This window comes from Hemiscyllium ocellatum, chromosome 44, assembly GCF_020745735.1.
Source record: "Hemiscyllium ocellatum isolate sHemOce1 chromosome 44, sHemOce1.pat.X.cur, whole genome shotgun sequence".
NCBI classification, from domain to species: domain Eukaryota; kingdom Metazoa; phylum Chordata; class Chondrichthyes; order Orectolobiformes; family Hemiscylliidae; genus Hemiscyllium; species Hemiscyllium ocellatum.
In genome coordinates, this window is record NC_083444.1 from 9,055,013 (window position 1) to 9,166,427 (window position 111,415).

Consider the following 111,415-nt stretch of genomic DNA (forward strand, 5'->3'; position numbering starts at 1 on the left):
GATTTGAAAGAATGGTGTTGGGTCAATGTTATGAATTTATTTTATAATTTCATATATTTTACTAAAATTTTAATATTTGTTACTGTTCACTTTTTGAACAATAACGTTGATCTATAGATCAAAATTCTAGTTTGACCTAGTATGAGCATTTTAATGTATTTAATTTGATCCAAGACATCCTCATTAAGGTTTTTAGATTAGATTAGATTCCCTACAGTGTGGAAACAGGCCCTTCGGCCCAATCAGTCCTCACCAACCCTCTGAGGAGTAACCCACCCAGACTCATTCCTCTACATTTACCCCTGACTAATGCACCTAACCTACACATCCCTTAACACTTTTGGCAATTTATCTTTGGATTGTGGGAGGAAACTGGAGCACCCAGAGGAAACCCACACAGACGAGGGGAGAATATGTAAACTCCACCCAGAGAGTCGCCCGAGGGTGGAATTAAACCCTGGGTCCCTAGTGCTGTGAGATAGCAGTGCTAAGCACTGAGCCACCGTGCCCCCTGTTTCACAACAGTGAATCAGAATTTTGGGCCTATCTTGTGTGTTTGTTTTTTCTGGTTTCCTTGTCTCTGTTTTGTGTGAAATTGACCTGTGCTTGGTCTGAAAAAGTGGTCTGGGATTTTCCACTTGTTAAACCACTCATCCCCTGACTGCACTTGAACAACCAGCCGAAAGCAGCAACGAAAAATAATGTTATGGACAGAGTTTGCAAGCTCAATTCTGTATCCCTTTTGGTGAAGGAGGTGGTAAACAAACATTGCAGAATTACTAATCCTGAGGGCCCAGTTTAATGATGTGGGGGCACCGGTTTTAAATCCCACCTCAGGCTAATGGAATTTAAATTCAATTAGTATTTGCTTTATTGATTTCTTGTCACATGTATCTTCTTTCAAAATGCTGTGAAAACTGTTGTATGGTGCCACCACTCTCCGGCCCCATCTTAAAACACAGAAAAATAAACCAAAACATAAAATATAAAAGGCAGAAAAATGAAGAGATAAAGACAACCATCTGATGAAGGAGCGGCGCTCCGAAAGCTAGTGCTTCCAATTAAACCTGTTGGATTATAACTTGGTGTTGTGTGATTTTTAAATGAGATAAAGGAAGTCTCCACCTTTACAGTCCTCCTTGTTTAGTGCTATGTCATGGGACTGGTGGCCAGGCATGAGTCTCCTTCACCACCCAACTGTTGCTGGAAGGTAACTGGTCACTCTTCAGCATCATCTCAGCTTCACTGTTGCCCTTGCCAGTGAGTCCTCACTGGACCTCGCCAGTGCAGATACTGTCAGGTACTGCATCAACCCACACCTGACTCTGCTGCCGCTGCCATGAGTCCACTTCTGGCCTCACCTCAATGATGCGGCTGCTGCTGATGTCACCGGGCCCTGTATTGGGTCCAAACTTGCCTCTGCCACCGCTTCCATGAATCTCTACTGGAAGGAGATGTCGCCTGGAATCCAAACTTGCCTCCACTGTAGCAGCCATCAGTCAGTGCTAGGGCTGCCTCGACGATGCAGAAGCCACCGGAATTTGCTTCCAAGACCACTGCCACAATTCCACACTTTATCAACACTAACAGACCTACTCGAGTCTGCTCTGCTGGGTCCATATTAGTCCATGCATGGTGGCACAGTGGTTAGCACTGTTGCCTCACAGCGCCAGAGGCCCGGGTTCAATTCCCGCCTCAGGCGACTCACTGCGTGGAGTTTGCACATTCTCCCCTTGTCTGCGTGGGTTTCCTCCGGGTACTCCGGTTTCCTCCCACAATCCAAAAATGTGCAGGTTAGGTGAATTGGTCATGCTAAATTGTCCGTAGTGTTAGGTGAAAGAGTAAATGTAGGGGAGTGGTTCTGGGTGGGTTGCACTTCAGCGGGTCAGTGTGGACTTGTTGGGCCGAAGGGCCTGTTTCCACGCTGTAAGGAATCTAAAAAAAAATCTAATCAAACAGGCCTACTTGAGTCCACTCTGCTGGGCCCACATTAGTCCACGCTAACAGTCCTACTCCAGTCTGCTCTGCTTGGTCCACTTTAGTCCACGCTAACAGCCCTACTTGAGTCTGCTCTGCTGGGCCCACATTAGTCCACATGAACAGTCCTACTCGAGTCTGCTCTGCTAGGCCCACTTTACTCCACACTAACAGGCCTACTTGAGACTGCTCTCTGAGCTCACTTTAATCCACATGAGCAAGCCTACTTGAGTCAGCTCTGCTGGGCCCACTTTAGTCCACAGGAACAGGTCTACCCAAGTCTGCTGTGCTGGGGCCACTTTAGTCCATGCTAAGAGGCCTACTCAAGTCTGCTCTGCTGGGGCCACTTCAGTCCATGCTAAGAGGCCTCCTCAAATCTGCTCTGCTGGGCCCACTCACTGCCACCGACGTGCCAAAACAGCCGTGTTCTTCACCAAGTGGTAAATGAAATAAAATAGAAGAGCAAACAAATGAGATGAGGTAAAAGAAAAAAAAGAAAAGCAAACTAAGTGTCCTTACCCTATTTGGCCTTTGCATGATTCCAGAGCCAATCAATGTGGTTGACCCTTTGCCCTGAAATGGTCTAGCAGGTCACTCAGGTGAAGAGGTAACTGGGGATAGGCAGGAAATGGTGACTAGTGACACCTGCATCTTATGAAAGGATATAGTATGTGTATGTTGCATCAAGACCAAAGTGATTTTGTATGGTTCAGGATACTCATTTTCTGGCCAAATTAAAACAGTCTGTTGAAGAAACAATAGTATGTTTATTGCGGGTATTTATGTTACCGTGGCCTATGCTACTACAGAAACTGTTAGAAATACACTGACTTGAATCTATCCAAGACAAGTTCTTTCTTTACTAAGACCAAGTCCCTGTGACATCATCGCAGTGGGTGGGGCTTATTGCACTTAATTAAATATGAACCCTTACAGACTCATACACAGCAAAATGAAGAACAAAACAAAACTGGACAAATTTAAGAATATGATAATAAGCGCTAACATTCTGACAAAGCTGCTGAGCCTGTAGTGGATCAGTTCGCTCCTTTGGCAAAGCACAGTGATGCCAACAGAGTGGGTTCAATTCCTCTGTAGGCTAAGGTTACCATGAAGGAGAAAGTGAGGTCTGCAGATGCTGGAGATCAGAGCTGAAAATGTGTTGCTGGAAAAGCGCAGCAGGTCAGGCAGCAGCCAAGGAGCAGGAGATTCGCTGGAAAAGCGCAGCAGGTCAGGCAGCATCCAAGGAGCAGGAGATTCGCTGGAAAAGCACAGCAGGTCAGGCAGCATCCAAGGAGCAGGAGATGCATCCTGCTCCTTGGATGCTGCCTGACCTGCTGCGCTTTTCCAGCAACACATTTTCAGCTAAGGTTACCATGAAGGACTCTCCTTCTTAACCTCTCCCCTAACTCTCACATTCAGCCACAACCAGTTGTCACTCTCGAATTAGAGAGCAGCCCTACAGTCTGGTAAGATTATGCTGACTTTGCCCTTTTACTCACCATGTGCTTAAGGAGTTGCACCATTATGACTGAACATTCTCTCCATCACTGACGCACAGTGGTAGTATTGATACCACCAAGATGCAGTGCAGCAACTCTGTAAGACTCCTTCAACAGTACCTTCCAAATCAGGTTCTGTGCATACTCATAGACACCAATGGAATTCACCAGTTTCCTCATTTCCCCTCCCACCACCTTATCCCAGATCCAACCTTCCAATTTGGCACCGCTCTCATGACCGGTCCTACCTGTCCTTCCCATCTATTTGCTCCACCCTCCTCTCCAACCTATCACCTTCACCAACCCCGCCCCCCCGCCCCTTCATCTACCTGTTGCATTCTCAGCTACCTTCCCCCCAGAGCCACCCCCCCCCCCCATTTATCTCTCAGCCCCTAGGCTCACGAGCCTCATTCCTGATGAAGGGCTTTTGCCCAAAATGTTGATTCTCCTGCTCCTGCTGTCTGACTGGCTGTGCTTTTCCAGAACCACACTCTCAACCAATGTATTGAAGTCCATCTCCAGACGTATTGCTGTGTGGGAACCTCAGAGTTCCATGCAGCAGCAGAAAACATGACAGGTAACAAAGCTCACAAGATTTAACTTTACACAGTCCTGGCTCCAGCTCAAATGAAATTTTATGCCTACATCTGGGCATCAAATTGTAGAAATGATGTACAGACATTAGAAAGGGTGCCGAAATGATTTAGAAGGTAATTGAGTCCCTACAGTGTGGAAACAGGTTCTTCAGCCCAACAAGTCCACACCAACCCTCCGAAGAGTAACCCACCCAGACCCATTCCTCTCCCCTATTATCCTATGTATACTAATGCACCTACTCTGCACATCCCTGAACACTGTGAGGCAACTTAACATGACCAATTCATCTAACCTGCACATCTTTGGATTGTGGGAGGAAACGGGAGCACCCTGAGGAAACCCACACAGAGACAGGGAGAATGTGCAAACTCCACACAGACAGAAGGAGAGGCCAACATATTTCTGAGTCAGGAAGGTGTGTTGCTTGGAGGAGAACTTGCAGGTGATGGTGTGTCTGCTGCTTTTGTCCTTCTAGTCGGCAGAAGTCATGGGTTTGGAAAGTATTGTCAAAGGAATCTTGGGGAGTTCATCACTGAATCCCTATAGTGTGGAAATGGGCTATTTGGCCCAACAAGTCCACACTGACCCTCCAAAGATCCTATTACTAATGCACCTAACCTACACATCCCTAAACACTCTGGGCAATTTAGCACAGCCAATCCACCCTAACCTACATATCTTTGGGTTGTGAGACGAACCCAGAGGAAGCCCACGAGGACACGGGGAGAATGTGCAAACTCCACACAGACAGTTGCCTGGAATCAAACCCAGGTCTATGGCGCTGTGCAGTAGCAGTGCTAACCACTGAGCCACTGTGAGTTGCTGCAGTGCATCTTGTACCTGGTACATACTGCAGTCACTCTGCATTGATGGCACAGAAATTGAATGCTGAATCACAACGACAAAGCTCCCTATGCACAGAATTTTTGTCAGAATATTTGAATAATTAACCCTTTATTCTGTACTGTCCAATACATCCTTTCTGTAATGCAGTGGCTAGAATGATACCCAGCACTCCAACTGTGGTCTTATTAATGTCTTCGTTTCATATAACTGGTCAGTAAACGTCTTGTGACACAACAGGTAGTGTTCTTGCCTTTGAGACAGAATGAGTCCCATTCCAGGATCTGATGGTCAAGGGAGGTGTTTTTTTAAAAAAATCAGCTCATAAATGGAGCAGCACGGTGGCTCAGTGGTTAGCATCGCTGTCTGACAGCGCTAGGGATCCGGGTTCAGTTCCAGCCTCGGGCAACTGTCTGTGTAGAGTTTGCACGTTCTCCCCATGTCTGCCTTGGTTTCCTCTCGGTGCTCTTGTTTCATCCCACACTCCAAAGATGTGCAGGTTAAGCTGGATTAGCTGTGCTAAATAGTGTTCAGGGATAGATATAGGATAATAGTGTAGGGGAGTGGGTCGGTGTGGACTTGTTGGGCTGAAGGGTGTTTCCATCCTATAGAAATTCTATACAATGCCAATGGCAACTGGGTTGGGTTTCTCATCAGCATTGTGACAGAACAGAAATTGCAGCCTCTACCCAAGATGCAAATAAAATTGCATGTTGCCACAGCAACTCAGATCCTGTGAGTGAACTGTACGATGTCAATATCATTCCACTTGAGGACTAACTGTGATTTATCAAAGTTTCCTAAACCTCACATTTCTTGTTAATTCCAAATGCAGACAAATGGGACTAGTTTGGTTTGGGAACCCCCGGTCGGCATGGATGAGTTGGACCAAAGGGCCGTTTCCATGCTGCATGACTCTATGACCACTACCTCCAAACCAAAATTGCTATTCTCCATACAATCTTTGCTGATGCGCTTTGAGAGGCATTTTTAACCTGCCCTTCATCCTCCTCTCCTGCCACACTCCTTCCCTCCTGCTTTCAGCCCTCCCCCATCTCCAAATTTCAGGTCAGAATTCTTCCTTCTTACTCTCCTGAGCAGAGGCTCCAATGTCCCCGACCTCCCAGCAGTATAGCGGCGGCAGAGGAGGCTGCTCCAGCCTAGCTGCTCCACACCACTTGTTCTTCCTCTTCTGTTCTTTTTCTTCCTCTAAGTGTTTTTTCTTCATTTCCTTCTTATTTCTTTCTCTCTTTGATTCCTGGCCTCTGGCAAGTGATTCCCAGCTTCCAGTGAGCGACAATTCCCCCACCATCCAGCAAGCAATGATTCCCTGCCTTGGGCAACAATTCCCAGCCTCCTGTAGTGGCATCCTGATGTGGCATGATGACTCTTCCGACCTGGTACAGCAGCCTCCTGGTGTGGCATGATGACCACCTGGTTTGGCACAGCAGACTCCTGGTGTGGTGCGGTTACCTTCCAGCCTGGCACAATAGTCTCCTGGTGTGGCATAGTGACCTTCTGGCCTGGTGCAGCAGCCTCCTGGTGTGGCATGATGACCCCTCGGCCTGGTATAGCAGCCTCCTGGTGTGGGCATGATGACCACCTGGTCTGGCACAGCAGACTCCTGGTGTGGTGCGGTTACCTCCCAGCCTTGCACAGCAGCCTCCTGGTGTGGGCATGATGACCACCTGGTCTGGCACAGCAGACTCCTGGTGTGGTGCGGTTACCTCTCAGCCTTGCACAGCAGCCTCCTGGTGTGGGCATGATGACCTCCCGGCCTAGCACAGCAGCCTCCTGGTGTGGTGTGATTACCTCCCATCTTGGCACAGGAGCCTCCTGGTGTGGCATGGTGACCTCCCAGCCTGGCACAGTAGCCTCCTGGTGTGGCGTAGTGACCTCCCGGCCTGGCTCAATAGCCTCCTGGTGTGGCATGGTGACCTTCAGACCTGGTACAGCAGCCTCCTGGCATGGTGACCTCCCAGCCTGGTAGAGTGTGGCGTGTTTCCGGTGGGGTGTGGAGCTAGGACCAGGCACTGAAGGGAAGTTAGGTGCCAGTGTAGTCTGCTATACTGAACTTTTATTTCTGTGATACTGGACATTTTATTTCTGTACTGTCTAAAACCTTGTAACGAAATAATCTGCACCTGGGTACTTTTGTAACTAAGTCCGTGCTGTAATTGGTGACGTATAAACTGTAGTCGAGTGTTTGTGACAAGGAAGGCTTTTCTATTCCATTCTATTCAGAGGACGAAAAGGGGAGTAAATGGCAGGCTGTTAATGGTGGCTTGGGGAATTGGAGGTAAGGGACTTCGCTGCCTGTGGGTTCAGTTGTAGGTAAAATAGCCCAAGGCTTCTCCCCGGCACCCAAGGAAGGGACAAGGGGAGGTGACACAATGTCCAGACTACAATAAAACCACCAACAACACCCTGAGGTGCACATCACCACAGCCATCGCAGGTAACAAGCACTTTCCATTCTCGCGAACACCCTCAGGTTCTGTAGAGAGACTCGCACCATAAACTGGGAGGCTTTGCTGAGTGCTTGGTATCGCTGCCTATTGCAACTACCTCTATTCCTGGATTGATTTATGGGCAATGCATTCATCCCGGTGTTCTACCGCCTTCCTTTGCCAGTTGGAAAGCAAAAACAGACTCCTTACCCAATGTTTGATTGTCAGTCAAGTATCATTTTATTCCAAGTTTTGAATCATTTTATGCATAGTAAAAAGTGTTAAAAGAAAATGACAAACACAAGAGCTTTCTTTAATATCAATATCACCCCTGGGTCGCATAGGGCAGTGTCCTGGGATTTAATTTTCAATGGCTGGAGATTCCACACCAATCCTGGAGGGTTGGAAACCTCACCAAGTGAGCAGATAGTTCCCCACAGAGCAGGAGGGGTTGTCCTTGGAAGTGAAATTCCCCCATCCAGCCTTCTCCCGAGGGTGTATAATATTCTATTTGATGTTGGCTCGAGTCTGATCAGTCCTGGTCAGATTGCAAAGGAGCTGTAAGTGAAGACTCAGATGCTGATGCTGTTCTCGATGTTGGACGGTTGCAGGTACTCGTAGGACAGGAGCAATCCTTTGTTACGCTCCAGAATTCGCTTCTCAATCTGCGCCAGATCTTTCTGAAACTCTGCGATGATTTGCTTGGCCGTTTCCTCGGTAAAGTATTCCTCATCAAAAGAGCCCAGTAATATCTGAAATGAATATTATTTTATTTAGAAAAATGCGAATCATGCTAGAGTCATTTGTAAGACAACTCCTCTCCACTTTCACTTGTCCAACCATTGTGTGTGTGTGAGAGAGAGAGAGAGAGAGAAACAAAGAGTGTGTATGAGAGTGTGTGCTAGTATGTTTCTATGTGAAAGTGTGTATTTCTGTGTAACTGTGTGTGTGTTTGTGAGAGTGTGTGTGACTGTGAGTGAGTGTGTAAGAGCAAATATGTGTTTGAATGTATACATGGGAGAGAATGCACATATATGTATGTGTATGAGTGTGTGTATCTCTCTGAGTATATCTGTGTGTATGTAAGGTTGTATATGTCTATGTGTAAGATTGTGTTTGTATATGTGCATGAAATGGTGTGTATGCCTGCATGTGTATCTTTGCGTGTGTTAGTATATGCATGTGTGTATGCATGTGTGTTAGTATGTATCTGTGTGTGCGTCTAAGCATGTATGTTAGTTTGTGTGTGCCCGTTAGCATCTGTATGTGCGAATGTTAGTATTTGTATGTGTGTATGTCTCTGCCTGTACATGTCTGTGTGGGTGTGTGCATGTGCACCTGTGTGTTAATTAGTCTGTGTGTGTGTTGTGTGTGTATGTGTATGTGTTAGTATCTGTATGTGTGTGTGTCAGATGTAGGCAGCATACATCCACACAACACTCCTGTGACTGTTTACATTAAGAGACCTCACTTTCAGGAGGACTGATCACTGGCTCACCTTGTTGGGAAGTGGTCTGCCCAGGTGCCAGGTGAATGCCATCTGCACAGCGGACTGACTCATGTCTGGCAACGTTTCCATGAGGTTCTCAATTGAAATGTTGTCCTTTCTGACTGGGGGAGGTTGTCTCATTGTACAGGGGTTGTTTGGTACCCAACACGACCAATCATACTGCCAAGAGAAGGAGGTCAAAGATCAAGGGTCATAGAGAAAAGTACATGCATCAATAGATATGGTTTGTTTGCCCAAAATGATGAAAGATTTTGGTATTAGGAGTGGAAATGCTGTTTCCTTACGTTGGTGAATCAGTAACAAGGGGAATATCAGTTTAACTTGAACAGAGATGGGTAAGTTCTTACACTTTTCAGATATGAAATGCCTGGCCAGGTTGGGAAGTAGAATCCTGTGTCAGCCGCTTTGAGAGAGCACGCACAGGCTGGACGGGCTAAAGCACCTCCCTCTGCATTGTAACTTTCGCTGGTTCTGTACCAGCAGCAAGGAAGGACGTCAGCCACAGCGTTAGCAAAAGTCCCCTCGTCTCTTTGCCTCCCATCCCACCTGACCTCATCCACATTCAAAAAGGAACAGGATGTACATTTATGTATCCCTTTTCACAGCCACCGGATGTCTGAAAGTAGTCCACAGCCAATTAAGTAGATTTTGTTTTGAAGAGTAGCCAATGCCGCAATATAGGAAAGGCAACATCCAAGACGTGTGCAGCAAGGTCCCAGACACAGCATCATGGTAATGGTGTCTATTTGTGACATTGACTGTGGGATGGATGTTGACCCAGTACACGGGGAGAACCTCCCTGTTCCCTTTCAAAACAGTAGCTGCTGAATCTACTCTACCCACTCAAGTAGGCAGCTGGGGCCTTGGTTTAACAGGTCATCTGAAAGGCAGCCCTTTTGGACAGTGCTGTACTCCCCCAGTATGACACAGAGGGCTCAAGCCCAAGAGTGGGATTTGAGTGTGCAACAGGGTGGCACATTGGTTCGGTTCCAGCCTCGGGCGACTGTGTGGAGTTTGTACATTCTCCCCGTGTCTGCGTGGGTTTCCTCTGGGTGCTCCGGTTTCTTCCCACAATCAAAAGATGTGCAAGTTAGGGGGGATTGGCCATGCTATATTGCCTGCAGTGTCCGGGGATGTTCAGGTTAGGTGTGTTAGCCACGGGAAATGGGGGGCCATGGGGATTGGTTAGGATGCTCTTTGGAGGGTTGATACAGACTCAATGGGCTGAATGGTCTCTTTCAGTAGTGTAGGGATTCCAACATTGTGAGACAGAGGCTTCTGTGCGGCCCAGTGAGCTGTAACTGACACATGTCCTAACTCTAGACTCTTACCCTCCCCCATAACCTTCCCTGGTCAGTACCCACACCCTACCTCACGTGCTCCACACTCATCCCACTTGGGTAAACTTGACAGTGAGAGTTGAATGAAACAAAGATGGCGGCGAGTCCTTACCTGCCCATTATTTACTGCAGCATGTTGAGCAGAGCAGATGAAGATCACCATGGTGAGGAACTTGCACATCTCTTCTTGGGTGCGAAGGGCCGGCAGGATTCCTGAAAGGACCCCACGAAAAGTTCAATTAGTCTAACAGAACATGAAGTCAGAGTAGAGGAGACACAAGGCTTTCACTTAAGGTATGCCACTGTTGCAAAGGCCCTTTGTTTTGCTTTCCTTGGTCAATTGGAAGATAGGAAGCTGGTTAGTTCAGTTGGTTGGTTTATGATCTGGTGTAACACCAACAGATCAGAGTTCCTCCCTTGTACCAGCTGAGGTCACCATGAAAGCGGTGCGGCCTCAACTTCACCTGAAGTGCGGTAGACCCTCGGATCGAATGTCTCTGGGACTGTGACAATATTTGCTTTCATGGAGAGTGGAAGCAAGTCATTTTACCCAACTCTTTTTTGCAAACTTCCCGTCAGCCACGCTGTCAACACACCTGCCCCCTTCCCCCCGCCTCCCTTGTGGACTTATCCAGCTCCCCTTTGAATATACCTTTGCTATTTGCCTCAACTACTCAGTTCGGTACCAAACTTTACTGTCTGGATTAAGCAGTTTCCTTAGTTTCCCTTCAGACATGGGTTGGTATGTGCTCAAAGAAGGACCTGTGCTCAAAACACCCACCCCATGATTTTCTACCTTCCTTCGAGGCCTCCAAGATCTGCTCCAATTTTGGTCTGCTTCACTTCACTATTGGCAGCCATGTCTTCAGCTGCCTGGTCCCTAAGCTTGGTGATTCCTTACTACATTGTCTACAGTTCTTTCTTTCTTCCTTCAAAATGTTCCTGAAGACTCACCTCGTTGACCAAGCTGTCAAACACCTCTCCTTTATAACTCATTATGTAGGGGTGCCGGTGTTGGACTCGGGTGGACGAAGTTAAAAATCCCACAACACCAGGTTATAGTCCAACAGATTTATTTGGAAGCACTAGCTTTCGGAGCGCTGCTCCTTCATCAGGTGGTTGTAGTGTGTGTGATGATCTTATACTCCTGATGAAGGAGCAGCGCTCCAAAAGCTAGTGCTTCCAAATAAACCTGTTGGACTATAACCTGGTGTTGTGGGATTTTTAACTTCATAGCTCATTATGTGTCTTGGAGTCAAGTTTGGTTTTAATGATGCTCTTCGTGCAAGAGATGGTGTAATATATATTTTTCTGCATCTTCAAGTGCAATGTTTTTCACTTTGGGGGTTTGTGGGGAGTTGGTGGAATTATTTCCCAAATTGATTGTCAGCTTGTTGAACTGAGTCCTAAACACTCAGCCAGTGGGCAGTGGGGCACATTGTGATCTTGAACCAGATGTTTCTTACCCAGGGCAAGGAACATGACCCATTTCTCCACAACACCTCAGTGTGAGATATTAAAGGTGCTATATAAATGTGAATTGATTGCTTATATTATTAGGTTAACAGAAGTTTTTATTATTCAGTGGAAGTCCTTTACAAACAAGGTTCATATAGCAAGAACTCACTTTAGCAGAGGGGATCTCATGGCTCCCAAAGGAGGAAAATCTTTATTTAAATCTCCATTTTGTTCCTTGAAGCAAGGAGTTTTCTTGTCAACGTGGCCCATGTTTAATTGGTGCAGCTAGAATTCAATCTTACTATAACCGGGCGACCACAGCGATAATGTGGTCCATAGAGTTAGGGGTCATACAGCACAGAAACAGACTCTTCAACTCAACTCATCCATGCCGACAAAGTTACCCAAACTAAACTAGTCCAGCACCAACCCCATCCAGCTCCAACCCCACACAGCCCAGCTCCAACCCAGCTCCAATCCAGCCCAGCCCAGCCCCAACACCGTCCAGCCCCAACACCGTCCAGACCCAACCCAGCCCAGCCCAGCCCAGCCCAGATCCAACCCAGCCCAGATCCAACCCCAACTCAGCCCAGCCCCAACCCAGTCCAGCTCCAACCCAGCCCAGCTCCAACCCAGCCCAGCCGCAACCCAGTCCAGCTGCAACCCAGCCCCACTCCAGCTCCAGCCCAGCCCCACTCCAGCTCCAGCCCAGCCCCACTCCAGCTCCAAACCAGCCCAGTCCCAACCCAGTCCACCTCCAACCCAGCTCAGATGCAACCCCAACCCAGCCCAGCTCCAACCCAGCCCAGCCCCAACCCAGCCCAGCCGCAACCCAGCCCAGCTGCAACCCAGCCCCACTCCAGTTCCAGCCCAGCCCCAACCCAGCCCAGCCCCAACCCAGCCCAGCTGCAACCCAGCCCCACTCCAGCTCCAGCCCAGCCCCACTCCAGCTCCAAACCAGCCCAGTCCCAACCCAGTCCACCTCCAACCCAGCCCAGCCCCAACACAGCCCAGCCCCAACCCCAACCCAGCCCTGTTCCAGCCCAGCCCAGCTCCAACCCAGTCCAGCACAGCTCCAAACCAGCCCCAACCCAAACCAGCCCCAACCCAGCCCAGCCCCAACCCAGCCCTGTTCCAGCCCAGCCCAGCTCCAACCCAGTCCAGCTCCAACCCAGTCCAGCTCCAACCCAGTCCAGCTCCAACCCAGTCCAGCACAGCTCCAAGTCAGCCCCAACCTTGCCCAGCTCCAATCCAGCCCAGCTCCAATCCAGCCTAGTCCAGCTCCAACCCAGCCCAGCCCCAACCCAGCCCAGCTCCAGCCCAGCCCAGCTCCAGCCCAGCCCCAACCCAGTCCTGCTCCAACCCAATCCTGCTCCAATCCAGAACTGCCCCAGCCCAGTTCAGCTCCATCCCCGCCAGCCCAAACCCAGTCTAGCTCCAACCCAGTCCAGCACAGCTCCAAATCAGCCCCAACCATGCCCAGCTCCAGCCCAGCCCCAACCCAGTCCTGCCCCAACCCAGTCCTGTTCCAATCCAGTCCTGCTCCAACCTAGTCCTGCTCCAGCCCAGCCCAGTCCCAGCCCAGTTCAGCTCCATCCCTGCCAGCCCAAACCAGTCCAGCTCCAACCCAGCCCAACTCCAACCCAGCCCAGCTCCAATCCAGCCTAGTCCAGCTCCAACCCAGCCTAGCCCCAACCCAGTCCTGCTCCAACCCAGTCCTGCTCCAGCCCAGTCCAGTCCAGCTCCATCCCTGCCAGCCCAAACCCAGTCCAGCTCCAGCCCAGTCCAGCCCCAACCCAGCCCAGCCCCAACCCAGCCCAGCCCCAACCCAGCCCAGCCCCAACCCAGCCCAGCCCCAACCCAGCCCAGCTCCAACCCAGCCCAGCTCCAACCCAGCCCAGCTCCAACCCAGCCCAGCTCCAACCCAGCCCAGCTCCAACCCAGCCCAGCTCCAGCCCAGCCCCAACCCAGTCCTGTTCCAACCCAGTCCTGTTCCAACCCAGTCCTGCTCCAGCCCAGCCCAGCCCCAGCCCAGTTCAGCTTCATCCCCGCCAGCCCAAACCCAGTCCAGCTCCAACCCAGCCCAGCCCCAGCCCAGTCCAGCTCCAGTCCAGTCCAGCTCCAGCCCAGTCCAGCTCCAGCCCAGTCCAGCTCCAGCCCAGTCCAGCTCCAGCCCAGTCCAGCTCCAGCCCAGCTCCAACCCAGTCCAGCTCCAACCCAGTCCAGCTCCAACCCAGTCCAGCTCCAACCCGGTCCAGCTCCAACCCATCTCCCACATGCCAGTGGTTGCACACGCCTTATCCATCTTCCATCATTATCATCTGAATAGCAATCTTAAGATAGGAGCAAAACGGGTGACCGTGCACAGATTGTTCAGCCACAATTAACTCCATAAGCAAACAGGCATCACCTGGAATAGTAAATGTGACTGATTTTTCTCTGTTGAGAGAGTGTGGTGCATGGAAAAGCACAGCAGGTCAGGCACCATCTGAGGAGCAGCAGAATCGACATTTTGGGCATAAGCTTTTCATCAGGAATCTATCATCAGGAACCTCGACTCTGACATTTGGCATCTGCAGCCCTCACTTTCTCCTGATATTTCTCTCTTCCAATTGTCCCCTTGCTAAGATATTCTGGCCACATGAATTGCTTATGGAACTCTCCCAGTTGAACATATTCTAGAGACTAAAATGGAAACCTACTCTAAATGGGGACATTTCACGATTTTGGGGAACAGACAAAACTGTAATGTTCAATGGTTTAATTGATCTGTTTTTGATTGTGTTAAACTGATTAAACCTGGTGTAGCCTGTCAAAGCTAATGTACACAAAAAGCTTCTAAAAAAACGTGAGAAGACCAAGCTGAGAAATATGTGCAGAAATTCTGGGAGTGCTGTGATATTTTAAAGCACTGCAAATAAATCTATTGTAGAGTTATACTAGTGTCTTTGCTGCATTGTCCTGAGGTAAATCAGATATTTAAAATGTAAAACAAACCAATGAATTAGAATCTTTACAACATGGAAACAGGTCATTTTTTCCCTCAAATCCACACTGACCCTCCGAAGACATCCCACCACCTTCCCATTCCTGGTCAGTATAGCATAACCAATCCACCTAACCTGTAATTCCCTAGACGCTATAGCTTGGTCAATCCACCCACAGCTGCACAGGACTATGGGAGGAAACAGGAGCACCTGGAGGAAACCCACGGAGACACTGGGAGAATGTGCAAACTCCACACAGACTGTCGCCCAAGGCTGGAATCAAACCTAGGTCCCTGGCGCCGGGAGGCAGCAGTGCTAACCACTGAGCCACCTTGCTGCCCCAATGCATGACAAAATTTGCAACAAAGATGATATTACTATCCACACCCTAACTATTCTACAAATCATACTGATCATAGGATCATAACACTTCTACAATGCAGAAGTAGGCCATTTGGCCCATTGAGTTTATACCAACCCTCTGAAGAGCATTCCATCAAAGCCCTGCCCCCACCCCACCATTTCCTGCAACCCCATATTTAACATGGCTCATCCACCCAATCTGCACATCCCTGAACAGTACAGACAATTTCAGTACGGCCAACCGACCCTAACCTCCACATCTTTGGACTGTGGGAGGCAACTGGAGGACCTGGAGGAAACCCACCAGGAGAACAAGAAAACTCCACACAGTTGCCTGAGGCCAGAATCAAGCCCAGGTCCCTGACATCATGAGGGAACAGTGAATGTGTTTTTATCACATATACACAATACTGGAAGATTTTAACCAGACAGTTACTATCCTTTTAAATTGTATCTTAGATCCAAATTTCAGATTTAAATTCATAATTAACAGAGTAATCATTTCAGTACCATAAACTACTTATTTCCCCATCTTGCTATCTGCTGGTCCGCATAGAGCTTTTGTACTTCCTCAATCTATATCCTCTTCCCAATTATTCCCCAAACAGTTGTTTTCAGTTACCAATTCCTGGAAGCTCCTGAAATCCATCCTGTGCCAGATCTTTAATCCAAGCCTGTAGTTCGGTGTCCTGAAGAACATCCTGGTCAGTTTTGTAGTAGAGCTCTATAATGCCTTTGACGTACCTGGGGATCAAAATGGGTATTAAATATAGTTTCCTCTTGCTCAGCGTTGGCTCTTTGATGGATATAGGGCCTACCAAGCCCTCCATAGCGAACAAGAGATTTCCTGGAACCTGCAATCATGGCAATTGTAATGATTGTAACAAGATCAGCCAGCTGGACTTCATAGAATATGAGTGTTCCCTGACTGGGGCTAATAATCTGGTCCAAGCAGGGAGCCCTGGCTGACAGATATAAACAGGAGTGTCAGACGTTCCGTTTACTCTGTGAGTTGGCTCTGAGGGAGTTGGATCAGTGTCAAAGGATGACTCAGTGACGGGATACTGGCCTCTGCAGAGTTATAGCGAGTTTTGAGAATTCCTGGAAGCATGGCATTCCAACCGGAGCTCTATCAACAAACACATCGAGTTAGACCCCATCTACCACCCCCCGAGAAAAGGAACTGCAAGTGACTTCACCACAGGAAATGACATCACCAACCCAAAGAAACCCAAACATATAAATAGAAAGCCGGAATTTTCAGCATTGCTTCGCCTGAGGCCCACTGAAGATGTTACCTAGTAGGGTCACAAAACATCTGGAAATGAACCTTACATCCAAAATCTGCAGAGTTATTTCAGCCATTTCAACACGGAATTTAATTACTTGTGGAAGTGGCACCCAGTCTTCACATGGTACCACTAGCCAATGAGGTCCCAAAATAAGCTTTTTTTGGGTGGCAAAATGTTTTGAAATTTTCTTGAAGGGCTTCTTTCTGATTTTCTGAGGCTGTATTTTGGTTTTCCGGGGCTCTTTTTCCATTCTCACTGACTCATTTCTGAAACTGATTCAGTCACAAAGCAACAATACTGTCTGTGTTTATGTTGATGAATGGGGTGTTTAGGCTCAAATAAAGACAGAATAAGAATAACCTATTAATTCTCACATTCATTATTGATACTCCATCACACATGGAGCCACGGTACACAAGGATAACATTAGTTTCCCAGAGAGCACAGTATTTGCCATGGTTCAGGACACAGGCATAGGTTAAGGTCACTTCTAACACAGAATTCACATTTTCCATAGACAAGTGAGGGCACAGATGTGTTTTCATCACATATACACAATGCTAGAAGATTTTAACCAGGCATTTCCTACTCTTTTAAACTGCACCTCAGAGCCAAATCTCAGATTTAAATTCATAATTAACAGTGTGATTATTACAGTAGCATGGATTACTTATTTCCCCTTACAGTAGCTCTGAGAATTTTGCACTTTCAAGCTGGAGATTCCATATTCAATTGCAAGGCATTCATTACCTGTGTGTTTTCATGGTTTCCTGGCTTCCAGTTAGCTGCTTGTTCTATTGTTAACAGGTTTTATCTGTCCTGTCCTCTTTATAGCTTTCACTCAACTTATTGCAGGCTCTCTCTCTTTCTCCCTCCACCCATTGCAGCCTCCCTCTTCCTACTTGCAGCCCCTTCCACCCTCACTTTGTAGCCTCTACCTGCCCTAGCATCCTCCCTGTTTCCCCATTTTCGGCCTCCATCTCCCCACCCTACACTTTGCAGCCTCTTCCTACCTTCCAACCCAGCCATACTTAATTGCCCCTAGTGTTCAGAGATGTGTAGGCTAAGTGCAAATTTTGGGGAAATATAGAGCAATAGCATTGGGGAAAGGGTCTGGGTGGGTTACTCTCTGGAGGATCGGTGTGCACTTGTTGGGCCAAATGGCTTATTTCCACACTGTAGGTATTCTAAGACCCCATCTTATCTTGGGATCTGTTCCTTCCCCAGTTGGCCACTTTCAGCTGCCTCCTTTGCGCTCCAACATCCCCTGCAAAAAGGCACCAAAACCCCTAATAAAACACACGCCCAATCCCTCCTAGAATCATGGAATCCCTACTGTGGAAACAGCCAATCAGCTCGACAAATCCACACTGACATTCCAAAGAGTAACCTACTCAAACCCATGCCTCTACATTTACCCGACTAATGCACCTAAGCTACACATCCCTGAATGCTATGAACAATTTAGCATGGCTAATTCACCTAATCTGCACATCTTTGGACTGTGGGAGGAAACCGGAGCACCTGGAGGAAACCTACGCAGACACGGGGAGAATGTGCAAACTCCACACAAGCAGTCGCACAAGGCTGGAATCAAACCCAGATCCCTAGCGCTGTGAGGTAGCAGTGCTAACCACTGAGCCACATTCCTCTGGAGTGATAGCAAAAGGCCACAAACCCTCCCTCTGCCTTGGCAAGCCCCTACGGCCACCAATTCCTGTCCTACCTGCTCGTTGTTTATCTTCTTCTCCTGTGTTGGCTGCTGGTGGGGCACAGGAGCCTATGACTGGAAGAGGAACTCCTCATTGATTCTGCCCATCCTACTTACAGGACTGACCTTTCTCTGAATGGTCATCTCTGTGATTGATTCTCTTCCTTCTTCCCCATATCCTTCCCAAGAGGATAGCCAAGAAGGTCCAGTGATCAGACCAGTGATCAATACAGAAGGAGCCTGCTCAACCTATTATGTTTCTGACGGCTTGTTTGAAGAACCATCTAACTACTCCTATCTTCTTTTCTGGCTCTGCAGATTATAATCAATATGTTTCTGAATTATATTCCTGAAAAACTTGGCTGTAACATTTAGGCTATGTTCTCTAGCCATTGACTCCACACCCAAAAGAAATAAATTTTTTCCTCTACCTACACATCAGTTCCCCCTAATTTATTGTGTTGTAAGAGGTGCCCACAGCTGACACTTGATTCACCTAGAATTCCCCTTTTTTGTAATTCTAGTCTAGCTGCTCTTTGTAGAATTGAATGGTGATGGTTTAACCTCTAATACACCTCCAAAACAATGTAGGTACTGGAGGAACAAAAGTAGTTTACGACATAATTGTCAGATAACAGGTTACATTATGTTAGGACTGGTTTGACTACATTAGCACTAGATTAAGAGATACTGTTACTACCTAATAGATAGTAACTAAACCTATGATAAATGATTGTAGAAGGAAGGAGTTGATAAACAACATTGAACAAATTATCAGCAGCACCTCCCATGGGTAATCATTTATGCCTCAGTATGTAGAGCAATGTAAAGGCTTCGTATGAACCCTTTCAGGCCCTATGCCTTATGCAACATCTTGAACGATTAACAATACTGAGAAGGAGGCAAGACTGCAGTTGCAGTGATGCGCATTTATCAAGAACCTGTGATCGCATTCCGATGTTAAAGTCAGGGAATAAATATATTGTTCTGGTAATTCAGGATTAAGCAATTTTCTACCTACATCAGCATCAAATCCCTTCACCACCAACACACAGCGGCAGCAGTGGGCAGCATATACAACATGCACTAAAGGAACTCTCTCATGCTCCTTTGAATTTGTCTTGGAGGGCTTTTGTTTGATCTACAGGGACTGTAATTGGGTTCTCAAGGGTTCCTTTTCATTCTCATTTCCAAAACTGATTCAGTCATATAACAACAATACTGTCCGTATTTATGTTGACAACTGAGGTGTTTGGGCTCATATTGAGGCAGAATAAAAATAAGTTATCGATTTTCTCATTAACTATTGGTACTCCATCATACACAGAGCCATGATACACAATCTGTTTCCCAGATACCACAGTATTTACAATGGAATAGGACAACAGGCATAGGTTAAGAACAAAAGTTCTTTTCAAAATAACCAACATTCACTTCTAATACAGAAAGCCGTCAAGGCCACAGCGAATGTGTTTCTATCACATATAGACAATGTTAAAAGATTTTAATCAAGATATTATCCTTTCAATCCAAGTCTCAGATTTCAATGCTTAATTAACAGAGTGATCATTACAATAGCATACGCTACTTATTTCCCCATACAGTAGTGATTCAGTACTCTGGAACAGGCCTCACCAACATCCTGTACAAGCTCAACATGACATCCCAATTCCTATACTCAATTGTCTTTGAAACGTTCTATTTGCCCCATTCCCCCACAACCCCCGCATCCTCCATCCACTGTGAATGGACTCCTTGGCACATTCAGCAGCACCTTCCAAACCCACGATCTCGACCATCTAGAAGGACAAGGGCAGCAGATACATGGGAATACTACCCCCTTCACATTCCTCTCCAAGCAACACCCAATCCTGATCTTTGCAAATACGTTGGCCATTCTTATATTGTTGTTGAATCGAAACCCTGTCCCAAAGGCATTATGGGTGAATCAACACCACCACATGGGCTGCAACAATTCAAGAAGGCAGCTCATTGCTAACCACTCATGGGCAATGGACATAAGCCTTGTCAGCAGCATACACTTCCCATCAATAAAAGCAAATTAAAGAATCCAGCTCCCTGATTCTTCGCAGGAACTTACTTATTAATTGCAAACCAGAGTTGGAGGCCATCCTCTTGATAATAGTATTCCTTTAACCCTTCAGTCCCTCGTTCCTTCAGGTTGTCTGGCAGGCACATGGCCTGATAGGTGAATAATTGCATCCCTTTTTGTGCAATGACATCTTGACCAATGCCTCCTGAGGCAACCACCTTGAGAACAGAAATGAACAAAGGTATAGTGTCAGATTCCCTATTCCTGCATTTATATGCACTGGTACAGAGCTTTCCAAACAGGGAGTTGCCACCCCGCTAAAATACTGGGGTGGCAAGCTCTCAGACACCAGTGGAGCATAGAGTCTAAGTGAATAGCCAAGGGTAGGATAGTCCAAAACTAGAGGGCAGAGGAGTAGGGTGAGAGGGGAAAGATTTAAAAAGGTAACTTTTTCACACAGAGGGTGGTACATGTATGGAACAAGCTGCCACAAGCAGTGGTGAAGGCTGGTACAACTGCAACATTGAAAAGAAATTTGAATGGGTGCATGAATTGGATGGGTTTATAAACCAGGAAGGGCTTATGCCCGAAATGTCGATTCTCCTGCACCTCAGATGCTGCCTGGCCTGCTGTGCTTTTGCAGCACCACACTCTCAACCCTTGGTTAGTGTTAAAAAAACAGCGAGACCTTAGGGGTTCAGGTACATAATTCTTTGAAATTTGCGTCACATAGAGACAGGGTGGTTAAGAAGGCATTCAGCACGCGCTTGCCTTCATTACTCAGTCCTTTTAGAGTATACGAATTGGGACACCATGTTAAGATTGGACAGGACATTGGCGGGGCCACTTTTAGAGTACTGTGTTTAGTTCTTATTTCTACTGTTATAGAAAGGATATATTAATCTGGTGAGGATTCTGAATAGATTTGCCAGCGTTGGCGGGTAATGAAGGTTTGAGTTACAAAGAAAGGCTGGATAGGCTGGCACTTTTTCCCTGGAGCGTAGGAGGTTGAAGGGGTGACCTTATAGGAGGTTTATAAAATCATCAGGGACATAGATAAGGTGAATGGCAGGTGTCTTTTCCCTAGGGTAGGGGATTTCAAGATGAGGGGGCACATTTCTAAGGTGAGAGGAAAAAGATTTTAAAAAGACTGTACAGGATATTGGTGAAGGCACTGTTGGAATATTGTGTGCAATTCTGGTCTCCTTCCTATCGGAAAGGTGTTATGAAACTTGAAAGGGTTCAGAAAAGATTTACAAGGATGTTGCCAGCGTTGGAGGATTTGAGCTACAGGGAGAGGCTGAACAGGCTGGGGCTGTTTTCTCTGGAGCGTCGGAGGTTGAGGGGTGACCTTATAGAGGTTTATAAAATCATGAGAGGCATGGATAATATAAATAGACGAAGTCATTTCCTTGGGGTGGGGGAGTCCAGAACTAGAGGGCATAGGTTTAAGATGAGAGGGGAAAGATATAAAAGAGACCTAAGGGGCAACTTCTTCACGCAGAGGGTGGTATGTGTATAGATGGGGCTGCCAGAGGAAGTGGTGAAGGCTAGTACAATTGCAACATTTTAAAGGCATCTGGCTGGGTATATGAACAGGAGGGTTTGAAGGGATATGGGCCGGGTGTTGGCAGGTGGGACTAGAATAGGTTGGGATATCTGGTCGGCATGGATGGGTTGGACCCAAGGGTCTGTCTCCGTCCTGTACATCTCTATGACTCTAAGACATGAGGTGTAATTTCTTTTAGATTGGTTCATGTGTGGAATGAACTTCCAGAGGAAGTGGTGGATGCAGGTAGTTACAATGTTTAAAAGACATTTGGATAAGTACATGAAATGTTTGGAGGGATATGAGCCAAGTTGAGGCAGGTGGGATTAGTTTAGTTGGGGATTACGTTCGGCATGGACTGGTTGGACCGAAGGGTCTGTATGCTGTATGACTCTATGCTTAAATGCCTCATTCAACACGGGGAGGTATGATGGTGGAGTTATCATGGTAATTTCCAGTACTCCAGAACACCAGGTTAATGTTCTCAAGCATGAGTTTGTATCCCATTGTGGCAGATAGTGAAATTTGAATCAAGTTTTGAAAACCTGAATTTAAAAAACAATTCTTGCCTAAATGTTGCAAAAACCCCTTGGTAAAATCATCTGAATCACTGATGTCCTTCAGAGAAAGAAATTTGCCAGCCTTACCCAGTCTGGCCTGCATGTCACTCCAGACGCACAGCCAATGTGTCGATCTTAATTGCACTCTGGGCCATTAGGGATGAACAATTAATTCTGGCCTAGTCAGACACCCACATCCCATGAGTGTGAAAAACATTGAGAAATAAGATCATCTTGAAACAGAAGTTGGAAGATGACAAGGCGCATGGATAACAATTTAACACACGGTGCTCTGTGGAGCAGTTTCCTTATTTCCAAGCAATAATGAATCGTCAAGATGACAAGGGTCGTGTGCATTGCTGGAGGTCTACAAAGATCTTGAGTTTGCCTTCCTGTCCAACAGAAACATTTGACCCAAGCTTCACTCAATGTCAGTGGTTGAGTTTTTGATTGGAGTCTGTCAAGTGGTTGCGCCCAATAAAAGGTTTATGTTGCTATCGTTGTTAGCATAATTAAAGTGACATTAAAGGAAGGACTCACTGCACATTTTGAAGATGAGAAGAGAGAAGGGATGACTCACCCTGGCAATAACACCGTCCACGCCCAGGAGGTCACTTCTGGCACGGGTGTTTATCTCCAGTGTGTACCTCGTGTGTGGGGTGAGGAGCTGAAAACAGAGAGAAGACGACAATAATGTCACAAAGCCTATTTAATCCTCACAGACTTTGCTTCCAACAGTGAGCCCCCCCCCCCCCAAGTAGATCCCTAGTCATGGAAGGTTTTGTGGAGTACCAAGAGTGTGTCACGGCAATCTCCCACCTTCCCCTTACCTTGAAAATGGGGTGCACGGCAGGCAGCTGTCTCAGGGTGGCAATGCAAAACGTCTCCCCCAGCAAGTGGGTCCCGCACAGGTGGTAGACTATCTGGTGCACCTGGAATTCGGAACTCCGCACCCAAATCTTCGCCAGGAGCCAGGCATTCTCAGGATCCGTGGGCAGGAAGATGGGGTTATTGCATCCCGGGACTTGGTGGAGCTGCGAATGTGGAGTTGGTTGAGAAATAAGGACATGTGGCAGGCTGAGCTAGGTTTATATGGCCAATTCCCCCAAAACTGGCCAATAGGAGCCTTTCTCAACACCACCTGATGCTGCCGATTCATATAACTCTTTCCCTAACCATCAAGTTGTACTGTCTCTCTCTTCAGTCCCTTCTACTGTCTTTTCTCACATTGTTTCATTCTCTCTTTCATGTTGCTTGTCTCTCTCTCTCTCCCCCACACCTTTTTAGCTCACTCTTTTCCCACCATCTCTGATTATATATCTCTTTCACTTTCTCTCTTCCACTTTCTTTCTCGCCCTGATTTTTCTGACATTCTGGATTGCTCAAGTTCCCTCTTCCCCTGCACCTTTTGTGCATTCTGCCCAATGGGAAGATGGCGTTGCAGTGGTAATGTAAGTTGGCCTAGTCATTTGGTGCTCCAGCTTTCCCTTTGGAGCATTCCACTTCAGAGGGAAGGTTGACTTTGAATTCAATTGTAAATCTAAACTTTAAAAAAAAAATCAACTCACGATTAAAAGGCAGATCCAGGGAAGGTGGTCACATCAAACAAAACCAAAAAAATCCCGATGCTGGAAATCTGAACAAATCCCATCTGGTTCACTAAGCCTCTTTGGGGAAAGAAATCTCCTTTCCTTTCCCATCTGTCCTACAAATGACTCCACACTCACAAAAACATGGTTTTCTCATAGTAGGAAAAAACTACTGCAGATGCTGGACTCTGTACTGAGATAAAAAAATTCTGGAAATCACAGCAGGGTCAGTTGACATCCATGGAGAAAGAGACAGAGAGAGCAAGCTAACATTTAGACTCGAGCTGGCTCTGATGAGGAGTCGTTTGGACTCGAAACATTAGCTAGCTCTCTGCACAGATGTTGCCTGACCTGCTGTGATTTCCAACACTTTACTGTCTTCAGTAGTTTTCTCATAACTGCACTCTGATATGACTGAGCAAGCCATCAGTCCAAGGGCAGAGATGGGGTTACAAATGCTGACATTGCCAGTGATGCCACACTCCAAAAAAGAATTAAAATGTTCTGCTTAAATTTCTCTCTCTTTCCTCTCGTCTGCTTTTCTTCTAGGTCTCCTCATTTGAGTACCTGCTCCTTGCTCTCTCGAGCTCTGTCTCTATCCTGCTGACCTTTACCCTGTCTTCCTGTCTATCTGTTTTTCTCTTTCTCTACTGTGCGCTCTCTACCTTCCAACCTCAGCCTCTTGCTCTTTTTGCTGTTGTACAAGTACATCTCTCTGCTCCTTCTGTCTGATTATCTCAGAGTCTGTTATTTTATTTCTCTCTACCCTTCTCCCGCAACTGCAACGTTGTGAAGGGGAGAGTGGTGGCATCTGTGGAGACACTTCTCTGGAGAAAGATGGGTGAATAAGGAACCTCACCCAGTGCTGCCTCCTACCTGGATAGCAATTGGCATCAGTCTGTTCTCAGGATCCTGGTACAGGAGACAAATTGGGGCTGCGATGTACTGCGGGACTCCCTTTATTACGTTGGCAGGAACTCCATCCAAGACCTTGTAATCCACAATGAAAATGTTTCCTTTCTGAGAGAAACAATAGTCTTTAGTGATCCTGACACAGATTAGGAATTCAGGCAAACAAGTAACTCACCCTCTTGTCCCTGTCCTGGGATGGGGACAGTGTACAGGAAGCCCTGTATCCAATCCTGTGTGCTGTCCATGACCTGGGAGTGTTTGATGGGGATGAGCCTATAGGGAGCTTTACTCCATATCTAACCCCATCCTGTCCCTGTCCTGGGATGGGGGAACAGTGTAAAAGGAACCTTACTCTGTACCTAACCCCATCCTGTCCCTGTCCTGGGATAGGGACAGTACAGAGGGAGATTCACTCTGTTTTCAACCCTGTGCTGGACCTGTCCTGGGAGTGCTTAATGGGACAGTGTAGATGGAACTTTACTCTGTATCTCACCCTGTGCTAACCCTCCCCTGGAAATGTTCAATGGGACAGTTTAGGAGGAGTTTTACTCCGTATCCAACCTTGTACTGTCCCTGTCTTGGGCGTGTTTAGTGGGGATTGTGCAGATGGAGCTTTACCCTATATCTAGTCTTGTGCTGTCCCTGTTCTGCGGCCATTTGATGGGGACAGTCTAGAGGGAGTTTTACTGTATATCTAACCCTACGCTGTCTCCATCCTGGGAGTGTTTAATGGGGACGGTGTAGAGGAAGCTTTACTCTGTATCTAACCCTGTGCTGTCCCCGTCCTGGGAGTGTTTAATGGGAATAGTGTAGAAGGAACTTTACTCTGTATCTAACCGTATGCTGTCCCCATCCTGGGAGTGTTTCATGGGGATAGTGTAGAAGGAACTTTACTCTGTATCTAACCGTATGCTGTCCCCATCCTGGGAGTGTTTCATGGGGATAGTGTAGAAGGAACTTTACTCTGTATCCAACTGTGTGCTGTCCCCATCCTGGAAGTGTTTCATGGGGATAGTGTAGAAGGAACTTTACTCTGTATCTAACCGTATGCTGTCCCCATCCTGGGAGTGTTTCATGGGGATAGTGTAGAAGGAACTTTACTCTGTATCTAACCGTATGCTGTCCCCATCCTGGGAGTGTTTCATGGGGATAGTGTAGAAGGAACTTTACTCTGTATCTAACCCTATGCTGTCCCCATCCTGGGAATGTTTAATGGGGATGGTGTAGAAGGAACTTTACTCTGTATCTAACTCCGTCTTTTGCCTGCCTCTGGGAACTGTAGTCACTGTTGACGTTGTAAAAGTCAATGTGTGTGCGCAGGCCCACTCACCTTGATTTCCTCCTCCAGTGTGGAGCCTCTGAGCGATTGGCAGACCATTTCGTTTGTCACTGGAAATTTCTCTGGGATCTCCCTGCACTTCTCGATCATACAGGGGTTGCTTCCGTTCTTAAACTGGTATCCGAAAAACCAGTCCTCCTTCCAGTGTTTCACCACAAAGTCTGGACAGGAAGAGAGTGAGATGGGTGGGGAATAAAGATGTTTGTTAAAATCTCAGCACTCCTTCGAGATGCAGCACACTGTCACTCATTCCACACACGAGCCACTGTCTGTGTAAAAGGTTTGCCCCTCATGTCTTTTTAAGACCTCTCTCCTCTCACCTTAAAACGTTCCCCTAGTTTTGGAGTCATTCATCCTCGGGAAAAGGCAACTACCATTAACTTTATCAGTACAACTTATTATTTTATAAACTTCTTTAAGGCCACCTTCTACATTCCAGTGAAAATGTCCCAGCCTTTCCAGCCTCTCATTTCTAACTCAAACCCATCCATACCTGGCAACATCCTGGTAAATCTCTTCTGAACCCTCCTCGGCTTAATAATGTCCTTCCTAAAACTGGGTGACCAGAACTGGTCACAGTACTCCAGAAGAAGCCTTACCAAGGTCCTGTACAACCTCAACATGGCTTTGACATAAGCACCACTATGAGTTTTGAAACTTTGGGAGATAGGAGGTGGGTGTAATTAAGTCTTGTTTTAATTGATTAGCAATCCAATGGGGAGGAGAAAGAGTGTGTGAGGTAGTGTGGAGTATGGAATTAGAACTGAGGAGAAAGCTGTGGCATTCCAAGAGAGGACTGTAAAAGAATCTTACAGAATTCCAAAGCTCAGCCTTTTCCTATTAGTTAATACAGTTCCCAATTATATTTTGTTGTATTGGTCTATAAGATTCCCAGTATTGGCCTTAAACCATAAAATTCCCAATTACTTACTTCCTGTTGCACTCTTAACTCGCCAGAAGATCCTTTGAAAGCTTTCCAGACTGTCCCAGGAGTCTCCAAACATGTTCACAAACTTCTTCAAGAAAAGTTCCCCTATACTGTGCAAATGCGCAATGATTAACTTACTGGGCATGAATACTGATGAAGAGAAACAGAGAGAGAGATGTGCTGTCAATGCTTTTAGTCTTGCATTTATCAGGACTGAATGGCAAGAATACCCAGTCTCAAAGGGAACAATAATTTACGTTGCATGAGAAGAGGGAACTGATTTATAGAGTCATAGCGATGTACAGCATGGAAACAGACCTTTCGGTCCAACCCGTCCATGCCAAATAGATATCCCAACCCAATCTAGTCCCACCTGCCAGCACCTGACTCATATCCCTTCAAACCCTTCCTATTCATATACCCATCCAAATGCCTTTTAAATGTTGCAATTGTACTAGCCTCCACCATTTGCTCTGGCAACTCATTCCATACACACAGCACCTCTGAGTGAAAACTTTGCCTCTTAGGTCTCTTTTATATCTTTCTCCTCTCACCCTAAACCTATGCCGTCAAGTTCTGGACTCCCCCACCCCAGGGAAAAGACTTTGTCTATTTATCCTATCCATGCCCCTCATGATTTTATAAATCTCATGTTGAATTGAGATGGGTAACAACTGAAAGGACTGCGGATGCTGTAAATCAGAAACAAAAACAAAAATCGCTGGTAAAGCTCAGCAGGTCTGACAGCATCTGTGGAGAGAAATCGGAGTTAATGTTTCAGGTCGAATTCTGAGTAAGGCTAACTCAACCTGAAATGTTAACTGATGCTGCATGCTTTCCTCTGGGCAACCTCTTGATTTATCATAGTCTGTTTGCCAACCATCGAATGGCTCTATACGTTCCCAGTCTCCTCCGCTTCCTCTCTTTTTGATTAGCATGGCTATATTTCCTACCTTCTTATCCATGGGAGCCATTTTGTGATACTCACGCCACATGGAATGAGTGTTTGAAGTCAGAACGTCTATCATCATCAAATTTGACATCTGGGTGAAGGTCTGTCTCTGTATCAGCCTCAATGCATTTGGTTACCCCTGGTTTCCACAACTTCCACCTGAGACACATGAAGGAAACTGTGACAGCGTGTTCTGTACACATTTACTCCCCTGTTCTGAGTTATCCTGAAGGCCTGGGCAGTGGGAGTCTGGTCATCACATCACCCATCCTCGTGTCCAACTCTAAATGAATACGTCTGTGGTGGCTTCAACCACCAAGAATCCCACCCCCATTGAACTGCAACCCGCTCCCCACAACCCCACTGTGATCTGTCAACATGTCCACTATCTTTCTACACCAGTTGACTCACTGGTGTTGACAAAGCAGAGAAACCTTCGCCTTGGTTTTCAATAGGACATGATAACACAGGCCCCTATGACGGACTGATTGCTGTTACCTGTACAGCTTCTGTCTGTTCTGCAGTTCCTTTTGACGATGGGACTGAAGGTCAGGCACTTTGTCATCGTCACAGGGTCTCTTTGCTGTGAGAACAAAAAAAAAGGCTTATTTAAACTGCAAGTGAACAGGGACCACAATTAATTTACAAAGAAGCTACTATGCACACGAAAACAGGGACTACAATTACTATACGTAGGGAATACTAGTAATGGGGAGGTGATGGCCTAGTGGTATTATCGCTGGACTGTTACTCCAAAGACGCAGGTAATGTTCACGTAGGGGAAGCCTAGGTTCAAGTCCCTCCACTGCAGATGGCTGAATTTGAGTTAGAAGTCTAATGATGACCATGAATCCATTGTGGATAGTGTGAAAAACAGCCTGGTTCACTAATGTTCTTTAGGGAGGGGAACTGCCATCCTTACCCGGTCTTAACTGCCCTCAGTATGAATATTAAAGCGTCCTCATCACTTGAATGAATAAAGAAATGATAAACATACACAATGATAAACTATACTAATATACACATGAAAACAGATTGCAATTCATAATGCACAGCAAACAATGGTTAGCAGAGGTCTCACAGCACCAGAGACCCAGGTTCAATCCCAGGCTCGGGTGACTGTATGTGTGGAGTTTGCATATTCTCTCCGTGTCTGCGTGGGTTTGCTCTAATTTCCTCCCCAATTCCAAAGATGCATAGGCCAGGTGGATTAGCCATGGGATTTGCAGGGTTATAAGGTGAGACGGGTGGGTCTGGGCAGGATGCTCTTTGGCGGGTCAGTGTGGACTCAATAGGCTGAATATCCTGCTTCCACACTATGTGGGTTTGATGATATGTGTTCAAAATGAACCCTAGTACTGGCCAGTACAGGCTGCCCATGCAATGAGGTTGTCCAAATTTACACTTAAGCACATTAAAAAAAAGTGTCCTTGTAGACAGGGAAGGTGAGTACACAACGGTTTGTGCAGCCCTTACATTTAACACCACTGCACGCCTCACACTTTCTCATCGTCCTCACCTCTACACTCCTCCCACTTTCTCATTGTCCTCACCTCTCCACCCCTCCCGCTCTCTCATCGTCCTCACCTCTACTCCCCTCCCGCTCTCTCATCGTCCTCACCTCTACTCCCCTCCCCCCTCACATCATCCTCACCTCTACACTTCTCCCACTCTCTTCATCATCCTCACCTCTACACTCCGCCCACTCTCAACATCCTCACCTCTACACTCATCCCACTCTCTCACCTTCCTCACTAGCCTCTGCAACAAGTCTAATTCTCTGACAGGCTGTCCCCCTGTCCCCTATCTGTCTGCGATCTGGCTATTCAGCAACACCTCCCCCCCCCTCCACCCGTCAACCTCTCTCCACCAAATGAACTGGCTTTTCCCCTTCCAACCCGCTGCTCCCTCTACTCCCCAGCGATCTGGCAATTCCACCTTCCCCACCCCCCTCTCCCCCGACCAACCATCTGGCTATTTCCACCCACCGCCATTCCCAACCAGCGAATATCTTTTTGCCCTCCGTTCTCTTTTCTTCCCCTCAGTGATCTGGCTATTTTCCCCCACCACCTCCCACCCAGTGATCTGGCTATGTTCCTTCCCTCCCAAGTTTTGAGCCCTCCAAAGCTCATGTGTCAACACCTACCTTTGATTTTGAAGTGCTGACCCTTGTTTTAAAACCCCTTCACGTCCTTGTGAGTTGCCAAACCATTTCTATCACCTTCTGCTACCTTCCAAGATCTCTGGGCTCCTCCAATTTTGCCCTCATGAGCATTCACTGATCTCTATCAATCTACCATTGGTGGCTATGTCTTCAGCTGCCTGGGGCCCTAAGTTCTGCAATTCCCTCCCTAAACCCATCTACATCTCACTCCCTCTTGGTTAAAATCCTATGACCAAGGTTTTGATCCTCAATCCCAGGGGGTCTCTCAATACCTTGATAACACTCCTGTGAAGGCACGTGAGAATGTTTTGAATTGGAATTTTTATAGATACATCATAGATGCATCACAGTTTGGTAAGGCAACTGCTCTGTCCAACACTGCAAGAACTTATAGAGTTGTGAACACAGCCCAGTCCTTTACACAAACCAGCCTTCCATCCATTGTCTCCTTCTACACTTCCCTCTGCATCGGGAAAGCAGCCAATAGCATTAAAGACCCCTCCCACCCCAGTTATATTCTCTTCCCCCCCTTCCAATTGGGCAAAACTTTGAAAACAGATTCAAGAACAGCTTCTTCCTTGGTGTCATCAGACTTATGAAGGGAGCTCTCACATATTAGAGTCAGTCCTCCTCCACACCTTCTCTGTAGCTTCAACACTATATTCTGCATTCTGTTCCATTACCCTGACGTAATTATGTAAGGTAGGATCTGTCTGGTTAGCATGCAAAACCATACTTTTCATATCTCAGGACATGTGACAATAATAAATCAAATCAAAAGTTGTTGGGACATCACATCAAGCTTCAAACCCTCCACTATGCGGGGTTCACACACGAACCTGTTCCTTCCCGGACGCAGATGATGTCCTCTTCGCTCATCCACCTGTAGCAGGGGAACTGCAAGACATCTCCTGAGGGGGTGCATACCGTCAAATAACGGCAAAACCAGTCATCTTCCACCAGAAACTTCACTTTCTCCAACTGCACCCACCAGATGGAGCCCAGATCCCTCTCACTTTTCACCTCGTATTCATCCACCTGGACAAACCAATGAGAAGATATGTTACAAAGAACGTAGGAGGAGGCCATTCAGCCCTTCGAACCTGCTCTGCTATTCAATATGATCATGGCTGATCCTCGGTCTCACAGCCATGTCCTTTGATGCCTTTAATATCTAACACAGAAATGACCGATCTCTTTCTTGAATATCTTCAACATCCCAGCCCCCCCGCAACCTTCTGTAGTAGCAAATTCCACAAGTTGACCTCTGTCTGAATGAAGAAACGTTTCCCAGTCTCTGTCATAAACGGCCGACCCCATTTCCTGAGACAATGATCCCCTGATTCTCGACTCCCTGACCAGGGGACACTAAAAGAATATAGAAGAGTCAGGAGAGTGCAAAAGGAAAAAAAAAATGTAGATTTACAGAGGAACCTCGATTATCCAAATATTAATTAAGTGAATTTTGGATTATCTGAAGATTTCAAGGTCCCGCAAAAACATTACATCAAAGTGGTAAGTGTATTTGATCTACCTGTACTGAAGAACATGTGAAAACACTGACAAGAACATAGAAACACAAGCAGTTCAAGCATCAGTAACTGGATATTTTTTAGGTCATAGTTGTTATACAGCGCTTTGAAAAAGTAAGTGTTTTACAGTATCCCCATCACTTTACCGTTCATGAAAAAAATGTCCGAGAACGTAAATGCATGTGCGAGGCGGTGCTTCTATCTTTCTAATGCAAGACTGAGTTCCTGGAAACCGACAAATGCACTTGCGAACGTAGAAGCTGTTCAGGACCTCCACCACTCCTTGACAAATGCTAACCACTGCTGCATTTTTTAGGAGTTTTCTCGTGTTATCATTGCTTTATTTTGTTCATCATGTGAAACCTGTGTCCTCACACACAATACATTAATATGATAGAATTAAACAAACTCTCTGGCAGAGCACAGCGTTGGATCAGCATGGTTTCTCTTGTTTAAGGAAAAATTAATTATCTGAATTATCCGAAGGAAATAGAGCCCGCTCACCTCGTTCAGATAATCGAGGTTTCTCTGTATATGGATGGTGCTACCACTCAGTGGGGATGTTAGTGGACCTTGGAACAGAGGGAACGTTGAAAGATGAATTCGTAATAAGCAATTTAGTCTGTCAAACTAAACTGTTCATGGCTGCTCATCCACCTCATAGGCCATTTCATCCACTATCTCCAAGACCCTCGATGTCCTCAGGCTCCCAAAATCTGTCGATTCCAGAATGCAGTGATTGACCAGCTGCGGTAAAGGATTTCAAACATTTACCAACCTCCCAGTGAAGATGTTCCTCCTTATTATAGTATCAATTGGCTTGCCTCAGGTCCCCTGATGAAGCGACGTTCTAGCATATTGTATTTAATTTTAGCCTCCTTACTTGCGAAATGTGGTTGTCTTAGAAGTGTTGCAAAGGGTTAATGTTGGAGCAGCATTAAACGCCACAAAATCTGATTGTGTCTCAAGGGCTTTGCCGGAGAGAGGCAGATCATCTGGTGCTCTTGTAGGTTGAAGACCTACATTTATAGGTCTCTCAATGGTCTTAGTAACAATGGCCTGGATATTCTACTGGGTAGGTAATTGTTGGAGCAATGCAGATTAGAGTTGTACGTGTATATACCTACAGAAGTTGGACTGCAATGGTTAAAACAGGGAGCTCAGCACCAATTCTCCAGGTCAATCAGGGTTGGGCCATAAATGCTGACATTCACACTTCATGGGAGAGTGAGGAAATCTGTGAGGAAAATGTATTGGGCTGTGTTGAGATTGGATTAAACAATGTCCTCTTTGCATGTGATTTAACCAAGCACGAAACCATGAGGCTGTGTGTTGGTCACAGGATGGTAGGTTCCATTACTCTGCTCTTGGTAATAGCATGCACAGTTGGTTCCCACAGAGCGCAGAATGTTCTAGAAGTCGGATGGGGTTGTTTTATTTTCCCTCTCAGCACAATATCTGCCTGTTCAGCCTGCTGAACATTTGTTTCATATGCCAAGCCAAACATCCTCTGACAAACCGGTCTCTGTGTGACAATAAGGTGCAGCTTTATACTGTGCATAAGGGTCAGATGCTTTTCCACATTCCATTGATAAAGTTGCAGTGCTCATTCAAGAGCCTGGCAGTCATGCAAGTGCAAATGGGGAAATCGCACTGCTCACCCCCAGTATTCCACATTTTTGTGGCAGCCTTCCCGATCTCAAGATGTCCCTGAGTGGTTGGGAGGCAACTACATGACCAAACAGTAATGAGATAGTGAGTTCTGTTCACAAAAATGACCCCGAGCTTCCAGCTGCCTGCCACTTTGACACACCTGCAAATGTGTTGCTGGTCAAAGCACAGCAGGTTAGGCAGCATCTCAGGAATAGAGAATTCGACGTTTCGAGCATAAGCCCTTCATCAGGAATAAGAGAGAGAGAGCCAAGCCGGCTGAGATAAAAGGTAGGGAGGAGGGACTAGGGGGAGGGGCGATGGAGGTGGGATAGGTGGAAGGAGGTCAAGGTGAGGGTGATAGGCCAGAGTGGGGTGGGGGCGGAGAGGTCAGGAAGAGGATTGCAGGTTAGGAGGGCGGTGCTGAGTTGAGGGAACCGACTGAGACAAGGTGGGGGGAGGGGAAATGAGGAAGCTGGAGAAATCTGAATTCATACCTTGTGGTTGGAGGGTTCCCAGGCGGAAGATGAGGCGCTCCTCCTCCAGCCGTCGTGTAGTTGTGTTCTGCCGGTGGAGGAGTCCAAGGACCTGCATGTCCTCGGTGGAGTGGGAGGGGGAGTTAAAGTGTTGAGCCACGGGGTGATTGGGTTGGTTGGTTCGGGCGGCCCAGAGGTGTTCTCTGAAGCGTTCCGCAAGTAAGCGGCCTGTCTCACCAATATAGAGGAGGCCACATCGGGTGCAGCGGATGCAATAGATGATGTGTGTGGAGGTACAGGTGAACTTGTGGCGGATATGGAAGGATCCCTTGGGCCCTTGGAGGGAAGTGAGTGTGGAGGTGTGGGCGCAAGTTTTACATTTCCTGCGGTTGCAGGGGAAGGTGCCGGGGGTGGAGGTTGGGTTGGTGGGGGGTGTGGATCTGACAAGGGAGTCACGAAGGGAGTGGTCCTTGCGGAACGCTGATAGGGGAGGGGAGGGAAATATATCCTTGGTGGTGGGGTCCGTTTGGAGGTGGCGGAAATGGCGGCGGATAATACGTTGTATGCGCAGGTTGGTGGGGTGGTAGGTGAGAACCAGTGGGGTTCTGTCTTGGTGGCGGTTGGAGGAGCGGGGCTCAAGGGCGGAGGAGCGGGAAGTGGAGGAGATGCGGTGGAGGGCATCGTCGATCACGTCTGGGGGGAATCTGCGGTCCTTGAAGAAGGAGGCCATCTGGGTTGTGCGGTGTTGGAATTGGTCCTCCTGGGAGCAGATGCGGCGGAGACGAAGGAATTGGGAATATGGGATGGCGTTTTTACAGGGGGCAGGGTGGGAGGAGGTGTAGTCCAGGTAGCTGTGGGAGTCAGTCGGTTTATAATAGATGTCTGTGTTGAGTCGGTCGCCATGAGATAGAATTGACACACTGCTATGTTCTTGTCCTAACATTTATGTCTCAGGCCTTCCGCAGTGCTCCAGTAAGACACAATGCAGGCTGAAAGAACAACACTTCATCTTTCACTCGAGGACCTTACAACCTTCAGGATTCAATATTGAGTTTAATAATTTTAGGTCCTGAACATATCTATTACCCAGCCCACACACCAGGCTGTGTTATGACATGGAAAAAGTGAGGACTGCAGATGACGGAGATCAGAGTGGAGAGTGGGGTACTGGAAAAGCACAGCAGGTCAGACAGCACCTGAGGAGTGGGGAATCGGCGTTTCGGGCATAAGCCATTCATCATTCCTGATGAAGGATTTCTGCCTGAAACGTCGATTCTCCTGCCCTTCGGTTGCTGCCTAACCTACTGTGTTACAACATGGTGTGCAGCCAACCATTTTCGCCCACTCTCAGTTTCCATTAGCACCAATCTAGCTTCTCATCTTTCCTGGATTATTCCTTTTGTCTGCCTATCCTTTATATTTCTCTCTGGGCTCCCTTTCCACCCGTCCACTCATTCCTTTCCCCCCATCCACTCACTCCTTTCCCCACTCCCCTGTCATCAGCATAAACCCTGCCCTTTCCAAGCTGCTGCTTTCAGTTCTGATGAATGGTCACTCGATTTGAAACATTAACTGGAAATGTCAGACAGAACAGGCATTATGCTCAACCTATCCATGCCAACCAGGTTTCCGAAACTGAATGAGTCCCATTGGCCTGTGTTTAGCGCACACCTCTCGAAATCTTTTTTATCTTTATACTTACCTTTTAAATGCTGTTATTGTACCAGCCTCCACTATTTCCTCTGGCAGCTCATTCCATACACACACACCCCTCTTGTGTTCTATCAGGTCCCTTTTATACCTTTGCCCTCTCCCCTTAAATCCATGCCATCTTGCTCAGGCTCCCCTACCCTGGGGAAGCATATTCTTTCTTGGACATTTGAAACAAGGATCATGTCTGTTACATGTGAGATTTGTCACCAGTTATGAAACCATACACAGTTTCAGAACTGGTGACAAGACTGTGGGGTGGGGGGAACATATTTTTAAGATGAGAGGAGAAATACTTAAAAAAGACATGAGGGGCAAATTTGGGGGCAGTGGAATGAACTTCCTGGGGAAGTGGTGGATGCAACCACAGTTGTAACATTTAAAAGACACTTCGATAAGTAACATGCAAAAGAAAGGTTTGGATGGAGATGCACCAGGGGCACACCAGGGACTAGTTTAGTTGGGATTACATTTGGCACGGACTGAATCCCTACAGCGTACAAGCAGGCCATTCAGCCCATCAAGCCCACATTCATCCTCTGAAGAGAATCTCGCCCAGACTCCCAACTCAGTCCCTGTAACCCTGCAGCAGGCAGCTGGGACTAATTTAGTTGGGATTACGTTCGGCATGGACTGAAAGGCTCTGTTTTTTTTTAGATTAGATTAGACTTAGTGTGGAAACAGGCCCTTCGGCCCAACAAGTCCACACCGACCCGCCGAAGCGCAACCCACCCATACCCCTACATTTACCCCTTACCTAACACTATGGGCAATTTAGCTTGGCCAATTCACCTGACCCGCACATCTTTGTGACTGTGGGAGGAAACCGGAGCACCCGGAGGAAACCCACGCAGACACGGGGAGAACGTGCAAACTCCACACAGTCAGTCGCCTGAGTCGGGAATTGAACCCGGGTCTACAGGCGCTGCGAGGCAGCAGTGCTAACCACTGTGCCACCGTGCCGCCCATGCGGTGTTTCTGTGGTGTATTACTTTAGGAGAATGTTAGGAGAAAGTGAAGACGACAGAGGCTGGAGATCAGAGTCGAGAGTGTGGTGCTGGAAAAGCACAGCAGGTCAGGCAGCATCCGGGGAGCGGGAGAATCGACATTTCAGACATAAGCCCTTTATCCAGAATGAGAATGGTTCCAGGCCTCACTGGATGTGTTGTAATTGCAAGTATAGGCTTAGAATAGAAAAACTGTGAAACAAGAACGAATGTCATTTGAGGCCACACCTAGTATTGTTCGTACATAACGGTGATCAATACTAATTGCACTATTGTGAATCAGACGTGCGGTCTTGACCCTTCCTGAGGTCCCTTCCAGCAACTGGAACTGACCACTGTGACAGAGTCTGACCAAGGCTGGCCATGGAACCATCATTTTCTCCTTTCTGTAAGTTAAGATGCCTTTCCCCACACATCAAATCCCAGTTTAGATAAAGGTGTGTTGGGCATGGGGCGTGAACGTGGCTGGTGAGAGTCTACAATAGTTGAGCAACACCAAAGGTTAGCTCCCTTTGGGTGTACTTTTGCTTAATCTCAAGAACCTGCCAGTGTGCTGTGCCAAATTGGCATCAGTACAATAGTGGAAACAAACTAAATGCTGATATGTTTTACAGCAATGGACTCCGTAAGCAAAATCTGGGGATAGAGCTCACCCTTCCCTATGAAATGGAGATTGTAGACTTTCTGCATAAGCAATAATCAATGAGCAATTTGCAATTGTAGGTCTTGCTGCAGGCTGTTAAGGGAGTATTATATATAATTCATTAATTGGGAAAATAGCTCCTGCCTCCACAGGCCTTATTTTATAAAAAAAACTTTCAGTTCTTAATTTTCTACAGGAGACACCCCTCTCTCAAATTAAGTTCTCGTATGGTTAGAATATAGATTAAATGTTCAATACTAAAATGATATCATTAGACACATTAGCTTTTATGGCCACCATACAGTGAATACTTACACACTCAGTAGTCACACAGCACACTTAACACACGTTACACTCGACACTCACACACCCACTCTCTCACAAACAGACACACATGCAAACATCTATCTCTCACTTTCAAACACACAAATAGGCACTCATACACGCACACAAAGCCATTCTCTATTTCACCTGCACACAGATACACATCCATCACATACACACAGCCACTCTCTCTCACACACACACGTATATATATACAGCCATCTCTCTCATACACACTCACGCACTCAGACATTCCCTCACACACACATTCTCTCACAGATTCACACATACACATCCATTCACTTGCCAACTCATACATCCATCCACCTTGTCACACACACACTTTCTCTCACACACACTTGCACACCCAGGTGCACACACTGACTCTCACACTCAGATATGCATGCCTGCTCTCTCTCTCACACACACACACATACACTCATACGCACGCCCATTCTCTTTCACACACATACCCACTCGCAAAGACATAAACAAGACTTCTATCACACTCACTCATGCAAACTTCATACACGATGTGCAGTACACACCCACTTTCTCTCTTGCATATTATCTAAAAAGTTTCACTGACTGTACAAATTCAACCCACACATTTCCCCCCCCCTCCCCTCTCTCTCATACACATGCACACTCACACTCTCTCTCTCTCATGCACACACACAAAAAAAACTCTCACAGGCACTTACACTTCCACGCTCCAGATCATTCTGAAGCCACTTGTCCAGGCTGGTCCTCTGGCTTTTCCCTTTCTCTCCTATCAGAGTGACATAGATGTAATTGTTTGTTCCTGAGTAATAAGTTGTGCCTGTAGCCACTGTGACCCTGTAGGTGATCATCTTTTCACAAAGGTCTGGAGGAGAACAGGAAAGAAAGAGTATAGCTGGTTGTGGGAGACGCAGCTTTGGAGTGAATCAGCCAGAGGGCAGGGCTAGTTCACGGATCGTCAGCGCTGGATAATGTCACAGAGCTAGGTTTCCTTTAGCAAGGCTATTAAACACTGAACAAATACTAGGTGTGTTTCAAACTGCATACCTGTTGTTATAGGCGTGTGCTTAGTTCAGTAACATGAGCCGCTCTCCCAAATTGCCTTATCGCGGGATTAACCCTTGTGACTTAAAAGGCTACCTGCTGCCAGAGAGCAGAGGGCCCCTTTGGATATAAAGTGACATTTCTCTGTGTGTGGACTAACATCCTCATGTTTTCCCCTCTGTTAATGTCAATGCTTCAGTCCTCAAATTTACAGGATGCGTAACTATTGCATGTCATTTTTAAGATGTAGCTGTCATTCGCAAGGCACTCATTTGTTGCCTGTCCTTAACAGCTTTGAGAAAGTGGCAGTCAGCAACACCACCCCCCCCCGAAAGTCTGCCGTGTGTCTGAATGGAGTGGCTTGTGAGGCTCCTCTGGGTTAAGAGTCGGTTCTGCCTTAACGGAAATGCAGACTTGTTGATTGCTTCACTCCAACATTGCAAATAAATGGTTATGCAATTCGCACATTTGGGAAAATGACACTTGGTTTGACCATTGTATTTCTTTCTTTTAATTAAGTTAAAGTGGGGTGGGGGGGGGGGAGAGAACTTGATTGGAAAATTGGAACCAGCCCTGGCAGAAATGCAAATTGCAATAAACCACATTAAGAGTGACGGTGCTGCAATAAATTCAGAATTGCAGTGAGAGTAGCTAGCTTTGATGTGTGTGTGAGTGAGTGAGTGAGTGAGTGAGTGAGTGAGTGAGTGAGTGAGTGAGTGAGAATGTGTCGCTGGTGAGGCTAGCATTTGTTGTGCATCCCTAATTCCCTTCAGGAAGAATATTATTAAATTGGAGAAGGTGCAGATATGATCAAGACTAGAGAATTTAAGTTAAAAGGAGCGGTTGAATTGGCTGAGACTTTTTTCAGTGGAGTGTAGGAGGTTGAGGGGTGACCTCATTGAATTGTATAAAATCATGCAGGGCTTAGATAAGGTTTCAAAACTAGAGGGTATAACTTTAAGGTAAAAGGGAAAGTTTTAAAAGGAGCAATTGTTTTTCACACAGAGGGTCTAGATTAGATTACTTAGTGTGGAAACAGGCCCTTCAGCCCAATAAGTTCATACCGACCCTCCGAAGAGCAACCCACCCAGACCCATTCTCCTACACCTAACACTACAGGCAATTTAGCATAGCCAATTCACCTAACCTGCATATTTTTTGGACTGTGGGAGGAAACTGGAGCACCTGGAGGAAACCTACGCAGGGGAGAATGTGCAAACTCCACACAGACAGTTGCCTGAGGCCATCTGTGGAATGAACCGTCAGCGAAAGTGGCAGATCCAGATACAACATTTAAAAGACATTGGTCAGATCCATGAATTGGAAATGTTTAGAGGGATATGGGTCAAATGCAGGCAAAAGGGATTGGCTCAGTTTGGGAGACCTGGTAGGTGTGGTTGAGTTGGACTACTCTATAGCTGGATAATTTGAAAGGGTTACTTCAGATTTAACCACATTGCAGGGAACTTGGAAAATTGTGGGATTGGAAGCAATTAGCAGGTAAGGGGAGGGATGAAATCATAAATAAATTCATAGAACTCTGTGTGACAGATTTTGGGGAGCAAATGTCCTCAGTTTCTTGTGCTTGACATTTTTGTCAGAATCAAAGAAAATATTTGAGAACTGCACCTGAATTCAGAGTTCTCTGAGAAATGATGGTCACTGTCACAGCCATCTTAGATTCAGACAATACAGCTCTTGGAACATCGTTAATCCAACCTCTTGCGATCCTTCCAGCTCTCACAATTCCCAGTGGAGCTCCTCATTAAGGTGGATATATCAATGTGACTTGCTTAAGCACTCAGAGAGGCCTGTCCTGTTAAAGGCCACGAATCAAAAGCCCAATGACAAATTTGGAAGATAAAGGACATGTATCAGAAACAGAGCATTCGAAAGATCAACCAATCATCATGGCAACAATACTTTTTGTAATCCACCGGGGCTCCCTGTAGATGATGGTCAAATGGACAAAAATTGCTTCCCTCTCATAATGGAGTTTGTGTTGTTAAAGATGAGGAGGTCAGAATTCAACATTGGACAGAATATTTCCATGGGGACACAGGAGCAGAAGAAGGCCATTCAGCCCATTGAGTCTGCATTATCATTCAATGAGATCATAGCTGGCCTGATCATCCTCAACGCTGAAAATGTGTTGCTGGAAAAGCACAGCAGGTCAGGCAGCATCCAAGGAGCAGGATTGTCGACGTTTCAGGCATGAGCCCTTCTTCATGCCCTTCTTCATACCTGAAACGTCGACTCTCCTGCTCCTTGGATGCTGCCTGACCTGTTGCGCTTTTCCAGCAACACATGTTTAGCTCTGATCTCCAGCATCTGCAGTCCTCACTTTCTCCCTGATAATCCTCAATTCCACTTTCCTTCCTTTTCCCCATAACCCTTAATTGGCTTATCAATTAAAAATCTGTCTATCTCAGCCTTGAATATACATAGCAACCCAGCTTCAACAGCCCTCAGCAATAAATAAATTCACAACCTTCTAAGAGGAGAAATTCCTCATCATTTCTGTTTTAAATGAACAATCCGATATTCTGAGACTATACTGTCTGGTCCAAGACTCTCCCATAAGGATTAAGTCCCCTAAAAATCTTGCATATTCCAACGAGGTCACCTCTCAATTTTCTAAACCTCAACACATACAGGTAAAGTCTACTAAACCTCTCCTCATAAGACAGTCTCTCCATAGCCAGGATCTCCCTTGTAATCTAACAACACCTCAACCTTAAGGCAATGGTAGCAGCTGACATTGGGTGAGTAATCCAGAGCCTTAGAGTCACAGAGTGTGGTGCTGGAAAAGCACAGCCAGTCAGGCAGCATCTGAGGAGCAGGAGAATCGACGTTTCGAGCATAAGCTTTTCCTCAGGAACCTCAGGCTACTATTAAATGGACAAGAGTTAGAATCTCACCATGGCAGATGGTGAAATTTGAATTCACTAAAATCTGAAGGGGAGAAATTGTGATTGCGTATCCGTTGTTACGGTCATTAAAAAAAAACCATCTGGTTCACCATTGTCCTTTTGAACAGGAAATCAGCCATCCTTACCTGGTCTGGCCTATATGTGACTGAGTCTGAACTACCCTCTGGGCAAATGTGGAAGGGAAATAAATAGCGCAAAATGCTCAAATCCCACACAACACAGTCACTCCAGATTATCAGAAACCAAAACAGAAATTGCTGGAAAAACTCAGCAGGTCTGCGAGTATCTGTGGAGAGAAAGCAGAATTAACATTTCTGGTTGAGCGCCACTTCATCAAAACTCCAGGCAATACCCCAGCTCCCTGTGGCTCTACACTGATGACAGGGCTGTGAGCAGCGATCAAGCAATCTGTGGCTCTCTCTCCTGGTGGACCAGCTGATGTCTTCCAAGCTGAAGGACCCCCTGCTCACTTCATGCACTCATCCTACAGAAGTAAAGCATGCCCTTCCATGTTCATGGTGGAATATCCTGGGTCAAGCAGTCTCACGGCCAGAAGGAAGAAGATCTCTTTCCAAACTCTTCAGGTCAACCCTCCAGAGGAGTTACAGGGTTTGGTATGCTTGTCCATGTTACAGTCATACAGTCATGGAGTTGTTCAGCACGGAAACGGATCCTTCGGTCTGACCCATCCATGCCAACCAGTTATCCCAACCTAATCTAGTCCCACTTGCCAGCACCTGGCCCATATCCCTCCAAACCCTTCCATTCATATACCCATCCAAATGCCTTTTAAATGTAGTCATTGTACCAACCTCCACCACTTCACCTGGCAGCTCATTCCATCCACACATCACGCTCTGTGTGAAAAAGATGCTCCTTAGGTCCCTTTTAAGTCTTTCCCATCTCACCTCAAACCTATACCCTCTAGCTCTGGACTTCCTTATGCTGCGGGAAAAGACCTTGTCTATTTCCCCTATCTATGTCCCTCATGATTTTATAAGCCTCTATAACATCACCCCTCAGCTTTCGTTACTCCAGGGAAAACAGCCCTAGCCTATTCAGGCTCTCTCTGCATCTCAAATCCTCCAACCCTGGCAACATCCTTGTAAATCTTTTCTGCACCCTTTCAAGTTTCACAACATCCTACCCATGGGCAACCAATAAGTATTCTAAAAGTAGCCTAATTAATGTCTTGTATAACTGCAACATCACCCCGCAGCTTCCGACACGCTAGCGAAAACAGCCCCAATCTAGTCAACCTCTCCATATAGCTCAAACCCTCTAACACCAGCAATGTCCTTATATGTCTTTTCTGCGCCCTCTTAAGTTTAAAACACTTTCCCTTAGCATTTAACAACAACTTTCCTATGTTGGCCATAGGGATCACTTTGTTGGTTTATAGAAGTGGAAGTGGGTGAGTCCCTCACTTTACGGGAATTAACACAGGCTGACTTCAACCCAGACTTTTTTCACGTGAACCGCCTCAGGTGTAGAATGTTCCACAATTGGTGCAAGGTTTATGATTTCATACCTTTTCTTGCGTGACTGAGCCTATCCCCCCTCCTGTTGCTTTGCACTGTGTTTTGCTTTTGGATGTCGGGCTTTCCTCAGTTTTGCACCACTCTCCGGCAGCCTCCATGTTAGAGAATTGATTGCTTAAGACTGATAACCTCAGTACAGTGCCGCAGGAGCGCTGTGCAGTCAGAGGTGCCATCCTTTGATTAGATTAAATTCTCTACAGTGTGGAAGCAAACCCTTCCGCCCAACATGTCCACACCAACCCTCTGAAGAGCAACCCACCCAGACCCATTCACCTACATTGACCCCTGACTAATGCACCTGACACTATGGGCAATTTAGCATGGCCAATTCACCTAATCTGCACATCCTTGGACTGTGGGAGGAAACCAGAGCAGCAAGGCTCCACCCAGGAAGAAAAGATACCGTGGCAGCAAATATCGGAAGAAGAGGATGGACTAATCTCCTGAGTCCCAAACCAACATTTCTCAATCAACAGATGCCCAAAACGAACAATTTTGTGATGAATTTAATCGAGATTTAGAGGATCTTGCTATCAGTCGCACTCCTTCTGACTTTACAGCAGGGACTACACTTCAAAAATTACTTAATTGGACGCAAAGTATCTTGTCGTTGTTGAAGGAGTTATTTAGATGAAGGTCATTTTCTAAGTATCATCGCACCCCCCCACCTCTCCAAGAACACATGGACCTTTACAGCACCCCACCCTTTGAGCTTTCCATTGTGCTGTCGAAATAGCCTGTCCAGACCTCTATACCTAGAAGGACAAGGTCAGCAGATGCACACGAACAGCATTCCCATGCAAGTTCTCCTCCAAGCCTCTCACCATCGTGACTTGGAAATATATCCTTCAGTGTCACTGGGTCCCTAACCTACATGCATTGCGGCAGCTGTAATTGGCTTCTCCACAGATACTTTAAGGACACTGAGGGATGGTTAATAAATGTTGGCCTTGCCTGCGATGCCCACATGCAGGTAAACAACAAAAGAAGACAATGCTATCCCTCAATTACCTTGTATTCACCCTCAGATATCCTCTCTCACTCTCTCTCTCTCTCTGTGCAGTTTCCTGATTATGCTGAAGCAGTTACAAGCTGGAAGAACAGTGTAGTTAGTGATTGGAGTGAGGTTGATCTTGTAGAATATGAGTTCCCTGATTGGGGCTGTTAATCTGGTCCAATCAGGGAGCCCTGACTGACAGATACAGGAAGGGAATAGAGGGATATGAATCCTGTAAGTGAAGACAGCTTTAGTATAGAAGGGCAAAAAATGGCGGCGCAGGCTAGGAGGGCTGAAGGGCCTGTTTCCGTGCTGTATTGTTCTTTTTTGTGTCAGGGGTTCTGCTCACTCTAGGAGTCCGCTCTGAACTAGCTGCGTCAGTGTCATTTCCTATTCACATGTAAATAAAGAGTGACTTGGTGATGGGATACCGGCCTTAGTGGAGTTATTTCAAACAGAATCTCATTTTTCGCCTGGAATATCGAGTTCAATAATTTTAGAACCAAAACATCTCCTTCCACATCTTTTATCCACCCTGACACCCCTGGCCCTGTCACGATGTGGTCATTTTTCTCATTTCCCCTCTTCCCCACCACATCATAGATCCAACCTTCCAACTCGGCACCGCCATCTTGACCTGTCCTACATGTCCACCTTCCTTCCCACCTATCCGCTCCATCCTCCTCTATGACCTATTACCTTTACCTACACCTCCGTCTACCTATCGCATTCTCAGTTACCTTCCAACCAGCCCCACTCCCTCCCATTTATCTCTCAGCCCTCTTGGCCCACAAGGCTCATTCATGACGAAGGGCTTATGACTGAAACATCGATCATCCTGTTCCTCGGATGCTGCCTGACAGGCTGTGTTTTTCTAGCACCACACTCTCGACTCTGATCTCTAGCATCTGCAGTCCTCATTTTCTCCCCATAATGCAGTCTGCTTTCAGCGCAGCCAGCCCATTTTCATCCACTTATGATCCCTGTTTTCTCCTTCCTAAGCTATTATCCATCCCTCTGTCTGCCTGTCTTATACTCTCTCTCCGCACTCTGTGACCACCTATCTGAAATTTCCACCTGAAATCCCAGTAAGAAATACAAGGAGGAGGGTGGGAGGCTGCAACCCCTATTGCAGCCACAAGCCAGAGCTGGAGGCTGGAGATCAATGAGAAGCTAACAGCCCCAGACTGAGCCACAGGCGCCCTCTGCTGCTCATCAGAAAACGTGCAATTTTCACCACAGCAACAATTGAATTCTCCCCCCACCACACCTCCAGGCAGTCTTCCAGAACACAACTGCTCAATGCATGACAAAGTACTTTTATCCCTCCACATATCCTCTTTTGCAGGTTTTGTTAAATCTGCACCTATCTTTCTCAATACAAGTAGAGACAGCCTTCATGATATCACAGCCTATCATCTATCTCAATTCCACTTTCCCATGTTACTTTCGTATTTTGTGATGATACTAGTCTCCAGAAACAACCAATTATCCATTTACGTCAAGAGCACACTCACTGACTAATGATTGTCTAGGGAAGTGAATTCCAAAGTCACACCACATTCTGAAGTGAAGGAATTCTCATCCCAGCCATACCTGGCCTGATCCTTACCCTGAATCTTTGCCCCTAGTTCAATGTTCCAGCAGTCCCTGCACCAGCCTCCAGTCTGGGACATGCCTTCTCACACTGGCCTCCATGACTCCATTCCCCGCCCCAGCCTGCCCCCCCTCCACCCCCCAAACCCCCGGGACTCCAGACTCCATTCCCTGCCTTGGCCTTCCTCCAAGGACTGCATTCCCTGCCCCCGGTCTTCCTCCTGGGACTTATTCCCCACCCGCCCATTCCCCCCAGGACTCCATTCCCGCTCTGACCTTCTCCCTGGACTCCATTTTGAACATAAACTTTTCATTAGGAATCCTGATCATTTACAATATAGGAAAATAACATGTCCACTTTAGTAGGAAGAATATCAAAGCAGCAGATTATTTAGAGAGGAGAGATATTGCTGAAAATGTGTTGCTGGAAAAGTGCAGCAGATCAGGCAGCATTCAAGGAGCAGGAGAATCGACGTTTCGGGCATGAGCCCTTCTTCAGGAATGCCTGAAGAAGGGCTCATGCCCAAAATGTCGATTCTCCTGCTCCTTGGATGCTGCCTGACCTGCTGCGCTTTTCCAGCAACACATTTTCAGCTCTGATCTCCAGCATCTTCAGTCCTCACTTTCTCCTAGAGGAGAGATATTGCAGTACTCAGGTTTGCAGAGAGAGCCCTGGTCCATGAATCCCATAAGGTGAGGTTCAGCTGGTGACTGAGATGATATATGGTAGATATCAAAATATGGGAACAGTGGGGGTTTTTAGCTACATTTTATACTATTGGTGAAACCACCTTTTGAATATTGTGTACAGTATTAAAAGGCTGAGATGCAGAACTAATTGGACAGCTCTTTCAAAGACCTGGCTCTATATGATGGGCTGAATGGTGTCACTTCCATGCTGTTAGATTCTATGAATTTACTGGGAGGAAGTGTGTCCCAAGTTGGGTTGGTGTGTGATCTGAAGGGGAACTCGGATGTGATAATGTTGAGACTCACCTGTGGTCCTTGTCCTCACCGTAGTCAAAATGTATTTTGTGACACTTAAGGAAAGTTCAAACTTAAAATTTGTTCAGGTGTGAGTCTAAATTCACTTACCAGTATTTTTATTATCTCCAAGTCCAACTTCAGCGAGGTCTTTAATCCAGGCCTGAAGTTCAGGGTCATCTTGAATTTCACTTTCTGTCTTATAGTGATACATGGCAATTTTGGTGACTAACCTGAAATTTATATTTGAATGTATTAAGGATCAGGAATGAAAAAGTGTTCAAAGACTTGACCTGTCAGGCTTTTAAAATTCATACTGAAGATGTGTACAAAAATGACCCTCTACCTAGGTCCTACCGAGAAGCACATAAAGTTTCAAAGAGTAGGTGCTGTAGTGGATGATGAATACAACTTGTCGCACGAACATATGAGTTACAGAAGACCCTTGTTTGCAAATCCATGCAGAACTTAAAAAGATAAATCTGATAGTGAACAAAGTAAGGATCACAATGAGGTTGTGTACTCATCAGAATATTGAAAATGAGAGAGCGGAGGCTAAGACAAACAATATCTTTTTCTTAACAGGTGACATGTGAAGGTGGATTGAGATCAGAAAGGAACAATATGTCCTTTGTGAAGATGCACAGTGTGTCTTCAGAAAATGCCATACAAGTAAGAGGAGTTTATGACAGACCAATAGCTGCAAATATATTTACTAATAAAAAAGATCAGGGCTTTGAAGGCTATAGAAAGTTTGTGATCACTGGTTTATCTTTTTAATCAAGCAAAGAGAATAATACCCTTAGAGACACAGGGGAAGCTTAGTTGCCGATGATAGTCACTGACAGAGAACTCTTTAAAGAATGTTTGTTATTTAAGAATGGCTGGGAGTTGGATGCTGGTGGTGTTTCCCTGCTCTGTTACATCAACACAAGTTAAGACGTGGTTCAATTTTAGATGTTATAGTTGTGGCAATTGTTTGCTATTGTAATGTTCTCTATTTCATAACAGAAAGTGATCCACCTGGAAAGAAAGGACTGCCTTTTCACAAAGCTGTCTCAACTCTCCACACCCCGGGCAGCAGCATGCAGAAATCCAAACCTATTTCCATCTGACCCAATTTTGCCAATCGGACACAGGCTACAGAGAGTTGATTCTGATTATGACAGCTGTGATTCACAAGGTATGGAGCTCACACTCTCACTCAAACCAGCTATTTAAACTTAGCAACGAGTTAGGGTGGCATGGTGGCTCAGTGGCCAGCACTGCTGCCTCACAGGGCTAGGGATCCTGGTTCAATTCCATCCTTGGGCCACTGTCAGTATGGAGTTTGCACATTCTCCCTACGTCTGTGTGGGTTTCTTCTGGGTGCTCCAGTTTCCTCCCACGTCCAAAGATGTGTGAGTTAAGTGGATTGGCCGTGCCAGACTGGCCTGTGGTGTCCAGGGACGCGCAAGCTGAGTTGGTTAACCATGGGAAAATGCAGAGTTACAGGCATAAGGATAGGGGGTGTATCTGGATGGAATGCAGTTCAGAAAGATCAGTGTGGACTTGGAGGGTTGAATGACCTGCTTCCACAATGTAGAGATTCTATGATCATCATTGTATGAGTTCAAACAGACTCCCTTTAGGTGGTATGAAGACACTTAATCCATAATTTGGGAGTCACAAATTGACTGGATAGACATAAATGCTATTGAAGAGTGCAAAAGATCCATTAAGCATCAAAATCTGAAGCATTTATAATTTTGTCCCATTAAAAGCTGAAAAGGTACCTGGTAGATATTTTTTTTTACAAAAACCCTCTGCTAGCCAGCTTTGTTTGGAAGGTGTAGGTTATATTTTAAAAATTCTGCATCTATTCCATGACGTTGCAGTAAAAGATCCTTATCGGTGCTTCCCTACAAATATTATTGCAGCATTATAGACATTAAATCGCAATGTTTTTCAGCAGGGATTCTAGGTTCACTGTTGACTAATAGTTTAAAGAGAATCTTAAAGGATTTAACATGACATATTAACAGGAATTGGTTTATATAAGAGATTAACCACTTAAGATTGAGAGGCTTTGAGCAGGTTTTATGAATATTTTCGCTGTCAAGAATGTATAAGTAATGCTATATTAGGTTTCTAGATGTTTTCCGTTTTTCATCTCCCCATAGCTTCTAGGTCTGTCCACAGTGAATATTGTTTGTTCTTAATAAAGCCTGCAAGTCAACTGTATTCTTTGAATGACAGAGGTAAGCAGGCAAGGCACGGTCAATTGCCTTCACAACCGTAGTGATCGGAGCGAGGTTGGCCAGATGGATCGCATTGAGCATGAGTTCCCTGATTGGGGCTGTTATCCCAGGCCAAACAGGGAGCCCTTGCTGACAGATCAAAAACAGGCGTGTCAGGAATTCTCCTCACCCTAGGGATGGGCTCTAAGATAACTGGTCAAAGGGTGTAGGTTTGCTCGCTGAGCTGTAGGTTTGATATCCAAACGTTTCATTACCTGGCTAGGTAACATCATCAGTGGCGACCTTCAAGTGAAGCGAAGCTGTTGTCTCCTGCTTTCTATTTATATCTTTCTCCTGGATAGGGTTCCTGGGGTTTGTGGTGGTGTCATTTCTTGTTCATTTTCTGAGGGGTTGATAGATGGTATCTAGATCTATGTGCTTGTTTATGGCGTTGTGGTTAGAGTGCCAGGCCTCTAGGAATTCTTTGGCATGTCTTTGCTTAGCCTGTCCCAGGATAGATGTGTTGTCCCAGTCGAAATGGTGGTTTTTTTTCATCCGTGTGTATGGCTATGAGGGAGAGAGGGTCGTGTCTTTTTGTGGCTAGCTGGTGTTCATGTATCTTGGTGGCTAACTTTCTTCATGTCTTTGCATGGAATTTTATAGATGACGTTGGTTTTGTCCATGGGTTGTACTGGGTCTTTTAAGTTTGTTAGTTTTTGTTTGAGAGTGTTGGTGGGCTTGTGTGCTACTAGGATTCCGAGGGTTCTCAGTAGTCTGGCTGTCATTTCTGAAACTTCTTTGATAAATGGTAAGGTGGTTAGGGTTTCTGGCTGTGTTTTGTCTGCTTGTCGTGGTTTGTTCTTATCCAGGAAAATTACAACCTAGTTTAAAAAGCCAGTTGTATTTTACACTATCTAGAAGAATATCCATGTCTGGCCTTCTTCCTTTTGGTGATGGTCTTTTTGGACTCTGTAGGTCCACATTCCATGTCCAGGAATCTAGCTCCCTCTAAAGTTAAGGGAAATTAGTCAAGATTTTTAAAAAATTCATTCATGGGGTGAGGGTGTCACTGACTAGGCCAGCATTTATTGCCCAGGGGGCAGTTAAGAGTCAACTACACTGCTTTGGGTCTGGACTCACATGGAGGCCAGACCAGGTAAGGATGGCAGCTTCCTTCCCTGAAGGGCATTAGTGATCCAGATGGGTTTTTCCTACAATTGCTAATGGATTCATGGTCATCATTAGACTCTTAATTCCAGATTTTTTATTGAAATCAAATTCCACTGCCTGCCATGGCAGGATTCGAACCCAGGTCCACACGGACATTATCTGGGTCGGCGAATTAACATTCCAGTGATAATACCACTTAGGTCATCGCCTAAGGATAGCAAATGTGGTTCCCTTATTTGAGGATAGCAAATGTGATTCCCTTGTTCAAGAAAGGGAGTAGGGATAACCCTAGTAACTATAGGCCGGTGAGTCTCACTTCTGTTGTGGGCAAAGTCTTAGAGAGAATTGTAAGGGATAGGATTTATGAACATCTGGATAGGAATTATTTGATCAAGGATAGTCAGCATGGTTTTGTGAAGGGCAGGTCGTGCCTCACAACCTTTTGAATTCTTTGGGAAGATGACTAAGGAGGTGGACGAGGGTAAAGCGGTAGATGTGGTGCATATGGATTTTAGTAAGGCTTTTGATAAGGCTCCCCATAGTAGGCTACTGCAAAAAATACGGAGGTATGGCATTGAGGGTGCGTTAGAGGTTTGGATTAGGAATTGGCTGGCTGGGAAGAAGACAGAGGGTAGTAGTTGATGATAAAGGTTCATCTTGGAGTGCAGTTACTAGCGGTGTTCCGCAAGGATCTGTTTTGGGACCATTGCTGTTTGTCATTTTTATAAATGACCTGGAGGAGGGGCTAGAAGGTTGGGTGAGCAAGTTTGCGAATGATACGAAAGTCGGTGGAGTTGTTGACAGTGAGGAAGAATGTGGCAGGTTACAGTGGGATATAGATAAGCTGCAGAGCTGGGCAGAAAGGTGGCAAATGGAGTTCAATGTAGGTAAGTGTGAAGTGATTCACTTTGGTAAGAGTAACAAGAAGATGGAGTACTGGGTTAATGGTCGGATACTTGGTAGTGTGGATGAGCAGAGGGATTTTGGTGTCCATGTACACAGATCTCTGAAAGTTGCCACCCAGATAAATAGTGCTGTGAAGAAGGCATATGATGTACTGGCTTTTATTGCTAGAGGAATTGAGTTCCGGAGTCCTGAGGTCATGTTGCAGTTGTATAAGACTCTGGTGCGGCAGCATCTGGAGTATTGTGTGCAGTTTTGGTCGCCATACTATAGGAAGGATGTGGAGGCACTGGAACGGGTGCAGAGGAGGTTTACCAGGATGTTGCCTGGTATGGTAGGAAGATCGTATTAGGAAAGGCTGAGGCACTTGGGACTGTTTTCATTGGAGAAAAGAAGGTTTAGGGGAGATTTGATAGAGGTGTACAAGATGATTAGGGGTTTAGATGGAGTTGACAATGAGAACCTTTTTCCACGTATGGAGTCAGCTATTACGAGGAGGCATAGCTTTAAATTAATGGGAGGTAGGTATAGGACAGATGTTAGGGGTAGATTCTTTACTCAGCGAGTCGTGAGTTCATGGAATATCCTGCCAGTAGCAGTGGTGGACTCTCCCTCTTTGTGGGCATTTAAATGGGCATTAGATAAGCATACGGAGGATAGTGGGCTAGTGTAGGTTAGGTGGGCTTGAGTTGGCTCAACATCGAGGGCCAAAGGGCCTGTACTGCGCTGTATTTTTCTATGTTCTATGTTCTCCCCGAGTTGTAATGGCTTCAGGTCAGGAGTTAGAATTGAAAAGAAAATGTACCACCCGGTCAGGTCATCTAACATTCCACATGGGAGTTGAGCATAAGAGAATTGACTTTGTTGCATTCAGCAGAATTAGTGATCATTGAGGGGATTTGAGTGTGCCAGAGTATTGATGAGAGTATTTCCCATACTGGAAGAACCTAAATTATTACTTACTTGTGAATCACTCTCTCTCAGAGCAGGCCATCATCCTTGTAAGTAGTATCTCTTCAGTTCTGTGACTCCACGGTCCTTCAGGTTTTCTGGCAGACACAGCGACCGGTAAGTCAGCCTTTGGAAGGATTTTGATCACAACAAATGAAAATAGTCTTCTTTGACACCAAACATCTTTAGAAAACAAGAGACAGATTAAATCTCATTTATTGGCAGCACCAGGAGTGATGAAGAATTGTTTGAATCATTTTCCTGGGAAACTGCAAGAATGAAGACAATAGCCTGAGAAGATAAATGCAGAAGATACAGCAGAAGATACAGCAAAAGAGATGGGGCAGCACGGTGGCACAGTGGTTAGCATTGCTGCTTCACAGAGACCCGGGTTCAATTCCCGCCTCAGGCGACTCTGTGTGTAGAGTTTGCACATTCTCCCCATGTCTGTGTGGGTTTCCTCCCACAATCCAAAAATGTGCAGGTCAGGTGAATTGGCCATGCTAAGTTGCCTGTAGTGTTAGATGAAGGGGTAAATGTGGGGGAATGGGTCTGGGTGGGTTGCACTTCAGTGGGTTGGTGTGGACTTGTTGGGCCGAAGGGCCTGTTATCCACACTGTAAGCAATCTAAAAAAAAAGATTTAGCATGACACAACCTTGTACCTATATCACGCACTGTCACGAGGACAAACAGAAATGGTACAAGGCACTCACGCGTAACCCAACTGTTTATCATCTGCTTCGTCACAGCGTAACCCTAACCTGATTACAAAGCTGAGAAAGAAAGGGGCAGAAGCCTGTGATGGTGAGTCAGCCATGGCTCAGTGGGTAGCATGAGCACCTGAATCAGACAGTGATGGGTTAAATCTCACTTCAGAGGTTTGAATATAAAATTCTAGGCAGACTCTCCCAGTTCCCAGAACTGAGGAAGTGCTGGAATGTCCGACATACCAGTACTATCTTTTAGATGTAATATTAAACTCAGGTTGCACCTGCCCTGTCAGGGACTGTTGAAGATCCCATGACTATGATTTTTGAGAAGAGCAGGTGATTTAACCTTGGTGTTCGGGATAATGCTAATAACTCAGTCATTGAGGCTGAGGCCTGAATTCCTGGGGCTATTCTAAGTCCTAATAAAACTCTGTACAAAGCCAGAATTATATGATGATTCTGCACAGCACTTTTACATTGAGTTAATAATTTAGCTTGTGCTTTAGGCCAATACTACTATCTCCATTTTGAGATCCCAGTGTGATGGGATGTGTCTGTACATTTATCATCCTTGAGTCTGCTTTCTCTTTTTTCGTCAATGAAGCACTTTATCGCTTGATGTAACACTCCTTTACCTACATCTGTACTTAGTGGGTTTCTCAAATACAGCTGTCTAGTGTCTAAGACTTCCCCCCTCACAAGTTCATTCTAGACTTGAGTCTCTCACTTACTGATATCAAAGTGATATCATCAGTTATATCATCATGATTTACATAAATCTTATTAAGCCACAGGTTACACTTAAAGTCAAACATCATTGATTAGAAAATCATCTTAGTGAGCACTAAATGAATTTGAATACATTTGAAATACAATTAAGGAGTCATAAGGGAGATTATGTAAAGCAGAACTCACTTGGCTGATAAATCCACCGTCGTCTATCAGTTTCAATCTCGCATGGGTGTTGATGTACTTCACATGAGGAGCCAGAAGCTAAAACATAATATTTATAATATTTAAATATTGTGATGAATTTTTGGAATTCCAAATCTGCCAAGTGTTTGGTCACTGAGTAAACCCAAGGCTGAGGTCCATAGACCTTTGGGCTCTAGGATAATCAAGGGATATGGTGATAGAGTGGGAAGGTGGAGTAGAAGATCGACCATTATCTTACTGAATGGCAGGGGAGGCTAAAGGGGCTGAATGGACTATTCCTACTCCTGTTTCTTATGAACTTACATGCACATTACCTCGTAAAATTGGTTTACTGGGATGATGGCAATTCATAATTGTATTTGGTGCATTCAGCTGATTGAAGGCATAGATCAGCTAAAAACTAATTTTTTTATTCATTTACAGGAGATGGACATCACCAACTAAAAACCATGTACTGGCCATCCCTAATTGCCCCTCGAAAATGTTGTGAGCTGCCTTTTTGAACCACTACATGTATCTCCATTAACTGGAAGTATGTCATGATTCTAAGGTCAAAATGCAAATGTGGTCTTGGCTGTAGTCAGAGGCACCATCCCCTCTGATTTTTCTTTGTTTACGAGGCCTCTGGACTGCATTGTACAGCACACCCTTGTGCATACTTGGCTCTGCCCCTCTGCAGTTTTAGAGAAAGCAAATACAGCAAGAGGGAGAGATGGTGGCACAGTATTAATCTCACTAGAGTATTAATCCTGAACAACAGCCTAACAGTCTGGGATATGGGTTCGGATTCCATCATGATATCATTTTTTAAATTTTAAATTAGCCTAATAGTGACCACATTACCATAGTCTATTGTTGGATAAAACCATCTGGTTCAGCAAACTCATTTAGGGAAGGAGATCTGCACAGTCTGGCCTAATCTGACTCCAGATCTACAGCAATGTGAACTGGTCATTGGGATGGGCAAGAAATGCTGAACTAGCCAGAAACACCCACATTCTATGAATGAACGATGAAAACATCCTGAGTTGATAAGTGGCGAGTATTATTACCGCCGCCCAAGTGTCAGGCAAAGAAAGTCTCCAAATGGCAGAATATGACCCCTTTACATTCAGTGGCATTGCTGTTACTGAATCTCCCACTGTCAACATCCTGGGACATCACCATTGACCAGAAACTCAACTGGACCCCTCACATAAACACTGGCTTCGAAAGCAGGTCAGAGAATATGAGTCTTGGACAGAGTAACTTACCTCCTGACTCCCTAAAGACTGTCTATCATCTACAAGACACAAGTCAGGAGTGTGCCTGGATGAGTGCAACCCCAACAACACACAAGAAGCTCAACACTGTCCAGGATGAAGCAGCCCGTTTGATTGGCTGTACATCCACCAACCTTCAACATTCACTCCTGACCCCACTGCCATGGCCCAGGACAGGAGGAATATATCAGACTTCAATAACCAGCATCTGGAGTTAAAGTGGGGTGTTGTGTGAGTTCAGTGAGACTGCTGTGTTCAGTTTAGAATTAGAGTCACTGTGCTTGGATTGGATTTGTATCCTGATGTTCTCCAATCAAGGCTGCTGTGTTCAGGGTAATTTCATTATAATTATTTTGAATCAATCTATTCAGACAGCTGGGACTAGAATCTGCGTGTTCTGGCTCAGAGATAGGGATGTCAGCACTGTGTCACAAGAATTACATAGTGAGTCATAGAGACACAGCACAGCACAGAAACAAACCTTTCAGTTCAACTCGTCCATGCCGACCAGATATCCTAGATAAATCTAGTCCTATTTCCCAGCACTTGGCCCATATCCCTCTAAACTCTTCCTATTCATATACAGATGTCTTTTAAATATTTTACTGGTACTAGCCTCCACCACTTCCTCTGGCAGCTCAATTCATACACGCACGACCCGCTGTGCGAAAAAGTTACCCCTTACGTCCCTTTTAAATATTTCCACTCTCCCCTTAAACCTATGCCCTCTAGTTTTAGACTCCCCACCCCAGAGAAAAGACCCTGCCTATTTATCCTATCCATACCCCTCATGATTTTATAAACATCTATAAGATCACCCCTCAGCTTCTGAGGCTGCAGAGAAAACAATCCCAGCCTATTCAGCCTCTCGCTGTAGTTCAAATCCTCCAACGTTGGCTACATCCTTGTAAATCTCTTTCAAGTTTCACAACATCCTTTCTACCAGCGGAAGGCCAGAATTGCACACAGTATTCCAAAAATGGCCTAACCAATGTCGTATACAGCTGCTGGTGATTATTTAATTGTCTTTTCAAGCCAACATAGAATCTTACTTTAGGAGGCAATGGTCTAGTGGCATTATCTCTAGACTATTAATTCAGAAACTAATGTTCTGGAGACCTAGGATTAAAGCCTGCCATGGCAGAAAGTAAATTCAATAAGGTGCAGGCATGGTGGCACAGGGTTCAATTCCCGCTTCAGGCGACTGACTGTGTGGAGTTTGCATATCCTCCCCATGTATGCATGCTCTGGTTTCCTCCCACAGTCCAAAAACGTGCAGGTTAGGTGAATTGACCATGCTAAATTGCCCGTAATGTTAGGTGAAGGGGCAAATGTAGGGGAATGGGTCTGGTGGTAGAGCTTCGGCAGGTCGGTGTGGGCTTGTTAGGCCGAAAGGCTGTTTCCACACTGTAAGTAATCTAATAAAAATAATCTGAATTAAGGGTCTAATGGTGACCACAGAGCCACTACTGATTGTCTGAAAAACCAATCTGGTTCATTAACGTCCTTTAGGGAAGGAACTCTGTTGCCCTGACCTAATCTGGCCTACATATGACTCCAGGCCCACAGCAATGTGGTTGACTCATAACTGCCCTCTGGGCAATTAGGGATGGGCAATAAATGCTGGGGCCTAGTTTGAGTCACCCAAATCCCATAAGTGAATAAAAATATCCTCAGCAGCCTGATTGCAGATGATCCCTGGTTGGATAGAGCTGGGGGCTCAAAGCTGAAACCATTTATCACCTTAGTGAAAGAAACAAACAGAAGTCCAACCAATCAACTGAACTAACTTTCTGCCAGAGAAACACATTGCAGTTGTAACCATACCAGGCATTGGAAATCAGATGGGCAGTTAAAATTGCTAACATCCCACACTCTTCCCAGAAACAGCAAATCTGCTGTTGTAACTAAACTTTGGGGCAGCTGCTGCCAAGACATAGTGGGGAAAGTCTGTCATCGAAGGTCTTTCTATCGAAATTAAATGGGGGTCCATTCAGTAGTTGGATCCTCCCAGTGCCTCCAGTATGTGTAAATGTAATCTTGTAAAGAAATACCTTGGGTTTGTTTGCTGGATAGAGTCAAACTCCAAGTTCTGTTTGTTTCCCCAGATGCTATTGTACAGAACCAATCTGCTTCAGTGACTGTGTGTATATAGGGGCCGCACAGTGGCTCAGTGGTTAGCACTGCTGCCTCACAGCACCAGGGACCCGGGTTCAATTCCCACCTCTGTGTGGAGTTTGCACATTCTCCCCATGCCTGTGTGGGTTTCCTCCCACAATCCAAAGATGTGCAGGTTAGGTGAATTGACCATGCTAAATTGCCCATAGTGTTAGGTGCAGGGGCAAATGTAAGGGAATGGGTCTGGGTGGGTTGCTCTTCAGATGACTGGTGTGGACTTGTTGGGCTGGAGGGCCTGTTTCCACACTGTAGGGAATCTAAGAAAAAAGAAATCTCTATGTATAATTTTGACACTAAAAAAAAATTCGAAACAGCTGATCTTTCTCATGTTTTTGTTTGCTGATCAAACAAAAATTATTGATCTGTTTCTTCATTCTTCAAATGCAGGGCTATTAATTTTATTCATTCATGGGATGTGGGTGCCATTGGGGAGGCCAGTTTTTATTGCCCATCCCTAATTGCCCAGGGGACAGTTAGAGTCAACCACATTGCTGTGGGTCTGGAGTCCATGTAGGCCAGATTGGGTGAAGATGGTAGTTTCCTTTGGAAAGGAATGAAAGGACATTAATGAACCAGATGGGTTTTTTTCCTGACAATTAACAATGGTTTCTTGGTCATGATTAGACTTTTAATTTCATATATATGTTTGGTTGAATTCAAACTTGACTATCTGCCATGGTGGGATTCCAAGCCAGGGTCTCAGAACATTACCTGGATTTCTGGATTAATGGTCTATCAATAATGCCACTAGGCCAACTGATGTATGAAAAGGGATTGGATCGGTTAGGATTAGGTTTTCTGGAGTTTAGAAAAATGTAGGGAGGGATCTCATAGAAGCCTATAAAATTCTAAATAAAAACAGAAGCTGCTGGAATAGCTCAGCAGCTCTGGCAGCATCTGTGAAAAAAAATTAGAGTTAACATTTCAGGTCTGTTGACTCTTCCTGAGAACTGATGGAAAATGTCAGTTTATATACAGAAGATGGGGTAGAGGTAGGGGTAATAAGTAAACAATAGGTGGAGATAGAGCCCAAAGAGAGGGAACAGTTGGACACACAAAGGGGTTGATAATGATCTGCCTGGGAAGGTGAAAAGCTGTTAATGGAGACTGTTTGTGGTTACCAATAGATAGTGTGTACTGGCAGACTACACGATAACAAGGTCTGGTGTGTGAGGTTGGAGGCTGGGACATGGGATTTCAGGCCCTAAAATTATTGAACTCAATATTGAGTCCAGAGGGCTGCAGGGTCCCCATGTGGAAAATAATGCATTATTCTTGCAACATGCACTGAGCTTTGCTGGAGCACTGCAGCAAGCCTGAGATAGAGATGTTGACCAGGGAACAGGGTGTTGTCTTAAAATGGCAGGTAACTGGAAGTTCAGGGTCTTTTTTTTTGCGGGCAGAAAGTGGGTGTTCTGCAAAGTGGTCACCCAGCCTCTGCGTCATTTCAGTGTACAGGAGACCATATTGTGAGCAGCGAATGCAGGAGACTAGAGTGTCTGAAATGTAGGTAAAGTGCTATTTCACCTGGAAGGTGTATTTGGGCCCTTGGATACGGAGGAGGGAGAAGGTCATTGGGCAGGTGCAATTCTTTGGTGGTTACAGGGGGAGATACCTTGCGGCTGTAGGGTCTTTTGGGAGTGAAGGAAGAGCTGACCAGGGTGTGCTGGAAGGAACAGTCCCTGCGGAGTATAAAATTCTAACCAGACTAAACAGAATATAAACAGGAAAGACGCTTTCAATGACCAGGGATTCCAGAACTGTGGTTACACCTAGAGATTCAGGGAGTGAGATGAAGCAAAATGTCTTCACCCAGAGACTAAGGAGCCTGTGGAATTCTCTGCCATAGAAAATAGTTGAGGCCAAAACATTGAATGTTTTCAAGAAAAAAAATTAAATACAATCCTTAGAGCTAAAGGGGGTCAAAGGGTACTGGGAGATAGCAGAATTGGGTACTGAATTGGATAACCAGTCATGATCATAACGAATAGCAGTGCAGACTTGAAGGGCCAAAAGATCTGATCCTGTTCCTATTTTCTATGTTTCTAAGATGTAGACTGAAAGAGAATGTCAACAGATAAACAATACAGGCAGTCTTCAGTTCACAGATGTGTGAGTTAAATTGTTTGGAGAATGCTGAATAGGCAGGAAATACATGACAAATAGCGAGAGATGGGAAGTATACAGCAACAAAAAAACATAGGAGATAATGTCCTCAGATTACTCAAAGTAACCTGGTAGCTGAATAAGGTGGTCAACAAGAATATTTTCCTTAATTAGCCATGGCTGAGAGTACAAGAGCTGGGATGTTGTATGGGAAATTTATAAAACATGGTCAAGCCACATCTGGACTGCTGCACTATAGGAAACATGTGGACAGCACTTGAGATGGTTGAAGAGGAGATTTACCAAGATGTTGTCTGGACTGGGGAATTTTAGTAATGAGGAAAAGTTGCTTGGATTTGCGTTATTTTCCTTGGAATAGTGGTGACAAAGAGCAGAACAAATGGAAGTGCGAAAAATTGAGGGATCTAGAGAGAATGGATAGCCGTTAACTCTGTTTTCTCTCTCCACAGCTGCTGCCAGACCTGCTGAGTTTCCACAGCATTCCCTGTGTTTGTCTCAGATTACCAGTAGCCATAGTATTTTGCTATTACTTGGCTAGGAAAGGGTAGGTGGGAACATGGGGTTAAGGCCACAATCTTAGTGAATGGCCAAGTGGGTTCAAGGGGCTGAATGGCCTATTCCCATCTCAATGTGATGTTCATATGACGTATTCCCCATGGTTGAAGGGTCAATAAAGAGAGAGCATTAACTTAGAGCAAGAGCTTGCTGGCTTTGGGGGGATTCAAGGGGAAACATTTTGTTGCAGGGTCTGAAATTCACTGCTTAAAGATTGTTGGGGGCAGAAATGTTCCTAACAGTTAACAAGTAATGGGATAACCAAGTGAAGTGCCCTAACCCACATGATTGCAAACCAAGAGCTGAAAAGTGGGATTAGACTGGATGGCTCCTTATCTGATGGAAAGGACACAATGGGCTGAATGGCCCCTTTCCCTGCTGTAAATTCTTTTGATTCTACAGTGCACAGATCAGGATTCAATGACATTCCCACCATCAGTTCAGCCGCTATCACCAGCTGCAATTTCCCTGAATTAAAATGAAGCAACATTCTTCCTCATGCTGCATACCTTATAAATGGGGTGCACGGACAGCAGTTGCCTCACAGTGGCCAAGTTGAATGTCTCAACGATCAGCTGAGTTTTCTGAAGGTGGGAGACCAGCTCAAAATGTTGAAAATCACAGCTCCGCACCCACATCTTGGCCAGCAGTCAGATGAGCTCAGTGTCAGAGAGAAGGAAAATGGGATTGCCTTCTCCCGGCGTCTGCTTCAGCTGTAAGCAACAAGAAAGATGAATATGGAGAATAAAGGACACTTGGTGTCATGCAAAAAACAAACTGCATTTATGGCAAATGAGGTAAAATGTCCCAAGCTACCATCACAGGACTGCTTACCAATCAAACATTTGAGCATGATTCACATATGGAGATGTTAGGGCAGGTACTGAAGCGTGGTCAAAGAAATAGAGTTTAGGAAGCGTTTTAACAGAGGAGAGGAAGGGAAAGAGTGTTAGTGAGAGAATTGCCAAGTTTTCAGTCTAAGCAGTAGGAGGTACTGCCTCCAATGAATAAATATTTGAAATTGGGATCTACCTGAGATGGGAGTTGCAGGAGCTCAGAAATTTTCAATGTTTTCCACACTGGAGAAGGTTACAGGGAGATAGTGGTATCAGATCATGCAGGGCTGGAAAACAGGATGCAAATTTTAAAATTGCAAATGTGAAAACGTGACCACGAAGGATGATGGGTGAATAGAACTCTGCGAGTTAGGTTAGAGGTGATCTGTGACCCATAAATAAACGGATTAGATTCTCTATAAATCAGATTAGATTCCCTACAGTGTGGAAACAGACCATTTGGCCCAACAAGTCCACATGACCCTCCAAAGAGTAACCCATCCAGACCTATTTCCCTACATTTACCTCTAACCAATGTACCTAACACCATGGGGCAATTTAGCATGGCCAATTCACCTAACCTGCACATTGTGGATTGCAGATGGAAACCAGAGCAATCCCACACAGACACTTGGTGAATGTGCAAACTCCACACAGGCAGTCCCCTAAGGTAGGAATTGAACCTGAGTCCTTGGCACTGTGAGGCAGCAGTGCAAACCACTGAGTCACCGTGTCACATCACTGAATAATAACATGTGAAATATTGATGAGAAATTTGTCAGCCTAATATTTTCCAAAGGGTGTGAATTTGATGTCACAGGTACTTCCCAAATAGCAGACCATCAATTGTGTGTTACCTGACCAGGTTAATTTAACCAGTTGAACATCGTTCACTCAAGCCCTCAGCTCGGAGTGATTTGAAATCGTATATATCCTTAGTGCACATAGACTTGGTCCAGTCAACTGAGCAATAGGTTTGTGATGGCAACAGTGTGGGTTTTAACTCCATCGTTTTAGGTCAGATCTTAAACAACGACAGGATAGAATACAGAAAAAAGATAGCATGCTTGGCGGTGTGATGAAAATATAACAATCTCTCCTTCAATGTCAGCAAAACCAAAGACCTAGTCATTGACTTTAAGAAGCAAGGTGGAGGGCACATCCCTGTAACATCAATGATGCTGAGGTGGAGATGGTCGTGAGTGTCAAGTTCCCGGGGTTACCTTCACCAATGATCTGCCCTGGCCCACCCATGTTGATGCAGCTATCACAAAAGCACCCAACAAAACCTCTACTTCCTCAGGAGACTCAGGAAATCTGGCATATCCACAAAGACCCTTAGCAATTTTCATAGATGGACCATAGAAAGCATTCAATCTGGATGCGTCATGACTTAGCATGACAACAGCTCTGCCCAGGGCTGTAAGAAACTACAGACAATTGTGAACATAACCCAGTCTATCTCCAACCTCCCTTCCATTGACTCCATCTACACTCAGGAAGGCAGCCAACATAATCATAGAGCCCTCCCACCCCAGTTATAATCTTTTCCAATCTCTTCTGTCATGTGGAAGATACAAAATACACACCAACAAAGTCAAAAACTGCTTCTTCCCCGCTGTTATTAGACTTATGAGTGGACCTCTCAAATTTTAAATTTAATATTGATCTCACTCTTTGTGGACCTTCTCTGCAGCTGTAACATTGTATTCTTTGTTCTATTACCCGAATGACTTCATATGGTACGATCTGCCTGTACTGCATGCAAAACGAAACTTTTCACTTTACCTAAGTACATGTGATGATAAATCAAATCAAATCATATCAAGTCCTGTATCAGCTAAGGTCACCATGAAGGTCCCATCTTCTCAACCTCGCCCCTTGCCTGAGGTGTGGTGACCCTCAGGTTAAACCCCCACCAGTTGTCTCTCTCTAATGTAAAAGTGGGACTTTGGAGATCTTTACTTTAACTTCATAGACTTGGTTCTAAATTAAAGGGTCCTCACTCCTGGAAGTTTTCAGACCACCAGAAATATCTCAAATTAAAATGTACTTACTCAGTAGACTATAGCAAAAACGATTCCCTTGAGTTAAACAATCGCAGGACATACAGTCATAGAGATGTACAGCATGGAAACAAACCCTTTGGTCTGTGCCGATCAGATATCCCAACCCAATCTAGTCCCACCTGCCAGCACCCGGCCCATATCCTTCCAAACCCTGCCTATTCATACACCCATCCCAATGCCTCTTAAATGTTGCAATTGTACCAGCCTCCACCACTTCCTCTGGTAGCTCATTCCAGACAATTTCTCATTGAAGAATTTTGGAGAATATTTTGTTTATGCGTTTTTAGGCATTAAGCGTGAGTCCACAACTCTTATAATTACCACTTAATATTTTATGATAAGGATCAATCCTAAATTAAATTATAGTGATGTTTGCAACAATTAAGATGTTGATTGATGAAATTTTCAATTCACCTAGAAATAAACGTGATATTTATAGATCCAATTCAAAATAAATTGGGAACAATAAAGGAACAATAAGTAAAAATGTAATAAAGTCTTCAAAGTCGCAGTCATACAGTCATAGAGATGTACAGTACGGAAACAGATCCTTTGGTCCAACTCGTCCATGCCGACCTGATATCCTAAATAATCTTGTCCCATTTGCCAGCACTTGGCCCATATCCCTCTAAACCCTTGCTATTCATATACCCATCTAGATGCCTTTTAAATGCTGTAATTGTACCAGCCTCCACCAGATCCTCTGGCAGCTCATTCCATACACGCGTGAAAAAGTTGCTCCTTAGGTCTCTTTTATATTTTCCCCTCTCATGCTAAACCTATGCTCTCTAGTTCTGGACTCCCCCACCACAGGGAAAAGACCCTGTCTATTTATTTTATCCATGCCCCTCATGATTTTATAAACCTCTGTAAGGTCACCCCTCAGCCTCCAATGCTCCAGGGAAAACAGCCCCAGCCTATTCAGCCTCTCCTGCTTTTCCTGCTCCTCGGATGCTGCCTCACCTGCTGTGCTTTTCCAGCACCACTCTAATCTTGACTCAAATCATCCAACCCTGGCAAAATCCTTGTAAATCTTTTCTGAAACCTTCCAAGTTTCACAACATCCTCCCGACAGGAAGGAGACCGGAATCGCACGCAATATTCCAAAAGTGGCATAACCAATGTCCTGTACAGCCTCAACATGACTTTCTAACTCCTATACTCAATACTCTGACCAATAAAGGAAAACATTACAAAACCTTCTTCACTATGCTATCAAGATGCAACTCTACTTTCAAGGAACTATGAACCTGCATTCCAAGGTCTCTTTATTCAGTAACACTCCCTAGGACCTTACCATTAAGTATACAAGTCCTGCACTGATTTGCATTTCCAAAATGCGGCACCTTGCATTTATCTAAATTAAACTCCACCTGCTACTCCCCAGCCCATTGGCCCATCTGATCAAAATCCCATTGTACTTTGAGTTCCACTACACCTCCAATTTTGGTGTCATCTGCAAACTTACTAACTATACCTCCTATGTTCACATCCAAGTCATTTATATAAAGCAGTGGACCCAGCACCGATCTTTGTGGCACTCCACATGTCACAGGTCTGAAAAGCAACCCTCCACCACCACCACCCTGAGTCATCCACCTTCGAGACAGTTCTGTATCCAAATGGCTAGCTAATCTTGCTAACCAGTCTACCGTGAGGAACCTTGTCGAATGCCTTATCGAAGTCCAGATAGATCGCATCCACCGCTCTTCCCTCATCAATCTTCTTTTGTTACTTCTTCAATCAAGTTTGTGAGACGTGATTTCTCATGCACAAAGCCATGTTGTCGTCCCTAATCAGCCCTTGCCTTTCCAAATACATGTAAATCCTGTCCCTCAGGATTCCCTCCAACAACTTGCCCACCACTGAGGTCAGGCTCACTGGTCTATCGTTCCCTGGCTTTTCCTTATTACCTTTCTTAAATAGTGGTATCATGTTAGCCAATCTCCAGTCTTTCAGCACCTCACCTGTGACCATTCGATGATACAAATATCTCAGCAAGAGGCCCAGCAATCACTTCTCTAGCTTCTCACAGAATCCTAGTGTACACTTATGTAAACTCCTACTGCCTTTATACTCTTCTAAGGATTCACTTGATCTCTACTGTCCATACGTGACATTTCTTTTTCTTAACCAAAACCTCAATTTTTCTAGTCATCCAGCATTCCCTACACCTATCAGCCTTTCCTTTCACCCTAACAGGAATATACTGTCTCTACCATATCACTTTTGAAGGTTTCGCATCCTCCACCCATCCCCTTACCTGCGAACATTTGCCCCCAATCAGCTCCTGAAAGTTCCTCCCCAATACCGTCAAAATTGGCTTTCCTCCAATTTAGAAATTCTAGCTTCAGATCTGGTCCATCCTTCTCTATCACTGTTCCAAAACTAATGGAATTATGGTCGCTGACCCTAAAGTGCTCTCCCACGACATCCCAGTCACTCGCCCTGCTCCATTTCCCAAGAGTAGGTCAAGTTTTGCACCTTATCTAGTAGATACATTCATATACTGAATCAGAAACTTTTCTTGCACACATTCAACAAATTCCTCTCCATCCAAACTCCCAAAACTTTGGCAGTCTCAGTGCATATCTGGAAAGCAAAATTCCCCTACCACAACTATCCCACCACTCGAACAGACACCTAAAATCTCCCCACAGATTTATCTCTCAACTTCCTACTGATCACTAGGGGGTCCATAATACAATCCCAACAAGGTGATCTTACCCCTCCCATTTCTCAGCTCCACCCAAACAACTTCCCTGGATGTTTTCCCAGGAGTATCCTCCCAAGCACAGCACCTCATCAAAAGTGACACTCCCTCTCCTCTCCTGCACTACCACCTCCCCATTCACTCCCAAAGCATCCGTATTCTGAAACACCAAGCCACCAGTCCTGTCCATCCCTAAACCACATCTCTGCAACTGCCATGATATCCCAGTCCCGTGCTCCCAACCATTTCCTGAGTTCATCTTCCCTCCCTGCCAGGTTTGTAGCATTGAAACAATGCAGTCCAATTCATCAGTCCTACCCTGTTCTCTGCCTTGTTCTTGCCCATGCCGACATTCAACTGGTTTCCTTTCCCAACTGCACCAGCCTCAGACCATTTCCCTCCCCACTATCTCCTTGGGCCCCATGCCCACCCCCCACCTTATTGGTTCAAATCCTCCCAAGCAGCTCCAGCAAATCTCTGCCAGCACACCTGTCCCCCTCCAATTCAGGTGCAATCTGTCCTATTTGTGCAGGTCACTTCTACCCCAGAAGAGATTCCAATGATCCAGAAATGTGAACACTTTTCCCCTGCACTATTTCGGTGTTGTCTTTTGACCTTGTCCAACCCAGTCCAAAACCAGCACCTTCAAATCACTCTCACCCGTGACAATCAATGGCATTATGTTTGCTGAATCCCTCCATTATCAGCACTTAAGTACTTAGCTCTGACCAGAAACTGAACCGGATGAGGTACACAAATAACGTAGCTACAAGAACAGGTCAGAAGGCTGGGAACTCAGCAGCAACTAACTCACTTCCCAAAGCCTGACCACTAAATACAAGGTACAAGGAACACACCTGACTTGTCTGGATGAGTGCAGCTCTAACAACACTCAAGAAATTTGACTCTGCTCGGAGAGGCTGAGAGTCAAGTTTGGTACCCATGAGGATGGCCTCAACCAAGACCTGGGGTTCATGTCACACTACAGATGGCCCCACTACCCTATCCACTCTCTCTTTCATTCACACGCATGCGAGGTACACACACACAAGCACACCCTTTTGCAGGCTTATACTCTGTCTCACACACACACAAACTCTATCAAACACATGCACCTACACACTCACTCTCTCCCACTCCACACACATTCCCCCCCCTCTCTCTCTCTCTCCCCCCCACCCCCCAACCTCCCCTCCCTCACACACATATAGGTCTATGGGGTGAATTTGCGTTTGCAGAATTGTATTTGCAGATACATTCTATTTTGCTCAAAAAGCACACAATCTGCAGGCAGTCAATTTATGTGACATTTTATAAATTCCTACTTTGAAAATAGAATCAGTCTTTGAAAATAGACTCAAGATTGAAATACAGACAGACTCTAACCTCACACATTTAATGCATTGCCTGAGCAGAGATGTCACGTTTTTTTATATAAAACCTTAAATTATCTCAGGAATGTAACTTGAAAGAAATTCAGAAGTTCTGGGATTTACATATTAATGAATCAAAACCTGCAATCCACTTTAAAAGATTAAATACTTAATAGCAATCTAGGTTTGTTCAATATATCATATCAGTTGCGTGACACTATGATTTTGTGCCATAAATTTTGTCTTTTATGAACCTGCCCCACTAGCTACCTGATGAAGGAGCTGCACTCCAAAAGCTAGTGTTTCCAAATAAACCTGTTGGACTATAACCTGGCATTGTGCGATTTTTAACTCTGCAAATATGTCACCATTCCTTCACTGTTATTGGGTCAAAATCTTGGAACTCCCATCCTAAGACCATCCTAATACCCACACCCCAAAGACTGCATCAGTTCAAGAAAGCAGGTCACTAAGGGTAAATAGGGATGGACAGTAAAGGCTGGCTTAGCCAGATATGCTCATTTCCTATAAATAAATTTTAAAATCTTGAAATAGTGCAGATGAAATTTACCACGATGTTGCCTGGACTGGAGAATTTTAATATTGGGGAAAAATTGGATGGGCAGGGGTTGTTTTCCTTGGACCAGAGGAGGATAGGAGGAGGGAATCCAGTTTGATGTATAAAAAGGATGAGGAACCTAGATAAAATGGATAGGAAAGGCTTGTTCAACATGGCTGAAGGGTCAGTAAAGAAGGGACGTGGTTTTAAGGTGAGATGTCAGTGAGTTACAGTGATTTCAAGGGGATACATCACGTTATGGTGTCTGGAATTTACTGCTTAAAAGGATAGTAGAGGCAGAAATGTTCATAACATTTAACAAGTATTAGGATAATCAAGTGAAGTGCCCTAACCCACATGATTACAAACCATGAGCTGAAAGGTGGGATAGACTGGATGGCTCCTTATCAGATAGGAAGGACACAATGGGCCGAATGGCCCCTTTCCTTACTGTAAATTATTTTGATTCTACAATGCACAGATTTCCACCATCATTTCAGCCACTGTCACCAGCTGCAATTTCCCTGAATTAAAATGGAGCTACATTTTTCCTCATGCTTCGTACCTTGTAAATGCAAGGTGCAAGGGCGGCAGTTGCCTCAGAGTGGCCAAGCTGAATGTCTCAGCCATCAGGTAAGTCTTCAGATGGTGGAAGACCAACTCAAAGTGTTGAAAGTCACAGCTCCATACCCAGATCTTGGCCAGCATCCAGTCGCGTTTTGCATTAGAGGGAAGGAAAATGGGATTGTCTTCTCCTGGGGTCTGCTTCAGCTGTAAGCAACAAGAAAGATTAATATGGAGCATCAGGAAGCTCATGTATCATCCATTAGCAGAGAAGGCAATGTTGGTTGGTTTTAAGATGGGAATTCCAGAGCTTGGGATCCAGACAGAATGGCCTTCTGTAGATAAGCTAAATCAGAGATGCAGCTGAGGCCAGAGATGGAGAGCAATGGAGATCTTGAATGCTTCTCAGGCTGGATGAGGTTACAATGATAGGGAGACACAAGGCTATTGGAAACAAGGATAAGAATTTTAACGTTGAGGTTTCGTCAGATTAACCATGATGGGTGTTGAAATGGGTCAACAGGACTCAGTGTGAGTTGGGACATTGATGTGTAACTAAATAGACAAAACACGTTAATTAAATTAAGATGATTGAGAACAACTTAGGAAGGATGCTTTTCCAAAAGGAGTTGGTTATATCACAGTTGTGAAAAGTCAGGGTACTTTTCACACACAGGGCACCAACAATGTATCAGTCCTTACACTTGACAGTTCTATTCTGTTTGTACAGCAACAAATGGACATTTGCTCTCTGAGGAATTGAACCAATGCTTTGTCCTGATGTCTGTTTTTAAGTAGAACATACTTCTAACCCTCTAACGCTACTTCTGATGACTCATACATTGACCACAGATTGGAAAATTGCACATGTCATGCACTTTTTAAGAAAGGTGACAGAGAGAAACCAAAGAGTTACAGCCCACTTCGCCTAACATCTGTGGGGGGGAAATTATTGGAGTCTGTAATCAAGGATAGGGTATCTGATCACCTTAACAAAGTTTAATTTAGTTAAGGAGAGTCAGCATGGATTCAGGAAGTATAGGTCACGTCTGACAAACCTGACAGATGTTTTGAAGATGTGACAAAGGTGGTGGACAGAGGTGAGTCAATGAATGTTGATTATGTGGACTTCCAGAAGGCTTCTGATAAAGTGCCACTCAACAGACACAGTTAGCTGAGGTGGAAGCCCACAGAAGTTAGGGTAAATTACTGACGTGAACAGGAAATTGGTTAGAAAGAGCAAAGAACAAAGAAAATTTCCAACCCAGGAACAGGCCCTTTGGCCGTGAGCCAATCCAAATCTACCGTCTAAACCTGTCGCCCAATTCCTAAGCATCTGTATCCCTCTGCTCCCCACCTACTCATGCATCTGTCCAGACGCATCTTAAATTAATCTACTGTGCCTGCATCTACCACCTCTGCTGGCAACGCGTTCCAGGCACCTACCACCCTCTGTGTAAAGTACTTGCTATGTGTGTCCCCGTTAAACTTTTCACTTCTCACCTTGAGTGACCTCTCATTATTGAATCCATCACCCTGGGAAAAAGCTTATCTCTATTCACCCTGTCTATATCCTTCATGAGTTTGTAGACCTCAGCCAGGTCCTCCCAATCTCCTTTTTTCTAATGAAAACAATCCTAACCTACTCAACCTCTCTTCATAGCTAGCACCTTCAATACCAGGTAACATCCTCATAAATCTTCTCTGCACCCTCTCCAAAACATCCACATCCTTTTGGTAATGTGGTGACCAGAACTGTACACAGTATTCTAAATGCGGCCAAATCAATATCTTGTACAATTTTAACATGACCTGCCAGCTCTTATACTCAATACCCTGTCTGATGAAGGCAAGCATTCCATATGCCTTCTTGACCACTCTATCCACCTGTGCAGCGACCTTCAGGGTACAATAGACCTGAACTTCCAGATCTCTCTGCTCATCAACTTTTCCCAATGCTCTTCCATTTACTGTATAATTCACTCTAGAATTACATTTCCCAAAATGCATTACCTCACATTTGCCTGGATTGAACTCCATCTGTCACTTCTCCACCCAACTCTCCAGTCTATCTACATTCTCCTGTATTCTTTGACAGTCCCCTATCCTTTCTGCTACGCCACCAATCTTTTGCCATCTGCAAACTTGCCGATCATACCAACAGTGCCCTCTTCAGATCATTAATGTACATTACAAACAACAGTGGCCCCAGCACTGATCCCTGTGGAACACCACTGGTCACCTTTCTCCATTTCGAGAAACTACCTTCATCTACTACTCTCTGCCTCCTTTTGCTCAACCAGTTCTTTATCCACCTAACTAGAACACCCTGCACACCATGTGACCTCACTTTCTCCATTAGTTTGCCATGCGAAACCTTATCAAACGCCTTACTAAAGTTCAGATATATGACATCTACAGCCCTTCCTTCATCTATCAACTTGGTCACTTCCTCAAAGAACTCTATTAACTTGGTAAGGCATGATCTCCCCCACACAAAACCATGTTGCCTATCACTGATAAGTCCATTGTTTTCCGAATATAGATTTTATCCCTCAGTACCATCTCCAGCAACTTTCCCATCACTGACGTCAGGCTCACTGGTCTGTAGTTACCCAGAATATCCCTACTACCCTTCTTGTACAGGGGGGTCAACATGAGCAACCCTCCGGCACCTCACCTGTGTTTAAAGATGCTACAAAGATACCTGTCAGGGCCCCAGCTATTTCCTCTCTTGCCTCCCTTAGCATCCAGTCCTGGGGATTTGTCCACCTTAATAACCTTTAGCCTACCCAGCACATCTTCCCTACTATGTCAACGTGATCCAGAGTAATCAAACTTCTAGCTCTAATCTCAACATTCATCATTTCCCTCTCCTCAGTGAACACTGATGCAAAGTAATCATTCAGAATCTCACCCATTTTCTCAGGTTCGACACACAGCCTTCCTTCCTTATCCTTTAGTGGACCAATCCTTTCTCTAGTTACCAGCTTGCTTCTTACATAAGAATAAAAGGCTTTGGGATGCTCCTTAACTCTGCTCACTAAAGCTATTTCATGACCCCTTTTAGCCTGCTTGATTCCTCGTTTAAGACTGGTCCTACTCTCCCGATATTCCTCCAGGGCCCGTTCTGTTACCAGCTGCCTGGACCTTATGTACGCTTCCTTTTTCCTCTTAGCTAGACGTACGATTTCTCCTGTCATCCACGGTTCACGAATTTTGACTTTCCTATCCTTTGCTTTCAAAGGGACATGCTTAACCTGCACTTTCTTCAACTTATCTTTGAAAGCCTCTCACACATCAAATGTGGACTTCCCTTCAAATAGCTGCTCCCAATCAACATTTCCCAGCTCCTGTCTAATTTTGATATTATTTGCCTTGGGCCAACTTAGTACTTTTCCCTTAGGGCCACTCTAATCTTTGACTACGAGTATTCTAAAACTTACAGAATTGTGATCACTATTCCCAAAGAAATCCCCTGCTGCAGCTTCTACCACCTGGCCTGGCTCGTTCCCCAACACCAGGTCCAATATTGCCCCTTCCCTCATCAGACTATTGACACACTGCTCTAGAAAAATCTCCTGGACACTTCTTACAAATCCTTCCCCATCCAGACCTCTGGAGTTTTTGCTACTGCTGTTGGGGAAGTTTTAAACTAATGAGGCATGGGGTTGTGTATCCCAGTCAATGTTGGGAAAATTAAAATCTCCCATCCCCACCACCCTGTTGCCTCTACATCTTCCCATAATCTGTTTACCTATTTGTTCTTCCAGCTCATGCTCACTGTTGGGAGGCTTGTATTACAGACCCAACAATGTCACTGCACCCTTCTTAGTTCTCAGCTCTACCCATAATGCCTCACTACTCAAGCCCTCCATAGTGTCCTCCTTTAGCACAGCAGTGATATCATCCCTGATCAGCAATGCAACATCTCCCCCCTTTACTTCCCTCCCTGTCTTGTCTGAAGCATCTATAGCCTGGAACACTTAGGTGCCAATCATGCCCTTCCTTCAACCAAGTCTCTGTGATTGCAATAAAGTCATACTCCCAGGCACCAATCCAAGCCCCAGATTCATCTGCCTTGCCCACTATATTCCTTGCATTAAAGTGTATGCACTTCAGGCCACCCAGTTCTTTTGCATTCATCTGCTGTCTGCCCATTCTTCCCATTATTAATGCTAATTTCATGAGTCTTACTCTCTCCAGTTTCCACCTCGCTGTCTAATTGTTTTCTCTTCTGGTTCCCAGCTCTCTGCCACATTAGTTTAAAACCTCCCCAACAGCAGTAGCAAAAACGCACCCAAGGACATTAGTTCCAGTCTGATTCAGGTGAGGACCACCCACTTTGTAATAGTCCCACCTTCCTCAGAACCGGTCCCAATGTCCAACAAATCTGAACCCCCTCCCTCCTACACCATCCCTCAAGCCATGTGTTCATCCTGCCTATTCTTTCATTTCTACTCTGGCTAGCATGTGGCACTGATCCAGAGATCACTACTTTTGAGGTTCTTCTTTTTAACTTCCCTCCGAGCTCCCTGAATTCTTTTTTCAGCACCTCATCTCGGTTTTTACTTATACCGTTGGTGCCTATATCCACCAAGACAAACTAGCTGTTCACCCTCCTCTTTTAGAATGCTCTGCAGCCAATTGGTGACATCCCCGACCTGACCACCTGCGAGACAACATACCATCTGAGACTCCTGTTTTCGGCCACAGGACCACCTATCTACTCCCCTTACAGTGGAATCTCTATGACTATGGCCCTGAGTCTTTTTCCTGCCCTTCTGAACAGCAGTGACCACCATGGTGCCATGATCTTGGCAACTGCTGCCCTCCCCCGTGAGCCGTATCCAAAATGATATTCCTGTTGAGTGGCAAGAAATAGGGAATTAGAATTATGGCTAAACACTTGAATTGGGAAGCCTTAGTTCTTCATAATATTCATCAATGACTTGGATAATGGCATAAAAAGTCAAGTAATCAAATTTGCTGACCATAAAACTGGGCAGCATTGACAACACATAAAACTACACGTATGTCGATCAATGAGGTGTATGGGCAAAGGTGTGGCTAATGGATTTTAATATAAACAACTGTTACTTTTTTTTAATTCAAGTGGGCATCTTTGGCTGATCGGAATGTATTGTCTGTCCCGAGTTGCTCTTCAGAAAAAGGTGGTGAGCTGCTTTCTTGATCCATTGCAGTCCATCTCAAATTAGAAATAGAATCCTACAGAGTGGAAATAGGCCCTTCTGTCCAACAAGTCCTCATCAACTGTCTGAACAGCATCCCAGCCAGACCCACTCCCCCATCCCACCATTACCCCTGACTAATGCAGCTAACCTATACATCCTAGAACACTATGGGCAATTTAGCATGGGCAAACCATCTGCTGTGGTTTGACCCATAATGCTGTTAAGGAGGGAATTCTAGGATTTTGACCCAGCAACAATGAAAGAATGGCGATATATTTTCCAGTCAGGATGGTGAGTGGCTTGAAGGTGTACTGAAGGAGTATGTATATCTGCTGCCCTCGTTCTCCTAGATGGAAGTGGTCATGAGTTTAGAAGGTGCTGTCTGAAGATCCTTGTTGAATTTCTACAGTGCATCTTGTAGATGGCACACACTGCTGCTACTGAATGTCAGTTATGGAAGGAGTGGATACTTTGTGCACCTAGTGCCAATTACGCAAGCTGCTTTGTCCTGGATGGTGTCAAGCTTCTGGAGTGTTGTTGGAGGTGCACACATCCAGGCAAGTGAGGAGTATTCCATCCCACTCCTGACTTGTTTCATGTAGATGGTGGTCAAGACTTTGGGAGACAGGAGGTGATTCGCCACAATATTCCCAGCCTCTGACTTGCTCTTGTAGCCACAGTGTTCATGTGGTGATTTCAGTTGAGTTTCTAGTCAATGATAACCCCGAGGATGTTGACAGTGGGGGAATTCAGTGATGGTAACACCATTGAATGTCAAGGGTCAGTGATTAGATTGTCTCTTATTGGTGATGGTCATAGCCTGGTCTTTGTGTGGCATGAATATTACTTGCCACTTGTCAGCCCAAACCTGGAAATGGTCCAGATCTTACTGCATTTGAACATGGACTGCTTCACATTCTAATGAGTTGCGAATGGTGCTGAACATTGCACAACCATCGGCAACCATCTCCACTTCTGATTTTATGATGGGGTGTGTGCCTAAGACACTAACCTGAGGAACTCCTGGAGAGATGTCCTAAAGCTAGGATGATTGACCTCCAACAACCACAATCATCTTTCTATGTGCCAGATATGACTCCGGCCACTGGAGAGTTTGCCCCTGATACCCATTGATTTCAGTTTTGCTTGGGCTTCTTGATGCTACTCAATCAAATGCAGCCTTAGTGTCAAGTGGTGTCACTGCCACCTAACCTGTGGAATTCAGCTCTTTTGTCCATGTTTCAACCAAGGCTGTATTGAGGTCAGGAGCTGTGTGGCCCTGCTGGAACCCAAACTGGGTGTCACTTCGCAAGTGCTGCTTGATAGCACTATTGATGATACCTTCCACCACTTGACTGATGATCAAGAGCAGACACATGGGGCAGTAATTGGTAGGGTTGAACTTGTCTTACTTTTTACATACAGGACAATCCTGGGTATTTTCCACATTGTTGGGTAGATGCCAGTGATAAATGTTCATAAAGTAAGAAGCAATTCAGATCCTACCTGGATAGCAATGAGTATCATGTAGTTCTTTTCATTACAGTAAAGCAGGCAGAGAGGTGCAGCAGTGTGCTGCACACCTTCAATTACATTGACAAGAATCCCACCAAGATCTCATAGTTGACAATGAAGATATTCCCACTCTGTAACAAACACTAAGGAGGACAGATCAATAATCAGACATTGTCTGAATACATTATCGATGTGGATCATCTTATAACGTGTGACTTTCAATGCTCACCTGGATGGCCTCATATGGTCTATAACTGAAAATTTAATCCAAAACCTTGCTACTCTTTATTCTAACTTGCACCAAGTCCCAATCGCCATCACCTCTTGTGTTCTGTATGGGCTCCAGACACAACATCACATTTTTAAAATTCTAATCTTCATTTTTCAAATCCCTCCATTCTAATCTTCATTTTTCAAATCCCTCCATTCTCTGATCTCGTCCAAACACACAAGCCTTCAAGAGAGCTGAGTTTTCCAGAATCTATTGCAACTCAATGCTGTCCTGTTTTCATTTTGCTTGTCTCGTCAAAAGGAAATAATGGAGAGCATAAGGAGCCAAGGCCTACCAAAGCTCCACAGGGTCTCACAATGAGAGAAGAACTGGCTCCAGGTTTTTTCACTTCCCACCATTACAGTGCTTGACACTAACAAACATGAGATCCAAGTGAGGTTTTCCTAACACTTACAGTCACCCTCAGGTGAAATGTTAAACCACATGGAAGGCAGCAGGGAATGTGCATAAGCCGATTAAGAAGGCACAATGGATACTTGCCTTCATTGGTCAAAGCATTGAATACAAGAGCAAGGGGGGGTTATGAAGAAGCTGAATATAACACTAATTAGGCCACAGCTGTCGTACTGTGTGCAGTACCAGTCCCCTCACAATAAGAAGGATGCGACTGCACTGTAGGCATGCAGAAGAGTCACCAGGATGTTGCCTGGCATAGACTCATTCAACAATGAAGACAGGCTGGAGAAGGTGGGCTTTCCTCAGAGCAGGGAAGGCTGTGAAGGGTCCTGATTGAGGTGTGCAAACTTCTGAGGGGCATTGACAGAGTAGATAAGGAGAAGCATCTTCCTTCAGTAGAGGGGTCAATAACCAGGCAGCATAGTTTTAAGGTAAGGAAATGGTAGGTTTATAAGGGATTCATGAAGAAATTATTTCACACAGAGGATATTGGGGATCTCAAACTCATTGCCTGAAAAGATTGTAGGTGCAGGAACCATCATAACATTTAGGAAGTATTTATTTTAAAGCTTGTAAAGTCATGGCATACAAGGCTAACGGCTAAGTGCTGGGAAATGGGATTAGAGTAGATAGGTGCTTGATGATTGGGGTGGACACAATGGACTGAAGGATTATTTTTATGCTATCATACTGTATGGCTGTGACCATGTGGGTGAATGTACAAGATTCCCATGGCTCTGTATGAAGACAGACACTGCTATTCTTCCTGCTTTTCTTGCTAATGAAGAGCAATAGCAACAGATTAACTGATCTTTCTTTCATTGCTAATCTGTATGGCATTGCCATGCAAAATTAAAATGCATTATTTGCCTACATGGCAATTGTGACTGCAAGTCCAAAAGTAACTTCTTGGGTGCACGGCTCTTTGGAATGTGAAAATGGTACCTAAATGCCATTGTTAGTTATGTTATCAGACTGATAATCCTACATCCCAAAACTTTATAGGACAGTTACAGCACAGAGAAAAGCCATTTAGTCTGCTGCCTGTGCTGACTCTGCAAAAGCAAATCACCTTGTCACACTCCCCACAACTTCCTGCTATAGTCCCATCATTTTTTTGTCTTTATGTAATGATCCAATTCCCTGCTGAGAGCCACAAATGAATCTATCTACCTCACACTCTCAGTCAATGCATTCCAGATCCTAAGCACTCCTGTTTCATTCAGATCTTGCTCTTGTTGCAATTACTTCTTTTGCCTTTCATATTAAATCTGTGGCTGCTTGGTTCTCGATCCTCCCATCAATGGGACCAGTTTGTTCCTGTCTACTCTGAACAGGCCCCACCTGATTTGGAACATCCTGAATCAACCTCCGCTCAGCCTTCTCTTGTCACTGAAGTTCCTCATCCTGGGAAAGGATGGATGTCTTGCAAATCTTTTTGCCAACTTCACTTGTGTTTTCAAATCCCTGCTAAAGTCTAGGACTGAGAATACTCCATTTCAGGCAAATCCAGTGTTCATTGAAGGTTCACCATATCTTCCTTGATTTCATATTCTGTTTCTATTTATAAAGCCTGGGACCCCAATTTTGCTGTCGCCTTCAGTGATTTATGCAGACGATTCCCAGGTTCCTGTCTTCTGACACCCTCTTAAAGGCACATACTGTTTAATGTGCACTGTTGGGTGTTCAATCACAGTTTACCCATATTTACCACGTCAATTCTACTTGTTAGAATATATGTTGTGCATTTGGACTGTATCACGTTCTGATGCACATCAAAGTCTATTGTTGTTTGCTTTAATTTAAGGCCTTATTCTTTTAGCAAGACTGCTGGAACCCACATTTCATCCAATTACAGGTCGCTAGGTAAATTGATATTTAAAGTCTTTGAAAGTAGCATCTTTTTGGGCCATTTCAGACAGCAGTAAAGAATCAACCCTTTGGCTGTGAGTCTAGAGTCAAGCTTAGGCCAGACTAGATAAAGGCACCAGATTTCCTTCCCCTAAAGAAAATTAATGAACTAATGAATTTTTATAACTGTGTATAAAAACATGATGATTGTTACTGAGACTACCTTTCAATTCCAGATGTATTAATTGAATTTAAATTTCACCACCTGTGGAGGTGAAATTTGAACCTTGGTCCCCAGGACTTTAGCCTGATCCTCATCCAGAGACAGTACCATCACTCCACCTCCCCATTTTTAAACTATTTTCCCTAGTTGTAGAAACATCCTCCACTCCGCTCAAGCTCTTATGTGTTTCAATAAAATTGCCTATGGTAATCTCCAGTGGGTTTAGGCCAAACCATTTCAAAACTCTGATCATAAGATAAGATTTCCAACTCAGGAATGAGTCATATGGATCTTCTCCTAATTTCTTCTAAAGCAACTGTATCTTTCAGGGATGAGGAACTTCAGTACGAAGATGGATTGAAGAAGTTAGGACTATTCTCCCTGGAGAAAAAAAACAGTAAATCTGATAGAGACTTTCAAAACCATGAGCAGCTGGATTGAGTAGATAGGGACAAACTGTTCCCATTTGTGAAAGAAATGAGAACAAGAGGGCATAGATTTAAAATGAATTGCAAAAGGTGCGAGTATAACGTGAGAAAAACGTTTTTTTCTCAGTGAGTGGTTTGGGTGTGGAATGCATGGCCTGTAAGTGTGGCGAAGATAGGTTCCAATGAGTCACAAGAGGGCATTGGATGATTATCTGTATAGAAATAATGTACAAAGATGCAGAAAAAAGCAGATCTACACTTGGTAATGATGGTTATTGAAGAGCCGGTGCAGACATGATGGGCACAATGACCTCCATCAGTACCATAACACTTTGGCAATTCTGTGATAGATTGAAAATAAATGTACTCCATTTCTTGCTTCAGCGTGGAGTTCCGAGAGACATCTTGGCCATATCATCTGTCACACAGAAGCACGGTGGGATTTTGTTGCATTTCTCTATCAGGACTGGGTTGAAGCCGTTCAAGAACTGCTTTTCGATAAACCAATCTTCCTTCTCAATGATCTTTGGCAAACACTGAGAAAGAGAAAAAAAAAGTTAATATTCCAGAAATACCAAGGTCCTGTTAACAACAATTTAAAGCTAATTCAGTTGAAGGCAATCCCTCCACACCAGACAAGAACTCTGTGACTCTATATTAATAGTCAAACTCGTTTCTCCTCTGGTACACAGCAATATGTTTTGAGTAAACAGTGGGCACTTTTTGTCATTAATAGAAGTGGCTTGATTGATATCGTGAATAAGGATTCAGCACAACCTAGTGCAGAGAGCAACCTTTCAGTTTCATGTTCTATCTTGTGCTGTCTGAAGAATTTTGAAATTTACTGCAAATGCTGTGGTCCTCTCCGTTGGAACCATCTGAGATGCTTTGGATAGATTCACTGTCAGCAATCCTACTTATCGGTATCAGCGAGATTTACTGATAACAAGAGGGAAAGAAGCACATATCTTCAGCAGAAGAAAGACTCTGTCTTGTTTAATGCATTAGGTTTATACTTCATAGCTAGTTACATTACATTCGAGTTACATGAAAATCTCTTGGTTGCATTAACGCTACATTTCGTGGATAGTATCTGATGATTATTTAATTCCTTATTCCTATGACAAAAAACCAACACTTGTATTTATACATTGTGTTGTTTTGAAGGGACATAACAAAGGAAATGAGACTTCCACTTTGCACAAAGGTCATTCCCACAAACAGCAGTGTGTTAATAACAAGATTATCTATGTTTTTAAAAGTTGTTTGAAGGACAAATATTGGGCTGAACACCTCTACTCAAGGAAGGAGATAGTCAGAAAGTAGCAAAGTACAGGCCACTTAGCTTAATATCTGCCATTGAAAAATATTATAATGCATTACTCAGGAAGTAGTAGCATGATTATGAGAAAATCATAATACAGGCAGGGTGAACATAGTTTTTGAAAGGGCAATTATGTTTGATAAATTTATAGGTGTTCTTTGATGGGGTAACAAGCACGGGAGGTGGTGACATAGCGGGAACACCACTGGACTGGCAATCTAGAGTCCCAGGTTAATGTTGTAGGGACATGAGTTTAAATCTCACCATGGCAGCGAGCAAAATTTGAATTCAATAAAATCTCAAATTAAAAGTGAACACATTGTTGATTGTTACAAAAGCCTATCTGGTTAGCTAATGTCTTTTCAGGAAAGGAATCTGCCATCATTACCTGGTCTAACCTACATGTGACTCCAGACTCATAGTGATGCAGTTGACTCTGAAATGGTATAGAGAGCTAATCAGTTCAAAATAATTAGAGATGGATAATGAATGCCAGCTTTGCCTGTACCCACATCCAATGCAAGAATACAAAAAAAAATCACTGAATGGGGAAATCAGAGGATACTGCATCATTTGCTTTCCAGAAGACTTTTGATAATTGACACATAAAAGATTACCTTACAAGATCAGAGCTCATGGTGTTGGGGTGATATGTTAGAAGGTTAATTCACTAATGGGAAATAAAGGGTCGGGATAAATGGTTATTTTTAAGGTTAGTAAATCATAATAGATGGAGTTCCACATGGACCAGTGTTACAATGCAGCAATTTGGTAGAACAGAAATTGATTATTGCTGAAAAAAGACACTTCAGCAAGGCTTCTCATCTTGCACTCATCAGGACAGTTCATAAGAATATCATTAAATGTATGAGATGGAGGACTTATTGGTTGGCAAGTGGACTCTGATTAGTTGAGTTGTTGTGATAGAGAATACAAAAGTAATGATGATTGGCAGTGATCTGCCAAATTTTAAGTTTTAAATCAAGCTGATTGCCTTGACCAATGAAAGTCATTCTCCTGAGAAAGGAACCAGTAAGAAGTTGTCAACTATTTTGTTGACCTGAAACAGGCCCTTATCCCGTACACAAAAGCATAGAATCATATAGTATAGAACAAGCCCTTGGACCCATTATATCCAAATTAATCTCACTTTTCAGCAGTTGCCTTATATTCTTGAATGTTATGACATTCAAATACTTTTTAAAGGTTGTAAAGTTTTCCATCACAATTACCCTCCAAAGCCATTTTTTCAGATTCTCACCATCCTGTGGATGAAAACCATTTCTTCAAATTCCCTCTAAACTTTCTGCCTTTCACCTTAAAAGTTGTGCCACCTTGTTAATGACCCTTCAACAAAGGGATGATATCCACACTGTCCATACTAATCACTATCTTTCCATTACAATCAGGACCCTGCAAGGCTCAAACTTCTCTGCATCAAAAAGAAACAACCCGAGCTTATTCAGCCTCTCTTCATTGTTAAAATACTCCTGTCCAGGCAACATCCGGGTGAATCTCCTCTTTCCCCTCAATGCATTATATGCTCTTTCTGTCTGAGAATGACATTTACTTAAATGTTTAGAAACTTATTAATATTAATAAGTTGGAATAGGGGGTCAAACAATTATATTGTAACCACATTTATCTGATGATACAAAGATTTTCAGGGAGGCAAGTTGTGCGGGGTTTAAAAAGAGTATACAAAGGTCCATAGATAAAGTTAGTGTCAAAAATTATGGAAAATGGAGTATAATGTGGGAAAATGTTAGGTGTTTTAATTTGACAGAAAGGATAGTAAAACAGATTACTATGAACACAAATTTCTCAGTGTCCAGTGCCTTATTGGATGTCAACCAGGAAGGATCAGCGCAAAGAGATTCCCCTGGAAGACAACCACACTCAAGATTTGAATTGATACCTCTGAGGTTGCTGGACAGGTGGGGAAACTGTGCGGAACCACTCAAACTGCATACCTGACATGGAATATTCATTGCTGAAAATGTGTTGCTGGAAAAGCGCAGCAGGTCAGGCAGCATCCAAGGAGCAGGAGAGTCGACGTTTCGGGCATTAACCCTTCTTCAAAAAAGCCCTACCTCCAGCATCTGCAGTCCTCACTTTCTCCTCCATGGAATATTCATTGTAAATATCAGGAGATTTGAAGTTGTACTGAGTCATCTCAGAGTGACACATGCTCTATGGAGTCGAGATTGTGGTGCTGGAAAAGCAGAGCAGGATAAGCGGCATCAGAGGAACAGATTCTCCTGCTCCTCGGATGCTGCCTGACCTGCTCTGCTTTTCCAGCACCAAACTCGACTTTGATCTCCAGCATCTGCAGTCCTCACTTTCTCCTACATGCTCTATGGAGACAAGTTCAATTTGATTGTAATCTCTGCAGTTCACAAATCACAATGTTTTGTTATGCACTTTCGAAAATGTTATCAATAAAGTGCATTTTTGGAGCATAAGAATCAAATATTCTTGGCAAGAAAGCTGATAAATATGCTCATTAGCACATCATCAGTTATGGTAACGTCCTACACACCTCGTTTTCTACATTCTAATTTCATTCAAAAATATTTCATTGCCTATAAAGTATCTAGAGAAATCCTGAGGTCATTAACAGTCCTATAGCAATACGGATTCTTTCTTTCTAATTGGTTTCACTGGTGTAATAAATATTCGATTGTTGATATTTTTGTAATACCGTCTCAGAGTATGAGCTCTTCTAATTTGGGAGGGAATGGCCTAGTGGTAGTGTCACTGGTTTATTAATTCCAGAGACTCGGGCAATTTTCTGGTGCCAGAGTTCAAATCCTGCTATGGCAGATATTATATTAAAATTCAATAAATAGCTGGAATTAAAAAAGGCTGATGATGAGCACGAAACTATTGTAGGCTATTGCAAAAACACATCTGGTTCACTAATGTTCTTTAGGGAAGGAAACTGTCCCCCTTATCTGGTCTGACCTACATGGTTAACTCTCAGCTGCCTCTCCAAAAGAGGAATAAAAACCAGACAGACCACCTGGCATCGATGAAGGCACGAGAAACAACAATGGCAAACTCAGCCCTGCCGCAAAGTCACCCTTTCTAACAACTAGGAGCTAGGGTTAAAGTTGGAACAGTTGTCTTACAGTTGTCTTATGGAAAGCAACAGCCTGATATAGTTATAGACAAAATCCTAATCACCAACCGCTCAACTGCTAGTGTGTTATAGACTAGGCCAGACCACTCAAAACATTCTTAAGCAAGCAGCCCAGACCATTTGTTCTGGTAAGTGTACAGTGAAAATTACCCGGAATAAGTTAGCGAGGTTGACTAGCAGGTTTTAAAACAGACAAAAATTTGGATGTAGGTTCGCTCACTGAGCTAGGAGGTTCATTTCCAGACGTTTCGTCACCTTACGAGGTAACAGCTTCAGTAGGCCTCAGGCGAAGCAGTGTACATGATTCCTGCTTTCTATTTATATATTTGGGTTTCTTTGGGTTGGTGATGTCATTTCCTGTGGTGATGTCATTTCCGGTTCTTTTTCTCAGAGGGTGGTAGATGGGGTCTAACTTGATGTGATTGTTGATAGAGTTCTGGTTGGAATGCCATGCTTCTAGGAATTCCTAGGAGTGTCTCTGTTTGGATTGTCCTAAGATGGATGCATCAGAACATTATTTCAATGAGCCAACACACACTGCAGCACAGAGGAACCATGCAGAGCAGAGGAAAATCACCTCTACATTGTATTCAAAGGGTCTGGTGGGTTGCGCTTCGGCGGGTCAGTGTGGACATGTTGGGCCGAAGGGCCTGTTTCCACGCTGTAAATAATCTAATCTAATAAAAAAAAAACGGTACCCAATGAAAACAGTCCTTGATTTCTCAGCAACAAACCCAAACAAGCAGACAAAACGAGTCCAGAAATCCTAGCCACTCTCCCCTACATCAAAGACTACTCAGACCCCTTGGCATCATGGTAGCCCACAAACCCAGCAACACACTAAAACAGCAGCTAATGAATTTGAAAGACCCAATACGGACAACAAGCAAAACTAATGTAATTTACAACATACCATGCAAGAACTGCAACTAACACTATGTTGGACAAACAGGCAGAAAACTAGCCACCAGGATACAATAACACCAACTAGCCACAAAACGACATGACCCTCTCTCACTAATATCCTTACATACAGATAAGGAAGGACACCACTTCGACTGGGACAACGCATCCATCTTAGGACACTCCAAACCGAGACATCCCCACAGGAAATGACATCATCAACCCAAAGAAACCCAAACCTAAAAACAGAAAGCAGGAATCATGTACACTGCTTCATCTGAGGCCCACTGAAGACGTTACCCAGTAGGGTGACGAAATGTCTGGAAATGAACCTCCCAGCTCAGCAAGCGAATCTGGATCCAGAACCTGAGCTACAAATCTTCTCAAAACACGCTACGACAAAAATTTATTCACAAGATTACACAATGAAACACAAAGAACAGAATAAAGAACCACTACAGAACTCAGCCTATCCAAACTAGAGTTAATTATGCTGTTCCGAATATACACAACAGTCGCAATAAGCAAACCCCCTACACACAGAGCAAAAAAATGAAACAAAGGCTTACTGTCAAAGTTGGAAGGGCAGAAGAGGAGAGTTGAGCAGACTGTTTCCACAAAGCACTTAAATGAACTCCCTAACTAGTTCTGGACTGAATTTCACAGCTACAGACCTGGCTACACAGCTTTCCCACTGGTATACAGCAAAGGTGGTGCTGCAATGGTATTCAATTGAGAGCAAATTGCCCTTGGAGTCCACTTACTCCAGATCCAAAGAAGTCTCATGGCATCAGATTCAACATGGTCAAGAACGCCCCCCCCCCCCCCCCCATCGATTAGCCACAACTTCTCGACTAATGAGTCTGTCCTCCTGTATGATGAATAACACCTGGAGGAAGCTTTAGGGATGGCACACATTGGATGGGAGACTTGGGAGACCGCTATCACCTAAAAGGTCAAAGGGAGCACATACATCGTGTTAGAAATGGGGAAGTGTGTTGTTTAGGCAGATATAGAAAAAGCATACAGAAAAAAAGGGTACAGCAAGAGAACTATTAACTCTGCAGGTATTTAGGGAAGAGTATCTCTACTTTTCAGTGTATAGTTGTGGTTAATTAAATACTAACTTTGGTGTGCATTTATTGTAGCAAATAAGTTCTTTTTAAAAATTATGTTTTCAGCAAAAAGCTGAGATAACCGAAATGCTTGGGCTATACAAAATGATACAAGTTAATGAAATGTCCGAGGATGGAATGTACCAGCAGAATTGATACAAAATGTTAAACCAGATCTTGATGTACTGTTGACAAAATAATGTGTGTCAGCACTTACAGAGAGGAAGGTTGCCAACCTGGGGAAGGGGGCAATGGGCGTGGAGCATAGATGGACAGAGGCAAAATACTAAGAGAGATTGGGTAAAGCAGGAGTCGGGAGAGGTGACCTCACGCAGCTCAAAAGTATAACTGTGTAGTAGTTTGAATAATCATCACTTCAATTGCTTTCTGCAATTGGGATCCTTTCTTGCAAGATCGTAGAATAAATTGTCTTGTTTCCAGCTTTGGTCGTCTCATCTAAATTTTATTGAATTTTGTTTCTAACAGATTTGGGTGCTCGTCCTGGGATCCCAAGCTCCGGTTGCTCGGCAATTGTTGGGAAAACCGAGAAGGTGCACCTCGCTGATTTTGGCGGTCTTTAGTTTCCCTCTTTGCCGCAGCGGCTCGGGCGAGCGAGATCCGGACTGAGAGACCCTGGAAACAAGACGGGTTGAGACGTGAAGGGTTCGGTCGGGTAACTCTTGTGCACAGGACCCGAGTAAGAAAAAGGTCTTGAATAAGCATTATCCAGGTGACCGGGGTAGGCAACGGTATTTGCTACCATCACCGCAGGGTGGAGCACGCTAACACGTGGCGGGTTTGGTCGGGTAACTCTTTTATACACAAAATCCGGGTAAGATATATTTCTCCGGGCGACCGGGGCAAGCAACGGTTGTTGCTGCCATTGCCGTGGGCTGGCGTACGGCGGGTTTGGTCGGGTAACTTTTGTGTACGGAAGATCCGGGTAAGATATATCTGTATATCTCCGGGCGAACGGGGCAAGCAACAGTTGTTGCTGCCACCATTGCTGTGGGACAGGGCACGCTGACACACAGTGGCGTGGTCAGATTAACTCTTGTGTATACAAGGGCCAGGTATCCAGGCAGCCGAGATAGGTAGTGATAGTTGTCTAGGGCAAGCAACGGGGTGGTTGCTGCCAGGTATTGCCGCGGGACTGGGCACATTCGACCAGGTGACTCTTGTGCACAGACCAAGGTATGAAAATGGACCTTTAAGTATTGCCTTGGTGGTCGGGCACGTACGAGAAGTACGGGGAATTGGCAACACATAAATTAAGGTATTTAATTGGCTAAATTAATCTGATGAGTGAGGTGTCTACCTGATTCGACCACCCAGCCTTAGACCAGTTGTTAAGAGGGGAAATCCCCCACGTGAAGGTCAGGACCCTGAAGTGGGTGTGGAAGAAGGTGACACTGGATCTCAGTAAGGTTAATTAAATTACATAAAGAAACGGCCGAGTATTAGTTGTTTATGTGTCGAAGGAGACATGAGAGAGACTTCCGAGGACCACATCCCAACGGACAGTCCTTTAGGAAAAACGTTAAGAGATTGGAAGTACAATCCTCGGACGTGAGGAAATGATAAAAAAAATGATAAAATGTCAATTGAAAACAGCCTTACAGTCAGGAGGAATCAGATTATGCTTCGTGTCAGAAGGGTTAGGAGCTGAAGGGCTACTGAGAGTACACTTCGTAACTAATTTATAGCCAGACATCCAGAAAAATATTCAAAACCTAGAGGAGTCGTTGCAGGAAGCTCAAAGTATCTGTGTGTGTCTGTGTGTGTGTGTGTGTGTGTGTGTGTGTGTGAGAGAGAGAGAGAACGAAAAGAGCTATACAGCTAGTAGAAAGTTTAACCCTTGGTGATTCATTTTGAATGCACATTTGTTTGATGGTGATTGAATGTTCCCTGAAGCTTGAGATCCCGGACTGTTTTGAATCTGATTTCTATTATGGAAATTTTAACATGATTTCTTTTAAGGTTAAGGATTTTGCAAGATTATGAAATAAAATGTTAACTCCTGCTCTTTTTACAGGTCATGACTACCTTGCTATTAGTTTCTAACTAATCTCTTTTATCCTTACATAAAAGCGATTTGTCTCAGTTAAACATTAGATTGTAATAAATCAAAAAAAAATCCTATGGTTAAAATCGGTGACCTTGGATTCAGCCATTACTCATGCATTAGAAATTTTTTTAACGACCGATAGCATTGTAATTGTGCAATGACTGGTCAGGACAACTTCAGAAAACTAATTTTGGATCAAGGGACTAAAACCGGGTAATTATGGTGGATTTCAAAGTTGGGAACTGTATGCATTTTACATTTTAAATATTAAATACTGAATAAATGAATTTATTATACACACACACACACACACACACACACACACACGATTCCTAAATGTATTTTTAGAACAGGCTTTAAAGTTAGACAAGCATAAATTGATAAATTATATTTGAGATTACAGGGGGCAAGAAATATTGCAGTATTTCTTTAAAAATCAAGGTCTAAACAAAACATTGGGTAATAAAGAAAAGGACAAAACTAAAAAGAGAAGGAAACCAGAATGGTGGTGGGCAGCATGTTGAAAATAAAGGGAGGAGATGTTAAGGGGTCTGGTGGACAGGAACAAGAATCAAAGTGGAAATCCGCACAGGTGGGATGTTATTACTGTGGAAAGACAAGTCACTTTAAGAGAGAGTATCCTGATCTGAAAAAGGAAGTAATGGCAGTGTCGTTTATGAACCTTGATGAAAAATAGGGGTGTCAGGGGTTCCTGCCCCGAGGACCCACCAGGAACCCTTGCTAAATTTAAAGGTGGGACCTTACAAAGAGGACGTAGTTTTCCTACTCAGTACGGGGGCAGCAAGGTCATCCTTAAAGTTTAAGCCAAAGGGAGTGGGAACGAAAAAGTTAATTGGATTATGGTGACAGTTTTGGGATGAGAGGCATGAAGAGTCAGTTTTGCGTTCATGACGAGACATTGCCACCAAATTGGGGATTGAATTAACTGCACATGGTGCTATGGAATCTGTTGAGGTTCTTAAAAATGAATGTGCTCGAGCAAAAACAATTACAGAAACAGAGCGAGAAGTCACAAGTCACTGGTAAACAAACAGAACTGCGCAATTACAGTTTTTAAAATGTTTTGGTCACTTGTTGCGTTTCCACCCTGAATTATATAATATATATAATTAATAATTAATATTTATAATAAATCAATTATGTTAGCCTGAATCAATATTAATTGGCAGGATTCCTTCAGTGACCTGTCATATTGATTCATGGTTAATTTAAAAAATGAACTGCATTAATTCATTGTAATTAAAGAATGAAAAGATGCATTACTGACCAGAGTGTGTGCAGGCAGTGGCAGCAACAGTCTTATTGGTAGAGGAGAGTCGGAAACTTACTTTTGGGGGAGCCTCAATAGTCAGCACCCCACATCAGGTACGGACCATACTAAATCAGAAAGCAGAACAATGGCTCACAGACTCTCGGATCTTGAAATATGAGACAATCTTAATAGAACAGGATGACCTTGTGTCAGTCACAGACAGTTGCTTGAATCCAGCTGCATTTCTGTGGCGGAGAGAGGGGAGTGGCCCTTGGCAATCCAGAAGATGACTGCCTTGATATTACTGAATATCAGTCTACAGTGCGAATGAACTTAAGAGATGTATCGCTGCATGCGGGAGCTCGATTGTTTATCGACGGGTCCTCCCATATTCTTGAGGGTAAAAGGCATAATGGATATGCTGTAGTAGACGGGATAGAGGGAAGCATTATCGAGGCTGAAACACTGCCTAATGGCTGGTCAGCCCAAACTTGTGAACTCTATGCCCTAGAAAGAGCTCTCAGAACCTTAGAAAACAAAAAAAGGAACAATATGTACAGACTCCAAACATGTGTTTGGAGTGCACATACCTTCAAAAAAAATTTTGGCAAGAAAGAAGACTGATAAATAGCAGAGGAAAAGAACTAACACATGAGGAATTGATGAAACAAGTGCTGGAATCCCTATTACTCCCCAGAGAAATAGCGATAGTTCATATAAACGGACATCAGAAGGGGAATGAATCGGAAGTAAGAGGAAATAGACTGGTCGATGAGGTAGCTAAAGAAGCGACCCTGAATCCACAAGAAGCCGTGATATATTCCCTATTACCTACAATTTCAGATCTTCAGGGTGCCCCATTGTTTACTGCAAAGGGGGAAAAGGGACTAAAAGATTTAGGAGCTGCAAAGACAGCAGATGGAGCAGCCTTCTAGTAGTTAGTACCCCCCCATCAAGTCAGAACTGTGTTAAACCAAAAGGCAGGGAGATGATTGATGAGGCCATCCTGATGGAAGAAAATGACCTGGTGTTAGCAACAGACACCTGTCTAAACCCAGATACCTTCTTATGGAAGGGAGAACCTCTAGACAAACGAGAATTAGAACATGACTATTTAGATATCATATATCAAACCAAAATTAGACAGAACCTGAGAGATCTACCTTTACATGACGGGGATAGATTGTTTATAGATGGATCATCGAGAGTAGTCGAAGGAAAAAGACATAATGGATATGCAGTAGTGGACGGTGATAAAAACCAAACAGTGGAGGCAGACCTGCCTAACACATGGTCAGCCCAGACCTACGAATTGTACGCATTAAATCAAGCTTTAAAACACTTAGAGAATCGGGACGGGACAATTTACACTGATTCTAAGTATGTATAAAAAAATAAGGGAAGGGCTCAAAGGAGGAAGGAACCCAGGGGTGAGACCCTTCCAAAGTATACAGATGGATTACGCCAAACTACCCCCAGTGGGAAAACAGAAGTACCTGTTGGTCTTAGTAGGCCACTTAACCGGGTGGGTGGAAGCTTTCCAAATGTCATTAGCCACCTCAAAAGGAGTGGTGAAAACCTCCTTGAACATATCATCCCACGATATGGAAGTGTGGAAAGTATAGATTCAGACCAAGATAGCCACTTTACTTCAAAGATCTTACAAGAACTAAAGGCAAGAATTCCACACCCCTTTGGCACCCACCCTCCTCTGGGCGGGTGGAACGAATGAATCAAATCTTAAAGAAGCAATTATCTAAGCTAGTCCTAGAGACATGGACAACCATTTGTCGATTACCATAGACAAAATGTTTACCTATCGCATTGCTACGCATTACGACTGTTCTTAGACATGATATAGGCCTCTCTCCTTATAGGATGATGTTTTGGATTACCTTTCTTGGGTGGAAGAGGGGAATTACCAACTGTAGAGTTCAATGATAAGTTTTTAAAGAATTATATTGTGGCGCTCGGCTCTTCCTTGTTTGTCCTTAGGAAGAAGGGTCTGTTGACCCAGATGCCTCCACTTGAGTTCGACAACCGGGTGATTGGGTCCTGATCAAGACGTGGAAAGATACCAAACTCCACCCGAGCTGGGAGGGACCATTCCTAACCCTCCTGACTACTGAGACAGCTATCCGGACTGCTGAGAAAGGGTGGAGTCATCACACTCGCATCAAAGGTCCCGTGAACGCCCATTAGCGGAGTGGCACGCTCATCCTACAGACAACCCTCCGAAAGAGAAAGAGGGAATGAACTAAGATAAAAGACTCTTTTAATGTTTGATGATATATATTGTATTGATTGTAAGGGTTGCACAGACTCACCTCTCCCTGGCGCCTAAAAGATTAAGATAGGGTGATAGGCAGGGTTCAGAGATGGGTGGGTACTGCTATAGTATTATGACATTAGTAGTACTAACGGTTCAAGGAAGCGGGAAAAATCACTTCACTACACTATGCCAAAATTATGCCGAACAAGAGGGACTTGCCAACTATTGGGTCTGTGCAGAGGTCCCACACCATGGCGAATCTGGGATACCCACCTTGGTAATACCGCTCACCAAAAGAGAAATATACGATGTACAACAATTTGACTCGGGCTTAAATAATACAAAGTGGGAATCTGAAAGGAGCAAATATAACTTTGCGGGATGGTTCCCAAGGCCAACCCCGAAAATCCAGGGTGTTATTGATAGCCTCAGAATTTCCCCACCAAAAGGAGCAGTGAATACCACCTGTTTCTGTAATCAGAATAATGCCGCACCCTTCCAATTAGGAAAGTCATCTTGCGTCCATACCAACCAAGCCACTGCCACAAACACTCCCCAAGTATTGAACGGGATATATTGGGTATGTGGTCTGAAGGCCTATCCATTTATTCGCGGGGAAAAATACATTTGTGTGACCTAATGTGTGGAAATAAATGCATGTAATGAAATTGATGAAGCATTGCCTTAAAACAAGAAAGGATAGAGTGGTTGCTGTTACCTTGCTTATATAGTCCCTTACCTCCGAATAGAAAAACATGAGCCCAACCTAAGAAAGGAGGGGGGGGATAAGACATAAGACACGAGAGGTCCCTGAAGGAGACCGTCTGCTATGGACACTACTCCCAATCGACAGCACTACAAGGGCAGGGATGGAAATACAGAAACTGACGGCTACCCTTGAAAATTTAATTAATGATACCACCGGCGCAATGGGAGAAACTCAATCCCAGATATCAGCCATAACCACCGAAACTATAGCAACAAGACTAACAGCTTTACAGAATCGAATGGCTTTAGACTATCTCTTGGCCGAAATAGGGGGAACTTGTGCACTGATTGGTAAGGAATGCTGCACCTTCATCCCAGACACCTCTTCCATAGTGGAAGATAAGGCAGAAATAGTAAAGAAAAAGACAAGCAATATGAGAGAAATTGCGGATGAACTCCGAAAAAATAAAAGATGGGGATGGGGTGACTGGAGACTGACCGGTTGGGGAAAATGGATAGCTAATTTAGGCATACATGTATTACTAATAATTATAGGTTGACTGATAGGATTCAATGTGTTAAAATGGATAATGACTAAGCTGGTAATGTCTTTGTGAGGACAACAATACAAGCGCAAGAAAAAGAGAGTAGCAGATTACTCCTGGAGTTTGAAAAAGACAGACTTAGAAGGACAGAAATGGCAAAATTGTGAACCTCTGCACCGTGAAGTGACAAGAGGGCAGAAAATAAAATTGCAAAAACAACAAATGGTAAAAGAAAAGAAATGAGGGAGTTGTTAGAAATGGGAAGTGTGTTGTTTTTGCAGATATAGAAAAAGCATACAGAATTATTAACTCTGCAGGTATTTAGGGAAGAGTATCTCTACTTTTCAGTGTATAATTGTGGTTAATTAAATACTAACTTTGGTGTGTAATTATTGTAGCAAATAAGTTCTTTTTAAAAATTATGTTTTCAGCAAAAAGCTGAGATAACCGAAATGCTTGGGCTATACAAAATGATGCAAGTTAATGAAATGTCCGAGGATGGAATGTACCAGCAGAATTGATACAAAACATTAAAACAGATCTTGATGTACAGTCGACAAAATAATGTGTGTCAGCACTTACAGAGAGGAAGGTTGCCAACCTGGGGAAGGGGGCAATGGGCGTGGAGCATAGATGGGCAGAGGCAAAACACTAAGAGAGATTGGGTAATGCAGGAGTCGGGAGAGGTGACCTCACGCAACTCAAAATTATAACTGTGTAGTAGTTTGAATAATCATCACTTCAATTCCTTTCTGCAACTGGGGTCCTTTCTTGCAAGATCGAAGAATAAATTATATTGTTTCCAGTTTTGGTGGTCTCGTCTAAATTTTATTGAATTTTGTTTCTAACAATAGGAACACCACCCCCTTCAATCCACTCATAATCCCGACTTGTAAATGTATTGCTGTTCATCAGTGGTAATAGGTAAAAATACTGGAACTCCCTCCCTAACAGCATTGTGGCCTATATCCCATGACTGCAGTAGTTCAAAAAGGCAGCTCACCACCATATTCTCAAGGGGGAATTAGGGATGGATAACAAGCCAGTGACACCCAAATCCTATGTCAGAATTTTTTGTAAAAACTTTGTTTGCAAATCTCCATTACCTGCAATGGGATTGTTGACTTTCCAAAAGATGTGATCAAAGTGCTCAACAGAGGTCCAAGGGTGTTCTAAATTTTTCACAATCTCCTTCAGTCCCATTTTGCAAAACTAAACAAATTGTGATGAAGGTTTATAAAACATGTTATTATTCAGGAATTTGAAAATGAAGGAAACGTGGATGTTAGCTTTTAGTTCTGTGAAGATGACTTGTTTATTTTTAAGCAAGGGTCAGAAAATAATTTGAAATAGTGAACTAGCCTTTCTAAGAAAGTATGTGAATTCAGCTAAGTACTGAAGCAACTACCTGCTAAGTTCATTGTCACATGTGGCAACCTTACACCTGTATAGGAAAATCGTCAGCCTGGAAATGGTGTCATTAGGTAAAAAGTGAGGTCTGCAGATGCTGGAGATCAGAGCTGAAAATGTGTTGCTGGTTAAAGCAAAGCATGTCAGGCAGCATCCAAGGAACAGGAAATTCGACGTTTCGGGCCAGAGCCCTTCATCAGGAACCAGGATGAAGGGCTCTGGCCTGAAACGTCGAATTTCCTGTTCCTTGGATGCTGCCTGACCTGCTGTGCTTTAACCAGCAACACATTTTCAGCAAATGGTGTCATTAGCCAAGATATAGCCATTAGGGAAGTGAAGAAGAAGCTGTCATCATGTAAGTTCAATGCCTCCCCATGTGGTGTCAGGGTTGTGTTGGCTCACCGGTGGCTCAGCGAAGAGGAATGCCCAATAGTGTATGCCTCCCAGATATTGGTTGATGCATAATGAAAATATAGCCAGATAGAGAAGGAAGGTTTGGCAGTCATCTTTGGTGTGAGAAAGTTCCACCTATACCTTTATGGTCATAAGTTTGTAATAGTAATGAACCACAAACCCCTGCTAGGACTACTTAAAGAGGATAGGACAATGCTACCCATAGCTTCAGGCCACACACAGCCACAGACTCTTAATTTGAGTACAATTACAAACTGGAACATTGTCTGGGAGTCCAAGTAACAAATGCGGATACTTCGAGCCACCTCCTACTGGCAGATACACCACTGGTGGAGCTGCCATTTCGAAGAATCCTTTCTGGACACACTTCCAGTCACTGCTGACAATATCAGACCGTGGACAAGAAAAGATCTGTCCTAGCAAAACTAAAGCAGCCAGTGGTAGGGGCCAACGCAACAGAACCAAAACTGCTCAGAACCCGAGAAGACCAGATCATAACACAGGATTGCATATTTTTATGAGGAACAAGAGTGAATGTCCTGAATAAAGGTCGCCACTAGACACTGTCTGAACTCCACCAGGGTCATTCAAGTGTTTCCAAAATGAAGATATTGACAAGTGATGTCTGGTAGCCAGGATTAGATGCTGACATGACCACTTTGGTCAGGCAGTGCCTGAAGTGACAAAGTTTACAGTCAGCAGCCCTCCCACATTCACAAGAATGGTTGGGTAAAACCTGGACTTTTGTTACTACACTGCTCCTTCCATCGGCTGTATGTTCTCAGTCATTGTGGACACCCATTCAAATTGATTGGATGCGCATAGAATTCATTTGTTAAACACGGTGACAACAATTGAAAAGACGCGATCATCATTTCCATCCATCGTCCAATGGTCTGGCGGGAAGAGCAGTCCAAACTTAGAAGGAAGACTTAAAGAAACAGCATACAGTTTCACTCGATACCAAAACGTCTTGGTTCCTGTTTGATTATCAGGCCACCGTCAATGGACTACAGGGACTGCTCCAGCAGAGTTGCTAATGGGGAGAAGACTCCACACCAGGTTAAAACTGATCTTCCCAGACCTGGTGGGCAAAGGAGTCAACAGCATCAGGAACCCCAAAGACACAAGACCCCTCTAACTGAAAGAGGCAGTTTAGTTCAGAGGGCAAAGTTTGGTGTTGCATTCATGGAAATGGGTAAGAGGCATGATAATGCGATGTAGGGTTTCATGATGTACAAAGTTCACTTAGGAGAGGTGGTCCTGAACAAGCATGCAGACCACATGAAAGCTGCAATCTCAGAAATGGGGCAGTAGTGAAACATACTTGGCCTCTCAGAATCTCCAGCAAGGCTGTCAAAATCCCTGACTTCTCCCCCCTCTGCCTAGCATCAATGAAATCTCGGAGGACGAGATGGACATGGCAGATATCGCAGTCTCTACGCTGTTACCATCTGAAGATGATGATTTTCTTCCAAGGCGCTCCAGGTGAAAAATGCCAGCTATGGTTCGGTACACACCACCAGTGACTGAGGCAGAGTTCGAAGAACCAGACTCATTGCAAGAATGCCCCAGGAGAAGCTACAGGAAAAAGAACGGGCCTACTGTCAGAAATTAAGAGTGGGCGAGGATTTATTGATTGGATTGAGATCAGCCAGGCGGACCTCAGAATATAAGTTCCCTGACTGGGGCTGTTAATCTGGTCCAATCAGGGAGCCCTGACTGATATAAGCAGGAGTGTCAGAGGGTCCTGGCCACTCTAGGAGCCAGCTCTGAGCTAGCTGGGTCAGTGTCTTGTACTATTGATGTGTAATTGAAGGGTGACACGGTGACAGAATACCGGCCTTCGTGGGGTTATTTCACACAGTATCAGACACTGACTGACTGACTGAGAACTCAGGAATACCTGGCCCTGTAACAAATCCATTCTCAGCAATTATACAGAACATTAGTCAGAACTAGGTCACAACTTAATGAGCATTGGTTTTGGTACTAAATTTGCAAGTGTACCTGTCATCAAAAATCACAGAATTACTGCAGTGCAGAAGGTGGTCATTCAGCCTGTCATTTCTGCACCAGCTTTCTGAATGAGTATTTCAATTTCTGTCTTTCCCCTGCCTTCTCCTCACCACCCTGAACAATCTTCTTTGTTTAGATAACAATCCAAGTCTCTTTGAAAGCATAAACTGAGCTTGCCTCCACTACACACCCAGGCTGTGTATTCCTGATCTTCAGCAAAAATTACGTGAGGAAATTTTTACGTTAAAGTGCTTTTGCTTCTTTTGCAAAATTACTGTAAATTTGTGCCCTCTCACTCTTGATCCTTTTATGGATGGGAACTGTTTCTCTCTGTCAACTCTGTCCAGATCCCATCATGATTTTGAACACTTTGATGAAATCTCCTCTCAACCTTCTCTTAATCAAGGAAAACAAAGCGAACGTCTCCAATCTACCCAGGTCACTGAAGTTCCTCTTCCCCGAAACAATTCTCGTGAATCTTTTCTGCAACCTCTCCAGTACCTCTAAAGTGCATCACCCAGAAATGGACATAGTGCTCCAGCTGAGGCAACATTTCATTTCAGTGCAAATATCTCTTTTGCACTTGTACTCCATATCCCCTCCATTGTCACATGGTTTCTATGGAGCCTTTCTTCCAAGAATGTGATACTTACCTCTCTGCCACAGAGAGTTCAAACAGAGTTCTTTCTCACAACTGAACCTCAAACCCACAGGGAGCTCACCAACGATCCAGTATCAATACACTTTGGCATTTTTGAGGGTAATTTCCTCCACCTAGGACACAAAGAGAGGAACCATTCGATCGTGAGTCAGAGACATCTCTGTGCAAAAATTAAATCATTGAATTAGAACAGGAATTGCTTACATCAATGAAGATTAAAAATTCAATGGGAAAAACATTTTTGTTGTTCCCAAGAAACTGAAATTAATTATCAGATTTTAAAACAGTATTGTCTCTTTAATATAAAATTGAGACCTTCATGCAGTCCAATCGTGATATCTACTCAAGATGGTGTCCTGACCAGTTCTTGCATTCCTGTCAATATAATTTCACATTCTTTCCTAAACATTCTCTTTTGATAAGGGTCCAACACTGGAGGCCTAATGATCTGATAAGATTGAATCAAATCAAATGAAAGTCTCAATCTGGAAGGAAGTGACTGCATAACTCTGTTTTAGATTTGCAGACATGATTTGCATATTCATCCTTTAATATATGGATGGACTATAATGCAAGTAACATTTGTACCACACAACTGCAAGAAAATAATCTAACATTTGCCCCATGATATTCAATGGACGTTGACAACAACAGGAATTTCTGAAAATACTCAGCAGGTCTGGCTGCACCTGCTAAACAGAATTAGCGTTTCGAACCCAGTATGACTCTTTCAGAAAGGATCTATTATGACTGTTTCTTTCTCCACAGTTCCTGCTAGACCTGCTGACTTTCACCAACACTTTCTGGATTTTCTTTTAAACTTAAGATTTCCAGCATCTGCAGTATTTTGCATTTATTTGAGATATTTGGCTATTACCGGCAGTGCAGCTGTTTCTCCCACAGTTCAGCTTGGCGATGCAACTGAAGCTGGGACACCATAGAATCATCGTGGAATCTCTTCGCTGTAAAGTTAGATGCACGTTATATACAGAATATGAGACCCAATGGTGAATTATGAGATGATTGAGGAGATTGGAGGTTTTTATATTTACAAGATCATAGATACATGGGAATGCATCGCACCTGGAAGTCAAATTCAGGGGTTTAGATTGTTTATGATAAGAATGATGGAAGTTCATGTATCAGCTGTATGCTGAACATGATGAAGGCATTTTGTGGTCAGGTGGGCGCAGCAGAACTGACTACTAGACTGTCTAAGTGTTACAATCCAAAGATGTGCAGGTTTGGTGATTTAATAATGCTAAACTGCCTGTAGTGTTAGGTGTAGGGGAACGGATCTGGGTGGGTTGCTCTTTGGAGGGTCGGTGTGGACTTGTTGGGCCGAAGGGCCTGTTTCCACACTGGAGGGAATCTAATCTAATCAAGTCTGTGCCCAGATAAATCTTCAGAGAGAAGACAAAAAAAAAACCACGTGACGGAGATCTGCATGGAGAATAAAGTTGGCCACTTCATTTGAATCAAGTTGTATTTGATCCAAGCCAAACTTTTAGTTAGAATCCCTATATAGTGGGAAAGCAGGCTATTCAGCCCATCAAGTCCACACTAACCCTCCAAAGAGTGTCCCACCCAGACGCACTCCCTACTGGAACCCTACATTCCCCATGGGAATGTACTAAGCCAGCTAGCCTGCACATCTTTGGATGTTGGAGCAAACTGTAGCACCCAGCAGAAACCCATGTAGACTCAGGGAGAAGGTGCAAACTCCACACAAATAGCTGACCAAGGTTGGAAGTGAACACAGGTCCTTGGAGCAGTGGTACTAATCACTGAGTCAAATGTGGATTAAGTAAAGTAAAATGAAGTTAAATAGAGTGAGTTAAAGTTGAAGTTCAGATCAGTGAAAAGCAAATGTTTCATTGAATGCATGTTTTATATTAAGTATTGACACTTAAAGGGTTAAATAAAGACGGGTTTGATTAATTAAATTCCCTGCCTTTTATCTGTCACACAAGGGAAGAATACCTGGGTAAAAGGTTTGAATACTAACTTGAATGATTCAGCTGAGCAACACTCAATGCACACAAGCTGAATCTCCTCAGGGGATTAGAGTGGGGTCATATAAACTCCAATTTTGTTTGAGAAACTATGCTAAAGTAATGCTCTGGCACATCTATATAGCTCCGGTTTCCTCCCACAGTCCAAAAGTATGCAGGTTAAGTGAATTGGCCGTGCTAAATTGCCTGTAGTGTTAGTTGAAGGGGTAAATGTAGAGGAATGGATCTGGGTGGGTTGCTCTTCGAAGGGTTGTGTGGACTTGTTGGGCCGAAGGACCTGTTTCCACGCTGTAAGTAATCTAATCTAATCTAATCTAATCTATCTGAAGAGATGGACTTGTAGTAAAATTTGAAAAATTTTGCGATAAGCTTCAGGCACAGGAGCTTCATATGTCCACTTGCCCTACGTGGAGCAAAGTGCTGTTATGTGCTGGGAATGGAAGATTTGTCTTGAAGGGTGTTGTCTGTCTGATGTGGCATTAAACCAAAACCATGTCAGAGGAGTGTGAAAGATCATATATCACTATTTCGTGGAAGAGCAAAGGAGCTCTCTTTGGCATCCTGCCACTATCCTCCGGGTGCTCCGGTTTCCTCCCACAATCCAAAAAATGTGCAGGTTAGGTGAATTGGCCATGCTAAATTGCCCATAGTGTTAGGTAAGGGGTAAATGTAGTGGAATAGGTCTGGGTGGGTTGCGCTTCGGCGGGTCGGTGTGGACTTGTTGGGCCGAAGGGCCTGTTTCCACACTGTAGGGAATCTAATCTAATGTCGGGAATCTATCTATTGCTCCTTGACATTTAAGGAACTTCGTGTGTGTAAACTGGCTGCTGAATTTTCTACAACCATTATATTACACTTCATTAATTCACTGCTGGTCAAATGCTTTGGGAAGGACTCTGTGTGGTTGCACGTTACTTCTGTGGGTCAGCTTTGCTGCTCCACAGCAACCTCTGGCTTTTCCGCCTTACCGGTTCCTTCCTGGAGGTGTATGTTATTGTTTGCTAGCCACTCGTAGCAGGGGAAATAGAAGAGGTTTCCCTCAGGAATCTCCACCATCGCACAGCAGCAGAACCAGCAATCTTGACCGATGAACGGCAGCTCCACAAAATAAATGGCTCCAAGGTATCGATCACTTGCAATTTTGTAGTGACCCACCTGGAAAGTAAATTACGCCAGAAGGATTAATTAGACCGTAATATGGGAAGCATAAGTTCAATTATTCAAAGTGAGGGAGATGTTTACAAGTTTCAATTAGGGTGGAAGGTTCTGATTGTGGAACTGGTATCCCATTGTCAGGTTGGTTCCAAGCATAGGCAAAAGAAGTAAGAAGTCGAGAGTGTGGTGCTGGAAAAGCACAGCAGGTCAGGCAGCATCCAAGGAGCAGGATAATCGAAGCTTGGCCATAAGCCCTTCATCAGAGAGAAGTAAGGAGGATGGGGTCAAAACTTCTTTTTCTCGTGACCCACAAGCAGTGCGAAAGAACTCTTTCAAGCAGTGGTCTCACTTCCATTTACTTGCCTGGCTTTGAGGCCCATGAAACCCAACTAGCTTCAAGTGGACTTTTAATGGAGATAAAGAATGATGACACCTTCCCCTGCAATTCCAGAAGGTGTAATACCTGCCTATTTACTTCTTCCCCACTATCCAAGGCCCCAAAACACACCTTCCAAGTGAAGCAACACTTTACCTGCACTTCACTCAATCTAGTCTACTGTATTCATTGTTCACAATGTGATCTCCACTACACTGATGAGACTTTTAACCACTCCTTTGTCTGTTCAGCTGTTTTTCTTTCTTTGGGCTTTATCTCCACCTATTGTTTACTCTCACCCTATCGCCATCCCATTTTCTGTATTTAAAAAACCATTATTTTCATAGCTACCACCATTTCGGAGGAAGAGTCATTGGACCTGAAATGTCAACTCTGTCTCCACAGATGCTGCCAGACCTGCTGAGCATTGAGACCAATTTCTGTTTTTGTTAAATAATGAGAGAAACTGCTGATGCACGAGAGAGTGAAACCCGTGCCTAACAACAGCCAGGGAAAGGAACAGTGAAATCCTCATCAGTCACCTTGGTGGAGACTTGGTTTAGATGCCTCACCACCCACTTCACCTTCAACAACATAATCTACAAACAAACCAACGGCACACCCATGGGATCTCCGCTATCTGAATTCATAGCAGAAGCGGTAATGCAAAGACTAAAAAAAAACAACCCTACCAACCATCAAACCAAAAATCTGGGTCCGCTATGTAGATGACACCTTTGCCATCACAAAATGAAACAAGATAGAAGAGACATTTAACATCATCAACAACACCCTCACAGGCATAAAGTTCACCAAGGAGGAAGAAACCGACAACAAACTCGCATTCCTGGATGTCACTGTCGAAAGAAAGGACAACGGAGAACTACAAACCTGCGTATACAGAAAATCGACAAACACTGACCAGATACTTAACTACACCAGCAACCATCCCAACACACACAAACAAAGCTGTATCAGAACACTATTCCAATGAGCCACCACACACTGCAGCACAGATGAAAACAGAGGAGAACCACCTATACAACGTATTCAAGATGAACGGATACTCAAAAAATACAGTCCGCAGATTCCTCAGGAACAAACCACGACAAGCAAACCTAACACAGCCAGAAACCCTAACCACCTTATCATACATCAAGTAAGTCTCAGAAATGACAGCCAGATTACTAAGACCCCTCGGAATTCTAGTAGCACACAAACCCACCAACACTCTCAAACAAAAACTAACAAACTTAAAAGACCCAGCACATCCCATGGACAAAACCAACGTCATCTACAAAATTCCATCCAAGGACTGCCATAAACACTACGTAGGACAAACAGGAAGAAAGTTAGCCACCAGGATACACGAACACCAGCTAGCCACAAAAAGACACGACCCTCTCTCCCTCGTAGCCCTACACACGGAGGAAAAAAAACCCACCATTTCGACTGGGACAACACATCTATCCTGGGACAGGCTAAGCAAAGACATGCCAGAGAATTCCTAGAGGCCTGGCACTCTAACCACAACACCATAAACAAGCACATAGATCTAGATACCATCTATCAACCCCTCAGAAAACGAACAGGAAATGACATCACCACAAACCCCAGGAACCCCATCCAGGAGAAAGATATGAATAGAAAGCAGGAGACAAAAGCTTCGCTTCACTTGGAGGTCGCCACTGATGATGTTACCTAGCCAGGTAATGAAACGTCTGGATATCAAATCTATAGCTCAGCGAGCAAACCTACACCCTATGCCAGATATTGTTAGTAAGATGGCTTCTTAAATCTCTTTTTCTGATGAACATTTGTGAATGGTCCTGATGTTGTTTAATGTATACAGTTTTTCTTTCTTCATTTATGGAAAGTGGGCAAAGTTGGCAGGCGAGCATTTACTGCCAGTCCCAAGTTGTCCTTTAGCTTAGACTTCCTCACATTTTTGTGTTTCAACCTTTTTTTTAAACTTAGTTCCATTGCCTTTGATTTTCCTCACTGTTGCAGTATCTCATATGCCCACCAACAATGGTGGTAATGTCCACTGTGAGCTGTGAGTATTCCACTAGCTTTTTTGGCCTATAACTATCCCTTGCCCAACAGGGATTTCCAATATGCTCGTAGAGCTTCCAATGTCTATTCACTCTGCAACTGAGGCTCAACTGGGTACTGGTCCTACAGTTTAACAGCATCGAATACAATTTAGAACTGCCAGCATAACTCATTTCTAGCTTCTAGTTCACATTTGATTCAGTGTCAATCTTAACAGTTCTGAATTTTTTTTTCTATTGCCACACTGCATTTGGCCATCGTGATTCTACTGTAGGGTTTTCAAATATTCGATTTTCCCAGTTTGTACAAGCAACATTCTGAAAGCTGTACATGTAGAGTTCTTCAGAGCTTAGAGGAATCTGCATTGCTATTCACCATGTTGCATGATGATTAATTTGCTGAAGGATAGACTTGCTGCCACCAACCTCCTTTTAGGCTTGGATTACCACACAGTTATTTTGGGCAAAATCTTTTCGTATTGAGAATAGCTTCCATTGTGTTGTGGGACAGATTTCAAACAGATCTAGTGGCTCAAGACTGGGTATTCATCAGATGCTGTAGGCCATGAGCAGCAGCAGAATTGTACACCAACACAATCTGCAACCAGTAACCTCGTGGCCTGGCAAAATCCCCACTCGATCATTACCATTTAACCAGGGATTAATTCAGGTTCAATGAAAAGTTCAAGAAGGCACATCAGAAGTAGCACCAGGTATCCCTGAAAAAGGTGTCATCCTGCTGAAGGTACAGATCGAAGTTCTGCAGTCCTGCATGAATGGTGGACAACTAAGCAAGTCACAATGACAAGGAAGTCCAGCATGTAATGCAAAAGATAATGCTGCAACACTCTTCAATCTTAATTGCCAAACAGATGACCATCTCAACCTCCTCTGAAGGTAGCCAGCATCACAGATGCCAGTTTCCAACCAAATTGTTTCACTCCACATGAAATCAAGGAATGGCTGAAAGCACTGATATTGTAAAGGCTATTGACCCTTCCAATATACCAGCAATTTATTGAAGTTTAATGCTCCAGAACGCTGCATGCCCATAGCCTGTTTGTTCTAGTGCCACATAGCCTTTATTAGGTGGATTTGCCATGCTAAATATTGTTCCATAGTGTCCAGGGATCTGCATGTTAGGTGAGTTAGTCATGGGAGAAGCCCCATGCAGGGATGGGGTGGTGAGGTGGTTAAGGGTGGCATATTTTTTGGAGGGTCAGTGTACATTCAAAGGGGTGAATGGCCTCTTTCTGCACAGTAAGCATTATGATCTATAAATCAGGTTGGCCAGATAGTGTAAGCGTGCACTTTGTTATCGGGTGTTCATTAGAGTATTGTTTCTTCCCTGGGCTGTGTCATTCCTACATCATTTGTTACTGCTGTGTTACCTGTTGTTTTTCCATTTCCATTAATGGAAATATACAGTAGACCCCTGTATCTGGTGGCTGACTTGTGTCTGTGCAGGTGGTGAATTCACATCTTGTTCAGTCACCTGGCCTTGAGGTACAACCTCTCCAGTTATGCGTATGTTCCTGTGGCCATGATTTATATCTGGTCTTTCACTTTCACTGCATATGATTGCCATGGTGTGGAGATGCTGGTGTTGGACTGGGGAGGACAAAGTCACAAATCAAACGACATCAGATATAGCCCAACATATTTATCTGAAATCACAAGCTTTCGGAGCAATACTCCTTCGCCTCTTTGAAGAGAGAGCACAGAAGGTTCACCACCATGTTGCCTGGTCTCAAGGGCATTGGCTGTGAGGAAAGGTTAAAAAGACTGGAATGGTTTTCACTGGAAAGCTGGCAACCCAATTTCCTGCATTTGTTCCATATCCTTAAATGTTATGATATTTGAAGTACTGATCCAAATTTTTTTATAAGGTTTTAAGGTTTCCAGTCTCCACTACCTTCGTGGGCATTGCATTCCAGTCTCCACTATCTTCGTGGGCATTGCATTCCAGATTCCCACCATCTGCTGAATGAAAAGGATTTTTCCCAAATCCCCTCTGAATCGCCTGCTCCTTACCCTCAAGCTATGCCCCTCGTGATTGACCCATTAACTTAAAGGGAACAGCTGCTTTATGTTCACCCTGTCCATACCATTCAATCTTATACACCTCAATCCTGTCCCTCCCTCAGTCTTCACTGCTCTGAAGAAGACAATCCAAGCCGATCTAGTCTCTCCTTATAGCTCAATTTCTCAATTCCAGGCAACATCTTGGTGAACCTCTTCTGTATGCCCTCTCACGCTCTCACATTCTTCCTGCAGTGAGATGATCAGGACTGCACATGGTACTTCAGTTACAGCCTGACTCTGTACAACTCTGACATTACCTCCTTGCTGTCGTATCCTATGCCGCAACTGATGAAAGCAAGTGTCCCATATGCCTTCTTAACTATCCTATTCCCGTATTCTGCTGAATATGGATGTTACTGGCTTGGCAAGTATTTGCCCCCATTTCCCAGATGCTCGTATGTTTAAAACCACAAACAAGATTTTCTTTTGCAATCTTTTGAATAAGTGTCTAACACCACTCAAAGTAGGGCAGAAAATTCCCTGGTACCTCTACATAATGGATAAAGACTGACAACAATGCAGAAAAAACATCACAAAATTCTTAAGTGGTAGGAGTTTCCAACACAGCAGAATTTGAAAGAAGAAAAGGCAACAGAATCAAAGACAAGAGCGTGGGACAAATATAAAGATTGGGATGCAGTTGTTGAGATTGAATCGTTATGTTCACTAGCATGACCAACATTCGTCACTGTAAGAGAAAGTAACTATTTTTTTAAAACTGGCCTTTCATCATACCAAAGTATAAGTTCTGGCTAATTTATTGGTAGCATGGTTATCTTAAAGTTACAAGATTCTGCATTCACTTTGTACTACAAAACTGAAGCAGAAAAACCAAGGCTGGAACTATAGTACAGCATTGAGGGAAAGCTGTGTTGTTAGTGCTGTTGCTCCCAGATGAAATGATAAACAGAGGCCCCCATTCCTGCATGGATGGATGTGAAATCTCCTCTGGCATTATTTTGGAGAACAGCAAGCAGGATCTCCTTAATGCTCTGGCCAGTGTGTTCATCCTTCAAATCAACATCACAACACCAACCTCGACCTTTACTGCCCCAGATTACCTGAGCATTTTTGGATTTGCCACAATGTTAATATTTCATGCTGATGGAAGGAAACCCACACCCAGGCTATTTTTGAGCATGCAATTTTGTCTGTAATTCCAGTGCTATTGCATAGTGTAAACTTCATCAGTGTTAAGCATTTGGAGACATGTCGTATAAATGCATGTATTTATTTTTGAAATAATTTCTCCAATGTACTGGCACGACCTAATGTAATGTCAATTACAATAGGCTGCTAAAGTCAGAGTCATACAGCATGGAAACAGAGCCTTCAACCCAATTTGTCCATGCCAACCAGGTTTCCTAACTGGAACTAGCCTCAACGGCCTGCATTTAGCCCATATAACTCAAATTTATGTTCCAGTCCAAATGTCTTTTAAATGGTGTTTTTGTACCCACCTCAACCAGTTCCTTTGGCAGCTTGTGTCTCCTGTTTGTAAGAAAAAGTTGCTCCTCAGATCCCTTGTGAATTATACCCCCCTCACATTAAACCTATGCCCTCTGATTTTGGACTCCAACCCTGGGTAAAAAGATCTTTATTATTCACCTTATCTATGCTATCATGATTTTATAAAACTCGACAATGTCACTCCACAGCCTTCTTCACTCCATGGAGAAAAGTCCCAGCCTCTTCAGCTTCTCGTGATAATTGAAACTGCTCCCTGTCCCCCCTCCAGTTACATCCTCGTAAATCTTTTTTGCACCCTTTCCAATTTAATAACATCCTGCCTACAGTACAATGCTGCTGTCTCTAAGATTCTCAAACCCCTCGTCGTATGTATACTCACAGATCCTTGCTTCAGATCAAAATGCAGCCATCGGTTGACGCTGGCCTTGTGGCTCACTCCCTTCTCTCCGATCAAGGTGCAGTAAACATAACTCCAGGTTCCTGCACCCCAAATTGTCCCAGTCTCAATGGTCACTTTGTAGGCGATCATTTTAGCAGTGGGAGAAATTCAGATCTTTGACTGTGGCAAAACTGACTGACAAGGAAGTGGATGCAATGTTCATATATGAAGAAAAAAAGTGATTTTTCTGGGAAACCAGCTGACTTATAATCTGATAGAAAATTCCATTCATGATACATGCCTTGACAGGCCAACGTTTTTTACCTTAGATTCGATCTTTCATATTTAGAGATTGGAGGAAACTTTGGTTCAAATTCCATACTCTTATTGAAAAGAGATAATACTAAGAAAATAATTAATAGTGACTAATCAAAGTGGCAAGGAAATCTATACAACTCTATGCCCAATGCAAATGCCGATGCTCTGAACACCGAACGTAGGTGCTAAATGTATATGCACTAACAGGGCAAGTGAACAGTGCAGACTTTCAATGCTAATTCCAGTGAGCCCTACAGTACAGACCTGTGCTTCCAGAGTAGTGCCAGCATGGTTATGAGGTGTTGCTGGCTACTGTATGCCAATGTCAATGGAAGGCAGATCCACATGGCTATGCTCACAGATTGTGACCAGAGTTACAATTTGGCGTAAACATCACAGTTCTTTTTCCCCCCACAGCAAGCTGAGAACTGAATCTGCCAGGTACCTGCTCTGATTTCTATATTGAGTTTTCCAGATGTCTAGCTTGTTTTGTGTATTGAGTAAGGTAGGAGCCTAAGGAGGCAAGTTTATTTTATTCTGTTGTGACTTATGGACATCACCCCATCCCTAGATACCCTTGAGAAGCTGCAGATGAGCTGCCTTCTTGAACCATTATTGTCCATGACTCATTTTAGTTTTCCTAAATAAACACAGGGTGTAAATTCAAATCTGCTACAGTGGTGAGATACCCAAGCTTATGGGCACGGGACTGTGCCCCTGTTGCTGTGAGCAGCAATGCCCCATCAGATTGGTTGTCCTGCAAGACTGTCTCCCGTTATGAGAGAATTCCAGATAGATTGAGAAGCTGTGAAGCATTTCGATGCAGGAAGAGATGCAGCAGTAAACAAAAGTCCTTTCCATATTTCTGCCTGACGGAATTAGATTTCCTTTTCGCAAACAGTATGATTGGGGTGCCCAAGTTCCTAACTCCCCCTGCTCCACAAGGAAGCCTCCTCCCAGTACCAAAGGGATTGTGACCATGGGGCACATCATGGTCTCACTGCCGTCTCTCCATCAGTCCTGCCTACAGATGGCACTTCTCTGGATCCTTAAATCACCTGCTGTGGAAGATGAGTAATTGATGAGTAATCTTAAGGTACTATCTATTTCTGAAGTAAAAGGCAGTTGAGTTCAACCAAGAATCCAAAGTGAAATCTTAACACTCACTGCATTGACTCCAAAGATGAGAGTGTTGACTGCAGAGGAGTGATTGCATCAAACAGATCTATCCTCTCTGATCTTCAGAAGGATGAAACATGCACATTCTTTGTGGAGCACATGCTGAGGCTGTTCCTCAGAGAGTTAGGAGGTTGGGGTCATAGTCAAAGACACACCTCTGGTGCAACCAATGAAATCAGGAATGCACAAGAGGGAGGATTTGGAATTGCACAGAGACTTCAGAGAATTGTCAGACTTGGGGGGGAGGTTCCAAAGGAAGTGAGGCTGTGGTGGGGCCAATGCAATGGGGACAGTGTGGGTCAGTGAACATCAGGGATGGTGGGTGAAAGGGACTTGGTGCAAGTTGGAAGGAGGGTTTTGTATGACCTCAAGTTTAGGTGGGGGTTTGGAATACTCAAGTCTAAAAGAAAGAAAAGTAAGGATGAAGGTTACAGCAGTCGATGAGCTGAGACAGGGGCTTAGCTGGTGATGATACAGAGTTAGATATGGACAATTACAATGATGACCAGCTCAAGAGGTCATCACGGGCTTGAGCACGACTCCAAAGCTGCAAATAATCTGGTCTGGTTGGATGCAAGACCCCGGAATGCTAAACAACGCAAGGCACAGAAACATAAGTGGGCCATTTATCCCATTGAGTCAGCTCCCTATTCAATGACATCACGGCCAGTCTGATAATCAACTCAAATTTCCTACTTTTTCCCCAAAACCCTCGATTCCTTCTGACTGAAAATCTGTCTGTCTCAGCCTAGAGTATGCTTAATGACCTAGCCCAACAATCCTCTTGATTGTCATTCGAAGCTTGGCAGTATCACTCCAACTTTTTATGAATGAATATTGTATGCAGTTTTGTTCTCCTTATTTAAAGGAAGAACATAACAACATCAGAGGTAGAGATTGGGTAGGTTTCCTGGATTGAACCTGGAATGCCTGGGTTGTCTTATGAGGTTAGGTCAGACAGGCTGGCTTGTAACCACTAGAGGTTAGAAGAGTGAAAGGATATTTCCCATTGTGGGTCATTCCAGACCTGGGCACACTGCTTTAAAATTCAGTAGGAGTGGTCAAACTTTCAGGATAGTGATAAGGAAAAAAACATTTATCGCTCAGGATTTTTGATCTTTTTTTTCCATGGAATGGTGGAGGCTGGGTCATAGAGTCATACAGCACAGAAACAATTCATCCATGCTGACCGTCCAATTTATCCATGCTGACCAATTTCCCTCAACTAAACCAGTCCCATTTGTCTACAATTGGCCCATATCCATCTAAACCTTTCCCAAGCATGTAGCTATCTTTTAAATGTTGTAAAGGTAGCTACATCAACCACTTCCCCTGGCAGCTCGTTCCATACACAAATCACCCTCTATGACAAAACATTGCCCCTCAGGTCCCTCTTAAATCTTTCCAATCTCATCTTAAACTGAAGCCCTCCAGTTTTGGGTCCCCTATCCTGGGGAAGTTCTTTGCTATTCATCTTATCTATGCCCCCAAAACCTATTTGAGATCACCCCTCAGTCTCCTACCTTCAGCCCCAGCCTATTCAGCCTCTCCTTATAACTTGTGAGAAACAAAGATCACTCACTTCAATAATTTCAGTCCAAGACAAAATCTGAATCAGTAGTGTCATTTATTTTACTCTGGCAAGACGGTGTGGTGTGCACTGTCCACAAGGCAGGACACACACACACTGAATTCAACTAGTACACAACATTTATGTAATTTGGTTCCCATTCTTTCATCCCACTGCTCCTCCCCTGTTTACATCTCCCACCTCTCTAAGAATGGCACCCATTACTCTTGTTCATCTCTTGCCTTATCCAGCCTTGTCTGTGACAAAATGCTTATTTCTGGCCTCACAAGGCCATTTGACCACATCCTGCTGTGGGCCATAGTTAGGTATATCCTCCCTTACTTGTTATGACCTTATGACCACATGACTTCTTGATTGTGGTTTGTTCTTGTGTTTGCAGAAGCAGGAAGCAGATGCTTATAACCACTGTTTGTACAGGCGTATCTAACTTAACCCCCTCCCCTCACAGCACCTTATCTATTTGTCTGTAACATCTATCATTCTTTGCAGGCACATTTCAGCTAATACAAAAACAATTATGTATTTCTTTCACATAGTTTTCATTCTTGTTGAGTCAGCTCTTGGCTGAAACAATTATACACTGGTGCGAGTTCATTTACCTTGCATAAGTAATCATAATTGCAGAAGTAACACTACTTTACCTACATCCCACATAACTCGAACCCTTTAGACCCATTAACATCCTGGTAAGTATCTTTCTTGCACACTTTCCAATTTAACAACTTCCTTCCTATAACAGAGCAATCAGAATTGCTCCAAATGTAGCCTCACCAATGTCCTGCACAATCTCAACATGACGTCCTGGAGCAATCATGAAGAACATTCACTTGGCAATGTTTCCAGCAAGCCCTTCCGCCAAGACATGGTGCACAAAATCAATCTTGGGATTGCAATCCTTAAGCCTGGACAAGCTCAAATGCCTCCCCATTTCAGACTCAAGGGCACAGGTGCCACCAGCTTTTTCAGGTGCATCTGTCATGTACGGTTTCCAGCAGATTCCTGTTCAGGACTTGGGCTTGGCTCGAAGACTTTCTCCTGTGTGTGTGCATGTGAGAAAAATAAACCACAGACAGATTCGGCTCCAGATTCCCCAACTCTCAAATCCACTCAATCGTTCATCATACTCTCCGCGGGGTTGCTGGGGGTCGGTTGACACAAACGGAGAAGCGGAGAAAGATATCAGACTCTTTCAATCCGTCGCATCGGAGAAGAGAAAGAGAGCCAGAATCTGGCTCACCTGCTTTAAGGAAGGGCGACCACTGCTGCCCAATTTCTGGCGCCTACCTCCCGATAACCGACCGGCCCTTCGTTTTACTTCAATTGTCCAGATTTGCTCCAGGCCGAAGCTTCACCCCGCGATGGACGATCGAAAAGCCAGATCTTCCCCCCCGACTCGATCTCGGCGGTTAAACTGAGAGGAGCCCGTGATTGATCATCAGCCGCCGAAACCCGCAGTTATTACCAGCAGATTTCCCTCCCTTCACTCACCGCCATCTTGACCGTTAACCGCTGCCCTCGCGCCCACATTCAAATTTGAATCCAACGGTCGTGTCACGTGCCCGTCACAAATGGCGGGAGCCGAACCACCAGCGGGCTTCTCCCTCAGCTCCACTCTATGAAAGCTCTTTCCCTAAAAGAGCATTAATGACACAAATGGTGCTTTTAGAACAAGTGTTTACTTTAATGAGACTAGCATACGATTTCAGATTTCTTAATTTAATTTCAGTTGTGAAGCCACCGTGATGCATTTGAACCCGTGTCCTGCGAGAATTATTGGTCAGGTGAGACTACCACAACACTGTCATCTCCATAAGACCATACGACATAGTGATATGGTTAATGTAATTTCTGCAGTTTCATGCATTCACACACACACACACACACACACAACCACACACACACACAACCCACACATACATACACACACCTACACACACACATACACTCACTCACACACACTCTCACACACATACATACACACACACACTTACACACACTCACTGTACTAAAACTGAGGTTTAATGATTAGAAGCTAAATTATGAAACTAATGATTGACTAGGCCATAATGAAGCATGAACTAGAAGTCACCTCTGTTATGCCAGGAATATGGTAACCTTGGGCAAGAAACCAAGGAATGCTTCAGTTAGACACAGAGGGCAAAATACAATGAAAGCTCTTTTCATGACATCAATAAATGTTATAACTAGTAGCAGAAATTGTAAAATAATATAACATTTTAATTAAAGAAATTGGCAGAGAAAAGCGTGAAATGCTTTAACCAATGGAATTGTCATTAATGATTTTTAATGTAAGAAAAATCCATAGCGTGAGATGTTTAAACCAATGAAATTATCACCAATGTATTTGAATGGAAAAATAATGTATAAGTATTAGTGCTGTAAAATCTCCCGTTGCGACTTCCGAAGTCCTTTTTGGAACTCGCCCAATCTTCGAAGATTGAATAAACATCTGTTGCTCCGTTTGTGTGTGTCTCGCAGTATTTCGATTTGCCACGGGAGAAGTGATAGCCGGTGGGGATAAGGGCTGATACCAGTCAACTTGGAGTTCGCCTTTTTGAACTTAACCTTGCGGACAGTCTCCCTTAATACAAGGGTTAAAGGACAGTCCGCGGTTGGCAGAGTTCGGAGGCAGGACCCGGTTGTTCTGAATCAGATCCCTAGAGTTAGAATAGTTAGCCAAGTGTCAGGAACTATTCTCTGGAGATTCAGAAAGCCTAGACAGAATTCACTTATAACAAATTTGGGGGCTCGTGTCCGGGATCCTAAACAGAACTCCCACGGGAGGCTCTGAATGATTCCGGGACACTGTGACACACACAGATGTTTGAGCAAACGATGTGAATAGGTGGCGCTCGCAATAAAGTAAAAAGGTTGAAGCTTTGAAAAAGTAAAAAGGTGATTTTTTACTTTGAGTCGGACAACTCCGTGCACAGGATCAAGGTAAGAACCTTCTCTGGTATTTTGGGGCTTTCGCGGAATTGAGAAGGGTACACTGCCTTGTCGACTCGGTGGTTGTGACAGGTAACCGGGATACAAGGGTTAATTGAGTAACCAGAGTGTAGGTTAGCCTGAAGACCAACCATGGGTGGCTGAGGTTCCAGGTCTAAAAAGGAACAGGAAAACGAAACCCCACAGATTCCCCTTAATAGTCCGCTGGGACGAAAATTGGGGAATTGGAGTCCCTACGAAAGTCGGGGCTTAAAGAAAAAGGAAATGATAAAATACTGTTGTTTTGTTTGGGTAAAAGAACCCATCCGTCCGCCATCAGTGATCTGGCCAAAATTTGGATCGGACGAGGATTGGGTTTGTCAAATTTTAAATGATTATGTAAAGAATAAACAGTATCCAGGTTTAAAGGAGAGCGAGTATGCTGC

General features: G+C 44.3%; 2 protein-coding genes across 9 annotated transcripts; both read right to left on the minus strand.

Moving 5' to 3' along the window:
- Positions 1-7,584: 7,584 nt before the first annotated feature.
- Positions 7,585-38,446, minus strand: alox12 (arachidonate 12-lipoxygenase). The gene is made up of 14 exons (XM_060854452.1): positions 38,122-38,446; positions 30,915-31,113; positions 28,410-28,494; positions 27,948-28,070; positions 26,963-27,069; positions 26,023-26,192; positions 24,657-24,800; positions 23,022-23,225; positions 22,772-22,858; positions 20,131-20,300; positions 15,649-15,770; positions 10,331-10,431; positions 8,867-9,037; positions 7,585-8,120 (listed from the first exon to the last, which is right to left on the minus strand). The coding sequence occupies exons 1-14, from the start codon at positions 38,269-38,271 to the stop codon at positions 7,941-7,943; spliced, it is 2,013 nt and encodes a 670-aa protein (XP_060710435.1). The 5' UTR covers positions 38,272-38,446; the 3' UTR covers positions 7,585-7,940.
- An 8,187-nt stretch (positions 38,447-46,633) lies between these two features.
- Positions 46,634-105,150, minus strand: LOC132835294 (polyunsaturated fatty acid 5-lipoxygenase-like). 8 transcript variants are annotated; one of them, XR_009647297.1, is made up of 11 exons: positions 104,933-105,150; positions 102,390-102,609; positions 98,382-98,568; positions 95,391-95,511; positions 77,909-78,077; positions 67,643-67,848; positions 60,560-60,650; positions 60,037-60,240; positions 53,385-53,462; positions 51,771-51,941; positions 46,634-46,748 (listed from the first exon to the last, which is right to left on the minus strand). XR_009647297.1 is itself a non-coding variant. In XM_060854714.1 (5 exons), exons 1-4 carry the CDS (start codon positions 105,080-105,082, stop codon positions 95,439-95,441), a joined length of 495 nt encoding a protein of 164 aa, XP_060710697.1. In that variant the 5' UTR covers positions 105,083-105,150; the 3' UTR covers positions 75,581-78,077; positions 95,391-95,438. The 8 variants fall into 8 exon arrangements, 1 of the variants encoding a protein (XP_060710697.1); XR_009647295.1 differs by having other exon boundaries at positions 51,771-51,885; positions 77,865-78,077; XR_009647294.1 differs by having other exon boundaries at positions 77,865-78,077.
- Between the last annotated feature and the right edge of the window lie 6,265 nt (positions 105,151-111,415).

What these genes read in the sequence shown, in the direction of transcription:
- alox12 (XM_060854452.1), bottom strand. Translation starts at nt 38,271, where the DNA reads ATGATCACCTACAGGGTCACAGTGGCTACAGGCACAACTTATTACTCA. An exon ending in AAACACTCATTCCATGTGGC is followed by an intron (nt 27,070 to 27,947) that starts GTGAGTATCACA and finishes GCATTTGCACAG; the next exon opens with TATAGGGGAACTTTTCTTGA. An exon ending in TGGACGGTGTTATTGCCAGG is followed by an intron (nt 20,301 to 22,771) that starts GTGAGTCATCCC and finishes TCTGTTCTCAAG; the next exon opens with GTGGTTGCCTCAGGAGGCAT.
- LOC132835294 (XM_060854714.1), bottom strand. Translation starts at nt 105,082, where the DNA reads ATGATCGCCTACAAAGTGACCATTGAGACTGGGACAATTTGGGGTGCA. An exon ending in TTGATCTGAAGCAAGGATCT is followed by an intron (nt 98,569 to 104,932) that starts GTGAGTATACAT and finishes TTTACTTTCCAG; the next exon opens with GTGGGTCACTACAAAATTGC. An exon ending in GAGAAACAGCTGCACTGCCG is followed by an intron (nt 95,512 to 96,275) that starts GTAATAGCCAAA and finishes TTTGTGTCCTAG; the next exon opens with GTGGAGGAAATTACCCTCAA.